The sequence below is a fragment of the Brachyistius frenatus genome, unplaced genomic scaffold (assembly GCF_029030835.1).
Source record: "Brachyistius frenatus isolate BFR_SWC_R1_liver_20210118 unplaced genomic scaffold, ASM2903083v1 Contig_32, whole genome shotgun sequence".
Classification (NCBI taxonomy): domain Eukaryota; kingdom Metazoa; phylum Chordata; class Actinopteri; family Embiotocidae; genus Brachyistius; species Brachyistius frenatus.
The window spans coordinates 2,746,809-2,861,816 of NW_027210631.1; the positions used below are offsets into that span (position 1 = coordinate 2,746,809).

Below are 115,008 nucleotides of genomic sequence, written 5' to 3' on the forward strand. Positions count from 1 at the left end.
TTCAAGCGGTGGCCTTCAAGCTGTGGCCTTCAAGCTGTGGCCTTCAAGCGGTGGCCTTCAAGCTGTGGCCTTCAACGCTCTTCTGCTTGCTCCTGCATGTTCTTGCATTTTTCTGCTTTTATTTCCCTTTCGTTCTTTTTTGTGAAAATCTACGAGATCACTCGGCCATTTTTTTTTTTTGTAGATTAATTAAGCCGTTGCCATCCCCCCCCCCAAAAAAAAAAAACCAAAAACAACTTTTCACCTCGTTACTACGGGAGCAAAGCCAACATTTGCTGAGGCCGATTTAGCAGCTAAGCTGAAGCGAAGTAGCAGCAAGATGCCTTTTCCCTTCTCCACGGACGACCGCCACAAACTCCTGCAGAAGATTGCAGTCTTGGAGACAAAAATCCACCGACCAGAAGTGAACGTGGAGGTAAATGGGCTGTGTGGGAATGATGCCGCTTTACCACGGACTCAAAAACACTGGACAAACGCAAGCCGACACGCAGCTGACTGGCACCACCGGGCCTACCGAGGAACAGGAGGGCTGTGTGGCAGATAACGAATCCTCTAACGGTCGTCCTCCGCGGGACTCTCTCGGTGCAAATCTCCACCTGATGACCTGGATAAGCAGCTGTCTTCTCAGAGCAGGGCAAGGACTGAGAGTAAACGTGAACGTAAAAGGCCGCGGGGAAAGCTAATGGCCGGGCCCGAGACTCTGATTGTTGGTGACTCTGCTGTAAAAGATTGTCGAACGACGTCAGTGCCGAGGTGTTTATCGGAGGCCATCTTCCGCCTGTCAGAGGAGGAGGTGAAAGATTCAGCAGGCTGTTTGCACGGAACGAATGGCTGTCAACTATGTACTGACCGTTCAGGACATTTGATCAACAATTTCTACCTTTTCTGGGAGCGCAGACATCTTTTGAAGGTCAGACGGAGTTTGCCTGAACAAGTCAGGGGTAAGACTGTTTACCTCGAATCTATTTTACTTCCTGCGTCACCCGTCTGTTCCCGCGGCCAAAGACGAGAGACAAGAGGAGTCTAAACGAGAGATAACCCCGCAACATCGCCGTAGAGACCTTCGGGGAAGGAAAACAGTTTTAATCAATGATTTTATTGTTAGGCACAAACTTGACTTTTTGTTTTTAACTGAAACTCGGTTGGACCGAGATAACAGCGCAGCTGTTCCTATTGAGTCAACACCTCACAACTTCAGTTTCATGAGTGAAACAAGAGCGCATGAGAAAGGAGGTGGAGTTGCGGTTTTATTTTAACGATTCTCTTCAATGCGAGCAGATGTCCTTTGGTCATTTTACTTCTTTTGAATATGTAGCTCTGAATTCCTCTCGAGCTTTATTCCTAAACATCTACAGACCACCGACATACTGTGCAACCTTCTTTGATGAGTTTACTGAGCTGCTGTCTATAATCTGTCTTGATTTTGACTGTGTCGTTATTGTTGGTGATTTTAATATCCATGTTGATAATCCCCAGGACAGAGGGTCTATTGAACTGTGTGGTGTCCTTGATAACTATGATCTCACTCAGCATGTGACATGCCCCCCCCCCTCCACACACACACACACACACACACACAACAGAGGACACACTCTAGACCTCATCATCACCAAAGGTCTAAACATCTCCAAGGCTGCTGTGACTGATGTTGCACTCTCCGATCATTCCTGTGTTTTCTTTGAGAGTTCAATCTCCTTGGACACAAATGTCCAAACCGAGGTTGTGACAAAGCGTTACATCTCTGGAAACACCAGTGAACTATTTACTCAAGAGGTTCTCCTCCACACCAGCCCTCTCTGGCATCTCAGTCAATGAGCTTGTAGATGGCTTCAATTCGAAAGTAAAAACTGTTATTGATGCTGTTGCACCCACTAAAGTGAAGGTTGTTGCTGGTAAGCAAAGATCTCCTTGGAGAAATGCCACGCTAGTCAGAATAGAGAAAAGAGAGTGTTTGAAAAGCTGAGCGCAGGTGGCGAAAAACAAATCTCCAGGCTCACTGTGAGATCTATAAAGAAAGACTTCGCAATTATAAATTGGAACTGAGAAATGCAAGGCAGGCCTTCTTCTCTGACATCATAACCAAAAACAATAACAATACACGCTCCTCATTTGCTACTGTCGACAGGCTAACGAACCCTCCAGTGTCAGCAGCTGCTGAGCTCCAGTCCACCTGGGCATGCAATCAATTTGCCTCCTTTTTTTACTGACAAAATACAGAAAATTAGACAAGCAGTAAGTGCCTCCACACCAACCACAGGATATGTGTTGTCCCCGTCTCTAAATAATATCCCTTCAAATATCATGGCACAATTTTATTCAATCAACCATGGAAGTCTGGAAGACATTATACAACATCTGAAGTCCTCCTCCTGCAGCTTGGATATAATACCAACAGCCTTTTTCAAAAATATTTCAAACTCCATGACCACTGATCTTTTACAAATTGTAAACTCATCCCTTTTCTCAGGTGTCTTTCCACAGGCCCTAAAAACTGCAGTTATCAAACCACTCCTAAAAAAGGCTAATTTAGACTCCGCAACAATGACAAATTACAGGCCAATATCAAACCTCCCATTTTTAAGTAAAATAATTGAAAAGGCGGTTTTTCAACAGCTGAAGAACTTCCTTGCTGTAAATAAGTGTGTTGAAGTCTTCCAGTCAGGCTTTCGACAGCACCACGGTACTGAAACTGCTCTTGTTAAGGTTTTCAATGACATCCACTTAAACACAGACAGTGGCAGAATTTCATTCTCAGTATTACTGGATGTCAGTGCTGCATTCGACACTGTCGACCACGACATACTACTGGACAGACTAAAAAGCTGGGTGGGACTTTCTGGCACTAAACTGGTTTGAATCCTACTTGAAGGACTGAGAACACTTCGTGTCTACAGCTAATTACACATCAGAGCGGACTAAAATGACATGTGGTGTTCCCCAAGGTTCAATTCTGGGGCCTCTTCTGTTCAACATCTAAATGCTTCCACTGGCTCAGATTATGGAAAACAACAAAGTGTGTTCTCATAATTATGCAGACGACACACACATTTATATAAATACATTACCAGGGGACTATAATCCCATACCTAAGGGCTGTAAATGCCTTGAACAAATCAACAACTGGATGTGCCAGAATTGTGTTCAATTAAACAAAGATAAAACAGAAGTAATTGTTTTTGGGGCCAAGGAAGAACGATTGAAAGTCAGCGCTCAGCTTCAATCACTGATGTTAAAAAACACAAACCGAGCCAGAAATCTAGGTGTAGTTATGGAGTCAGACCTCAATCTGAACAGCCATATCAAGACAATTACAAAACCAGCCGACTATCACCTAAAGAATATATCGAGGATTAGAGGATTTATGTCTCAACAGGATTTGGAAAAACTTGTCCATGGATTCATCTTTAGTAGACTCGACTATTGTAACGGTGTGTTTACAGGTCTCTCTAAAAAGTCAATCAGAACGCTGCAGCTCGAGTCCTCACTAAAACCAAGAAAGTGGATCACATCACTCCAGTTCTGAAGTCTTTACACTGGCTTCCTGTCCAACAAAGAATTGACTTTAAAATCCTGTTGTTGGTTTATAAAGCACTGAATGGTTTAGGGCCAAAATACATTTGTGATCTGCTGCTACCTTATGAACCATCCCGACCCCTTAGGTCGTCTGGGACGGGTCTCCTTTCTGTCTCCAGAGTCAGAACTAAACATGGAGAAGCAGCGTTCAGTTTTTCTGCTCCACATATCTGGAACAAACTCCCAGAACGCTTCAGGTCTGCTGAGACTCTCAGCTGCTTCAAATCAAGATTGAAGACTTTTCTGTTTGCTGCCTTCAATTGAACCAGACTCAAGAATGTTGATCAATTTCCTGCATTTCTGCATTTTATTACTGTATTTTATTTCTTAAACTGCACTGCAACTTTTATTCTATTTTTAAGCTTGTTTAATGATTTAATGACTGTTTTTAATGTTTCGATCAATGTTCTTAATTGTTTTTAAATGAGCTTTTCCTTTGCCTGATGTTTTGATGCTTTTAAAGGTTTTATGTGAAGCACTTTGAATTGCCTTGTTGTTTAAATGTGCTATACAAATAAACTTGCCTTCCCTTGTATCCATCCACTGAGACAAATAGTCCCCAACGAATGTACGATTTACTCCCGTTTGAGTCACGTCAGCTTAAAACTACAGTGACCGGGTCTCCTTGTGTCTTCACTACCTTTTTATGACTCAAGGCTTGAAGTATTAAGAGACAAACACATTGCTGGTTTTGGCCCTACGATGGGATAAGTTTACATTATTAAAAATATAGAATAGAGTAGAATTAGTGTATTAATCCTTTTCTTTTCAGTGATAAAAGCTGGAATAAACTGGCTAAAAGTCCAAACACACTACGATTGTTCTTGAAGAGCTGACTGAGGAAAATGCTGCTGTTAAACATGGAAGAAGCTGCAGGATTTAGACTCACAAACATCTCCTAATGGTTTGTTTTAGTCATCTCTAGTGCCAGGTAGGTGGAGCTTGACACACAGAGACGAGCAGTGAGCCAAAAGTGAATTCCTGAAAGCGTGGGTGAGTGTTGATTTACTGCCATCTTTGCCTTAATTAGTCTTTTATCCAGATGTGGTCTCACAATGCCAAACAGATTTGAACAAGTATTAGGAATAATTTGCAGCCTTTTTTTTTTTTTTTAAAGCAGTGTAGATAATAAAAAAAGGTAAATGGCTTCCTCCCCAGATTAGTTTGCAGCTGGAGTTCAGCCCTTAGTTTCAGTTCACTTGTGTCATCAACAGCTTCACAGCTGACTGGTTTTTGTTCTAACTAATTAATGAAGTACTATAGAATGAACCAAATTGTCTTCATACTCAGCTCTAGTCTTTGGCAACAGTTCACAATAAAGGGATCAATAGAATTGCATCTAATAAAGACATGGCGATCTGATATGTGTGAGCGAGCACCTGACGTTGTACAGTTCTGCTTTCTGAGTTACTGGATGTAATACCAGATGGTCATGTTGGAGTCAAGTCTGAGTTCCTTTAAGAAAAAGAAGAAAGTAGTCGATGAAAGCGGTCACGTTAAACTAAAAATGAGACATTAAGCGCTGGAAATCCATCTGTTTTTAAATGAAATGCCAAAAGAAAGGTAAAAAATGAAGGAGAAATGACCTGTTGTCCACCCAGACAGTGAGACACAGATGTGTTGTGTTGTTACATAACTCTTCTGTAAGTTGAACTGTTGTGTTGACCAACCAAGTAGTCCAAAAGTCGTAGGACTACTCAGTCATCGGCGGTACAGTCTGAGCCCAGGTCTGAGTCTTCAAAGCTCAAGTCACTACAACACCGGGAGAAGGACACAGGTAACATCCCGAGGATCATTAACTGTGATGCCGCCTGGATCACGACGAACCTTAAAAAAAAAAAAAAAAAAAAAAAAAAAACAGGAGCTGCAGTTTTCCCTGAGCACTTCTGGACTGGGTGCAGCTCGACTAAACGAGAAGGAGAGATCATGGCTTCGTTCGAAGGGGGGAGAAACAACGGCAGGCGACAGCTTCTCCGTCTGGGATTGTGACTCTGAAGACCGACGTGGCAGGCTGGTAAAATATCTCACAAAGGGTTTCTAACCTCTTTCTTTCAGCCATTTTCAAATGACACGGCGCTGCTTTGTAGCTCCTTAGTTTTGGGAAGTCAAATGGCGATCTGCCCAGTAAATACATATCTCTAGGACAGGTCCTAGACCTGCTGCCTGTTTCACAGTAACCTGTACGCGTGTCCTTTAAAGGGTGATTGTTATAAGTCTTATGAAGTAAGAAAATAATAATCCGAACCTTTCAGACAGTAAACAAGTTGCACGATGCTCTGACATCCACTCGGTCATAAAGGTTCGCGATCTCTTCTTCTCTCCGTCTGATAAACGCGTGTGGATGGCAGCTAATCGGCGTCTGACAACACATCGGACCCTCTCTGTGCAAAATAGATAAAGCGCTTGCTCACGTTCCCTCATCTGAACAGTCATGTGGTACTTTTTAAAGCACGTCTTGAAGCACAAACAAACAAGCCCAAGAGGACACAGTAAAGGTCTTAAAGGTGCTACGTGTAGCGTTCGTACAGGAATAAACCAGCGGCATGTTAGTTTGCAACGTTAGTAAAATTACTGCAAACAAGAGCTCTGAAAACCGTCAGCCTCTACGAACAGGAACAGGGTTCTGTTCTTCCACAGCAGACAAACAATGTGGTGAAAAGAAACAAGGAGGATTGTGGGAAATTGAGTTCTAATTGAGTTAAATGTGTTTAGCCAGCTGTGCACAGCGTTAACTGTAACTTATGACGAAGTAGAGGTGACTCATCTTTCAGCTTACTGACTTACAGAAATTTGACTAAAGTAGCAATAAAAACGGGACAAGATGTTCGTTCAGAGTTACACATAGCACCTTTAAAAAAAATAATAAAACAATCCACTTGCCGACAGTCAAACCTAAGTTGGAAAAAAAAGCTAAATAAAGCGGTGCAGGAAAGACCAGATTCAAGAGGGAAGTTGAAGTTGACTGACATTGAATAATATGACACCACCGGCTCCACCGTGAACCAACTGCAGCTCAAAACTCGGAGCAGTCGACACCCTTGTAGAGCTGAAGATCACAGCCGACCGCACGCAGAGTCAGCGGCTGTGCTGGTGGATTCCCTCACGTCGTCCTGACGGGTGGTGGCAATGGTGGCTTGAATCGGTGGGGCGGAGGTAAAGTCCTCTGCTCTCCCAGGAGCAGGGCGGGGTACCGGCTGGGGGGAGGTGGAGGAGGGCGAGGGGGGCGCGTTCAAGACGGAGCGCAGCGAAGAGAGGGAGGGACGAGGAGGAGGGCGTCCCTCCTCTTCCTTCTGCGGTCGTCCTCCGTCTCTCTGCCTCTACAGCGCCGTGGCCTCCCAGCTGGTTCCCCGCGGGACCTGGCGTCACTTGGTCTCCGTGAGCACCGGGGCGGGAACCGCCGCGGCGTGCGGCCGGTTCAGCTCCGTCCCGGCGGCGGGGGAGGAGGCAGCGGACGCCAGGCTGCAGGGAGTGACCGGCGCGGTGACACCTGAAACAAAAGGAGTCCGCAGGTGGATCAGCGGCTCAGCATGGCGACCGCCACGGTGGCCCTTAGTTACTGTTTCTACGGCTTTTCACACGGCGCATATGCAGTTTGCATTGATTAGATGCAGATTTATCACTTAAAGTTCGTTAGAATGTTTTTGACAAATGAGGCACCCTCGATTTTCAAAAGAAGAAGACAACATTTCTCATTTGTGAGCCCAAATGCATGATTTGATCAGCTAGCTCACGACGCTAAAATTTGCTTCATGTGTTTGTTGAAAAGGTGTTTCTGAGATGTTTTAAAGGTTCAAGCTGGACTTACTTGTATTTTAAAATTACAATCTTCTAAAATGGTGTAAAACAAGCACTCGATGGCGACATCTGTGACATCATGCTAAACGGCCGAGGCTAAAGCTAACAGGTAAAAAACTGAAAAAGTGTCAAAGAGTGTTAAATCAACATAAGATTTGAATGTTATTTCATTCTAACACAACGCTCGCTGCTTAGATTTATTATTATTTATGTTTTCAAACAACATGTTTTACTTTTGACTTGCCTAGTTTTCCAGAATGAGAGCTGAGAGCTGAGCAACTACCTCAGATGACGAGGTTCATCGGCTAACATTAGCTGACATTGCAGCATTCAGCAGCGGCTCCTACAGAGGATGGACTGTTGTTAAAGGTCCATTGTTGTAGAAGTTCAGATTCCTGATTATAAAGCAGGTCTAGGTGCTATAAATACTGTGAAAGTGTGAAAACACACTGAACTGAACTTGCACACAGACGGTACAGAGCAACTCTGCCGTTTGGACCGTAAATTTGTGATGTCACAAACTCCCGCTCATGTCCGCCCTCAGCATTGCCTCCTGGTCAACCATTTATCTGGAAGAAAACCCTGAGCGCTCATTCTGTCGTGGAGCTGTCAAACGATACGAGATCGAAGAAAACCTGTGATTGGCCTGCGTGTGTCATTTAAAAAAAAAAGAGTCAACCAATCAGAAGAGAGGGTTTGATATCAATGTGCCTTAAAGACACAGACACAAGCAGCCTGTTGTTGGTAGAGCTCCAGAGAGGAGATGCAAAATTATACTGAGATGGTTTTTGGTGCTTAAACTCACATAAACATTTTCTTACGGCTATAATGACTAAATAAAACCCCAGTGTAAGTGTAAAACATGGGACCTTTAAGGGTGGTTTTTTTCAACGTGGCCTTTAACTCCACGTAATATTGTCATTTGAAAAGTTCCTTGATCTTTAAAGTAAAGCTGGGTTAGCAAACATTAGCTTCGAGTTCGCCGGACTCTAATGTTCGCAGCTACCAATCGTACAATAACTCCTCCTCCAACCCGAGCCGCACCGCTCACATATGTTCTCCTAACGTCCTGGTGCCACTGACTCATACTCACATTCCTTGTGGGGAGCTGTTACGTTGTTGTCTATGGAAGAGTTTTTGCTGGCGGTGGCGTTGGTGCTCTCGCTCTGAGCCGGCTGGCCCGTGTTTTGGCTCTGAGCCGGCTGGTTCTGGCCCGCCTGGCTCTTGCTTTGGGCTGGCTTCTGCGTCTGACTCGGCCTGTTCGGTGAGTTGGAGGCGTCCATGCTGCTTCCCATGCTGCTGCCAAGCTGCAGCCGCCTCATGTGCCGGACCACGGCGGTGGCGTTGAACGCTTGCTGTACAGAAGGAGGAAATCCGATGTGAAAAAAACGGAAATGATTTTATCATTGCATTATCTGTGTCTTGTTAAAACGGGACGTTTTCTCTGACTTAAGAGTGAGAAGATCATTTAAAAGACTAAATCAACTGGAAAACAGGAAGAAATTGGGTACAAATATGTGAGTTTCACGAGTAGGATGGGGATTATATTCGGGATTTATTTTTACATTAAGTCATTAAAAACACCCAAAAAGAGATTTTTCATAATTAATTTGACATTGCGGAAAGTGGAAACTCTTTCAGGTCTGCAGTCTTTTTTCCTCTGAGGGAAAGGAGAGGATGTAGGGTCAACTCCTGAGCATATGGCTGGCCAGGTTGTTACCGCCGAGTGATTCACCTTCTGAAAACACAATCGTTTGAGGGGAGTAGTAGAGTAACGCAGTCTGCTGCAGTGGAGCCAAAACCGCTGAGAAGAAACTGCAGTAAACAAAATTTACCCTCCATTTGCTCTTGGCGAAGTTCTTTCTGATCTGCCGGCTGACTGACTCATGGATGTTCTTGCAGAGAGCCGTATCCCCAGCGATCCTAATATATTCACACACACACACACACACACACACACACACACACACACACACACACACACACACACACACACACACACACACACACACACACACACACACACACACACACACAGTCAAACACAGGCACAAAAAAATGGCATCAAATCAATATAGATATTGATGTACATTCAGAAGTGTTAACAGAATTTGTGCGTGTGTGTGTGTGTGTGTGTGTGTGTGTGTGTGTGTGTGTGTGTGTGTGTGTGTGTGTGTGTGTGTGTGTGTGTGTGTGTGTGTGTGTGTTTCTCACCAGGGGTGTCTGAGCGCCTGATCACAGGTGAAACGCTTGGCTGGATCTTTTTCCATCAGGCTGCTGATGAAATCCTTGGCTGGGAGAAAAAAAAAAAAAAAAAAAAAAAAAAGCATCAAAAGGATCATAAAATGTTAATAACTCTGGACACACCAATACACCACCACTGTAGCAACTTAAAACTGCAGAGAGGTATTTTCAGACCAAAATGACATTGATACTTCTGTGTATGCCTGACTGGCTGCTTGTGTTCATCAGCATGAAGTACTGTAACGTGGGTATCCGCTGAAGCCTACCGTCTGAGATATAATCTCTCTAAAAGAATTTGTAGCAGATGCAGCACTTGTTTTTGCAGAAATTTAGTCCTAAAAATGATGAATGAGGTAGTTAACAGTTCCTCTACAGGGGAGCATGATTGAATGTGTGAGTCAAATTTGATCCAAATGCCAATAGTTGTGGAGATAGTTCAGCCAGTTCTCATTCCACGGATGTTAAATTCTGGCAGTATGTCAAAGCCGTTGGTGTCACAGATACGCACAAGGTGCCCTTTGGCGACAACATGGCGACCATCCGGATCAGAGAAGACGGTCATGTGACTGCGTGGGGAGGATAGATTCGCCCGGAAGACTGGCGTTCAAGTCCGTGAGGAAGCAAAAGTCAAGTTTAAAGTAGCCTGAGTAGGTTATGTACATAGAATAATGTATTTAACTTGTGTTACATTACTTACGTAAAACGACTTATCTGGATCCAAACCGTGATTCTTTTCCTCCAACTAACCACGTAGTTTTAGAGCCTAAATCTGACCACATTTCACCCACACAATAATCTCTTCCTGAACGTAACCACGTGGTTTTTGGTGGCTGAACCTGACGCCTGGATGCCGAAGGGCAGCTTGTGCATATCTCTGACACACAGGTTGAGATATTTGAGTTCAAACTGAAATGTCAACTTCATGGGGGATGCGGCGCACACACACACACACACACACACACACACACACACACACACACACACACACACACACACACACACACACACACACACACACACACACACACACACACACACACACACACACACACACACTCCCACATACATTCATTCCAGGCAGATGAAGTCAGAGGCGGTGATGGAGAGGTGGTGTGTGGTCCATATGTTCCACATGGTGGACAGAGGAGGACGAGCGTAATGGTCAAAGAGGAGGAAGAGGAGGAAGAGGAAGGCTCACCTGAGTCCGATATGTCGTCCCAGTACGGTGCGTCAAACTCGTAGTCGGCTTTCAGGATCTGCTCAAACAGCTTGGAGTCGTTTTCGTCGTAGAACGGAGGATAGCCGCACAACCTGCAGACGAGAGGGTCACTCTGTCACCGCGTCAGTTACTCTTTTTGATCCGTCATTGGTTCATTTATTTATTTTCGTGAAGTCACTTATTTATCAAATCATTCGTTGAGGGTTGAAACGATTAGAAACGGTTGCAGCCCTACATGGAAACATAGCGTGACTGTACTTAATAATAGTGTTTCAGGGAATCCGTCATCCTACCTGACAAAAGAGGTGGTAATGTACTCTTATACACTGTTCAACAACATAAAGAGTTACTGAGTGAGAAAAGAGCAGGAGAAAGGGGAAAAGATGAGGTGGTAAAACAAGAGTGAGGCTCCAATCCAAGATGTATTAAATGTTTGCTATATTTTAGTACATACATACTAATTTAATCTTTACCAACCTATATTTATATGGTAAATGTTCTTATTTTCATCTATTTATCATTTTATTTGTGCTATTATTACTACTTGTTTTCTTCCTTGTTTGGTTTGATTTGTTCTACATCTCTGAATGTAACGTTATACTTTCTTTTTTTATAGAAATGAAAATGAGCATCAACATAATATACCGTATGTATAAACTTGTTTTTCTCAATAAAACACATTTGAAACATAACTATGAGGTTTCAGTCTGATTTAATAACTCAACAGTGAAAAACCCTTAAATCGTTTTTTTTTAATGATTTCATATCTAATTTGACTAATTTTATTGAATGTGATTTGTATTATCCATCCACTATCTATAGCTGCTTTGTGTCCCGGGAGTGCTGGAGCCTGTCTCAGCTGATTTTTGGGTGAAGGCAGGGTTTTTACCACTTGACATGCATATCTTGCGAGGTCCTGCGAGGAAGCCGGATCCTTCTTGTATCAATCTTTGATAAATAATCTGCTTTGAATTTCCACCATAATGCCCAGGATAACTCTGGGTGGAAGGTGTTTCTTTTCCTAATGGTGTCAACATTTCTCACGTGAACTGTCATTCCTGTCCACGCTGAGTGATTGTGGTCACAGTGGTGCTTTATGTGACTGCCCCGCCGCGAATAGCAGTAGTTGGCTGTATCACCTTAATCACGTTAACATGAGAGTACTGGTTTCCAGTGCTGGTGAACACAAATTAACTCAAGTTCCAGTCTGATTCTCTGTAATGAGCCAACTGAACCAGCAGCAGAGCGCCTGCTCAACCAAAAACATCATCTGCACCTCATTACTCAAGTTCTGGATGCACCAAGAGATTTTTATAAAAACTCATTAAAATGCCGTTCTCCATCGATACACACCGGAAAAAAAAAAAAAAAAAGGAAAAAAAAAAACACAGATGAAGGAAGAAAGAACGAACGGAAGATTCAGAGGAAAGAAACAGGTTTCTGTTTGTTTTCCTGCTTTCTCGTTTGTTTACAGATTCACCTGTCACACACACACACACACACACACACACACACACACACACACACACACACACACACACACACACACACACACACACACACACACACACACACACACACACACACACACACACTGAGGATCCTGGGTGATTATCATGCTTGATTACCTGATGTGATCTTTCCACCTGAGCAGCGGCTGAAAGCTAACAAGGTCTGAATTCCAACGCTAATTGTGCTAATTGTCAGCAGGGAGCTGCTCTCTCTGTTTCCCTGCACACACATACACACACACACACACACACACACACACACACACACACACACACACACACACACACACACACACACACACACACACACAAATACGCTAATTTATATAATTTATATAACAGAAATGAGGAAAAGACACAGTCAGACGGCGACATATTTTGACTTCAAACACAAAAGTTTGTAAAGTTTATGCGTGCCTTCTTCTCTCCCACCTCGATTTAATATACTGCAGCAGAAGAAAAACAAAAAGCGGAGAAAGTGAAATCTAGCCGGCAGCTTCGTGTCCATACAAGGTCATTCAGCAGAGCTGCGACTGGCTCTGATGACGGCACACGAGCAACATCATCAACGTCTCACGCAGCACACACAGAAACACGGGCAGGGGAGAACGAACACACACACACACACACACACACACACACACACACACACACACACACACACACACACACACACACACACACACACACACACACACACACACACACACACACACACACACACACACACACACACACACACTGCCGTAGAGCTACATGATGACTGTTAAACATGATGAATCACAGATAAATGGCTTCGGAGAAAGAATGCGATGATGCTGGTAAGCGATGCTGTGAGTTGCGAGTTTGTAACACATCACATCTCAGACAGAGAGTAGTAGAGCTGTAGTGTTGTTATTGGTGACTATAAAGCAGAAGGGAAATAGAAAAGTCATCGTTTGTTTTGACAGACGTCCGTTCGGTCCAGAATCAAGTGCAGATGTGAATTTTGCATTCGAAACCTACTGTAATGCACGATAAGAGTCCGTGTAGGAACCGTCCCCTCGTGGGATTCACCACATCGAAACTCAAAATCTTCAGTAAGCCCTGAGTTCAGGAGCTGTGACGTGTTTGTTGACGTTTACGGAAATGATGAGGACATGGAAGTTCATTTTTCGTTGGCTGTGAAGCGAATATATTGTAATTTTAGTCATGTAGAGTTTGTCTTAGATAATAATCTACGTCTGAGGAACATGTTGATCTTCCCAGCGGCCTCATCTTTTCCATGTGTCTTTGCATTTAGCGTGCTAAGTTGTTGGCCTCTGTGGCTTCTAGATGCTGTCCATGTTGCCGTTGCCCAGCAACAGTGTTTTTACGACTTAACCACTCGAACACCAAACGCCACACGGTGCATAACGCTTCCCGCGTTGTAACCACGAGCTCGACGACTTTCATTTGAACGCAGCATGCGTCCTCCTATCGGAACTAGTCCTTAGCGGCAGGAAATGTCAGAGAGGCCGCCGCACATCTTGAAAACAATTAAACTTCAAAGGCTCCATGCGTGGTAACTGTAAAATGACTCCGCACCGTTTTCACACCAGAAATATGGGTCAAATCGGATACAAAAATAAGAAAAAATGAAAAGCACACGTGTAGATGATTTAAACTTAAAAAAAACAACAACATTACAATAATCTACAGTCTGGATATTACACAGCACAACCACGCAGGTGTTTCCACTTGTTCCGGCTGATTCGACTCCTGCTCCGGTTACACGGGGTGAAGAATCGACCTTTCACGCTGCAGACAGTCTCACCTGGTCGTAGTAGCATTAAGGACGGCCCATGCACAGCATGCACAGTACCTGGAACTGGAGCAGCTGAATGTAATTCAGCCATCGTTTATTTGATCACTTCCCACACATCCTCTGCCTGCCGTGACATGTACGAGCGTCGTGTGTGGGAAAAGGCTTAATTAAGCCAACTTTAAGAAACCAATAAGAATCATCGTTGTCCCGCCCTGACAGGAGTAGTGAGGGAGATGTCAATCGAGCACAGAGTGACACGCCCACAAAGCCCTCAGCAGAGGTCCAAGCAACCGTAATGAGTGAAAACACCTGTGAGTGGACTGTGGCTGAGTACAGCTCGAAGGCCGGCAAAACAGTCACAGCAACAAAAAAACAAAAAAAATATTTTATGACAATGATTATGAAATCACAATTTACATCATATAAACAGCAGAGCTCAACTGATCCTGGATTTTGGGGGTGATGTTGAAATTAGGGAGTCGACCTATATTCTCTCTAGATAACTGTATATGCCTACCATATATACCAGAGGAGATCAGGGACGCTAACACACTGTCTTTTTTTAAGGCACTCTTACAAACACACTATTTTAGACTCGCTTTTTGTTGTTTTCACTTCTGTTTTTGTTATTTACTGTCTGTTTTATTTTCTTGTTGTATTTGTATCATTATGTTTCATTAACTGTTGCCTATTGTGTTTTAAATGTGTGTAAAGTGCTCTGTAACTTGTTTTTGAAAATCCCAACATAAATAAAGTTCTTATTATATAGTTCTTATGCAGTATATATATATATATATATATATAAATAAATACATTTTGTTTGCAATAATGCCTCAAATGTGGTTATCAAACACTTTTGGCACTTATGACAACGATGTGTAATAAAGGCAGGATATTTTACACGTTATTGTTTATTGCACTGAAACAGTGAACTTCAATGTTAATTTAATCATTAGAAATAAATATGAAAAGGCTATCCAATGAGAACAATATCTAATTTACCCAAAGCATTGTTTTCAGCATTATGTTGTCTAAAAAATGTTTTCACATTGGCCAATATCGGTATATTATAAATATCTATTAATAAAACCCCACAGATAGGACAATTTATAATTTAGCACAAGTATCTGTCTGTTAAAAAAATAATTACACACCACCTGTCGGTCAACACGATGGGCTCATGAGATTGGCTCCAACAAGTGGCATCAAGCACGCAGATTTCCCAACTTGTTGTACATAAGCTGTGAATGATTGAATGAATGAGGCTCACGTGGATTGGAAACACTTGTGAACTGTGAATCTCACACCAACTGAATCTGTGGTGATGTCAGACTGCTTGGATGAAACCAGTGTGTGCGGTGTGATGTAACACAGAAGAGGAGCCGGTACGTACAGGATGTAGGCGATCACTCCGATGGACCAGCAGTCCACTGCTTTACTGTACGGCTTCTGGGCCAGAACCTCTGGAGCTGAGACACACAAACACAATCGGTTACAGAAAAAAAATCGTCTGCTAACGTGCCTCGTTTTTGCAGTAGCCCGGTAGTAAAGTTAACTACGCTAAAATCTGGACTGTGCTGCTACTTTCTTGTCAGCTTGAAGCCCAGTAAAATCTGCTACGTGATTTTTACGTGGAAATGCAGCTGTTTAATGAGCCTGAACACAGAGAAAATATGCAGACAGTCCATGTCTCCGCAGATTAAAATCACATGTCGGTTTGGTTGACGGTGGGAGATTTTGTGCAGGAGGACCAGATTCTCACGGCTCCAGAGTCGCACCTGGCATAAAAAATGACTTGTAACGATCCAAAACAATGCTGCGTTCAAATGTTGTGGTATTTACGTCAGAAATTTTCTAAAAGCCTCGAGTTCACGAGTTGTGACGTGTTGGCTGACGTTTACAGAAATGTCAGAGGACATGGAAGTTCATTTTTCGTTGGATGTTAAGCGAATATATAATTTAGATAATGGTCTATGTCTGAGGAAAATGTTGATCTTCCCAGCGGCCTCATCTTTTCCCTCTGTGTCTTTGGATTTCCTGCGTTATGTTACCTGCCCCTTAGCGTGCTAAATTGTTAGCCGCTGTGGCTTCTAGACGCCGTCCATGCTGCCGTTGCCTAGCAACCGTGTTTTTACGACTTAACCACTTGAACGCCAAACATACGTTGCACATGGCTTCCCATGTTGTAACCACGAGGTCACGAGTTCCATTTGAACGCAGCACGAGGCCCTTTTCCCTTAAGAGCTATTCTCCCTGCTGTTGGTGTTTAAAAGGAGGCGGTCCGGTCCGACCCGTGGACAGAACACATTACTGATGACAGTGAACTCATCATAACTTCACCTCACACATGCACACACAAGCCTGCCTCAGAAATAGATTTCACACACTCTCGCACACACACACGCACGCACGCACGCACACACACACACACACACACACACACACACACACACACAAAGAAATAACCCGTCAAATCTGGGGTAAAATAAGCTTTGCACACTTTGGCTAAACCAGAGTGATTAAGTTTGTTTATTGGTCTACAGTGACTCATTGTGAGTGTGTGTGTGTGTGTGTGTGTGTGTGTGTGTGTGTGTGTGTGTGTGTGTGTGTGTGTGTGTGTGTGTGTGTGTGTGTGTGTGTGTGTGTGTGTGTGCGTGCGTGTGTGTGTGTGGGGATTCAGAATAAGAACATTGTTACACACTGAGGTCACTGTGTCTGGTGTTCACTACTTCCAAAACTGAAATCAGGGTCAAACATGCTACTTGTATTACTACTTGTATTACAGTAGAGCATCCAGTCATAATAAATTTTAATTTGAACAAATTGTTTTGCTAAATTCTTATTTGTTTTGGTGTTTCTCTTCTGCATGTCCTATAAGACGGCTGTCAAAAACAGCGTGGGACTTTTTTGCTGGTGAAGGTTAATTCTCTGTTTCAGCTCATAATAACTACTCGGACCTTCTTTTATTATTTCTAAACAAACTGTTTATTGTGTTAAAATGGACCTTTGGATAGTTTGTCGTCTTGGTTTTTCTCGTGGGAAATAAAATCCTGTTGCTTGTTTGTGGTACAATATATTTTAAACTAAAGCCCGATGGATATAATGGCCATACACACAATACTGATATTCACTGATATGAAAGCAGCTTTTTAAATAGCGTAATGCAGAACAAGAGGTGTGGGGTAAATTAGATATCAACTGTATAATACTGGATGTGTGACTCCATTACACATCTTTGTCTTGAGTGTCAAAAGTATTTGATAACCACATTTAAGAGATTATTGCAAAAATATGCATTTAAATATACAGTATATACATTATATAAAGACTATCTGCTGAAATGTATATTGATTTAGGTGTTTATTTACTCCCTAACATAGGTGTGTCAGGTATTTTATTTCAAGTGTGTACAGTTATTATATATGGAGTATATACAGTTATTTGTGTTTTGTGGCATTAAGGTCAGTTTGGGTTTAGGGTCATGTATTATGGTTAACATAGAGACTTGCAGTGTCAGTAAAAACACCATAATTTGCTGACAGTGACACATTCAGCAATGTCAAATGTCACATTTTATTTCTGTGCGACAATGTAAATCAGCGGAAGTCATTTTGTCAACGGGAGCTTTTCATAAGTGGAGAATAAATGTCATTATGTTGTTCTCGTTGCGGCCATTCAAATCTGGTTTTCATTTGTATCTGGTTTATATTTAGACACGTCTGGGGTCGAAATACCCCGCAGCCCATCAAACCTCTGCAGGAGAGCGAGGAAAGGGGGGTGAAGCTGAAGGAGTTGGATGGAGGAAGCGTGGATGAGAAAGGAATGCAAGGATCTGACTATTAAAGTCAAATCTCAGCTGACGTCATTGTTTTTCTGATTGGTTAAGTGAGCGTGTTCCTCTGTGTTTGCATATTTGAGTCATGAGTATCTGAAGTATTTTAAAAGTCAAGTTTCAGAAGTGTTACATCGAAATCAGAGAAAAGCAGCCAGTTTGTGAGGCGCTGATGAAAATTGTTAAAACATTCAGAAATTGAGAAGTTTAACACGACAATGAAGCCCAGCTGGGTTCAGTTTATAGTTCATGATTCAAATTAAAACTGTTTTTTTATCAACCTGTCTGTCTGTATTTCCATTGCAGATTTGTTTATGTGACAGTTTGTGGGATCTTTGTTAGACAGAAGTTTTGTTTGTTGTCAGTGAACATCTGTCTCCCATAGCAACACACACATGATCACACACATGCTTGTTTCACCATTTTCATCTACGTAATGCCGTCATGCTTTGCATTAGCGAGTTGGCCAATCAATCTGCCGGTGGTGGCTGTGAGGTTTTACTTGTTTCACTGCCTGTTTCCCGTTTCTTTCTACAATGAGCTGAAAAAACATTTTTTAAGTGGTAAATCATTCATCAACTGAGGCGGTTAATGGTGATGTTTAGGGGCAAAATTATGAAGAAGAGGAAAGAGTCCAGACTGTTGGAGGTAAGGGACGTCTGACTGTCTTACCCACGTATCCCGGCGTGCCGCAGGCGGTGGACATGACGTCACCACTGCCCTCCATCTTGGAAAGACCAAAGTCACTGATCATGATCTTGGACTCATCTTGAGGATTAAAATACAACAGGTTCTCTGGCTGCAAGAGAGGAAGGAAAGGAAGGAAAAATGTAAGGGAAGAAAGAAAGAAAGAAAGAAAGAAAGAAAGAAAGAAAGAAAGAATCAATATATGATTATTTTGGTTTCATTTTTGTCAGTAAAGAAAAATAAATGCAATTTGAAGCTTTTTAAACACATAACTTTCCCCTCTTGCCCCTTTTGATACTGCTCTGGTTTATGGAGTTCATTCTGACCAATCCCCTCTCTTCCAACAGCCGGCATGCGCCACTCCGACCCACAATGCACTGCATGTGTCAAGCCAGTGCCCTCATTGCTGCGGTAAATCATTGGCTGTCAAGTGAGTGCCGTTCGTGTGGGTTTAAACTGTCGGAGGGGAGAGTGAGTACTGTATATACTCGTGTGTGTGTGTGTGTGTGGTAAGGCCTCGGTGAACGAGCAGGGAATGTTTGTTTGTGCGTGTGTGTGTGTGTGTGTGTGTGTGTGTGTGTGTGTGTGTGTGTGTGTGTGTGTGTGTGTGTGTGTGTGTGTGTGTGTGTGTGTGTGTGTGTGTGTGTGTGTGTGTGTGTGTGTGTGTGTGTGTGTGTGGTAAGGCCTCGGTGAACGAGCAGGGAATGTTTGTTTGTGCGTGTGTGTGTGTGTGTGTGTGTGTGTGTGTGTGTTACCTTCAGGTCTCGGTGTACGATGCCCATCTTGTGCAGGTAGTTGACAGCGTCCAGAACTTGTCGGATCAGCGTGCTCGCGTCCTTCTCCGTGTAGAAACCTTTCTCCACGATTCGGTCGAACAGCTCGCCGCCGGACACCCTGCAGGACAGGACAGGGGACCAAGTGTGAGTGTGTGTGTGTGAAAAACATTAGCATACACACATGGCAATAACCGGTAACAGGCTGGAGGCGGGAGAAGAGGGGCACTGGGTCGAGATTTCTGATAATTTATGAGCTGTAGGTGTTTCCAGCCAAGAGTGTGTGGAAGCTGTGAGCCATGTGTTACACACACACACACACACACACACACACACACACACACACACACACACACACACACACACACACACACACACACACACACACACACACACACACACAATCTTACAATACATGTTACCTTTAAAAATGTGCTAAAAACACAGTCTCCTATATCGTGTTTTCTTTGTGTTTCCACACTGATTCACAGCTGCATTTCACACATTTTCTGATGTCTGTCTACTTGGATCACAACTCTCACGATTGTTTTAAGATAATTCTTTAATCTATATCTGTTTTCTGTCATTCAGATGTAGCAGCAAATGAAAATGCCTAAATGATCACAGTGGAGGACTGGTGTTTGTCTTTTTCGGCTGTAATATTTGACATTTTTCCAACAGTAACCGATCAGGACAGGTTTGAGAAAAGATTAAAAGATTCACATTTTTCATCAAACACACAAGTAAGACCATTTTTATGAGTCAAAGTAGGTCAAATATTCTCAAATATCCGCACTGTAGCGCTGCAGGTGAAACCAGTCTCTGGAGAAAAAAAAACCCCAAAAACCCCCATCCTATTTGATCCAACAAAAATACTTTTAAGAAGTTAATCTGCAATGTTCTCCCCTCTGGCAGATTGCTTCAATAGTTGTTTTTATATTTGCATGACTCCGGACCGCATGACATAACTTGTCCAGGTGTACAAGTGATACGGTTCATTCAGGTGATAGCCGCTTATCACCTTGACAGCGGACGCAGAGCTCCCCCTGCTGGAGGACCACCGATGGCTCACCCCGCAATATCGTCGTCGTTGTTCTACTCATATCTGAGTATTCGTGACTTTTTTGATGAAGTCTCTCCATTCATAGCGGTTTTGAGCTTTGATGTAGCAGCTATGAATTGATTTCTTTATGAGAGTTGTAATTCCATCTGTCCGGCGGAGTTTCTGTCCTCCTCTGCTTCTTTTCACTTCCACTTTACCAAACATAATCAGCTTTTCCAGATTGTCTCCTTCACGCGCGGCAATGTGACCAAAATATTGCAGTTTTTGTTTTGCAACCACTGTGAAAAGATTCTTTTTTTTTCTCCAATTTAATAGAATATAATTTTATCTAAATGTTTGGATGTTAATGCGGACTGTTTGGTATATGCAAGAAGCATGTAAATAGTTGCTGCAGCAACACGGTAATTCAATTCAACTTTAGGTATGAAATCACCAGGCAACATGGTCCAAAAACACTTTATAATCACAACATGGAAACAAAAAAACATAAAAAATAAAATAAAAAAAGAAGCAGCATGACTCTAAACTAGCAATAATAATAGTGTTACTAATAAAAATACTTATATAAGTAGTAGTAACCAGCATGTAGTTTTCTCTTCGGTATGTACAACATCTTTGTACTTCCTCCTTTTAATCATAATAATGAAGGACAAACACAAATTACACACGAGCACAAAAGTGGACCAGAGGTCACGAACACGGTGCACACGGTATTCACAAGGACAAACACGCACACACAAGTTGCCCGGTGTGTCTGCGGGGCGTCGTCACAGCGACAGATCAGATTAGAGACTGTGGAAGTTGAACTCTGATGAAGTTTCTGAAAAAAAGAGATTGGAATTAATTGCTAATCCCCTCTCTCTCTCTCTCTCTCTCTCTCTCTCTCTCCCTCTCTCTCTCTCTCTCTCCCCCTCTCTCTCCCCCTCTCTCTCTCTCTCTCTCTCTCCCCCTCTCTCTCCCTCTCTCTCTCTTTTCAAAGAGGCTGGTGACTTGCTCGCTTCTAGAGGCAGTCATGTCTGGGAATGAGGAGAAAGGGCTAAATGTGCAAACACACACACACACACACACACACACACACACACACACACACACACACACACACACACACACACACACACACACACACACACACACACACACACACACACACACACACACACACACACACACACACACACACAGCAAAAGGGAGATCAGCCACCAGCCTGTATGGTTGCATAAGCGTTTGCGTAAGGAGACTATGGCAATCAGACAGGAGCTCCCACACAAGAACACACACAAAAGCAGATATACAGATGCACACACACACACACACACACACACACACACACACACACACTCTCTCACACACACACACACACACACACACACACACACACACACACACACACACACACACACACACACACACACACACACACACACACACACACACGAAGATAAAAAGCACATACAACCAAAGATGAGCACAAAAACTAGGAAAGACACACATACAAGGTCACGCACATACACAGGCACACACACATCAAAGGCAAACATAATCAGTACAATGTCAAACAAATTCACATACACACACTCACACACACACACACACACATTAGAAAGAGGATTCATCTTTTCTCATTGGATAAAAACTAATCTTCAAAGAGTTTGTGAACTGCTGTTCTGAAGACTCAAGTTTAGATTTCGGCCGTCGCCATCTTGATATTTTGGACCATATTTGGATGAGTTGGGGAGGAGCAAGTGGTGGATCTAACTCGATCTGATTGGGAACCCAAGGACATGACGCTCGCCCCAATAAGTGAGGAAGAGCCATGTCCTTAAATCGAACTGCACTACAGACTAAGACCCGCCCCCAAACATACTGCTTTTTGATGCCTAATATCTAATTAATGAAGAGATTGTTGTCAGATGGACCACCAGAAAACCAATAAGAAGGACTGACTTTAGTGAATGACACCATTATGACTTGTGGAAATTTTTTTTTATTGACATTGTATTTCAAGTTAAATGGGAGTCTATGGAGTCAGAGCCTTTTTGGTGCCAAACCCTAGTGGCCATCAGTGGTGTTGCTCCTAACGGCACCTCCGCATTGGCCTCACTTGTCGGACCCGGAAGCTATGTGTACTTTTATATCCAGTCAATGACATAGAAACTTCCCTCATCTCAAAATGAGATAAAAAAGAAAACATGTTGTTGACATAAAAACATCAATAGCTCTGTTGTTTTCATGTCTCCAGAATGCAGTGCTGCTCTGGTAAACTTGTATTTTCCTCAACTGTGCCGTTTTGGTTTCTTGGTGACTCCAGGAGGAGGAGGAGGAGGAGGAAGGTGCCAATCCAGTGGTGCAGCGCAATCTGGGTGCCAAGAGTGAGATCACAGCCTGCTCTGAGCAGGTCGGTGGCTTTATGTGATGAAGGCACACAAACAGAAACCTACCTAATATTACACAACCCACTTTATTCACATTTTGCTTCATCTATTCACTGGAGTGGTCAAACTAACAACAGAAACCTCATTTCTTGTTCTTTTAATTGATGACTCTGCTGTGAATGAGCTGGTGTGTTGGACACTGACGCATTGAAAACAGTTCACTCAGTCTGTTAAAGGATTGTAGATCAAATAAGAGTAGCTTGTCAGTCCTTCACTTGCATCTTCATCCTGCATGTTTTAAAATGACAATAGACATGTTGTGAGCCCGGCATCATGTGGTGGAGATTGTTTGGCGTAAATATTATATCCGTGATGTTTCAGTGTTTATTCAAAAATCCTGATAATGTCGCAGTATGAAGATTAACAACTGGATTGTCAGTAGTTATTTTTGTATGAAAAAGCTAAATTTAACTGAACGAAACCTCAACTACCTCAAAACCCAGAGTATGGCTGGACTGTTTATGAAACACTCTCTAGACTTTTAATCTGAAACAAGAGCTTTTAATTTGAAACTGATAAAGGAAGTTGTGATATTTGCCCAACCGAAGGTGACCTCATCTGACAGACATGTGTTAGAAGGAGAATGATTAAAGAAATAAATGTACTTTCATTTTATACATTGCCCTACAGTGGTATCTACCGGCAGATGGCTCTTGTATAGATTAGTATCATAACATAAAATCTATGACTTTCAAATCTTCAATATGTCCATCAGATTAAAAAAAAAAAGTTTCATCATCTGCTCTTTTAGATTAATAAACTACATCGTGGTCGGTAATAGTTTTTTTTCTGAGGAAAACTCTCCACAGGATTCTCAGTTTGTTGTGATGGAGGGAGTCCTGTGTTTACAAGGAATGGAAGTGGTGCATGTGATTGGCCACGACTGTCACAACCTCTAACCTGCTCACCTATGATGTATCACCTTTTGCCTCGTGTTGACGTGAAAAGTAAGATACCTCATGTTTAGATGCCAAAAACCACGTGGTCAGGTTTAGGAGAAGATTATGGTCTGGATTAAACGTGACACGATCGCAATTCAATTTGGTTCATGCACCAAAACTACTTGATAAGGGCCCGGAAAAGATCTTGTTTTGGGTTCAAATAAATGAGTAAACAAGTAATGCTACATATGTTGCGTAAGTTACTTCGGTTGCGTGAGTTTAATACATTATGGAAAGGAGGGAAAGAAATCCACTTCGACTTTATCTTGGATTCGGGTCGACACGGGTCAAAAGTCCTGTGTTTGCTTCATACAACCAGTCCCAGCCTCCTCCGTACATGGACTTTATATCGCTCCCTGTATGGTACCCTCTAGTGGACAGACAGGAGTATTACACATTTTGATGAGATAGTGGGGCTGTGAGTGTGGCTATTTTCAGGCCATACCAGTAGTGTAACTGACACAACCCTGGACACAACCTGCAGTCAGTCAAGTGCTGCAGGATTAAAGAAAATCGGGACACAAATATTTTTGCCGAATAAATATTGCAACGTCCCTCCCTCCTTCCTTTTCACTGCCCCTCCATCCATTTCTTCTCTGTCAGCTGATCCGGCGGGCGATCTTATCGTCCCCTCTCGCTGTGCATCATGGCAGAGAGCGAACCTTAAGGGTGCGTGTGTGTGAACATGCTCTTCGCCATGGCAGAGATGAAGAGTAATTACCGCCTTGTAGTAATCACAGCAGAGCGTCAGAGACCTGACCGGAGCCACGGAGCCGTCGCAGTCATTAGAAGCCGTGGAGGGAAGTAAAAAACCCCCTCGCTGCACCTCCAGGCTGCTTCCTTTGACAGAGACCTTGTTTGTTTGCTTGAACACTTAAATATAAATAAGGCAATGATGTAGAAACAATCATGCAAGCACTTTAATTACTCTAATTATATTAAACTTCTAACGTGTGTAAACATAACCTGATTAACACAGCTGGACAGCTTTTAAGCAATCAATGCTGAGCTCTGATCTGAGCATTTCTTGCTTTGATTTTGTATATGCACCAGCTAAACTGATAGAGATAAACAGGAAACATCACCCAACTGTTAAAAAATATCATAATATATCAACGACATGACGACCCACACTGAATAAAATCATTGACTTAGATTTATTTACTTGCTGACATAGTTAGCATTGTAGGTTGGCTAACAATAAAGGACTGGTAAAGAAGACAAAATATGATCAACCAATTAATAAGAATTTCCTATTTCTTTGATCAATATGTAGATTTTTAAGTTGCAATTTCAAAGTTTCATGTTCAAAATCAAACTGATTATCAACATGTAATCATTGGATTCCACCGTTGAGAGTTGATTCAGACAACGTTTTTAAATGAATCCTAAACGCATCAAACTACAGTAACAGGAAATACGTCAGGTTGAAATAAACTGGAATTACACTGTGAAGGTCCTGCAGACGCACACAATTACAACGTAATTTGAGTCGACATCATAAATCAGGTTGAAGTACGGTGGAGCTGTGATGTCACAAAACCATGAAGCAGTAACAAGGACTAACAGGAAAGTGAAAATAGTTATATACTGTACAGATACATACTATAGTCTCTAGAAGAGCTTCAAACATACGGTGGACTGTGCAGACGCTTCAATAACTTGTTTTCTGAATTCATAATCAGAACTCGTAATTGAATTTGAATGACAGCTTTGGCACAAAAGTCCATGTTAAAAACAAGTTTCAGTGTTTGTAGGTTTTTGGAAGAGCACTGATTTAACTCTGAGCCGACCACCAGCCCTCCACCCATAAACCCCGGCAGTATCTGAATACCCGCAATTTTAACCTCAAATATAAATCCGACATCCATATTTCGATGTTCCGATTCCAACGTGAACAAACCGAAGAAGTGAAACACTGAACGAACTGCTGTCACAGAACAAACCAGTGTAAACAAAGGTTTACGGCTATGAACACCAACAAAAAGCTGTGAGCTGGTGAGCGTGTCCTCCTGCTTACAGTCTTCCTTTAAACCCACGACAAACTGACGAGAAGGCGGTTTTCCAAAAGCACGTTGAAAACTGCATCAACAAACTCAGCTACTTTCTTCTGGATTTGGTTCGAGCCAGATCCTCCCTCCACTGAAGGCGCTTCTGTCTTTTACTAATATGCAACTCACAACACAAGCAGCATCAATAGAAAGCCCCCGTTGCAATGGGTTGCATTGATATAATAGCAGCACGGACTGATTGCCTCCCTGCGGTCGAGGTTACGTAAGACAAGCTGTGATGAACGGGAGCGAAGGAAACGCTGTCAGACTGCATCGATCTGCCGCGCTGCAATTACACAGAAAACATCCAAAAATCCTTTGTTGGCTAAATGAGATTTCTGTCCGCCGGAAAACAGACCTGACATTTCTGCAAATGCATTTAATTATAACACATGAGGTTCCTTACTACTGCAGAGACAAACACAGCTGTTACACAAGCCTCACTTTGTGCCACATGTTGGCAGAAGCGCTGCTGAGTTCGTGCTGAGATGAATCCCAGTTTTACAAGAAGGGATGAACACGCCAGCATCCTGTTTCACAGATCCGCTGGAGAGTGATGAAGCTGCAGCGCTGTGTACAGGTTAATGAGGGACAGTCTGCAGCAAAAAGGGAGTCTGAACTCCTCTCTGTCTCTTATATTTTAACATTCACTGCACAGCGCTGCGTGTCTGTCTCTGATTGTCTGTCTGCAACGAACACGCAGGCGCCAAGAGCAGAACTGTGAAAACAGTCAGACGGCAGAATAAAACAAGCACTTCTGAAGGATACAGTTGTGATAGAAATCAATCGAAACCAGTCAGAAGTTGCGGATAGCCTCCGTTAGGCGCTTTCGGGCTGCGACGAGCTGACGTGTGCTTAAACAGCTCTTTGAGAATTGAGGGATACATCACAGGTGAGACAGAACGATCTGGGTTTCGTGATAACAAGTGACAGCTTTTATATTGATGGTGCATTCATAAACAACCGGGAAGAAGGTCTGACGTCACTGGAAATGGGAACGTTTGTGGTGAAAGCGAGAGATGCACTTGCTCAGCGCAAAAATAAGTCAGTTCATGCTCAATTGCTGGCTGTTTTAAACTTTATTGGTTAAAAACGACGTGTACAAATGTATTGTACAAATAATAATGCCTCCACTTCGTCCCTGTGATGGTCTACATGGGTGACGACGAGGTTGTTTGTCACTCTTCTGTATTCAGACAGCAGATTTCCTGTGGGCGGCCATGTTGCCTCTTTGTTGTTGTCATGTGAACTCTCTCCACTGGCAAGTCGGAGGTTACCAAATCTGAACTTTCCCACTTCCCAGCTGTCTGAACGCACCATGACCATATCATAATCTGTTAATCTGTCAATATAAAAATAGTTTAGTGGGGTTTTAAACCGGCATTCAATTATTTTGTTATCGTTTATCGCAGAGCAACAGACTAAACACAACGCTGATATATTATCACCTCTATAAATTGATATGGTTAACGTGTTAGCAGAGCAACATTAGCATTCATTTGGAGTCATTATGATTCTGGCCACCGAGAAAATATGTGCATAATTCACTTCCCTTTTACGAGTTTTTCTCCACCAACTCCAGGGGGAAATATCTGGCTCTTTAGCTGCTGAACTATCACTTCGTTAGTGTGCAGTCTGGTTAACGGGAGCGTTTTCATGGAAAACAACAGCTTTTTGCAGCCCGAAGAAAATGCCAATGACGAGCAGTTAGAATGAATAAAAACTGTCTATTTGTGGGCTGTAAAACCAAAACAGAGAGCTGCAAGACACTAAAACACACTTGAACTAAAGGCACTGTGGAGCCCGGTGATAATTGTCAGTGGGTTCAACTCTATGACCAACCCCTTTTTATATGTAGTCATCTGATCCATATAGAAATATTGATTAATGCAGCTTTAAGTTCACTTATGAAACAAAAAAAAAATACTGTTTTGACTGAGAATGTTCAGAGTTTATGGAAAAGCTCAGTATTTACAAATGAATTGCTCTTTATCTAAAAATGTATTATTTACATATTTAATGTCATAACTTATTTAGATTTCGTACATGTTCAGGGAGATCGAAGTATGTATTTGCTGACATATTCATCACTTCGGTGGACAGAAATCCAGCTGCATCACATTTTCTGTTTTGCGACATTGCATTATGCTGATAATGCCACCCGCTGCAATTCTCAAGGTTATCCCGAAATGTTATAACCCACGTGTTACCTTTGACCTGGTAACTATGGAAACGGGCCTGTGTTCCATGAACAGATGGTAACAGTAAATACAACAAAAAAAAAACTGGAAGAAAGGAACAAAAAAATGCTGGTGAGCAGGAGGAAGGTAAGAGATGATGGAAATAAGGTGAGGTGAGGAAATGAGTGTAAGAGAGGCAGATGGTGTGAGACAGGAGTGAAAGAGGAGATGGGGGGATGGAGGGGAGGTGTGGGGGAGGATGACGGAGCAGAGGTGAGCAGAGGTCCTCCCCATCTCTGTGCCACACAGATAATAAAATAAAATAAAACAGCAGGTACAGTCAAAGTCCTGGTTAATGAACTATTGACTTTTAAAATCTGTGTTATAAAGCGTGGCCCATCAGGTCAGTTCAAATCAAATCAGTCTCAACTCTACCCCACAACTGCTGATTAAATGGTGGCATTTCCCTTTAAAAATATCTAATGAGAGCATTTCAAGTCTCACATATTATCCTTCATGTCCAGCACATCTACAAACGTAGAGCAGACTGTAATATGAGTTATTTCCCAGTGAAGTCAGGGATCGTTGTTTCCTTCCCATGCAAACCGTAGTAAACATCACAAACAGGTGGCCAGCTGGCCAGGAAGCAAACACTGCTAACAGGTTTTATTCATGACAACAGGAACCTCAATCAAAAGGTCAACATTGTGGGTAAACAGCTTAAACCAGAGCTAAGACTTTCGACTGGAGTCTGGCCAGCAGGGGGATTTTCAGTGATGTAACGGCAGAGACGTCGAAAGAACTTGAGTTCTGTGAAAAGCTGAATATATTTCTTAATTTACCTTTTGAGAAAAAGACCTGAGGCCACTAACACTAAATTCTTAGCTTGACAACCAAGAACTGGACATTAAAAGTAGCCAGAGAACAGTCTTAAGGAGAAATAACACATTCGTCCTTATGAAATAATAGTTGAATTAACAGCTAATAAACTACATATTTACTGAATTCAATACACTGAATGGTTACAGCCATATTTGATCTGAAATAACCAAGATAATATGAGCTAATGTTACATGTTCCCTGACTTTGTGACTCATTGCTAATTAATTCACGAGAGCGATCTTGTTTATTGTGCTTATTATGTAGAAATAAAACTGTTCTCACCTGAGATAAAACATACAAATGACTCCTTCAACACAAACTGACAAGAACATAACGAGCATTTATGAGAGACATCCGGCAGTTTTTCTTCTTTTCAATGTCTTTAACCTGGATGAAAAATATCAGTCTGAACATAAATAGCATTAAATATCAGCCAGTTCAAATGTCCATCATCACATCAGGTGTGATTTAATATGTCACAGTAACCTGTGGCTGCAGAACCAGATCACAGACAATACAAGAGACCAGTTCAACCTCTAAGTTAAAAAAAAACCAACAACTTTTAAAGCTGAATGAGTTATAGACGCAGTGTCAATTAATTCAATTCAATTCAAATTATGCATTAGATGTTTTTTGTATATCGATGACTGATATCATGGAGCAGTGAGTCCATAGCCCGGTCATGAAAGCTTTAAAATTATTCGGTTAGTCTGGATACGCTTTTATATTTCCAAAAGAAATACCGTAGTTTTTAGACTGAAAACAAGATCGCAGAAGACACCGAGTGTCTTCACTAATTAAGCATCCTGTCAGAGCGCTTATCACCGCATCATCGTGAAAATGATCTGCATGATGTCACTCACAAGTTCGCTCCCTGAATCAACAATTACAACATCGCAGGAGCAAACTTGTTGTTTCTTGTAGTCAGACCGGAGCTGGTTTAGAAATCGAAGCAGCAAAACACGTGTGGTGGGCGAACAGATTATCCGCTTGTAAACATACCGTCGGTTGTATAATCCACGGCCGTGACTTCCACCTGAACTTGACTGATATGTTTCCAGCACGAGTGCCAAACTTCCAGACCAACTTCTCTTCTTATGTAAGCAGCTCTAACCTTGCAGAGGAGATCAGTAGGGCACCGAACCACCGGTGACCCTGCCTCCTTTCACGGCTGTCCGTCAAAGCAGGGATGCTACTGACGTAGCAGAGGTCTTCTGTGTGTGTGTGTGTGTGTGTGTGTGGGAGGACGGGTGGGCCTTTTGTGTGTGTTACTTTGTTGAGCTGTCAATGAAGTGAAAAGTGTGTGTTTTGATGGGTGGGTGGACAGCAGAATAAGATTCAAAGTGTGAGAAAGACAGAGATGAGGTATCATGATTTTTTTGAGACATGTAGTGTTTAGTGTTTGATGAGTAAGTCATTACATTTGAACAAATCTCCATGTGAGTGTGAATGATCAGAATCTAACCGGGATCAACACTCTCACAGTGGAATTGCTCTTATTTACGTCTTTTCTTTTTAAATGTTCAAACGTTGTATCTTTTTTTTTTTTTATTGTAAAAAAAACAACACAAAAATACAACTCAACAAACAAGAGAGTTTGTATTTTTCGTCTTTCAATGTGAAAAAAGCTTAATCTCTTTCAGAATAAAAGTAAAAATGGGAAATGAGTCATTGCTCTCAGAAAAAAGTGGGTAGACCAAGTGTGAATAAATGGATTGCAGGATTATGTACAACTTTGCCATTAGAAAGAATTACATCGTTTTACAACATCTAGGTTCCCTTCATATATTATCTCAGAGCACAGATTTAGGCCAAAAGCATCTGGTGGTTCTTAAGAAGCCCTCTGTGATGTTCAACTATGTCCAGGATGTCTCATCTTCAACATATGCACATTAACATTATTAGGGCCCGAGCACCGAGCATCGGTGAAGCTGGACTGAAATGTATCTTCACAATGAGGTCCTCAACCACCAAAGTACGTTGTTGTTGTTTTTGGTTGTTGTTTTTTTGTTGTTTTCTTTTCATTAAAATTTAATACAGATATTGTTGGTGAAAAAAAAAGAGGACTCACAAAAGACGGATTAAAATGAAAAGAGACGGATTAAGACGGATTTAAGAAAAAGAAAAACTGCAGTGGCAGAGGACAAAGAACTCCAAAGAAATACTGTATTTCCCACAATGCAACTGTTTTTTTGTATCTTTTCATTTTGGTGTTTCAAAAGACAAATTATCTGGGCGCCACAGGCCAGATTGTTCTCTCTTGTGGACGACCACTTAAATTTGATGGAAAAAAAACTCCAGCAGAACTCAAATCTCAAAACAGTGAAGCTAAACGCACTCTGAAGTGGAGTCACTGCTTTACGTGTTGTTAGGTTAAGCTTTCTACATATTAAAGGCTCCAATGTTATCACCTTGTTAGGGAATTAAACTATAACTCTAAAAGACAAGGCTGAGAAAACAATTAAAACGTAATCATTTGTGGACCAAATTTCAGAATAAATTCTCACCATGAAATAATGAAATTGTCTCCGGGTCGCTAGTTTGAGACTCTTTTCTTGCCTCCTAAGTGCTCACTGCTTCCAAACCTTCAATTCAGAACACAGGTGCATAGTTTCATTTCTTACCTCTCTACTGCTGACTCATTAATAAAGAGTATAAAATACCCCAAAAGATACCGAAGTAAATAAACAAATAAATAATGTGTCCTAAATTTGTACTTCCTTCCAGACACAGAGGACATGAGGCAACTGTTTTTACAGACTGACAGTCTGAAAGTGGAAAACTGAGATTCAACGTGTGAAATAGGTGGATTGACCCTTTAAGAGGAGCTCGTCATCACCTGATAAAATGGTCTCCCGGGGGCCTCGTGGATGTCTCTGGTGTCCCATCAGTAACGCACACACCACTCATCCAAAACACAACGAAGACAAAGCACGTGGACTCACAGCTGCATGATCAGGTAGAGGTGGTCGGGACTCTCGTAGATGTCCTCCAGTGCCACGATGTTCTCATGCTTGATCCTGCAAAACAAAAACAAAGCATCCGGTAAAAGCTTTTTACTTCAAAGCTGCAGCGTGTTTCACATCACACAACGGCCCATTACAACCAAATTGACTTTTAATCCTATTGGTCGCCGACGGACTGCAGAAATGTGGCTCCCCCATTAAATGTCTGTCACGTTCTCATAATCCACAGTAATACCCTGACAGTGTTTTACCCAGCGTGGCCTCATAATCCACACATTAATCTCCAGATTTACACTGTTGGTTTTTTTTCTTTCTTTGTTTCTCCACGAACAAAACAGTCTGTTCTGGAGCTTTTTGTCCACGACACAATATCTTCATCTGCAGACAGAGTTTGGCTGGTTGTTACAGAAATGTTCCATTTTTATATTCTGTTCAACTTGTTGGCAAAACCACTTCGGTGATGAGTATCAATGGGTACGATTGAAAGCTCCAGAGCGGCTACTGAATAAAGCTTGAGGTGAGACTGTTTAATCACCAGCTGAACTTCTAGCATAGCAGCTTCACTATAGTAGGTCTGATGAAGACAGTGACAAGAAAGCTCCAGAAGAACAGTGAGTACCAGTCCCTCAGGGATTTTCACCGTGGTTTTTTTTTGTGATTGTTGCGATCAAAAAGTGAGTTTTTTGTGTGCGAAATACCTGATAAAGAGTAATAAGTTATCACTGCCTTTGATAATAAGCATGCTGGCAGATATATTTAACTTATAACCTTGTTTTTTTAATTTATTGGACTCAGAGAACAAATTGAACTTAAAGGTACAAACCCCGGCACTTCCTTATTTTTCTGGCTAGTTAGCGCAGTTTGTTTTGGTGATGAGGAAAGAGGGAGCAGAGCCTTGTTGATTGTAAATGAGGAGTTCTTTTTGTTTATAAAGCAAAAATTTGATTGAAGAGACAACTTTATGCTGCAATTGTTTCAGCAAAGCTTCTGCTGGCGACATCTTTTGCGAGAAAATCGCAGGAATTTTGCATAATTGCAAGTTCCCACAAATATTATGGCGATTGCTTGAATTTGTGTTAATTATTGCGATCACAAGATTGAGATTTCCTCAAAGGACTGAGTCACAGTGAACAGTAATTCTACCTCCAACTCCGAAATTGCACTTAAACTTAAAAACAAATCCGAACCACAATCTTTTTTTTATCAAAGAGTTATTTTACCCCTGAAACCTCTTTCCATTCTCTCATTTCTGTTGCTTCTCTCCTGATTTCTCCATGGTTACAGCAGCGTGATGGGTGTTTCCATCTTTCTCTGTGTGTGTGTGTGTGTGTGTGTGTGTGTGTGTGTGTGTGTGTGTGTGTGTGTGTGTGTGTGTGTGTGTGTGTGTGTGTGTGTGTAGGTGCATGTTCGTTATCCTAATACCTCATACCTTGTACAAACACAATTGATTCTGTGTGTGGGTGTGTGAGTTAATCATCTTTTGCATTGTGAACAGAGGTAATTCCCCCTGGTTTCACTCACACTCACTCTCTCACACACACACACACACACACACACACACACACACACACACACACACACACACACACACACACACACACACACACACACACACACACACACACACACACACACACACACACACGAACACACAGCAGGTATGCAGGTGAGCCTCTAACACTTATTATGGAGGGTATGATCTTTGTGACGACAGGCAGGCGATAAACCACAGAGCAGAGACATGACTCATACACACACACACACGCGCGCACACACACACACACACACACACACACACACACACACACACACACACACACACACACACACACACACACACACACACACACACACACACACACACGCGCACGAGTGCAGGTTGAAAAGGAATAATGTGTGTTTTTCAGCCCTGTCTGGGATAATGAAGGGCTGGCGGAGGAGAGCCGGGCATCGTTGATGGAAAAGCCTCACATACGTTGCTGTCTATATGCAGCAGTTTGTCCTCCTCATTCATGGACTTCTCCTGCATGTGTCCTCTGTTACTGCTGGAGTGGCCGCACACTGAAACAAGTAATATGTGGCTTTTATTTTCTCTTTTGAAATAACATTTGCTCTGACTTACGCTGAAATGATGATCAACTAATTATTAAGTAATTTATGAAGCAGAATTCTGATTTCAGACTCACAGTTGTTGGTATTTTCTGCTTTTCTTTGCTTTTCACAACTGAAAATAATATTGGACACGTTTGAGTTTTGGATTAATGGTCCAAAAAAAAAATTAAAAATTGAAGATGCTACCCTCCCTCGGGCTCTGAAGACTAAATGATTAACCAGTTTATCAAAAATATAATCAACAGGTGTATATATGAGGTATCTGAACGTCCTTCGTTTGATTCCAGGCAGGAATTTGTTGAATGTCAAACCCCCTCTTTCACTCTGTGCTTTCTTATCTATCTCTGCACTATTAAATGTCAAAACAAAAAAACACAAACACAGTAGAAGGAGCGGCTGATCTTTTTTGACATTTTGACATTGTTTGAACAACATGCTGGTAGTTTTACATTATGTTCACCAGTTTGACTTATTTCAGTTTTGTCATTTTGGCATGCTGGATGGCTAAAAGTACTAAATGAGCCTCCGTTGCTGTTGCTGTGGAGAGAAAGTAAGAGGTACTGTGCTGTTGCCTTAGTTTTTACAATTTCAAATGCAAAACTGTTGGCATGTGGACTGGGACACTCCTCAGGAAATGTCAACAATCAAGAGGATGCTGATGTCCTTTGTCTCATGTCACACAGGTGGAATCGTTAGTATTCAAGCAATCACTGCAATATTTGCGGGGGCTTGCCACTTTGTAAAATTCATACGCAAAAGAAATGTCATCAGTGCTGAAAGCATTAAGACATAAAGCAGCCTTTGCAATCAAAGCAGGCTTTATGAACAAAAATAACTCCTCATATACAATCAGCAAGGCTCTGCTCCCTCCCCGCTCCCATCAAAACAAACTGTGTCCTCGCTAACCGGAAAAACTGGAACAACCGTAAGTGATGGAGTTTGTGGGAAATGTGTTCTCATTGAAATGAGGAATATGAGAAATTACTTTTCTACACACCTCAAGCTGTAAAAGACTGCAGTTTTTGTGCAAACAGTAGGCCAATGTGTTGAAACAATATTATATGGAAAGCATTTAAGTTTCATGTTACCAGCAGATGTAGCCTAAATAAACAGATAGCCTATTCTGTGAAGCTTTGTCACTTTTATGAATATTTTGTAACTTTCAGCCCGATTGGTTCTCTAAGTTCAATAAATAAATAATTTAAAAAAAGATGGCAAGTAAAATATTTCTGCGATATGCAGTATGCTTATTATCGTGAGAATTGTTTACATTTTACTATTTATCAGGTAGATGTTAAAACAAAAATGTCCAATTATTTTCCTTGACTTGCAATTCCCCAAAATTCCTGTAATTTTTACCACAAAAAAACCCACTAAAATCTCTGAAAACCCGAGCTCTGTTTCCTCACAATAACAACACCATCTTCCCGCTCATCTTCCCGTTCTGTGACATAAATTGATGCAGCAGATTTGGTGGTTTCCCGCTCTGCCCGTCTGCTCGCTTCTCCCCTCAGTCATTTCCAGTAATGACACTCATTTGTCTAAACGAATGTCTGCATCTCTCCCTCATTACTGAACGCCATTCTCATTTTCTCTAATGTTACACTGCACAGCCAAATTAGCAAACCTACTGTATTCAGTCGCACAATGCATCTGTATTGTCACAGCCTGCACGCAAGCCGGCAGTTTGATATTTCTGTGTTTACGTGCTTGTGTGTAAAAGGGAGACAAAAAGAGAGTCTTTGTTACTTTTGAAAGTTTTCTGTAGGAGGCACAATTTACTCCTCTTGTACGGTAATGAGCTGCTTGTGTTAAACACTGTGAGGTATCAACACATGGCAGCTCGCCTGCTCCAGTAAAATGTGCTCACCTGCAGCACGAATGCTAAAACAGCTTCGATCGCTCCCAATAAGCAGAATCCAGGACGAATGTATTGAAACATCGAGCGAGCCATTTTTGAGTGTACGCGTGCCCATCAGGGCGGTTTTTTTTTAATCGACTTTGACAGTAAACAGCTGATCCTGGAGGCTTACCTATTTCAAATAAAGCAGAAATGTGCGAGGCCCAAAGGCTGGCAAACACTAAAAGGGCAGCACACACTGGTAGCATGTGATATGTGTCAAAACACCAGTATCAGCACTCTATGGTTCTCTGTGTGAACACACACACACACACACACACACACACACACACACACACACACACACACACACACACACACACACACTGGTGGCATCAATACACGCTTCAACACATCTTTGAGTTTCTGCATCAAGATATGCAGCTTTTCCATTTCCCAGTATCAACGCCTCAGAGAAGCTTTAATTACACATCTCAAGTGTTCTTTGGATTTTAACGTTCAGCTGCTGTACTTTAACTTCTGTCTTTATGATGCCTTCAGGTGTCAAAGGGACACAATGCATTTTTAAGTGTTTTACAGCACATGGAAAAGATTTCAGCAGGTGGATTTGTCCATTAAACACCCACAGCAGTGTCTCCCGTAAGTTGAGCATTTACTTGCGGTGGTGGGTGTGTAGCAGATGCGTATACAGAGCTCATGCAAATTCATTTCTTTATCCAGCATTTACACAGATGTTCCATAAATTCCTACTGCAGTGCACGCAACTCGTCTGTGGACAGACTAATCTGAAAAATGTTAAATAAAGCATTCTGATATAAGATGTACTTCTATTGAAATTGTGTTTCCCCTTTGATTGGGACCTCTTGGCTCTCCTGAAAGAAACACGTCTGGGTCCAAAGCTAGTATGTGGCTGTGAAGCTGGAGGGCTTTTAATTTGAAAAGTCACGGCATTTAACCAACTCTGATCTCTCACTCACTCAGCGACAGACACTGTTTACAGTTCAGTTTACAGCTCAGCCAAAAATATTGTATTCATTTTATTTCACTAATTTATGAGCACCTGTTTCTTTCCAGCTCAGTTTAAGAGTCTCTGCTGTGTTTTGCAGGGTTTTGACGGTCGCAGTGTTTTCTGTCCTCTGATCTCTGTGTGTTTAACCTCTGCTGCACAACACGCTGTGGAGCAGACATACAGGAAGGAGATTGCACCTGTAGCGTCGTTCTCTCTGACATAATACAAAATTAATATATAAAAAAAAATGCTAAAATGTGTCACTAAATATACCTTAGAGGCCTGTCGGTGTAAATCTACGCGGGAAACACTGCACATGATCAAAATCCCCAGCTACTGTCTCAACTATACTACAAGAGATGTAGCCATGAAGAATTATTAAGTGAATTGATGCCCTTTATATTCAGAACTGCAACCATGAAATGTTAAAACTATGTTAGCGTGAAACACTTCCTGTATTCTAAAGCCTCTTTGTGTTATACAATAAAGACGTATCTAAACCTAACAGTTACTTTAAACACCAACAACGAGCTCAGTGAACCAAACAGGATCCCCAGCCTGCTTCTCGCTGCTCATATTGTGCAGCTGCTCTGCGCTTTGTCTCTCACACACACACACACACACACACACACACACACACACACACACACACACACACACACACACACACACACACACACACACACACACACAGTTTCAGTCCTGAAGCGTGTGTATTTATGTACGTGTTCATGTGTGTGTGTGTGTGTGTGTGTGTGTGTGTGTGTGTGTGTGTGTGTGTGTGTGTGTGTGTGTGTGTGTGTGTGTGTGTGTGTGTGTGTGTGTGTGTGTGTGGTAGGTGGGCTGTGGATCGTGACCTGGGGGCGGGAGGGTGGGGTGTTGGCTGGGTGGAAAGGGGTATGATGTGTGGAAGAGAGCGACGATGCAGTTGCCCCGGTAACAGGGAATTAGTAGGCTTATGCTGCGTGCGTGTGTGTGTGTGTGTGTGTGTGTGTGTGTGTGTGTGTGTGTGTGTGTGTGTGTGTGTGTGTGTGTGTGTGTGTGTGTGTGTGTGTGTGTGTGTGTGTGTGTTTTGTGCCACAGCACTCACTTCCTCAGCACGGCGATCTCGTTCTCGATGCTGCTCTCCTTCCCCTTCAGAGCCTTCTTGGGGATGCACTTCACCGCAAACATGCGGCCCGTCAGCCTCTCCTGGGCCAGGACCACCTCTGAAAACGCCCCTCTGTGAACACACGGGATGAAAAAACAAGTCTTGTTGGACAATAGAAACTTCAATATTCTCTCTTTTGCGTTAAGTTTTTCCGTTATAGAGTCGAGGAAACAAACTGTGAACCCTGCAGCGTCACGTGTAAAATAAAATGATCTGAAGAAACTAAATCTTAAAGCCTTATACGAACAAGCGGTGGTGGAAGTATTCAGATTCTTTACTTAAGTAAAAGTAAAAATACAACAAAGTAAAAATACTCCAATACAAGTAAAAGTCCTGCATCAAAAGTTCTACTTAAATACAGAAGATATTAACAGCAAAATGTGGTTAAAATATTCTATTGTAAGTGCAGATTTGGTCCCTCCGACCGATATATTATTATATTTGACATCAGTAGATTATCAATACTCAATCATCAGTGTGTGAGCAGCATGTTTCTGTTGTAGTTGCTGCAGGTGGAGCTAGTTTTATGTCCTTTATATCCGGGAACAACAAATAAATGTGAGGGGTTATCAGAGAAAGAAGAAAACAACAACATTTTTGATCCACATGCATTTTTATCCTCGTGATCTTTTTTGGGGGGGGAATCTTTTATTTTCCAGATTTTTATAACAATTTAAGAGAACGCACAAAACCTCACAACACAGAACGCCAGAGAAAAACTTTAAAGACCACCCCCCAATAAAAAGAAGAAAAAGGTTGATGAGATACTGCAGTAACTCAAAATAGTTGCGGTCCTCTGGTGTCAGGTTTGTACTCATGTACTCCAGATAAGGCGGACAAGTGTTCAGAAAAAGTGTTATATCTTTTTTTAAGAGAGGAATGCAACTGTTCGTGTCCACTGAACATTTGTCAAAGATAGGAGGGGAATCCGACTTCCGTATCATTGCTTTGTATTTCCAAACCACACATAAAGCATTTTCTGCTAATTTAATTTGGGACTTAGTTAAAGATCTGCTGACATTTGTGAAATTCCCCAGTAAGCATATCCTACTGAGGAAACTTTCATATGAAGTCAATTGTGATTATTTGTGATTATTTGTCTATCTAAAATTTCCTCCACAAGTAGCTCAGTGGTGTCAGCAGCATTCACATCTCAACAAATCCCTCGTGTCCAAGTCTAATCCAACTAACATGAACTGTACACCACAATGTCCTCCTCATCGGCTCCAGCAAACAGTTGGTCAGGAATTATTCCAACCTGTTCAGGGAGGCAAGTTTAAGGTTTCAAATAATATCTTAGCTTTATGTTATTGGTGTGTCTACACTTAACAAAGCAAACACACAGAACAAAACACTCATTTGAAATAAAAAAAAAAGAGAGTCAGATTTAACACTGGATTCGGTTATTTTGCCTTTAAGGTGCCATTTGCGACATGTACGTTCTGCCTGTGACGTTAATATCCAGAGAATAACACAGCGGTGGTGTAATGGGTTTGGATCTGCCGAGTGTGACATTAGAGCATTAGCAATTTCTTCATCTGCTCATTTAGAACAACTATGATGGTTGAAAAACCTTTTCTCGCACGACGATCCTCGATCTCAATCACAACATCAGCATCAGCCAAAATAATTGGAAGTTTATATTCAGCTGTGTCTTTCAGGTCTTGAATGACTGTGTGTGTGTGTGTGTGTGTGTGTGTGTGTGTGTGTGTGTGTGTGTGTGTGTGTGTGTGTGTGTGTGTGTGTGTGTGTGTGTGTGTGTGTGTGTGTGTGTGTGTGTGTGTGTGTGTGTGTTTATCATGATGACAAACAGGGTGATGAATGAAGATGAGCCTATTGGCAGCTAATCTGCTTCAACCTGGCGGTGACTCCTGTGTCCATGTGCGTCAGTTTCAGCGACGCATCACAGTAAACATGTCTGTGTCCTTGTCTCCTCCCTCCCTCCTTGTCTCCTCCCTCCCTCCTTGTCTCCTCTCTCCCTCCTTGTCTCCTCTCTCCCTCCTTGTCTCCTTCCTCCCTCCCTCCTTGTCTCCTCTCTGCCTCCTTGTCTCCTCTCTGCCTCCTTGTCTCCTCTCTCCCTCCTTGTCTCCTCTCTCCCTCCTTGTCTCCTCCCTCCCTCCTTGTCTCCTCCCTCCCTCCTTGCCTCCTCTCTCCCTCTTTGTCTCCTCTCTGCCTGTTTAATTAATGCTGTTTCAACATAGTCCTATTGTATGCACAGAAAGCCTTTTACAATTTGAAGTGTCTATAAAACACAGAAAAATCGCGGGAATTTTAACAAATTGCAACGCCCCTCAAATATTGCGGCGATTTCTGGAATTTGCGTGAATTATTGAGATCGCAATTTCCTGAAGGGAATTGGAAATGCAAAAAGTTCAAAACCCCAAAGTCTAAAAGCACTTCATGACCCAGCTCCTGATGATAATGTGCACTTTTGTTCACCTCTGAAAGTGAAGGAATAAAGGAAACAAATTGGAAAAAGCCGCGGTTCATAGGCAGGAAGCTGCAACAACATTACACCACTGGGAATGATAAAAAGAAAGTGTGGACGGACAGTCAAGTCATGTTTTAATATTACTCTATTAAGCCTGTTCTGCTGATTAAACATTTCTAATATCTGTCAGGCCAATATACATTTCATCAGGCAAGACTCATTCAGGAACGCGCACATGAATTCATTTCCATTTCTCCATCTGACGCAGCTGCCTGCCTGGAAAATGAATTTCCCATCACGTTGCCTGTCATACCGTTGACCACCACATTAAACCTTCATTACACCTCCAGTTTTTTATTCGGCTACGGTTTCATTCGTGTGTATTACAGTGATTGTATTTGTGCTGCGACTGCAAGTGTGTTGTATATGCTCATCATCCAAGCAGACGGAGATTGTAGTGAACGAACGCTCTATCGTGTCAATATGTTGCGGCTGCCTTGCAAAAAGCCCTCGAGCGTGGCACGAGTTTAATAACACTAGTCACGAATATGATCTGGTACTTGCGTGATAAAAGTCCTCTCTGAGGTGGTCGAGACAGCCTGAAAATAATGTCGCAATATTTTAGGGTATTTTGGTGATAATGATATTTTTGACGATATGACAAACTATGTAATGATTTACAACAAAATATGTGCCATAGTTTTATATGTGGGCATAAACATAACAGCTTGCCTTTAAATATTCAGTAAAAACTAAGAATATTACTGAAGTTTGTCAAACATCTGATCTCTTCAAACCAAACTCCCTGAGTCACTCCGCTTTTTAGAACTCCCACACCTGTCAGCTGTCAATCAAGGTTAAAGGAGGCTGTGTGGGTTTAAACCAGCCAATCATAAGAGGGGAAGAGCCTCCTCTGGTTTCCACCAGTGAATTGTCAAATGTCAGGCCAATCCTCCAAAGCATAACTCCTAACTTGAGAGAGCGGAGTGAACCTGAGAGAGTGAACCTGAGAGAGTGAACCTGAGAGAGTGAACCTGAGAGGGCGGAGTGAACCTGAGAGAGAGTGAACCTGAGAGAGAGAGGAGTGAACCTGAGAGAGAGAGAGAGGAGTGAACCTGAGAGAGAGAGAGGAGTGAACCTGAGAGAGAGAGGAGTGAACCTGAGAGAGTGAACCTGAGAGAGAGAGAGAGTGAACCTGAGAGAGTGAACCTGAGAGAGAGAGGAGTGAACCTGAGAGAGTGAACCTGAGAGAGAGAGGAGTGAACCTGAGAGAATGAACCTGAGAGAGTGAACCTGAGAGGGCGGAGTGAACCTGAGAGAGAGAGGAGTGAACCTGAGAGAATGAACCTGAGAGAGTGAACCTGAGAGGGCGGAGTGAACCTGAGAGAGAGAGGAGTGAACCTGAGAGAGTGAACCTGAGAGAGAGAGGAGTGAACCTGAGAGAATGAACCTGAGAGAGTGAACCTGAGAGGGCGGAGTGAACCTGAGAGGGCGGAGTGAACCTGAGAGAGTGAACCTGAGAGAGAGAGGAGTGAACCTGAGAGAGAGAGAGAGAGGAGTGAACCTGAGAGAGAGAGAGGAGTGAACCTGAGAGAGAGAGGAATGAACCTGAGAGAGAGAGGAGTGAACCTGAGGGAGAGGAGTGAACCTGAGAGAGTGAACCTGAGAGAGAGAGGAGTGAACCTGAGAGAGTGAACCTGAGAGAGAGAGGAGTGAACCTGAGAGAGTGAACCTGAGAGAGTAAACCTGAGGGAGAGAGGAGTGAACCTGAGAGAGTGAACCTGAGAGAGAGGAGTGAACCTGAGAGAGATAGGAGTGAACCTGAGAGAGAGAGAGGAGTGAACCTGAGAGAGTGAACCTGAGAGAGTGAACCTGAGAGAGAGAGGAGTGAACCTGAGAGAGAGAGGAGTGAACCTGAGAGAGTGAACCTGAGAGAGAGAGGAGTGAACCTGAGAGAGAGGAGTGAACTGAGAGAGAGGAGTGAACCTGAGAGAGAGAGAGAGAGAGGAGTGAACCTGAGAGAGAGGAGTGAACTGAGAGAGAGTGCACACCCTGCAGCACTCGCCTGGCACCAATTTTGTTGAGCATGGTTTCTGCTTTGTGCACTTGCTGCTCAGCTGTGTGCACACGGGGATCATTCTTCAACTCTGTTCATGGTTCGTTTCTCACCAGCTTCCTGTCCAACTCTTAGTTGTTGCCGTTGTGCACGATCATGCAACAGACAGTTAATATTATATAATATATATATATAATTTGCTTGTTCACATGTTTTATCACACTCATGACTTATGACATACTCTAAATTTGATGGCCTACTGAAGCCCTTTAGAGAGCAAAGCACATTTGATTCATCAGCCACAGGTCTTCAAAACACCAGCGTATCAACACAGTTCATCGCTGGCTTTCCTGCAGTCGTAGCTTTTGGTGTTTTTCTCTCAACACTCACCAAGAATCTTGTTTTCTTCTCAGCTCCGCTCCTCCTCCTCCTTTTCCTCCTCTTCCTCCTCCTCCTCCTCCTTTTCCTCCTCCTCCTCTACCTCCTCCTCCTCCTCCACCTCCGCTCTTTGTCTCTCACCTCATGCTCCACACATCTTTTACGCTGACAAGTGTTCATATTGCCAGTTGCCCCTGGTGATGAAGATGGACCATTCGCTTCAATTGACTCAAACACACACACACGCGCGCACACACACACACACACACACACACACGCACACGCACACTCGCACACCGCAGAGACCTTTTTGCACTCATAATGCCTGCTGTGGGTTTTGGTGAATTCAAAACCAGATGAAAACAAGTGGACCGTGCTGTCTATATTGATGCTTGATTTACTCTCACATTCACACACACACACACACACACACACACACACACACACACACACACACACACACACACACACACACACACACACACACACACACACACACACACACACACTTGCTTGGGGCTTTTCATTTATTCCCCTCAGTCAGAGGCATACACTCATAAAGATACATGTGTCTCTCACACAGTCACCTGTGTGTGTGTGTGTGTGTGTGTGTGTGTGTGTGTGTGTGTGTGTGTGTGTGTGTGTGTGTGTGTGTGTGTGTGTGTGTGTGTGTGTGTGTGTGTGTGTGTGTGTGTGTGTGTGTGTGTGTGTGTGTGTGTGTGTGTGTGGACGGTGTCTTCAACCCAACTGACGGTACTTAAAGTCATCTTTAACCTGCATTAAACTTTCCTCCATTATAATCCCAATAATCTAATAATAATACCAGCAGAGAACAAACAGTATAATAAAAGAGTTAATAAGAACAGGGAGTCACACACACAACCTGTTGAGAGCCTGATAGTTCCCTCAGGCTTGGATGGACATTAATGGTTAAAGAAAACTCTTGATAAAGAGAATGAATGCGGATACTATTCAGGGAAAGATCAACAACACAGCAAATGTTCTGCTATTGAGTTGAATTCATAGTATTTTGAGTACATTTCTTGCCAAAGCCTGCTCACATGGGTTGCTGGGAATACACACTATTCTGCATGGTTGCTGTTGTGTGTTTCCAAGTCTTGCAACAAGAATTGTTCTGCTGCTGACAAGAAAGATCACTAACGCTAACAAACATGGAAAGATACCAGAAAATGCAAATAAAATAAATCGTATTAACTATCAGCAAATTAGTTCTTAAAACTTAACTTTGTTAATTTAAAAAATCCCAGGTAAACCTTTAACCCTACTGTGACCCTCGTAGTCTCTGGATCTCCACAACTGAACATGTACAGAAGATTGATCATTAAAACACAAAGTAAAAGTGCATTTGTGGTCCAGTAGAGGTCAGCTGAGGGCAGCTACTCAAACACCTTTCTACTAAGACAGTGAATGTTGGGCTTCGTTTCAAATGGTTTACCTAACACTTACTATTTTGAGAGCATGAGCACATTCACACTAACAAGTGTGGAAACATGCAGTGCACAAGTACCTGGATTATGTACTCAAAAAGATACAAAAAACAACAACATGTGAAACGCCGGACACTCTCCCCGCTCAACGGTCGCTGTCTTGGCTTCGTAGCAGAAAGGGACGGACCGTCGAACTACAGTATTTTCAAACTGCAGCGGCAGAGGAAGCTGCAGCTGTTGCGAAACGTCACACAAAATGTATTCTATTTCATTTAGGCTTCGCCATCGAAGAGCTGTCGCAATAGATAAAGGCCTGTTCTCATAGAGTCTGGGGTTTCATCAAGTACCAGTGTACCGCTGTTAGAAAGAAACCATCGGTGTGTTTATTATGTGTGTTAAACAGAGGGCAAGAAAACATGTTGATTTCTGGGTAAAATAATTAAAGCTGCAGATATGTTGGCGGGTGAGGCATTCAAATGTTCCGGTTATTTACGGTCAGTGCAGAACCGCAGTGGGCGAACTGAGGCAACTACTATGTCGAAATTCAAGTCCAACGCATGTAAATGTACTAACACCTGAGAGTACTATATGTGAGTCTACTGAGGGAAGTATAGCATTTAAAACAGTTTTTAATGTCCATCAGAAGGAACCACCTTAAAGTTCAGTGGAGCCAAAATCACAACAGATTATAGTGAAAACAATGTTGATGCACAATCTGATGTGAAGAAAATGTGAATGTGAGATCATCAAGTAGCAAAGAAGCAATGAATAGCAAAAAATATGGATGTGTGTCATTTGCATTTTACACACAGAAAACACACGCACACACTGTTTGTGAACGGTAGGAAAGAGCAGAAGAGAAATGAAGCTGAGCTGTACTGAAATGAGAATAAAGGTCAGAAACGAGAGAGAAGGAGAGAAATGAAAATATGAATGGACGCAGAATGGATCAAATAAATAAAGTACATATTCACACAAACACACCAGCACGACCGCGACGGCAGGAACGCACCATGGTCCACTTCATGTTTTCTCAAATACATTTTCTTGCAACACACACACACACACCCACACCACACACGCCCACACACACGCCCACACACACACACACACACACACACACACACACACACACACACACACACACACACACACACACACACACACACACACATGTTGAAGAACCTGTAGGGTTCATTTGATTGGGGGAGGTGAACTTTTACAACATCTGGCAGCTGGGTTCACACAATAGGTTGTGCTTGTGTGTGTGTGTGTGTGTGTGTGTGTGTGTGTGTGTGTGTGTGTGTGTGTGTGTGTGTGTGTGTGTGTGTGTGTGTGTGTATTAGGTCTTGACTGCCAGTCGTCCCCCCCCGCTCGCATTACCTGCGGCAACAATGATTGCATTTTCTCCTGTATGAACCTGTGTAATTGTGTCAGTCGAGCTTCGCTGCCTCCATCAGTCCTCCGAGCAGGAAATGTATTGGCAGCAACAGTGTGTGTGTGTGTGTGTGTGTGTGTGTGTGTGTGTGTGTGTGATCCTCCATCAAGCACGTATCCAGCAGGGAAACAGGCTGTCTCACACACACACACACACACACACACACACACACACACACACACACACACACACACACACACACACACACGCACGCACGCACGCACGCACGCACGCACGCACGCACGCACGCACGCACGCACGCACGCAGTATAAGACAGAGATAGAGAGGGAGAGACTAGAATAGGCTGACAAGGTGACAGTGACACATTTAATGTGGAGACTGACAGCAGCCATCAGTGTTTCTCAATGTCAAGCTGAAAATACCGTCGTCGAAAAAGTTGTTCAGTCATCAGATTCCTTCATGTTTTATAGAGAAAGCAGAAATCCACATAGAACCAAGGTTAAACTGCTGAGAACACATCGCACGTTTGTACTTTCGAGAGCGTGATGGTTTCAGCGAGCTGATACAGCAGTGAGAAAACATTCGCGTTTTGATGCCAACCGCTCCAAGCAAGAGAAGAGGATTTCCCCGGTGGCCTCGTGGTCGTGGTGTTTGCGCTGCAACTCGGGTTTGATTCCCGACCAACAACTTGGTGTGGCAGCCGTCACAGCTAGAAATGATGCAGTGAATTGTTCTAAAAAAACGTTTTGAGTGTATTACGTTATGATGTTATGTGATATTATTCTCTAAAAACTTTCTACAACAATGTAATTTCTTTTTAAAGAATGTTATCACAAATCATTTGCATAATGTTCTTTAAGTATGTTATTATACCTAAACTGATCACATTCTGGAAAAATAAAACAAAAACTGACAGCATTAAAAAAAAAAAATGGTAGCATAAATAATTTGCATGTTTTCACAGTATCCTACTTTAAATAATAACGTGAAAAGAGAGATATCATCTACTGACAACAGTTTCAGAATTTGGGCATAAAGCAAAAATATTTTTAAAATGTGTTTAGAGAACGTTATCCCGCCGTTACAAAGAACATACTGAGACCTTCCCACTGAAAATATTACTAGAACACTGAATACATTTTGTAGAACGTTTTCAGAAGGAAAAATTCATTCCAGCTGCGAAGGTCGATAAGTGCGACCGAAGAGTCGCTAATTCGATCCCCTGGACTTGGCAGTAAAACAAAACTGGGCTTGGGAAGCGAATGAATAGCATTTCCCATTCTTCACATCCACTGCTGACGTGCCCTTTAGCAAGAAACTGTTCCTCGGGCGCCGCAGCTGCTCACTGTTAACAGGTGTGTAACATGCCGGCAAAAAAAAAAAAAAAGCAACATTCTTCTTCTTCTTTCTGGGAGCCAACACGAAACAATTTTGGGAGGAAACCAGATCAGAAAGCAGCGCAGCAGCAACATGAGTTACACTGTGACCGAAACATTAGGTCCGATTAGGTCTGCTCATAACGACGATGCGTACCACGTACGACGGTGCATGTTCATCATCCTTCTTTACCGGCACGCCAATGCGCCAGTTAGCACTAAAACCAAAGGACGGCTGAGGCTGGTGGGAATACATGACAAGTTAAGGGAGCACCAGCTTGTAACGGGTTTGTAAAAATCCTGCTTAATAGTAGTTTAGCATCTTATAAGCTTTGAAATTCATCTTTTATTCAAGATGTCCACTGTGTTTTCCACCAGGACCCGAATCAAGACGCCCGGCAACAACACAACAACCGCCGTATGTGTCTCTTCACGCTGCCAAAAGTGATAATCCCAATTTGATGAATAAAACATCCTAATGATGGAGTGAACAAAACTCAAGCTTTTGTATAATTAGTTGGATTTCTCAGCTGTATAAACATGAACAGCAACAACAACAACAACCACACTATCCATTAGTGCCCTTCTGTCCACTCAGAAAGTGGTCAAGCACAGAGGAATTAAAGCAAAATTGAGTATCTGAAATGTCACTAATGGTCAATAGTAATTACACAAATTCACTGAGTGAGCAATGTTAAATCATCTCACACGAGATCAGGAGCAAACACGAACCTCCTCCCGGCACAATCTCATCTGTAGCCCCTCGTTAACTCCCTCAGATTTAATGTTTGGAGAGCATTTCCCTCTGTTTACACTTCACAAAGCCATTTTATCAGCTCTTAATGATGTCCTAATGTATCCAAAGGTTTTCTTCCCACTTCCCATCAAGTTTTATTTTTCACAGTAGTAACACACATCTGAAGGGCAATGAACAGAACTGTTTGTCAAAATGAAAGCACAGACGCATGTTACCATCCCTCATTAACAAATGAGAATGAGAGATAAACGACAAAAAAGGCAGCTGGGAAAGAAGCAGTTATCTTTCTGGATTCACATGGTTCACACACACACGCACACGCACACACACACACACACACACACACACACACACACACACACACACACACACACACACACACACACACACGCGCGCACACACGCAGAGAGGGATAATGTCAGCTCTGTAGGCCTGTTCCTGCCCAATCAATAATTAGCAGTTTAATCAAAGCAGAAGTGGTCGCCTGTGAATGGACTCATGCACACGCACACACACACACACACACACACACACACACACACACACACACACACACACACACACACACACACACACACACACACACACACACACACACACACACACACACACACACACACACACACACACACACACACACACACACACACACACACACACACACACACACACACACACACACACACACACACACACACACACACACACACACACACAGAGAGAGACAGAGGCCCTGATAATGACATAGCACGGACAAAGGCAGTTATACAGCGCAAAACTAACGTCATCGCCGGCACGTCACGCACACGAGCATTAAAACAGATGCACCATTATTTTCATGTGCTTTGAATACAAAGTAATTTGCCTTGGTGTGTCATTGTCTTGATGGCAATGAAAAGACAGGCCATTTGCCAGAGCACGCACGCAGAGGAAGTTGATGGGCTGTAAAAGAAGCGAGGAAGACCGTAATGCACAGAGAAGAGGAAGAAAAAAGAATACGAGTGAAATAATTTAAAGGGTTTATGTTCAGCAGATTGGAAAGAGAGAATGACGCTGACAAAGAGATAAAGAGAGAGGCTGGTAGATGAAATGCAGTTGGCGGGTAGCTGCTGTGGATTGGTGGAGTTTTGGACCGAAGCCATTTGGCCCTCGTAGGGGAATATTTCATCTGAAGCATCTTTCACCAGCCAGCAGGCCGAGCGGTTTTGGTGAAATTCAAGAGGAAGGAGGGAAGACAGCGTTTAATCGCACCTATTGTATGACACACTGAGATAGTTGACTTCACTGGATTTATTGTGTGGTGTTAAATTCCTTTAGGCTCAAATTGCGCAGTCCGAAGGCAGCCAAAGTTCACCTGTCACATGACTAGCAGGTTCCGGTGTAGCAACCTCTCACCCTTCAAACATAATCTCTTGCATTTTGGGGTCATTTCTTGTTGTTCGTTGGAGACTCAGTGTTCAGACCACAGTTCAAATAACATCTGCAGAGCTCAGTAAAACACGCTGGCTGTGAAGGCAGCCTGATGTTACGCAGTGACGGAGAAACCTCCTCACAGGTGACCGTGGCGGCGAGAGAAAGGTGGGGATTCAGTGAAGCCAAGTTGCCATGGCAACATTAACTAAACATAACATCGGTGACTATTTTAACACATTGAGACACAAACTTAGAACATTTTCAAGTGCACAGGAGGGTGACAGATAAAAGAAATATCAGCTCGTTCACTAAATATGTCAAGTTCAATCACAGATAAATGTATGAAGTGATGCACAACACAATAAATGTTCTCATCTCTTATTAATCTTGGATTTGATTATTTAAGCCATCAGGAGCATGTTAGGTGGTAGCTTCAATAAATAACTACAACAAGAGGATGCAAAGTACAAAGTGCACAAAAAGTCTTTTGTATCCTAAATCCTACTTTAGGAGAAGATTCATGTAAAAGGATACAAGATTCTACTTTTCCTCCCCTGATGCTGTTTCTGATGACACACAGAGGTCATACAAGACTGCATGAATACTTGCAATAAAATAAATCAGCTTTTACAATAAAAAGAACAACGAACCTGTTTCATGGACAATAATCCATCGGATCGTGTTTGATGCCCGATTTGTTTTTTAGCAATGTTGCCATGTTCCGAGCAATTTGTTTTTTATTGATTTGGGTCTACGTGCAAATTAATGGAGTTGTTCCTCGGACTCTGCAGTCTCATTATGAATCATAAAATAACAAGAACCTCACAGAGCCTGAAGCAGTTTCAAACAAGAGTTTCCCAAAAGAGGCAGAAACCTTTCTACCGCTTTGCTTCTACGGCTTCCCAGAACAATGTCATACTCATGAAAATGGCATCTACTTTATTGATAGTTATTCTATTTTGAGGGGTATTTTTGTGCCCTTAGTACAGACGGTAAAGAGGTAGCCGAAAATAAGTGCGAGAGAAGCAAATAAAGGCACAACATAGGACATTTACTGTCACGCAATGCAAAGAAAATCAGTGTTGAAGGTAAGTGCCAATTGAAGCTGCAAATTTCTCGGTGCGCTTCACCAACTGATTGAGTTTTTCTGAGGTTTCCGGCTCGCGGAGCCGTGCAGGCCGTGCTTACAAATACTAGGATGTAATTTACGCAAGCTTCGGACGCCAAACCTCCAAATCCTTCAGTTCCCCGAGCCAAGTCTCTCTCCTTGTGGCACCCACTTGAAAAAAAATAAAAACTGGTAAGCAGCCAGACAATATAGTTTGCAGAGTGTAAAATTGCAGGAAAGTTGGTGGTGATTCATCAGGAGGCCAAGAGCCACGTATTTCTGATGCTTGGTGGAAAGGATCCGCTACGCTCACTAACACGGACCAGAGATACGTTCCGGGTCAGGGATTGAGGTTTTGGCATTAAAATGCACTGGTGCTCTACCGGCCGTCACACATGATGAACTCATTTCATTAAGATAAATCACACTTTTAATTGTTTCAAATTTGAGACGGTGGGTCCCTGATGGTCTAGTGGCTCGGATTTGGCGCTCTCACCGCCGCCGGGGTTTGATTCCTAGTTTGGGAATGCTGAGCTAATGTGACTGAACCACCTCTAACCCAGAGATGAGAGTCTTCTTATTAAGAAAGCACCTTTTGGGACAATGCTGCAACTGCTTGAATTACATTTGCCACGGACAAGGATAAATTCTCCATCAAGGAAGGATGTTTTGGCATCATAACGCACTGGTGTCAACCCAAGAGTTTTCCTCTACCTTTATCAGTCGCCGGTAGATGAATACTTCCCTGAAAAGTCCAAAACATGTAACAAGCCAGCTGCAAAAAAAACCTCAAGTTTCTATGGATTGGCTTGTTCTATGGGATACCACATACAATACTGCAGGTAAAATGCAACCTGTTAACTTTAAAAGAACGCTGATAGCTTTTTCTACAGTTGTTACATTTTTTAATTAAAATGACTGAGGTACTCATTTCAAAACCCTCTTGAGTTAATGCTGATTAAATTAACTACCATTTAAAACAGCCCTTGGCACTGACAATAATGATCTTGGTTGAGCTATTGCATTGGCCGGAAATTGAACCCATGTCAACTGCTTGGCAAGCAGCTATTTTCACCAGTATACCACCAATGCCTGCCTCAGCAGAGTGCCAAGCCAATGGGTGACAGGTCTACAAGGCCAGATTACCATCATCTGAAATCTGCCACAGGAATGAATGGGTAAAGACTGCAGATATAGAAGCAAGATACTGTATAAATCTGCGTGGCGAAAGTCCATTAAATTCAGAGTTCTTTCTATCCAAAAAGGAAGTTAGAGAACTGTCTGCCGTTAATTAACCTCAGCATTACCGAGGCCAAATGTTTCATCCTCTCCGAATCCCTCCAAAAGGGTATCAGGTCCTGTTGTAGGGTTGCGACCCACAGGCGGAAAGCTGCTGATCTGAATCTCTATGGCAACGGGAGGTAAGGCCTGATGGATGAGAATTTCATTACGGCTGCCGTGTAAATGCAATGGAGCAGAAAAATAAGCTCGGGTGAAAAACAAACACTGTGGTCACTGGCACACAAACTGATACACAATCTTCAGCCAAACTCTCCTCTGACTGGACATGAAACGGTCGTGGTCGGATGGACGGTGGTGAGAGAGAGGGAAAGAGAGCGAAGCGCCTCCTCCCATGTGTGTCTTCCTTCCTCTTTTGTGTGTGTAGCGCGATATGCCTTTGTTGCGTAGCGCTTAGGCCTAAATAGTACTGTTGCCACGACAGCAATTAAGTGCCAATTATAGTCTGTATTCTCACTGTGGCTCTGACAGCAGAAGATGAGGACGGGAAACGGAGAGAGCGCTGAAAGAAAATGCTTGCACAGTCTGCTGTGCAATTAGGACAAAAGATCCACACTTCAACCAGAATTTTGCTCCACAGGCCGTGATCCATCTCATCAGCCATATGGGTGTGAAGAATGGGCGCCTCTCCACCAGCAATACCACAGCAGATGGAACATGCGTGTGGAGCTTTATAGGACAAAATTAAACATTTAGGAGAAAATAGGAGCCGGTACACGCAGGGTGGGATTACGTCAGGGTGGGATTACGTCAACGTAAAATAAATAATCACAATGGATGAATGATTTAATTCTATTGGATCTACGTCAATGACATGGTGAGATCTCAGGCGTGTACACCCAAAAACTGAGATACAGAACATGTGTCTAAGTGGAGGCCAAAATAGAGATTTCTAGAGACTAATAGAGATATTAGAGCTATATGTTGCTCAATATAAGCAGGTATAGTGCCCATAGTGCAAACGCTTTAGCATACAACAATTTGCTAATTAATAATAAACACAAAGTAGAGCTGAGGCTGATGGGAAAGTCTTTGGTTTTGTAGGTATTTGCTCATAAAGCAAAAGTATTGGACAAACCGAAAACACAATCTGATGATGGTCGTGTTGGAGAAAACTGAAGTTGTTTAAGTTCATCCTGAGGGGACAAAAATATAAAATTAACAGATCAACGGGTCGGAGAAATTTACATCCGACTGCAGCAGAAACAGTAATGTGGTGAAAATCTTTGTTCGGCAATTTAAACAGCGGTCGTGTGGTGAAACATAAAACATTCCAGTGCTGCATGGACGACGTGAACATCTTTACATGTGCATGAAAAACTGATTTCAACAGTGTTGTCAGGTAACGCATCAGCCAGTTAAATTACAACATCAGTCTTTGATGCATGAGCCATGATTTGAACCCAGGTCAGCTGTTTGCCAAGCAGCGATTCTGACCACTAGACCACCAACGGCTGCAGCAGCATGTGACAGCACATCACTGCACCTGATACTGGGTTTGCGTGCACAAGCATAAATGCAACTGCACAGAGCCAGACTGTCATTCTGTGACACCTGAATGAAGTTAGCAGGAATCAAAACTGCGTAAAGTAACCTTATTGGATATCTAGTCCATTACCATGACGACTTGGCCAAAGACGTCTTCTCTCAGGACAACCTGTTGTACAGAAGAAATGACCCTTTTCTGATCCAGACGCTGATCGTGGTTTAAGTCACAAAGGTTGACATCGTCTTTACATGTGTTGTTTTTTTACACATCAGAAAATATCTTAAATCTGATAACAGTGCAGCCTGAAAGATATTCACCAATGCTCTGATCAGCTCCATCTCACACACCTTGACATTGAGATCTTACAAGTTTCCACAGCGTCTGAAGGCTTTAGTGCTTAAAAAGGACGAGCATCACAGCAGGCTCCAGGCTACATACTAATGGTTGATGTTTGTAACATCTTCTTTGGCACTACCAGTACTTTTTCTTTTTCTTAATGAGAATATATTCAAAGCACTGATTCTGTTTCCTTTACTTTCTTTTTGCTATTTATTGTCAGACCTTTTTGGCTAAGCTGTTTTATAAGATATATGCCACAGAGCCTGATGAGATGAACTCCCCTGAGACGGGAGAGAAGTCAGGAGGGGCAGAAGATGTGTTTGAGTATAATTCAGTGGAAAAAGGGAGCGACCGCACGGCAAAGAATGACGATGCTTCCTGTCTGCTTTGTGTGTTCACGCCACACGCACACAAAAACTCAGCCATTGAGGTATGGATTTTCCATGGCAACAGCCACGACCGCAACCGGGATGTCAGGGGACTCGCCTTATGTTTACATGAATCCCCATGGTAACAGCTTTTTAACTTGAAAGCGAGACACATCGGTTGTGGTTCCTAAAAGTTAAAGGTGTTTTGTAGCTGGCATTCCCGTGAAATATTCATTCTTGTTGACATATGTTTCCATATTTTCCAGCAAGCAGAAACATTCGCTTCGGCACAAACTTTCACACAGTAACAAGCGTAGTTGCTGTGCAAGCTGAGAGCATGTAAGCGGGATGTGTGACGGTGTAAAGTCAGATCAATGACTAGTACATCGGAAACAAGTAAGACCACGCCTATGGTGGCGCTTTTAAAGCACTTTTGTTTCTTTATATAAATGTAACATTTAAGGATGGCCTCAGGTCTACAGTAAAAGCAGACTCGTATAAAACGGACGGCCTGCAAAAGCATTAATGTGGCAAAAAGGTATAAGGCCGACTGCAGTGACAGCAGCACAAACACTCCCTGTCAGTCCATGCAGGGAGGGCGACATATGGAGAGACAGAAAGAGAGAGGAGGGGGCAGATATGGGTGTCATTGGCTCCTTCACCAGCCGTGTGGCTCACTGGTGATGTCCGACCACATTCATGCGGGTGGACAACACGGCCAAATATAATCTGACCTTTCTCCGAGCTTTAACTTACCTTTTACGTGTTTATTAAAAGAGGATTAGTTCTCCCGACGAGACTCCTTGTCACTTCTTTGGATTCTTTAAGAGCTGCCTAAAAAAAAAGCAGAGCCTGACTATATAACCATCTGCTATAAACAGCCAATCCCTTTGTACGTATCTGAAATATAATGAATGCGCAGCAGACAGACGTTCTCTGAAACAGACGGGCACACAAAACAGTACACAAAACCTCTTTAATGTGAAGGATGTGCATTAAAGTGTCACTGAATGGCTTTCTAGCCTCACCACAGAGGGCTTTTGTGTCTTGACATGCAGGTTAGTAATTAACAAGCAAACCTCTCTCACAAATGGAGACCCACATTTGTGTGATTTCAATGGTTCTATCAGTATAAACAAGCTTAATTCAAATACTTAACAATGATTTTTTTTCTTTTGTAGCCAATTATTGACGCAACAGTTCCCATTACTACACACACACACACACACGCTCATTCTTGTTTCCCCCCTCTGATTAAACGATGCAGTCACTTCTCCAGCAGCTCTGCTGTTTCCCACACGAACAGACCTCATCAAATACACCACCGTCACACCCCCGCACCGTCACACGCAGGAGAACAGGTGTTAACACGACTCTGTTACATCATTACAGTTATTCAGTTGATTTTTATGACAAATGTATTTGGTCACTGCTAACGTCACCGAAGCATCAGTTCAACACATAACAAGGCAGGACGGTGAACAGTCGCAGACGGTTGGCTTTGAGGTTGCAGACAGTGAAATGTGCCCACCAGCAGCTGAGGCATCAGTTACATGCCTGACAGGTGAATGCTGGATGACGTGATTTAACAATGATGCCATCCCCCCCAACGATGCAGACTCCATGACACAAACGGCAGACAGCATTCCCTAATGCAAGGCTTAAAAAAGTTTCATCAACACCTGCCCAGCAGTGTCAGAGACAGAAACAGAACGTTTACATGCGGATACTCCAAAAGATAAGGGTTTGCACTCAATTAGAAGTGTTTTGTTAAAAGTAGTGACGATACCGGGAACTATCTATAGTGACCAACCAGTGGAGAGCTCAGAAAGTCACTGCACTCATCCCAAGAAAGGTCCAGCACATAAAAATGTGTGTAGTGATTAAACAAACAAAATTTAAAATGGTAATTAGTAAGCAGTAAAGGCACTTTTGGACTGGGACAGTATGTCTGTTTAGCCCCTCTCTCCAGTCTTTATCCAATGTTAAGCTCACCAACTGCTGGCAGTAGCAACATAATTAATAGACAGATATAAGAGTGGTAGGAATCTTCTCATGTTCTGTAACTCTCAGCAGGAAAGCATTTAGCCTTAATTAGATGACAACAGATGAGAGACAGACAGGAAACATGAGAACAAGGAGGACACAGTGTCCATATTTGCTTTTGGACAGGAGGAACCTTTTCACAGTTCTAAGAACCGTTTGTGTTCACACTGCAGGAACGAAGAACCGTTGTCGGTTTTACAAATCCATTCAGAGGACTTTTTTAGCTTCTGCTTCAGGGTATGTATTTCCCAGCACAAGAGAATCTATGGTGATGTCAGTGTATGTGATTGGTTCACCTCACTACCTTGTCTTTCCTCTGAGGGAACTGTGCTTTCAGCTTAGCTGCTGTGCCGGTACAAACTGGGGACATGCTACTACTCCAGGTAATACACTGGCTGTGGATAAGCCAGGAAAAACCCCAATTCAAAGAATCCAATATATCCCTTTAACTGTAGGCTTTAAAAATGGACCAACACACCAAAATGAGATGTTGCCAGTCGTTGTGAGTTTACATCACTTCAGCGTTCTTATTGGCAGTGTGAAGGCAAAACAAATAAAGAGCCCTTGAAGGTATTTAGGAGCTCTCCAGTGAGTAGATCCACTCAGGGAGTCCCCAGAACTATTTGGTTCAAAAACACCTCTTGTTAAAAGCCCATTAAAAACATAGTTAAATACTCAAATGGCCAAGAAATTGATGTTTTCCAGCAGAAATGTTGCTCAAGTTTTTCTAACTGCACGTACAGACTGTGGAAATCAAATTCCTTTTTCAAATGATATTTGTGAAATACTGCAGAAAGCCTTTAAGTGCAGGTGAACACACTGATTCATATGCACAGAAACCAGCAAATACTCCAGTGCTTCCTTTAGACCAATCAGTGTAGTTTAATAACCAAAAGGAACCTGATCTGTATTCTCTCCCTCCTGTGAGAGACAATGAAACCTCTCCTGGCTGATCGGGGTAATATCCCAAATTATTTTTTAGTAGGAAATCCTGTGAGCATCAAACGAGACACTGCATGTGAGGAACAGCTGGTTTCACCCGCTGCAGACAAAATGCGGATGATCCAGTATCATGTCACAATGACGTCGTCGCATCAGTATCCAAATTAGACGATGAAACGCACATCTGTTGAGGGGGTTTGACTACATGTAGAGTGTGAGCGCAGGGATGAAGTGGCTTTCATACAAATGACTGAAAGCTAGACAGCACTGCCTGTTAACAGACTGGACTGGTGACTCATGCAACATCATCTCACACACATCAACTCACACAGCTGGGTGTTAGCTAATGGTAAAGCAGACTTTGCATACAGATACTACTTGAAACCAAAACACAGAGCATCTCTGTCTCTCTGCTTGAACTGGTTAAAGAGTTTGAGACATTTTAAAACTTCAAGATGTGTGTTTGTGTGCGTTTTTGCTCAAGGACGACTTGAGTGTAACTGGGCCAAGCTGAGACAGATAAACAGCCACACACACACACACACACTCTGATCTAAGTACAGTAGTGGGACTCAGTGAAAGTAGGTCTGCTATAATACAGAAAAAGCCTCCAAGGTGCAGAGGAGAGTGTGTGTGTGTGTGTGTGTGTGTGTGTGTGTGTGTGTGTGTGTGTGTGTGTGTGTGTGTGTGTGTGTGTGTGTGTGTGTGTGTGTGTGTGTGTGTGTGTGTGTGTGTGTGTGTGTGTGTGTGTGTATCACTCTGTGCAGTGTAATGCTTACCAGAGCAGAAAGTGTGTGTAATCTTACAGTATCATGATGTGTGTTTTTTTTGGTATATTTTCAACAAAAGGACAAGGATTAAAAATAAATGTGTGTGTGTGTGCATATGTCCGTGTGTGTGTGTGTGTGTGATTATCTGACATTTTTGCATCCTGTGTGTGCCTGGGTTTTATTTTCATGACTCGACTCATGTATGAGTGTGTGTGTGTGTGTGTGTGTGTGTGTGTGTGTGTGTGTGTGTGTGTGTGTGTGTGTGTGTGTGTGTGTGTGTGTGTGTGTGTGTGTGTGTGTGTGTGTGTGTGTGTGTGTGTGTGTGTGTGTGTGTGTGTGTGTGTGTGTGTGTGTGTGTGTCTGTGTGTGTGTGTGTGTGTGTGTGTGTGTGTGTGTGTGTGTGTGTGTGTGTGTGTGTGTGTGTGTGTGTGTGTGTGTGTGTGTGTGTGTGTGTGTGTGTGTGTGTGTGTGTGTGTGTGTGTGTGTGTGTGTTCTGCCCTAAATTACCTGTCCAGAAGACAGAGTGTGTGCTGGCCAGCAGTGGAGCTGCCGCGGTGCTGCTTCCATTAACGGCAGCGATCATTCACAATCTGATGGGCAACAGCTAACTGTTACCCCGGCAACCCCACTGCATGCCTGCCAAATATTATTTGAGTACATGTTGTTATGCTATAACTAATCTGAGCCCTCTGATTGCTGTGTGATAGGGCCCCGAAAAGGTTATTATGGTGGAATTAATGTTAAATGAAGACATGAAACAAATGAGTTATGAACAAATAAAACACAAAGTACAATTAACGGTACATGATTAAACTAATTACAGAATTGACAACAACTCCTGTGCATTGGTCACAGTTACTAACTAGATCCCACAGATCTCACATCAAAGCTGGACTATTAACCAGCCTACTCTAATATTATCTCCTGTGTAAAAACACTGTAAAGCCCTGATCTTAATTCAGGAGGACAGACACGTAGAGCAGGGATTCGACATGATCTTCAAATGCTTGAATAGTTGTTAAAATATAAAGAATCAATTACTATATGCAACTTCCGTTCTTCCTTTTTTTATTGATATAATCTGATTGCAATGCAAGAGTCACAACTATATGTCCCGCAAGAGAGTCAGTAAAATCACAATGAATGGTCAAAGTTGTCATATTGAAATTTAAGGTGTAAAAATTTCTTCAGCTTTAAGCCTCCTTTTGATCCGCTCCCGTTTGCCCTGTTAAAGTTACTGCATCACACTGTTGATACAAACTCAACCCTTCCTGTATCTGTTTCAAAATAAAAGCCCTCTGGAATATTTTAGATAAATCCCTTTCACTTCACAACAGGATTTTTATTCTGAAACACTTGCAGGAACTTTTTGTGACTAAAGGACAATTATACTTTAGAAGAGTAATCCAGAGCAACTGATAAATATAGCAGGAATATATTGTCGATGTTATTAAATTAAAGCGATTGAAATATATATTATTGACAACTGTATGAAATGTTGACACTGTAGGAACAGAGGTCACTTGGGAATGAAGCACGTGCAGCAAACAAGAGGGGATCAAGAGAACGGCGAACATTTCATGTTCAGCCCCGCTCAGAGTTTCAAAAGGTTTCCCGATAGCAGGCCAACAGTCTCAATCTCATCTGCCAGGAAACCCTAACACACATCCCGGTCAACACAATTAAGCTGATGTAAGTTTCCTTGAAAAATAATGAAGTTCTGAGAGTATGACTGAAAGTCTGCCTCTGGTGATCGCCAGAGATCAAAAGCAACCCACATTTTTAGTCACCACTGTATCATCCCCAGACTGGGCTGAATGTACCGAATCTCTTTAGCACGTCTTACTCTGAAAGTCAATCGGAGCTATTTAACCTTATTTTCTGCTGTTGCAACGGGAGAGCAGCAGAAAGAAAGCAGACCACGGATCGTCCTGTCCGTACCGGGGACGAGTGCAGATGGAAAGATGGACAGGCATGATGGATCAAGTCGGAACCGCGTCCTTCATCCTCTCTTGTTTCAGGTGCTGCTGTTTACCATTAATTAATTACTACTATAATCAAAACTATTATTGTGACAACTCTTATTAGGTTTCACTCACAACATAAAACAGGAAGAGAGTGCTGTTCTTTCAGAGCAAAAGCTTTCCATGTTCCTGGTGACAGCAGATGGTGGAAGGAGTGAAGGGCTGCCTGAGAAATCCCTTCCAACGTATTTATCCTGAAGCGGTGGGACAGGACACCGCGAGGGGCCCCTGAGGCCAAACCCCTGAGACTTCTATTTGCTTCTATTCCTCTCCCTCATTGCTTTTCATTACAATTCCTCATTTCCATCCCGTTATCTCTTCCTCCTCCTCCTCCTCCTCCTTCTCCTCCTCCTCCGCTCTGGTATTTTGTTATATTCTTCACGGGCTCTGTCAGAAGCAGCGGAGCCTTAAGGGAAAATATGCTAAGCTGCTTTCCGACTTGCCTTTCTGTTCAAGTAGAGTCTGCCGCTGCGGTCAGAGTCAGCTGGTATCCACAGCCAACAGGGTGCACTGTTGCAGCTCTCTTCAAAATAAAATATACAAATATCAACCTGGAACATTTCCATAGAATTAAAGGTCTTCACTTCATCTCTGTCTGATTCAATCTGATTCACAAAAGATTTTCCATTTGGTGCTCTGAATATTTTGTTTAGGAAAAACAACTCAATTGTACCTTCAGGTGCTTCTAGTGTAATGCAATGAATTATGGGAATTCTGAAAATGAATTAAGCCCTGAACAGAAGCTCAGATGTGTTGTATAGTGTTACCCGTAAGCTAATTACTGCTGTGGTTTGCCAACTGCGGTTTGGCTGCTCTGTAGCAGTGCTGGTTGTGTTTGAGTGGTTCTAACAGGTCAGATAGGGCAGCTTGAAGTAAAACTACCATCAATGTAATTCCAAGTCTGAGAGCATTTCCCTGAGCGTAAGCACAACACTTGCTGACGGATATTTCATTTGGACTCCTCCAGGAAACAGGGAAAACTGTGTTTCAGCCACCACCTGCCTCACAGTCCGGTTTCAATTCCATCGTCCTCCACTTTCAGGTTTGCCCGACTGGTTCAACATGCTCCTCTGTTACTGCTTTTATTTTCATTTGCCAGAATACAAAACAAATTAGGATTAACTGTGTTTTAAACCAGCATTAAAGTATCTGACAAATAATTTACTCAACTGCTTTTTATAACTACCTGGTTTCTACACAAACACTTAATTGTTAAAACTGTTTTGGTTATTTCCCATCATGCAACTTTGCCTGTGCACAATCTGTTTTTCTTTCAAAGCTGTTGATAAATTAAACAAGTCCTCATCGACCTAAAAACTTCCCATATTTCCATATCTTCTCCTGTGAAGTTAAAAAAAATGGAATAACCAGACTTGTCAGTATTCATTTTACGTGACAACCTGTTTATATATTCGATGCCATATTTTGATGTGTGTTTATTGCTGTGAAGTATCTTTGTTGTGTGGGTATGTGTCAGTGAATGCCTGCGTGGGTGTCGGCGTGCTGTTAGTCTATTTGTAGTAGAGATTGTATTTGTTTCCTCTCACCTGCCCAGAGACCGCAGAAGGAAATTAGCTGGTAGCTAAATCTGGTACAAAACATCCTTCTGCTTTTTAATATTAATGTATTTTATACATGGTTCCTGTTATTAATTCATTTAAACAAACTAAAGTGAAGGCGGGCTGAGCTGGAAAACTGAAGTATATTTCCATGCACCAATCAGGGATTAGCAATATCTGCAAATGAGTGTTAAACTTCTTTATCAGGCCTTTAATTGTAACTGATACTCATCGGAGTATATTAGAGATAAAAACTTGTGATGCTACAACAATACGTTTTCAGGGATTTTTTTTTTTGGGGGGTCACTTGGGGGCAGTGCAACCAGCTGTAAACACTTCACTGACATAATATCAACTTATAAAATGAGGTTAATTTGTTAGAAAACCATTGCCGACATACATATGCAGTAGACAGGGAGCAACAGAAGAGCAGTCATGTTTCCCACCACTTGATGAATGAAGGTGGTTCACAGAGCGCTGAGAGGGTGCTGCTCCAGAGAGTCGACAGCTACGTCAGACAACGCCTAGGCTGTTGAATTTCAACAAAACTGTCATCACAAACAAAGCCCTATTTATTTGCATTTAGTCGTCTGAGCATTCACGGATCATTCAAAGTCAGCAGCAGAGCTCATGAGCAGAACACACATGCTCCTATCATGCTGCTGTGCCACTGTTATCACCGCCGTGTTGATCCGCCGAAACGACTTCGGTCTGCTCAGGGTCCGACTGACCGACTGCTTTGACGAAGTGTAACAAATCTGATTGTCTTTTTGACATTTGACCGGTTTCGTCCTTGTTGCTGAGGTTTAAACTGCGGTAACGTTAGCTCCTGTGACGCGCTCATAACTCACACTTGAGGTGTCACTGCGTGACCTGAGTAACTGATGTCTTTCACTCTCTTCTGCCTTATAAATTATATTTAAAATACAATTAAAATAGGTTAACAAGCAAATTACGAGTTGGGAAATAAAAAATAAATGACAGAAGATATATTATAAAAAAAATTGTACTTACAGATTTTGACAGTGACAAAGGTGCCGGATCTTGTTCTGGCAGGATCAGGCACAAATTAAACCCTGTGCACTATATTCTTCTCATTTTAGCTAAATTCTCCACAATGTTCACCAGCTAGCTGCTGTCTGTCTGCTGTGTGGCGCTGGACACGTACTTTGCAGTGGGCCAATCGGAGCTTTTTCATTAAAAAAAAAAACAGGCCACACATGGTGTCGCTCCCCCCTCCTGAGAGCAGAGCTGTAACAACTTTATGTAGGCACACATTATCACACCATGTCCTCTGTTCACTTCTAATGATGTTTTGAGAAGCCAATAGCCTGCAGGAACACAGTTAGCGCCACCGCTCATGTCGCTGCAACTCCACTGACCTGCAGCACCCCTGTCTTCCTTGATCACTACAATATGGTCACCCACCAACTGTTAAATTCATCACAACAGCCGTCGTGTCCCAGCAGGCTGTATCCCTGATTTCCCTCTCGAACAGCAGATGTTGTTGTCAAGACCCTTTAGTATTGCGCAACAGGAATGAAGCCAAATCCTGCGGTCGGCAGAAACAAACTGAAGCTTTACCACCGACTTCCCCGCACCGCCTGCTCTCGTTTTGTCTCTTTGCAAGAAATGTTGGACATCATTTTTTGGCCTAAGTATGAACCCTCGGTGTAGCATCTCCATCTCTAACTGTGTTCCTTGAAAAGACATTCAATAAATCACGAGGAAAGAAGATTTTGTCTTTCATAACTGACAAAAACGGGGTCACAGTGAACATGAGGGCACGATGCCCCAGACAAAAACCTTTGAAGTGTTTTTATGAGTAAAACCTAAAATTATATGACTTATTTTTCATAAAACAAATGGTTCAGCATGCAGTAAATGCCACTAATAAAAGTGAAGAGGTGAAAGGTTGCAATAAAAACTCTTTTAAATGTCAAACTTTTGGCAGCCAAAGCAAAAAAAAAAGAGTACTAAAGTGTGTAAAACTGGCTGAACCAACAAACAGACAGAGATTTGTGGCGCAGGCAGCGACGCTCTCGTTCCCTCACTTTAACATTCAGAGACCGGAATGACTTCAATCAGACTTAAGACAAATGTTCTTCCATGAACTTTCCCTGCTCCGTTCAGCTGTCTGAGTACGTGTCTGTGTTTACATACGTGAACAGCGAGCGTGCACACAGCTGTCCTGCTCAACCGTGTGTGTCACAACAGCACAGGGACAACAGGCTTTCGGCTCGGGGCCATTTATAAGCTGGATGTGGTCGCCGCGAGGCTTAAAATAGAGCGTTGATCCGATAATGGACTAAACTTTATGATCATTAATACTCAGAGGTCTGGACGCACGCGTGTCAATCTGTGTAGAGAGATGCATGCCAGCCCTCCCCCCCTTCACACCCCCAAACCCCCTCAGAGAGACTGAGAGTGTGTGTGTGTGTGTGTGTGTGTGTGTGTGTGTGTGTGTGTGTGTGTGTGTGTGTGTGTGTGTGTGTGTGTGAGAGAGAGAGAGAGAGAGAGAGAGAGAGAGAGAGCGAGAGAGAGAGAGTGTGTGTGTGAGAGAGAGAGAGAGAGAGACTGAGAGAGAGAGAGAGAGTGTGTGTGTGTGTGTGTGTGTGTGTGTGTGTGTGTGTGTGTGTGTGTGTGTGTGTGTGTGTGTGTGTGTGTGTGTGTGTGTGTGTGTGTGTGTGTGTGTGTGTGAAAGAGAGAGAGAGAGAGAGACTGAGAGAGAGAGAGAGAGTGTGTGTGGGTGGGCTGTATGACACGACTGTAGCTCAAATTTAGTAGCACTGAGATGTCAAACTGAGATCAGCAGATTCGGTGTTAATCCCTGTTGAAATGCGCAACTCATCCAGAACCAGAAGACAGACAAAACAAACGTCAGCAGCAGTGAAGTCAGTGACTACAACAGCATCACCATTGAAGGGTATCGCCAGTGTCTTCCAGCTTGGATCTTGTCGTGGCGGTTTGGGACCTGATTCCTCTCAGGAATGATGAGTTAACTGCTGAGATGTATTTTAAACATCCATCCATCCCTCATCTCTGCCCACTTTATCCTTAACAGACTCACTGGGGGGGGGGGGGGGGGGCTATCCAAGCTGACTATGGGCGTGGTACATCCACTACAGGTCACCAGTCCATCGCAGAGCCAACACAGAAACACAGACAAGCATTCACGCTCACATTCACATTCAGACTCACCAATTCACCTACGAGACACGTCTTTGAGAGAGAGAGGGAGGAAGTCGGAGAAAACCAACACGTGCAACGTGCAAACAACAAAGACCCGAGCTGAAGTTTAAACCCACAACCTTCTTGCGGAACCGCCCAGGCCCGCCAGCCTTTCCTTCCTGTCTTGCTCTTTGTGCTTTCTGTTATAGGTCATGTCCCCGCCCACTTGCTGTGCTGAGGTGGTCTGCTTGGCGCTGTCGTTCTGCTTTGCTGGCATGGTGTCCTGACGGGTTGTGGAGCTCCGCCTGCCCGTGATTGGTGACCAGAGAGGAAGAGCATAAAGCCAGGCTTCCTCATTGTTTGCAGTCTCTCCCTCTCTCTCTCTCTCTCTCTCTCCATGGACAGCAGGCTCCTGGCAGCCTTTGATTTTGGTTGATTTGTGTTTTCCTCTGTTTTTGCAGTTTTGGGGGATTTGTGCATTAAACCTTTACCTAAATCCAGTTTACTGTGTGGACCTCCCATCATTTGTTAAAGCCTGAACGAGCCGGTCGTAACACACTGCACCACCCCTTTTTTTTTTTTCTTTTTCTTTTTTTTAATATATCTCTGATAATCTAATCAAAGAGAGCTTTGATTTCTCTAAATCCATCTGGCCTTACATGTCAGATTACCCCCTGTCCTCCAGTGAGCTATTTTCAAAGCCAACGAATAAAGTTTGATTTAATTCAACTGGGGCCACACCTCCAGAGAATAAATCATCCTGGAAGCTGTGAAAACAAGGTTGTACGTCAAAGACCTCGAGTGGTATTACTGTTACCAAACAGGTTTAAATCGCAATTAGCCATAATTTTACTGAATCAGCAGCATGACAAACGGCATCGATGACATCAGTAACAACATGGCAGCGTTATTAACAAGTAAAGTTCACCAGTCTTAGAGTAGGACTCAACAGAAGAAACACTGGCAGAAAGAAGAGGACAGAACAGATGAATAGACGATCAGAGGATAAACTCGGTGACACACCGGGTTTCAAATCTCACTAGAATGAGAGAAAACTGTGTTTTTAAATTGTGCACTCACATCCACATATGCTTGAACTTCTCACATCCAGTGATACACACACATTGGTACACACGTTGTTAAAAAAAAAAAAACGTGGGCTGGCAGTCCACTGATGAAGTTGGTTTTGTCACATACTGTAACAAACAATCATGTTTTTGTTCTATTTTTAAGATGCTATTTATACCAAGGATGAAAAGAAACTTTGAAATCTTCATCGTGTGCGCTGGCGTCGCAGTCCTACATAGTCAAGAGAAGCAGAGCTGCGATGCTGACCTGACGGGGGGAGCTGCAGATATACAGAGGAGGTGCAGAGAAACGTAAAGGGCTGGGAGGGGGAGGGGAAAGGGAGGAGGGGGGGGGGGGACTGTAAAGTCCCAGAAACAGTGGAGAGAACGGTGCCAGCAGCAGGGAAGTGGAGCATCAATTAAGGGCAGCGTGCCCTAGATGGCACAGTGACATTCCCACAATGCACCAACATCCCGGCCACGGCTTTATTTTCTGTCTCTCTCCACACACACACACACACACACACACACACACACACACACACACACACACACACACACACACACACACACACACACACACACACACACTTTGACTTCCTGTAGGCCTCCTTGGAAAGACCTTCCACTGTGTCCGTTTGCAGCCCGACATCAAAACTGAACGCGGAGTCCAAAAATATGGAGCTGATCCGAGGTTCAGCATGAACTGTGCTCAGTGACGAATTTCATCACGAGGACAAAAACAAGACACTCAAGTATTAGTTCTCGTTAGAAAAAAATGTGGACTTTCCAATCACCCAATATTAAATACATTGAAAAATATGAGCTGCACTGTGGCACGCAAATAAATGTTTGCGTCCTAAATCTCTACTCTGCATTGGAAATGACCACGGGACTGCTGCTGTTAGCGTTCAGCCAGTCGCACAGGCCAAGTTGTAATTTAAGGTGTTTCCATCACGGTCTTTAATAATCACTGATTTATTAAAACATACTGATAACATCTGACAACTTATGGAAGATATGATACGGGATGAGTGATGATTTTAGAATTTAAGAATGCTCATTAAAGAATAAAAAATCGTCATGTCTTATTTCCCTTTGTGTTTACCAGCGCCGGGTAGAAATGTGTTACTACCGCCAGACGGTGTCAGGAATGCCCCTAAAAGCTGTTTGCGAACTGCCTTTCAAATGACAATTAATTCCGCAGGCTCCAGTAAAACACGCGTGTGGCAATAAGATCAGATGCTGCGGTACAAGCTGCAGAAACACGCAACCTAACTACAGCTGTCGAAAAGTCCTTTGTTGAAATCTTTCCAAAAAATAAAGGAAAAAGAGGTGCAGTGTAAACTAGCATATCATGAGTCTACTAAAGCTGTGCGCAATCATTTTGGAGCAAATCATAGTCACAGATCAATAATGGACCGCGAGCTTTGTCACTGGAAGATGTAAGTTTGATGCCAGACGTGCTGAGCAAACACAACTCATCTCAGAGATGATGGCTAGACACACGCTTCCCATCGGCTCTGTCCACGGCGAGGGTTTTCAATATCTGATGGGATCTGTGAGCCACAGAATGAATGAGTCTCTTTCTATATGTGTGTGTGTGTGTGTGTGTGTGTGTGTGTGTGTGTGTGTGTGTGTGTGTGTGTGTGTGTGTGTGTGTGTGTGTGTGTGTGTGTGTGTGTGTGTGTGTGTGTGTGTGTGTGTGTGTGTGTGTGTGGCAGCGGGGGGAGGGTCTTCAAATAATCGTGCACAGCAAATATCGAATAGTATTTTTGCTTGAAATGGTTTGTACACTATTCACACTAAAGCAGTTCAATGTGAAAACCCAGTTTAAGTTGAAGTTCTCCTGCTGTTCTGATGGATAGAAACACATCAGCGGGAGTAAAAAATCAATAAATTAAAAAAAATCAATAAAAAAAAATAGCTAAACCTTTTCTTGTTCCTTTTCAGCTGGCTGTGATCGCTCCTGCTGCGAGCTGCAGCCTACCTGAGGCACACACACACACACACACACACACACACACACACACACACACACACACACACACACACACACACACACACACACACACACAAAGAACACACTCCTGTTGGTGTTGAATTATTGAGCGGTGAGCAACAGGGACACACACACACACACACACACAGAGGGGTAATAAGACACCGAGGAGAGCCTCATGTACATGATCGCAGACACACACACACACACACACACACACACACACACACACACACACACACACACACACACAGCTGCCTTCGTGAGCTTCTCCCTGTGAGGTCTATCCACTGTTGGGAGACAGGAAATATATGGAGCACGTCGAAAAGCCCTATTCAGACCGAGAGCAGGAGAGGTGTTCGGCTGCACTCGAGAGGCAAGAGTGGCCCGGCACGAGGACACGAAGCACGACGGGTCAGTGTCAGGTCTGTGACATCACATCCTGTCGGCACAGATGCAGCTCAAAAACACTGACGCAGGGAACATTGAACACTGCAGTCGCACTCAGAAACTTGAGTTTGTCCTTCATCTGCTGCTCAACGTCGTCTTCGCTTCACTTTTATCGCTGACAGTCTCACGCTCACCGATCGTCCAATCAGCAAACACCTTCCGGACAACAACAGTTTCGTGATTGGTTCCAGGGAGCAGCTTTCATTGCCAACTTCGTGCGCCTCACCACACAGAGCAAAATTCATCTGTTTCGATTCAGTCACCTCTCCTCTTCCTCTTCTTCCTCTTCGCCTCGCATATCATTCCCACGTCTCACACACACACACACACACACACACACACACACACACACACACACACACACACACACACACACACACACACACACACACACACACACACACACACACACACACACGCCCACTTTCCCCTTTCTGCTGATGCATCAGGTTCAAAGATCTGTCTTCAGCTCTGGTTAATGTGTGGCTGCAACATGGCTGACTCGGATCATTGAGTCCTGCTCCAGCCCGCATCCTGAGTGCGTCTGTGTGCTTCACGTCCGGTCCAAATTTCAGGTGTTTTGGAGAAACGAACCGCATCCCGGCTGGCTCGCTCCTCACTCTGTCGTTACACAACAAGACTGAACTTCCTTCTATTTGGGGGGGAAGTTTTTCCTAATCTGCGCGCAGTTAATCCCGATGTGCACCCGCCCCGCTGATGTGTGCACCCCCCCCCCCACACACACACAGGCTGCCGTCCAAACAGACGCATCTCAATTCCTCACAGCGGGAAAGCAGACAGACGCTTACAGCGACTGTCTGCCAGAGATTAGATTGGGGGGGGGGGGGCATGGATCTGGATTCGGTTGCTGTTTCAAAGAGGGAGGATGGAACCAGGAGGAAGAAGAGGAAGAGAAAAGACAAGATTTCCTAACATGATGCTGGAGAGTACGATCTCCGATAGGAAGCGTGAAAGAGTCTAATTCAAACTAAAGTCACTGAGAAGCACCACAGTCATTGTGCAAGCCCCTGTACAAACACCACATACAGTACAATTTCAATATTGTGTTACTAATGCTCACGATTAAAGTGACAACATGACTACTGCAACTCAAAGAGCTTCAAAACACAATAAAAGCCTTTTTAAAAAAACGTTCCAAAAATGTTCCACACCGATGTGATGATCCCATTAAAGCAGCGATTCATAACCAAAGGAAACCTCTGCATTTACCAGAAAAAATAAATAAATGACCATTTGATTTGAAAATATAACCAAATATTGAATCATCCGTAACACCCGTAGGTGTTGCTAATGACAATGGCTTAATAATAGTTAGTAAGCTGTCTGAACAGACAGCTGGAAGTAATGAATGAATGGCTGTAATGGCCAGAACTATTGGAAAACAGTTGAAAAGGTGAGTTAATATGGAGAAATAGTTAAATAAAAGTAATGAATAACGAGATGAAAGAAATAGAAATGGATGTAGGAGCTAAAGGTAACAGATGACAAGCTGAAATAGTTGAACGTAACATCATGAGCTGAAATATTTCATCAGAAGTCAGGGATAACGAGCCGAAAAAGCTCAAAGGGACAGATGACCGGTCAAAATAGTTCAAAGTAATGGATGATGAGCAAAAAGAACCAAAAGTTACAAACAGCGTGCTAAAAGTAAAAGTTGAAATAGTTCATTAAAAAGTAACAACAAATGGGTAAATATCATTATAATTTCAATAATAGTAATGGTGATATAAAGTCAGCGTTGACTGTCATTTCATTCAGAACAACAGACCTGTGTAGGAATATTAGAGAAACATTACACACTACATCACACACAGAGGCAGCTCTAACAGAGACCTAAAGCCCGTGAAGACATCAAACCCCCCCCACACACACACACACACACACACACACACACACACACACACACACACACACACACACACACACACACACACACGTTAACAGGAACATACAGAGATACCCATGAAGAGGAAAAGCGCTGAGGCACATTGGGAGTCCCCCCCCCCGCTGTAATATGGTTTCACCGCTGGCTGTCAGGGCAGGAAGGTCACCGGAGACTCACCGGGCAGCCCCACCGGGCAGGCAGCCCCGAATCAAACCCGGTGGGGGTTTTATAGGATTGATAACAGAGTCAAAGTCGCGTGTACTCACGTGCCGAGGACTTCTTTCAAATCAAAAATCTTCTTAATGTCGTCGACTTGTTTTTTCCACGTCTCTCCTCTGCCGGCGTCTCCGTTCTCCCGAGCCATGGCTCTGCTTCACCGGCCCCAAGTCCGACCGACCGACCGACCGACCGACACCGGGCTGCACGAGGAAGGATGCGAAAATAAAATGAAAATTAAAAAAAAAAAAGATTGAACACGGAGGAGTGCGGAACAAAAGGAGAGTGAAGTCGAGCTGAGTGTCAGAGGTGTGGAGAGCCCCGGTGGTCTGTGCTCCGCTGCAGCAGGACCATGTGAGTCCTCCTGCAGGTTACCGTGTCCCTGCTGCCTCCCTCCTCCTCCTCCTCTTCTCTCTGTACGCTCTCTCTCTCACCCCCCCCCCCCCGCCCCTCTCCTCCCCTCCTCCTCCTCCTCCTCTCCGGCCGTCTGGACAGCAGCCGTCAAACTCACGAGGTGACAACACTACTTCCCCACGAGGCTTTCAAAATAAACGCCTGTTGCTTTACATGAAGTATTATTAGCTGCTCTATTGGCCTTTTTGATGTTCCAATAACAAAAAATTATTATATGACTACATTTATTACCACTAAGGACTAATAATAGAAGATATTCGCATTTTAATCAATGTCTTCATAGACACAGGCCTAAAAATCCTACATGATTTTTCAACATAATAGAAACTTACAATAAACTTCAATATCATTAAAAACAAAGCAGGGAATCTGAGAGTAGGCTGAACCATGTGATGATACTGTGAGTATTAATGTAATTTTTTTTTGACAAATGTGTATGAGACAATAAAATCACATTAAATGAATGATAAACAATTTAGAAATATATATATAACTTTAAACTGGACCAAAAGTAAAGTCATTCTCAGGATCTGTAGAGTGAGTGGCCACAAACCAAATAGATTGTGGGATATTTTCCCCCAGATGGTTCAGGACAGTTAATTAGGGTTTTTAAAAAAAAAAAAATTTAATACATAGCGATTTAATAATATATATTTGTGGTTTCATTGGTTTTGAAAGAGATGTTTGCTTTAACAGTCAAATTAAACTCAAGTACAATCATAATTTACGTCCACTAAACTGATTAATCAGGCTATGCCTCTCCCTTAATCTCAGTTATGCCTTCTGCTATTATCAATTTCTGCAAAAAAAAAAAAAAAAAAAAAAACCTGTAAATGTCTACCTTTATTTTGAAGACGGCGTCTCACAATTTCCGGTCTTCGCCTGGTTGCGCGTGTCTAGCTTGTCCTGAGAATCTGCTGCCACCTGCAATTGTTTAAACGCCTTTAATTGATGTGCGGTCGGCACGTTTTTAAAGGTTTCAACTCTTCCACAAAACCTTATGTGCATTGAAACGCTCATTTCTTGTCCTACTATTGACATTTTGTTACTGTTTAAGTCTGCTTTTATTGTGGCAGTGCATGTTGTTATGATAATAAAGACATCTGATGGGATGCTGCTCGTGCATGCAGTCCGACAGTGAGAGTGAGTATGAGTGTCTAGTCAGGACGATGGAGCAGTAAATTCGCAATGCGTCAACTTGCTGACAACAACCATCATGCGTCCATCACCATTTAGGATCCCTAAAGGCGTCAGCGCGGCTCAGCACAGCCACGCGGGGATCAGCAAGGGGAACCCCCCCCCCCCAACAAGCTGCAGATCCACAATCACCTGGGTTTAAGTGACCGCATAACACCTGGGTTACAGAGATTGGGTCAGCAGGGGAGCGGTGATCCACCGGACTCTTACAGCTGCAGGGGCTGAGGTCAGCTCAGGCCGGGGAACTGCTCTCACGACACCTCCCACTTCTGGCTTTGTTAACGTTTGTGTGTGTGTGTGTGTGATACTGTAGGGAGACACAGACGGAGGGAGGAGGAGGAGGAAGAGGAGGAGGACAGCGTGTTGCAGCCTCAGCTGCTCATGAGTATTCCGGCTGCAAACTACTGCAGCTCTTCCTCAGCAGCAACCATGGGGAAACTCCTCTCCTCCCTCCTCCCTCCTCACCCTCATCCTTTACTCTGAGTCAGCAAATCTGACCCCCTGCCTGATGAAAGATGATTACCCAGCTGCAAAGGGAGGAGAAGGAGGAGGATGAGGAGGACGAGAGGGGAGCATCAGAGAGATGGTGACAAAGAGGATGAAGGTCAAGGAAGATGAAGGGGCACTTATTGCGTGCGGCTTGACGCATACATTTCAAACAGGAATAATGCAGCTGGCTTCGTTAAGAGGAGCCAAAGGTTTTTTTTGTTTTTTTTTCTGAATGGCTGAGTACTTGATATCCACATTTGTAGAGTTTCCGACCATTTCACGCTGCCAATCACATTTGTGTCCGGTAAATGACCCACTTCTTCCCACAGTACCGAGTACAGCTCCCCGCGTTGTGACGCGCTGCCACAGTTTACCCGAAACCTGCTCAGATTTACAGGACAAAAGGTTTTCAATCAGTTTGTGCAGATTTCTGTAGCCACTGGTGACATGTTGTTAAACTGAGCAATCAGAAATGCATTTCATATCTACCACAGTCTCAGTGCAGCTCAGGTCACAGACACATGTTAATACTAAATATACTTAAACATTGCTGATGGCTGAATTCCATTTAGCTGCTGCAGCTTCAGATCTCTGTGTTTTTGTATCACCTGTATTTTTCCAGATATCTTTCAACATGATCTTACTGGTTGTCGTGCAAACACTCATTTTCTTCTACATTTCATTTAGCTAAGCTCCTTTTTATTTCCACATTAACCACCTTTTAATTTACTTTTACTGTCCCCACATTTTTGTGTGCTTCGCGTTGATTTAATCTTGCTTTTGATTATTTATTTAACTGCTTTTATATCTTATTTCTCTTTATGATCAAGTCTGTTTGACTTTTTTTTTTTAATTGATTATGCATATTGTTCAACTTCTGTTGTGTTTAAATGAGCTTCATAAATAAATCTGACTTGTTTGACGAAAAGACTGCTCGATACTTTCTGCTTTTATCTTTTTAGTGGAATGATTTTATTCTACCATTGAGATCATTTTTGTGTCTGAAAAAATATTTTTAGGTTGAAATAAATTGCAGATCCAGAGTTAAAGTGTATGAATAAGCTAATAAATAAGCAACTGAAGGTCCAGACCAAAATAAGGTAAGTATGAAATCTTTCTTAGTCACTATGAAATTGATTTCGTTCATATAGTCATTTGATCCATTATTATAATCAAAATTATGATTAATGCAGCTATAAGTTACAAGAAAATACAGAGCTGCCAATTTATTAGGTACACATACCTGAAACTAATGCAATTTAATACAACAGCTGCCCAATAAAACAGAAGCTCCAGACTGGTGTTTCTAATATTTTGTCCACTGGGGTTTTACACAGAAGCCTCCAAAGAGACCATAAAGTTGAATCAATGCCTCTCTTGAACAATTTCATTGAAAACTAATTAAAACTGCAAAGACAGTGGGATTCGCGAGCCGCTCTGTGACATCAAACAACATTCAGTTTCAGGTTGGTGTCCCGAATAAACTGGATATCTTTTCAATTATTCCGTCGGAGATTGAGTTCATAATTTGCTGGGCACATAATAAAGCCCATTAAAGAGCAGTGATTTAAGTCACTCCTCTAACAACTGTTAGGTTTTTCTTCTGCACATTGATTCCCGCTCAGCCTCAAACCAGGAAACCTTCTCGGTGTCTGGTTGGCGTGTTTACAGCCAGGTTTAATTTTTATAATGATGATTAACGTGAAATATTCGCACAATTTCTGCCGCGCACAGCGTTTCCTGTCCACAGCGGTTCACCCCGGGAGCTGTAACTCTCATCACACCCACTCTTTCCGTCTCCCTGTAATTGCTCTATCAATCCAGTGAAGAAAAAAAACAAAAAAAAAACAATAAAAACAAAAATGAACTGGCCTGCGCCGCTATCGCACATCTCATTTAGCTCCCAGCGTAATGAGAGCCGTTGCGTAAAAAGCACAATCAATTTCTAATGTCCTAGTTTACAGCACCCACCAGACTGACGGCCGAGTCGATACACGACAAGAACTTTAATGGTGTTTATACGGAGCAACAGTCTACAGGGATGCATGATGGGGGGGGGAAAAAAAAAAGCAAAAAACAGGCCTCGAAAAGAGCGCCTGGAGAGGCCGGGAGCGATGAGTGTGTCAAAACCACTCAGAGGAAATTGGCAGGGAGAGATGGAGGAGAAGGGGACGGCTGCAGAGAAAAATTAGAGCTGACTCGGTGATGAAGAGCGTTAGTGTTAAATAGAGAAGTTCATCAGACTTCAAACACACCAACACAAAGAGGCACGCGTGTGCCGTCTAGTTCATTTTAAACTCAGGGACACTATTTAGGCAGCAAAAAAGATACATAAACTATTATACACACTTATTTTAAAGTATAAAATGCAGCCATTCTTTACAGTGTTGGTGATTACAGCCACAAAAAACGGAAATAACCAACCGATCGATACTGCAGAGGGCCTCTGTCAGAATGTCGGAGGCAGAGTTTGAATAAATCCTCGAGGAGCTGTTTACATGATCCGCTAATCTAACACGTTTCATTAAACTAACATGAGTGAGGCATTAAGAAGAAAAGAAAAAAATAGGAGCTCAATCAGGACAGAAGGTGAAGAGTCCCTTCATGCAGACGACATTAAATGCAGGGCTGATGACACTCATGTCACAGTGGAGCATTCTCCTCCTCTTCCTCAGACTCTTCCTGTTGGCTTTTCTTCTGTGGGAAGGAGAGAGGGGATCACCTGGCTTTACAAACCTCTATTTAAAACTCAATCATTTCTCATGTAAACATCACAGAAGCAGGGTTAACAGCTTAAAACAAAAAGGAGACATCAGAATCATTAAACGTATGCGCATACATTAGTGCATTTATTTATTTACAATATAATATAGGACTTATTTAATTAAATGTGTTACTGGCTTATGTTCAGGGTGAAAACTATACAAGTATCATGATACTAGAGCCTGACCCATTATAAGTATTTTTAATAAATAAATTCTCCTTGAAGTTTCAGTTCACTGATGTGCCTCCATAACATGTCTTTGTCTCAAGTGTCAAAAGTGTTTAATAATCTAATATCTAACGAAAGACAGGATTATATTCACATATATGAACCGGCAGGAAACTAATAAGAAGGAGTGACTTTAGTGAATGACATCATAATGACTTTGAAGTTGAATGGGAGTCTATGGAGCCGGAAGCTTTTTGGCGCTTGGTGTTACACTTTGTGGCACTTCCACATTGGCCTCACTTGTCAGACATGTAGGCTACGCCCACTTTTAGATACAGTCTACAATGGCCAGACAGGAACATCTTGACTAAACACCATTTAATACCAGTCTAGTTGATCATTTCATTCATTGTGGTGTCTGAATGACTGACAAACAGGCTCTGAGAAGCAGGTCAGGATGAGGATGTGACTTTAAGCATAAATGGCGGAGTACCAACCAGTTTGAGGAAGTCGATGAGTTTGTAGGCGTCCTCTCCGGTGGACAGGTCAACGAAGTCCCGCGGGATCCTGTAGCTCAGACAGGGACTCGGCTGCACCGTCACCTCACTGGTGGTGCAGCGGAACGCCGGACCTTCCTGCACAGGTGGAAAGACAAGCTGAGTCTCCATGTAGCTCCCAATATATATAAATTCCAAATATATATATATATATATAAATAAGTTTATATATATATTTATATTCTGTAATATAAATAATATTATTTATATATACCGTACTTTCCGGACTATAAGCCGCTACTTTTTCCCCACGCTTTGAACCTCGCGGCTTAAACAACGATGCGGCTAATTTATGGATTCAACGGGTTTGGAAAGGCTGGACTGCTGCGTGTTGAAGAGGGCAGCATGAGCTCAGCGGGGAATTTGCCTCCGGATGAAAGTAACGAGAGCGACGATGAGAACGATCCAACATCGGATGAAGCAATTCTGAGGCTGTTCAACTCCGACACCGAAGGAGATGACTTCAGTGGCTTCAGTGCACAGGAGGAGGAAGATAGCGACCAATGACTTTCTTGGTAGGCTACTGTTTACCGCTCATTTTTTATTTTTGTTACAAGCCGTGTTTCGTTAAAGCCTGTGTAAAGTTCATTTGTTTCAATGTACCGGTAGGCACCTGCGGCTTATAGACATGTGCGGCTTATTTATGTTCAAAATAATTATTTTTTTAAAAATTCAGTGGGTGCGGCTTATATTCAGGTGCGCTCAATAGTCCGGAAAGTGCGGTGTGTATATCAAAAAATATATATAAATAAATATATAAATAAATATATATAACACTTTTTCACACAGGGCCATGTGGGTTTGGATTTTTTTTTTCTCCCTTAATAATAAAAACCTTCATTTAAAAACTGCATTTTGTGTTTACTTGTGTTATCTTTGACTACTATTTAAATTAGTTTAATGATCTGAAACATTTAAGTGTGACAGACATGCAAAAAAATTGGAAATCAGGAAGGGGGCAAACACTTTTTCACACCACTGTATATAAAATGTTTGGACACACGTGAGGGCTGACCTGCTGCTGAGAGATTTCTCCTCCAGATGTCAGCTCGTCCCAGCTGAACAGCTGCGAGTCGGTGACCTCTCCGAACGGGTTGAGGTCGATGAGCCACACCCTCCCCTGCAACACACACACACACACACACACACACACACACACACACACACACACACACACACACACACACACACACACACAGCTCAAAGAGTGGCTTTGAATCAAATTCTAGCATATAGCAGCAGTAGTAATAGTAGTGAGTTACCTGACTGTCTCTGTAGACATCAAACACAACTGTAAAGCAGAAAAAAAAAAACATCAGCATGAAAAATTATTTAACATTTACATCAGCTGGTGTCGTGGAGACAAATTAAAAGAAACTGTTAATGCTGCCTGAAATGAAATATTAAAATCACATTAAAGCAAAGCGTCATTAATCTTTCTCTGTATTTTCCCCTGCCGACCCATTTTTAACAGGAAATATTTCAGGACTTTCGAAACTAAAATAAAAAAAAGTAAAAGAAGTTCTGAAATGATAGATATTGTAAACAGTAAAAGTAAAAGAAAAAAACACAAAGAAAACAGGCTGATGCTCACAGTCTTCGTCCAGGAAGTTGTACTGGATGTTCTGGCTGAAGAAGTCCTGTATGGCCTGACAGATCTGGTCCTCCTGCTTCAAGACGTGCTGGTAATACTGCGTGTAGTCTCTCTGGGAGATCGCTGAGAGATCACACAGATGCACCATCAGTGGACCTCAAATAGAATTTTATAATTGTTTCTAAATTAGCCTGCTGAATAAATGTGCTGCTCAGACTTCGTTCCCCCCGTCTCACACATGTTCTGGAAGAACAGAGCTCCACTCGTTTCCATCTTCGTCCAACTACGTGGCTGATTTGAGTCTTTTTGGTTTCCAACATGCTGGATTTTATGTGGTTATCAGCAATTCTGATACTTGTGACAGACATATGATGGAGACAGGATACTTTACAGGCAGGATATTATATCAGTAAACTTCACTGCGAATTGAATCAGTATAAATACCTATAAAACAAAACAAAAATAGACAAATTCCTAATTCGCCACAAGCAGCTCATTTCACAATATGCTCTATGGAATATGTTTTCATATTGGCCAACATATACGCTGATATAGATATCGGTGATAGATCAATATCGGCTGATAAAATTGACCAGCTGATACAATCAGTCAGGCTGTATCCCATGAAGTACTCTCATTCTAAAATGAATGTGGTGCTGGTGTTTCCTAATGTTTGTTGACAAAGCCCCCGTGGAGGGAGGCCGCCGATCTGAGAGTCACGGGGAAGTTATTACCGATCAGTTTGTTTTCCTTGACGAAGCAGCGAAACTCTCCGCCGGGAATCAGCTCGCTCCACTTTCTCAGGACCAGCTGAGGACAGAAGACCACGCAACTGTTACGATGCAGACACCCCACAGCGTGTGGACCATTATGCGATTGTCATTATCATTAAAAGGTACAATTTGTACAAACTTAAACCCCATCGTCGTACGTCAGGTGGCGACAGTGAGTCACTGCATCAAGCATTTAGGAAGTCTGACCTCAGTTATACCAAATAAAGAAGTGCACTAAGAAGAAAATTCAGCACCTGGACTTTTCCAGTTGGGAGCAAAGCGCCTGCAGCACATGCTAATGTTGGCCTGAGACCAGATTGGACTCTGCAGTGACTCACAATCCCATCTTGTGGTACAAAGTGGTATTGCGGGCTGGTTGTATGTTACGTGATGGAGCATAAATGTGACACGCATGGTTTTGGCTGGTTTCTGAGGTTGTGTATTCACTGTTCCTACGGTGGCTAATTTACACACAATAGTCAATAAAGTACATTTCCATTGCCTCAATTTTCAAAAGTCAACTATATATTCCTGCTATTTTCAACTGTTGTTTTGGATTTATCATCTAAAGTGTTATTATTCAATTTCGGTCACAACTTGTTCCTGGAAATGTTTCAAAATAAAAGCCTTGTTAAGAAACGTGTTTCTGTCGACTGAGACACAAGAGTTTTTAATTTGAAACAGATACAGGAAGTGTTGAGTTTGTATTAACAATAACGTTAACAGGGCAAACGGGAGCGGATCAGGAGAACATTTGATATCCTCACTTCGTGCGTCGTGCCTTTGACCAAACGCCAACACTGCTATGTCTTCACACTCTGTGAATAATTTTGGGTCATTTTTGAAGGTTTTTCACCAAAGAAATCTCACATGTTGCCCCTTTAAATTTTCAAATGTTGATTCTACGTTGAACAGTATCAAGAGTAAAACAAGCCTATGAAGTAGTCTGAAATACAGGCTAATGATAATATTAATATGAAACAGTAATATTAAAACACATTTGTAGGCTATTCTTTGAAGTGTCTGCTGCAGCATTAGTGTCTGTATAGTCTTTTTTTTTATGAAAGTTAATAATACCTCATAGTTGATGACTGGATCTGGGGAGTCCTGGTCACTACAATGAAGGAATCTGCACACAGAAACGACACCAATACACATAAATGAACTGAAATCTGTGTTGTGTAGAATCACAGCGGTATGTTCGGGGTATTCACATTACTGTGTTGCTCTCAGGAAGTTTGACCGATATCTAAACAAGTATAGATCCCATCCACAAACACACAATCAACTTTCCCTAAAGGATTTGCACCGCAGTAAATCACTCGCAGCATTGAATATTTGTCACGCAGAGCGGAGCAGCAAATTCTCCAGCCGCCGCTTGTGTTTTACTGCCGATAGAAATCAGCCGGCACCCACCGAACCTGCTTATTTTTTATACTGGTTGTCGTCTAAATGCAAAATGAGCCTTGATGTTGACGTACGTACGTGTGTGTGTGTGTGTGTGTGTGTGTGTGTGTGTGTGTGTGTGTGTGTGTGTGTGTGTGTGTGTGTGTGTGTGTGTGTGTGTGTGTGTGTGTGTGTGTGTGTCGATGCTGTCAGACGGCGGCGCTTACGGCTGCGTGAGGTCGTGGGTGATGAAGTCGGAACTTTTGAAGAGCAGAAATATATCACTGAGGTTGTGACACTGCAGGGAGCTGTTCAGAGCAATCCAGTTAGCATCCTGAAATCGAGACACACACACACACACACACACACACACACACACACACACACACACACACACACACACACACACACACACAGATTAAGTTATGCCTACAGCCTTGCCATAAATAATTCTTATTCTTTGATGGACTGATATTATTTTGCTTTTATCCAACAAATAATTTGCTTACGCTACAAATAAAAAACAAGTCATGTCGAGACACTTTTCTGCTGAACTTAACTCTGCTACCTTCAACGGTTTCATTTGTCATAAAGCAGCTGAATGCAGTGTTTTACCCGAGGAGCGCTCCAGTTGAGTTTGGGGAAGACGCGCCCGCCCAGAGCGTTTATGGCCTCCAGCACTTTAGAGGTGAATTCTGGGAACTCAGGAGCCTGGCGGACACATCATGAAATCACAACTATAATTACTAAATTATTAAATTACATGGATGCCACAAGAATAGAGGTGATGCAATACATGTTTCACAGAACACTATTTAAAGGTCCCATAATGTATAGATTGAGATTTCCATTTCTTTTTGATTATAGCAGATCTAGTCGCTGCATAAATACTGTGAAACTGTCAAAATGTTCAGAGCTGCCATGCAAGATGCTCGTCTTTTGTTTGGGTTCAGTGTTCTGCCCAAGGACACTTCGGCATGCAGACAGGAGGGTCGGGGGATTGAACCGCCGAACTTACGATTAGTGCTCAATCATCCGTCGAGCAACAGCCAACACAAATCTCTCCCCACATCTCAAAGAGTGCATCAAATTATCAACAATATATCACAAGCTATCAAAGAATAACCTGCATGTGACAAAAAATTCAAGAAAAATATTTAAAAAAAAATATTCTTAAAATGCTTTGAAAAGTTTCATATTCGCTCTTTAAAAGTCACTTTAAAAAAAAAAAAATTATAAAAAAAATCTCATCTTTGAGCTCTAACTTGTTCAATACCAACGCGTCACCGAGAGAAAGAGGGAATGATTTGCTTCTATGAAATGCACCGACACCAAGTTACATTGCTTTAATCTGGGTACAGTTTTTATATTCAGCCAACTGTTTTCTGTTTTTCACAGACACGGACATGTCATGAGGTCATAGAGGCAAGTGATGCACTATAAACTTCAGCCTTGTGAAAATGGGGCATGTTTATTTGCTATTAAGCTCACAGACGACACATTTAGAGCATTAAATGCACTTACAGTGACAGTGGTGGTTGTCTCATCATCTGACCACTAGAGGGGAGCAAAAGGTCAGAAACATGATTGGAGGGTAAAAATCAACATAAAAATCAGTTCAAACTGCTGACTGTTGTGAGGTGGATGATGTCGACTTCAGACAGTCAGCATCATCTGCCTCGAATAAGATGACATCACTCCCTTAATGACCGACTTGGAAAACCAATTAGAAGACTTAACACAAGGCTATTGATTTTTGCATTTTCATAGTGATTCCATTACAGTCAAAGTTCAAAGCTGCCTGAGGCCATGATTTTATTTGATATATATATATATATATACTTCTCTGGACACAAGTGGACCCATACCTCATTTCCTTTTAAGGAAATTGGAACTATATGACTGAATAATCAAAAGTTTCCCCCAAAACTGTGATCCTACCTGCACGTCTTCCTCTGCGTCGGAGTCGCTGTTGTTGGTGTGTGTCTGCTGTGTGTTGTGGTCGCTGGAGGGACAACAGAAAGAGGACCGGAGTCACATTTAGAAGCTCACTTATAGGTGCAGACGAGAGGAGATGTAAATACAAACAAGACAAGATAAAAAAATTAAAAAAAACAGAGTATGTGACTGGACTGGTTGTGAAACTGTGGAAGACTTTGTGTGTCTGTGTGTGTTTGTGTGTGTGTGTGTCCATGTGTGTGTCTGAGTGTGTGTCCATGTGTCTGTGTCCATGTGTGTGTCCATGTGTGTGTCTGAGTGTGTGTCCATGTGTCTGAGTGTGTGTCCATGTGTGTGTCTGAGTGTGTGTCCATGTGTGTGTCTGTGTGTGCGTCCATGTGTGTGTCTGAGTGTGTGTCCATGTGTGTGTCCATGTGTGTGTCCATATGTGTGTGTTTGAGTGTCCATGTGTGTGTCCATGTGTGTGTCTGAGTGTGTGTCCATGTGTGTGTGTGTGTGTGTGTCTGTGTGTGTGTGTGTGTGTCTGTGTGTGTGTGTCTGTGTGTCTGTGTCTGTGTCCATGTGTGTGTCTGAGTGTGTGTCCATGTGTCTGTGTCTGAGTGTGCGTCCATGTGTCTGTGTGTCCATATGTGTGTGTCTGAGTGTCCATGTGTGTGTCTGAGTGTGTGTCCATATGTGTGTGTCTGAGTGTCCATGTGTGTGTCTGAGTGTGTGTCCATGTGTCTGTGTGTGTGTCCATGTGTCTGTCCACGTGTGTGTCCATGTGCCTGTGTGTGTGTGTGTGTGTGTGTGTGTCCACGTGTCCGTGTCCTCATACCTCCCAGAGACTACCAGTGTCCCATCGTCCAGTAAATAGTCTATTACATCCTGAGGCAGGGGAAGAATCAGACTGGGGAAGAAGAAAAAAAAGACACGTAATATCACGTCAAAATACATTAATAAGAAAAACACCAAACAGACAGAAGTGGAAGGAAGACTGAGGTCAAAGGAAGCTGCTCTGGACGTGAAGTCTCAGGAGAAGACAGACGGCAGCTCTGTTTTCGTCCGACAGCTAACGTTAGCTGTCGGCTAACACCAGCTGGATATTATTTCAGAGTAACGACAACGAAAACATGTCCTGGACTTTCTCTACAAATAGCAGCTACTAACCTTTTAATCGTATGTTTCTTGAATATCGGGTACCAAACCGAAAACTGACAGTTGACAACTTGCTCCTTCTTCATGCTGCAATATCCTGTAAAGGAAACGTGTCCGTCAGTAAATACCTTCCGAATCCCTGCTATTTTAGAAACGTCTCCATTTCCGATTCAGTATCTTTGTTAGCACTGTCGTAACATTTTTTTTTTTTTTTTGAAGGAATTCAAATTTAATCGGGAAAGTGTCAGGAAACTTGACTTTACTGGCGTAATAATGTGATATATCTGTGTTTTCAGAGGGGAACGACTTTCTGAGGTGCACACGGAGGCGTGAAAAACCCGCTGACTCCTGACATAGATCGTTTGTTAAACAGAGTAACCACTCCACATCTTTAACAAAACCTAAATCAATCGATCTTCAGTCTCACAAATCACAACCCTGCTAAAATTGTCAATGAGCAAAATCAAAACACAAAAGATAGTATTTTAAGAATAAGGGGGTCATTTTTCGTCAAATAACAATATTTACTCAATATTGTGTAAGAAGGTTTTGCATCAAAAATTGTGAATTCTTTTACGTTTTTACTTCAAATATGTTGTGGAAATGACTGCAAAAAAATAATTTAGTGTACTTTAATCTGTCACATCACTGGACGATAATGGCACTGGGTAAAACTACATTTCGGTGACGTCTGCGGTACCAGGAAGTTGCGTCAGAGGGGCTCCTCTCTATTTCTTCACCATCTCTGGCATTAGTTACACACGATTTGGAGTTCACGTGAGTTAAGATTTCGCCTTTTTTGGGGGGGTTACTAATTTACAGGATTATTTTAGGTATAAAGTACACTAGCTACGAGCCTTTGTTGCATTGTAAAGTGTGAAGCAGCTCGCGAAGGAAACCAAGAAACAAAGAGAAAAGCTAAACGTGTAAATGTGACGCTTCGGCCAACTTCGTTGGTTGTAGCAGCTAATTGAGCAACTCATGATCAGAAACTTCTCTTCCAGCGCTCAAACTGCGGCTGAAAGCTCCGGTGTGTTGTTTGAATGCTCAGCAGAGCTCGTAGTGACCATGTTAAACTTTCACTCAGTGCTTTCTGACTCGGCGTTTCTTTCTTCTTCTTCTTTTTTTCTCTCCAGCTGTACAGACTGAAACATGAGCAAACCAGAGGAGCCCAAAGCGACCGCAGCCCCACACATAGTCAAAGAGGAGGTTCGTGCTCTTCACACGTTTCTATCGGAGAGTTTTCACCGGCAGCTGCTTCCAGCTGTTTCCAGCTGCTCCTCTGTGCTCTCACGGTTTCATTGTCCACATCTGCACATTGTAAAATCGTTGAATACAATAGCATTAATAGCAAGAGGGCCCTAAAATAAGATGTGATCACGATATTCTACACAATATGAAAAAAATGCTGGAAAATATTTGACTCTTGATTTCAAGAACATATAATTGTGTTGTAGTTTTATACCGAGGGGCCCAAATTCTTTCTTATTAAGGGCCAACAAGTTATCTGGATGGACAACAACCTCAGATGAATCTCCAACTTGCCATTTCGCTGACACTCTTCCGTGGGACACAAATTCATTCAAATTGGCCTTCAGATTTTCTCCTCTGCTGATTGTTGTCGTTAAGTTTCTGTACTTCCTGTAACTGATCTCTCGTGTTTTTTTCCACGTTTCCTGAACAGTTCGGGGTTTGTTGATCTCAGTGTTTTCACGCTGCTGTTTGTGTTGCAGCTCATGGCAGCAGGGAAATGGTTGAAGCTTGAAAAGACGACGTATGTCGACCCGGCTGGAAACACCAGGTACTGTTCTGTGTCCCACTGATCTCAGCCTTTTAAAAAAAAAAACATCGAGAAATTTCCCTTCTAACTGCTTTCGATCGGTGTTTTTATGGAGCAGAACCTGGGAGACGGTGAAGAGGACAACAAGGCAGACCAACACAGAAGCAGATGGTGAGAGTATCTGTTTGTCTTCCTGCTTGTTCGGTGTGTGTGACAGCTGCTCAAGGTGTGACGCGGTTTTCCAACAGGTGTGGGGATCATCGCTCTGCTGAAGCGGACGCTCCACAAGGACTGCGTTGTCATGGTGAAGCAGTTCCGTCCTCCGATGGGATGCTGCACTCTGGAGTTCCCTGCAGGTCAGAAGGTTTTTGAGACTCTGCTGTGAGAGTTTAGTTTTCCCAAAATAGGTCGGCATGCGCTCTTTGTCACCTGAACATGTGACGAAAAACAAACAGCAACACGGGACACAACGGCACGACAGAAGTACAGTTGAAAGTTTCATTTAGTTTGGTCACATGTTTAATCGACACGTGTGCATGTCAACATATTTTTTGTTTTTGCCTGTTTGTTTGTTTGTGTTGTGGATGTTTTCATGTTGTTTTCTGTGTATTCTTGTTTTTTTGTTTTTTTTATGAGATTGAAAAATCCAGTGAAAAATTTGGCACAAATGGAGCCCCATACTCAGCAGCAGGAACTTTCACCTGGAAACAGGAACCTTTGAAGAACTTGGTTTCCCTCCCTGTGATTCGACCAGAAGAACCAGCCTTGGAGATCTTTTCACGGATGTCAGACTCCTCACCGAACCCACACATGACAAATGTTGGGTCTTAAATTTCACCGAAACACGCACTAAAAACAAAAAGTCCACCTTTACATGTCATGTAGTTTTCATTTCTACGTGTCACAAACAGCTCATGTCTTTGACTCCACTTCCTTCACTGTCGGGTGACGTACTGACGCCATTTCTCCGTTTTCTGACACTCTGAATATTTATTGTTTTAGGATTGATCGATGAGGGGGAAACGGCGGAGGCGGCTGCACTGAGGGAGCTGAAGGAAGAAACCGGCTACAAAGGAGAAGTAGTCGGAGTCACTCCAGGTATCATGAAACACACACACACACACACACACACACACACACACACACACACACACACACACACACCATCACTGTACATTCGATTGCATTAGCAGCGTATCTTCTCTCCTGTATGTGCTGCAGAGGTTCAGGGGTCAGCAGTGTGGAGTTTTTTTTTTTTTTTATCTTTGGAAAATTCAGTGCATGTGATAAGTTTGGTATTTGTATCCATGGTGACAACGGTGTGGCTGTGATTGCAGTGACCTGTCTGGACCCGGGCCTGTCGAACTGCACCACCCAGATCGTCATGGTCAACATCAACGGAGACGAAATGGAGAACATCAACCCGACGCAGCAGCTGGGTGAGAAGACGGGTTCATTCATTCATTCATTCATTCATTCACCTTCAGCATTCATTTGGACGCTCACCACTTCACGTGTTCATTTTCGGACTCGTTCATTAAGTCCAGTCCACTCAGGGCTTCGTGTACTGATCCAGAGTTTCATCAAACTTTGCTGTTCTACCTTCTATGGAACAGATTTCATGTTTATGTCCCCCGTGAGCTGCTGTAGATAATAGTTCCTGTCTTACAGTGGAAACACAGAAACATCGAAGCTTCCTAGAGCAACTTAGGTTTATAGTAATGGTCAAATCTCACTAATAAAGCTGAAACAAGTAGCTGATTAATCACGTAATAAATACATTTTTGCTCAAATTAATCAGCATCAAACTTGATCATCCATAATCATGTTTTTTTATTTTATTTCTCTGTCACTTTTTTTTTTAACAACAACAAAAAAAACTAAAAATGCAGCGGTTCCAGCTTCTCCCATTTGAATATACTCACTGTTTTTCTTCATCTTCTGTGATAGTAAATTGAATATCTTTTCTCTTGTGTTCTTCCACAGGTGACGGAGGTGAGTTATGTCTCTTATATTCTCAGTAATAATCTTCAGTCATAATACAAATCATTTCACAGGACTTTTATCTTCTCTCTCCAGAATTCGTTGAAGTGATTCTTTTACCGCTCGATGAATTCCAGACAAAGATAGACTGTGAGTCTTCAGCTGTTTCACAGAATGATGTCACTGCGACACGAGCATTTCAGACTGAGAGAAAATCCCTAACGTACACTCGGCTGCTTTCATCCCACAGATCTGCTGCAGAAAGAAAAAATTGTGGTGGACTCAAAAGTTTACATCTTTGCCATGGGGATGGTTCAGGCCTTCTTCAAGCCGAGGGAGCTCCCCGTCCTGAAGCAGTGAAGAAAACTGTTCTGGATGAGCATTATTCTTACATAGGACTCCTACACAGGATGGGAACATTTGGACATTGGAAAGGAAATTAAGGATTTTCAAATTGTAATGAGAAATTGTGTTTTTAGACCAAATGTAATCTCAGAAAAAGTTCAATTATAAAATCAAAGTCTTTAGAAATCCATTGATTTGTAAACTGAACCTATGAAGGAGCCTTGTTTACACTGCATGTACTGGACCACGTTTTGCTGCCATACACTTTAAGATTCTGGTGGCCAACAATCAATTGTTTGCACACTTAACACAGAATATGTTTCGGGCTCTAGAATAACGTATTTTAAAGTCATTTCCAGGTTTTTGAGAATATAATTAGTTTCAAAAGTTGCAATATTGTCATTTTTAGCTTAGTGACTGGAAAACATTCCCTAACATGTGCTAACATACCGTTTGGTTTGATTGGAGAAATCCATATCCACCTACTTACCTGTATCTCATCTCTTTAGGATTTTGTCTAAAGGTGCTCTGGGAAATGGAGGAATCTGCTTACTAACGTTGGAGGAATTAGTCCAGCAATTAGTCACATATAACTGCTGCGCTCTGATGACGATAACATATTTGATTGTTGTTTTAACGGTGTTAACAATATGAGATGCCGTTTGTCACTTGTAACTTCAGTGTAATGTACAACATAGGTACTGTCTCGATCACAAGCGATAACTGCTGTTTCCAACCTTGTTATTGTGTAAGAAACTGGACATTGAACTTATACTTACCCTAGAAATTACTGACCAATGAATAAATGAATTGACTCTAATAATTACTTATTGAATATTTGCTTCTGTCTTAAACTAACTTGTAAGCAACAACTGAGGGAATGGTTAAAAAAAAAAAAAAAAATAGAAACCAACTGGCTTTGATATTTTTACACACTAAAAAGCGCTTTAAAATGTAGCTATCTGAAACAACAAATGTATATAGGTGTTAAACAACTTGTCTAAAAACAAAATTTTGGGGTACTTTTTTCAATCAACCTTGCACTATAATATAATTAGATTGGGAGGCATGTTATTCATTCCACTAACTTTATTTCACATGAAAGCGTTGGATGCTATTTTCCAGTAGGTGGCGATAATGTGCATCCGCGTTGTATTATCAGCCGCCATTAAAATCCAAGAAGAAGAAACCGACCAATCATGTGGCTTCGCCAATACAAACTTTGGAACATTTCCTCAAAAACAGTAAACTGAGCAACAACTCACGTTTTTTGTTTTCCAAACGAATCAATATGAACGTAAAATGAGTTTGTTGTTATTAGCGGTGCACAGACATTTAATGTGAGTATTTACACGTAAATATACGAGTAAACGAGCTGGCGGGGAACCCTGTTTGTCCGCCTCGCAACGGGTCCAGTCTGTTTTTGTTGATGTTAATGATTTAGCGACAAAACTTTCCGCGTAATCAAGTTTTAAATATCACTTCAGTAAAGAAAATTCAGCATCGTTGGCGTCATGTGGCTTTGTTACTGAAGGAGGCACGCCCTGGACGCGAAGATGGAGGTGTCTGTTAAAGGTAGGTTTAGAACCACGACAGGTAATGTTATGTATGCTGGCAAGTGAAACAACCGATGACACATTGGGCCACTGCAGATAACAACAATAGAGCACTAGGGGTTTGGTGAGTATGAACATGATGACTGGATCTCAACCGAATTGAAAAACTGTCAGATTTGGAGTGACGCGTTAGACAGCTCTCTCTCTCTCTCTCCTCCTCCTCCTCCTCCACCGTCAAAACACCAAATCAGAGGATATATTTCTGGAGAATGGTGATCCGTCCCTCCACTAGAGATCCACAGACTTGTAGAATCGATGTCAGGGTTCACAGAACCTGTTCTGGTGGGCTGTGGCGGCCCAAACACTTTATGAAGACACTTCCTGTTGTTGTTGTTTTTTTTCCTTTTATTTGTCACCCATCTAACTAACGTCGAATTTATAGTATAAAAGCACTTTAAATTGTATTTATATCCTCAATTCAAGTGTCGTAGGATTGGAGATTTTACACTTGTTATAATCACTCAAGAAAATTGAACTCTTGTTGAATACAGAGAAACCAACGTTGAAACAGTCTGGCATGTTTTCTTAAACCTGAACACTTTTACAAGCTGTTGTAGATTGATTGAAAACTGAAGTAAGGCTGACATCGCATAAAGACAATCCCGACACAGTCATTTGTATTTCATTGACACGGCTGAATGTTGTGTGCTGTCCTAGGGAAGGCCAAGAGGAAGCACCTGAATGCGGAGGAGTGTGATGGCCTGGGACGAAGAGCAGAGGGCACAGACATCCTCACCCAACCTCACACCTCTAACCAGGGGCTGAGCAGCCGTGACCCCAACCGCAGGCTCTATCCCAGGACGCCCACCAAGCGACGGAAGTGTGGTAATGTGCTGTAAATATTCTGCATGAAGATATGTAGTTAGTTTTTTCAGTGAAAGTCCAGACAAGGCCATTTTTCTCCCTGACAGGAGTTCATTGAATTGACTCTGAATCTTTGTTTCTGTCTCTCAAACGTCACACAATCAGCGGCGGCCTCAGGAAGTCCTTCTGGACATCAGAGGGGCATCAACGACTTCTTCTCTGTGACAGGAGTAATCAGTTCCAGCCCACACAAATCCTCCCACCCCTCCACTTCCTTGTTTCACAAAGAGCCAGAGATTGTGGAAGAGGATGAGGATGATGATAGCAGCCTGTTAGCTACCCCATTAGTGCCAGAACCTACCGTAAATGAGGACGAGGAGGAGGAGATTGATGATGACAGTCTGTTAGCTGCTGCGATGATGCCGGAGTTTGAGGCAAACAAGGAGGAGGATTATCTGGAGGGAATGACTGCTGAGATGTTTGGGACAGATTTTGAATTTGATTACAGTTCCAAACATGAGGAAGAGGAGGTAGAGGCCCTCCCCGATGCCCACTTCGGGCTCCTGGGAAGCTCCACGGTCCTGTCGAAACCTCAGGGTTGCATAGACGATCTGCCAGAGGAAGTGCTGATGCAAATACTGTGCCTCATCCCAGCCCCGGACCTCTACCGCAACGTGAGCCTGGTCTGCCATCGCTGGAGGGACATCGTCCAGGACAACATGGTAAGACAAGCAACAGAGTTACATCAAGTTACATCACAAATATTAGCTGCAGGGTGTTTGAGGGGGTCGATGCAGATGTTAAATGATAATTCAAGTTTTGAACCATGCAAACATGTCCTTTTGATGTGTTCATATGCTAGAAGACATCATTAGACAAATGTCTGTTCAGGAACAGATCTAAAAAAATACAGAGTGAGACAGCTCAATTCAACTCAGTTTTTTTTATTACATAGAGACAAATCACAACTCAAGTTATTTCAAGGTACTTAATATAGTAAAGGAACCCAACAACTCAACAATTCCCTGGTGAGAAACAGCCGGGAGGAAAAACTCTCCTTCAACAGAAAGAAACCTTCAACAGAACCAGACTCAGAGGCGGGCGATCGACTGGGTGGAGAGGAGAGTGGAGAGAGAAAAGAACAGCATAGAGATCCAAGACAATAAACTATCGGTGGGTCCGGTCATCGCAGACCGGAAACATGCAGCTACAGGGATACCTGCAACAACAACAACAACAAAGCACTCCACTATGTGAGCAAGGAGAACTGCATAGAGAGATAACAAACAAGAAACAAAGCTATGGGAGAGAGAAGGAGTGAAGTCAGTGAATCATGGAAGGTCCCGCAGCACACAAGGAACCAATCACGTCAACCTGTGTGACGATGACCAAGTTTGTCCAACATTAAGGCTGTTTGTTGATGTAGTCCAGCTGGAGGTTCATGTTTTCTATTGCTGTTACATTTCTAACATCATAGACAGCGATACATAAGACATATTATCATGCTGATACATCGGCTTGTCGGTGTCCAGTTTGCTCTTCTTCTGCCTCAGAATTGGTTTCCAATTTGAACATTGACGGCTCAATTTCTCCAGTATTACCACTTATTCTCGGATTAGTTTGTAATTAATGAAGGGAGATGTGTAGATATATATATATATATAACCCGCTTTAACACGGCTTTGAAGGTTTTTTTTATTTCTTGGTAAGTGATAAACAGAGGAGTTTTTCTCACTAAACGAACAATGTTTTTTTGCTTCTTGTGTGAATGTGTTCCTTTTCACAGTTTGTGCCCTATAAGAAAAAATATTTCCGCTACACGATGAAGGAAAAAGAAAGCGTTCAGGAGATGTTCACCATCTTGAAGAGTAGCGGAATTTCTGATGAAGCTGCCCGAGACCACAGCCTTCGGAAACTGGTTGTGTAAGTCTCCCGTTTGTCTTAATAAGTAAAAATACGTCCACAAAGGGCTTCAACCAATGACAGTTTGGATTGTTGATTGTTGAGATTTATTTTAGTTTTTTTATGATAATCATTTGGTGACATCTCCACAGCAAAACGAACTGAGGCACAAAGATCTGAGCAGAATTTGGATTGTGTGTTTTGTGTGGGAAGTTCTTGTCATCATTTCCTTTGAAATTTGACGGGGTTTTTTTCTGACCTCAGTTTCTCTACGTGTGTGTGTGTGTGTGCGTGTGTGTGTGTGTGTGTCTCTGTCTGTGTGTGTGTTTTGTTCAGGTTGATGGCGCAGCATCAGATCAGAGAGCGAGTAAGGCCCGAGGACGTTCTGGAGAGTGTAAAAAAACATCGCCTTTACCCCCAGGCGGAGGCCTCCATCAGGTTACGGATCCCTGATATCAAGAGGTGCCACAGCCTTGGCATCGAGGTATGATTTGCAAATATATAAAGGATCTCCGGTAACATTGTGGGCTTCACAGGATCTTCATGACTGGCATCATTTGTGTCTGATCTCCAGGGTCCGAACCCGTACGCAGCCATGGCCTTAATACTGATTCTCGGTGAGAGCGTAGCTGACGTTCAGGCCTTGGTGTCTCTGCTGAGCGGCTGCATGTCGCTCGTAGCGATCACCGAATACCTGAACAACATGGCTACGATGCTGCTCGCGTTAGAAAGGAGCGACATCAGAATGAGCAATCGGTGAGACCCGTCACGGTTTGCTCTCACCCGTCGTTCTTCATTGTTCGCCGGCAGCCGATGACTGTTTTTCTCTGGTCTGCCTCCTCAGGCCTCACTACAACATTTATTATGTGCTGCACCTGTTGGAGAACGGACCCTTCTCCGTCAGCCCTGGGGAAATGAGGTGAGTTTAAACAGCCTTCGTTTCACTGAGAAATAAGCGCATCTCACTGTTTTATGATTCCTAATTTCATTAGTGTGGAAGAACTCGGGGCCTGGTTTTCATTCAGGGTGTCTGCAGGTCCAGTTCAGACCAAAGATTCATGATGAGATGAAACTGTTTCGGAGCGCTGCAGCACTGTGAACTGGACCGTCTCAGCTCGACTCAAACCAGCTGACAGTGTCGCCTGAGACTCAGCTTGTCAAGTCAGCAGTTTTAAAACTTAAAGCGCATCACCTCTTTCAACAGCTCGTAAAAAGTCAGCCGGTCGAGTCAGACGTAAACTGTCAGCTGGTCAAAATAGAATTTTTGACTAAAAATGCAACTGTTCAGAGTAACTCACCATCACTATCCTCCTTCATGTTATAAGATGCTCGAAATGATACCCAGCAGTTAAAACAGAAGAACAGAGAGTTGTTGCTACGGCGATGTGACACCGTCTCGCCTGATTGCTTCGGTGTAAACTGACAGCTTTCATAATATTGCAGCTGCAAGTTTCAAATCATCTTCTTGCGAATCTTTGGTGCAAACTGGCCTTTAAAAAGCATTTGGTTCACTCATTAAAGGTCTTTTAAAACGAGCTATGAAAACATATTCACAAAGATTTTATTTTATTTGATTACTTTATTGTTTGCCGCAAATACATTTAGTTAATTACAACCCTGTTGTTGCTGCCATTAGATTCAAAATGATATTTTCTATTAAAAAAATAACCAAATAACCAAAATAAACATTTGATATGTTGTCTTTGGTCTGTTTTCAATTAAATGTGGGTTTGAATGATTTGTAAATCATTCTCGTTTTTTATTTACATTTGATATCCACACAGGAAGTCCATACTGAAACCTAAATTCAAACATGTTTTTGTTCGTTTTTTTGTATCATCCTTTATTTAGGATGATACATATTTTACGGATGATGTGTTAAACTGCAGTACTTAGAGACTGATCTCTGAATACTGCAGTTTAACTCGCAAGTTCTACATGGATTTGATTTATGCACACAGATATGAGCAGATTCAGCATTTCAAACAGACCGTGTGTGTGTGTGTGTGTGTGTGTGTGTGTGTGTGTGTGTGTGTGTGTGTGTGTGTGTGTGTGTGTGTGTGTGTGTGTGTGTGTGTGTGTGTGTGTGTGTGTGTGTGTGTGTGTGTGTGTCTACTAGGAGGCCACAGATTCACCTCACAAGAGAACAGCAACAAATCCTGAGCCATGATATCCAGAACGATCACGTGGTGAAGATCATAGCATTTGCCGGTACAGTGAATGAATGTCATGAGAACTGCTGCTGCTGTACAGTCACTGCATCCACGTTCTTCAGTCCTTTACTAAACCAGTTCCACACTAAAATACGAGATCACTGACCAGCGCAGTCACTTTATGGACACATGCAACAATGTACATTTTCTAACTTCATTTCATGAGAACATTATTCATGAAATTCCTCATTAAGTCTTCTGTGCAGTGGAAAGTCCAAATACAATATATTAAATCTGATGATTTACCTTTTTTTTTTTTTTTTTACAATGATTATGTAAAAATGAAGGTACTATTAAGTATCCTGCCGCTATTTATTACCATGACATGTATTACCATTATAAAAAGTGTACAGACAGCGTTAAAAAACAACAACTCTGCATTCATGTAAACATGTAAACAGACTACTTTATCCCTCCACATACTGTTTGCGTGCAACAGAAGCATAAATCGGTTCCACTGTATAATACTTGAAACATCACCAGGGGGCGCTGCTTCTCCTTTACACACTTAATTCACACCACCCACTTTTCTACATCCTTCAGTTATTACTATTTAATGACAGGTTTCTTTAATGAAGTTAATGAAGTATAGCTTTAGAAATACAATGTGAAAATAGGTTTTATTTGCCATTTCATGAATCTCTTTGTTCTGGGTGGTTGATGTCATAACGTCTATCAGCTGTGTGAAACAGGCAGACTTTACCATTCACTTTTAGGTTGCATCAAAGTGTTACATTCAGAATCTCATAGGTCGTCTGCAGATGTAAAAGATTAATAATCAGTTTTCTGAGTGTGGTGGGTGTGACGTGAGGTCGGGGGTCTCTATGTAAGGGCTGACGGCTCGTTGCTGTCCGACACAGGAACGGGGAAGACGACCACGCTGGTGAAGTATGCTGAGCAGCGGCCGCACCTCCGCTTCCTCTACGTGGCCTTCAACAACTCGGTGGCTCGCGAGGCCCGCCGCCGCTTCCCCAACAACGTGGACTGCAAGACCGTCCACTCGCTGGCCTTCAATGATGTCGGGAGGAGGTGAGGAGGGGGCTTCTCACACGCTCCTCGTGGCACTCCGAGATTTTCAGTTTTATTTTCAGTTCATAATTACAAAAGAAAGAACGTTTGACGTCTTTCATTATTAAATTTGGAATATTATAAACTGCAAATATACCCTGCATGTTTGATGTGTGGGGCTCCTGTCCTGCTAACTTCTGCTGGGCCTGACATCATCCTGTAAAACACTACGAACAGCTTGGGAGTTAATTTTCCCCCTGATGATGACGAGTGTGTGTGTGTGTGTGTGTGTGTGTCTGTGTCTGTGTGTGTGTCTGTCTTATCTTGTATGAACCCACAACTTTCTTTTTCCAAATGCCACATGCCTGTGTGTCTACGCTTAGCGCTGTGTTTGCGTATATATTATATATATATTATAGTTGATGCCAGATATTACAGCAAATATATTGCTGTAACTAGCTGGTTCAGAGGTGACTGGGTGTGCGTTTGGGTTCAGGTTCATCAGCTGTATGTATATTTGTGTATTTTTGGGTGTCAAAGATCATCCTCATAAGTCAGAGTCCATGTGTGATTCTGCAGTGTTTATGTGTGTCAGGGGTTAAGTTGGGGCTCAGTGGACTGTACATTCCACACTGAGGTGAGACTTGCTGTCCTCTGTATGAGGGTAAAATGTTATTTTTTGTAGGGGAGCGGAAACACTGACAACAGCAGCAGCCCACATTTCTTGTCGACCTAACACACTCAAAGCTCAAAGCATCCGCAGCTGTTTTGTGTAGGTGTGCATTCCATGTCCATGAGGATGTCCATCTGTTTTGGCATGTCTGTACGTGTGCGTGTGTGTGTGTGTGTGTGTGTGTGTGTGTGTGTGTGTGTGTGTGTGTGAGGAGGCAGGACGCAAAGCAGCCCAGAAACGTCCTAAACTGTAGTTGACCTTTTGGGATGATATTGCTGTTTTGTTCTGTTGCTTTACTTTATGAATCTCTGTTATGTGTTCTTCAAACAGTTCAGTCGTAGTTTCTCCAGTTGACAAAACATTTTAACCAGGTGCATTGTGGTTTGTCAAGGTGCTCTTTGGCAAACTTAACACGACAACGTCAAGTGATGAATCTGAACTCTTTGAGATTACTTTTTTATACAAATCAGTCATTTCTGATATTAATTAAAACTTCTGAGATAACTTTTTTTTAGATGTCAAAGTAGTTCTGACCCACACCTTCAGCTTTGTTTTATTAATTTGACTCCAGATTTGCACATTCCTCACTGCAATTAGTTTTGGTTGATGTTATCAGGCTGGCATGCTCACACGCTGTGTTTTTACAGTCACAAGTGTTCTTGCGGTACCAACGTAAAAAGAAGAGACTAAGAATGACACCTATGTATCTGTAATGAATTTGAAATGTCTATTTAAGGTTTTACCACATGGAAAGAGCACGATCTGCTTCACTGTTTTCAGCCCATTACATTTTGTTTGGGATAGTAAATGATATGCTAACCGTGCTTTAGCTTGTCTGTAGTAGCCCCTCTCTCTTTTTTTTTCTTGCTGTATATCGGGTGTTCCTGTTTGTGACCTCATCACTTCTGTGATCTTCTCTGTGACAGATACAAAGCTCGTGACAAGCTGACCTTCAACGCGAAGCCGTTCACCATCAGCAGCGTCCTGCCCAAAGGCCGCGGTGGCTTTGCCAAGGCCAAAGTGGTGACCACAACTCTCAACGCCTTCATGTCCTCAACGGACCCGACCGTCTCGATCCACCACGTCCCCAACAGCTACGTGTTTAAGAGCGGCTCCACGAAGATCATAGACAGCGAGGAAAGACTGGTATGAACGCCTTAATGCTACATACAGTGGTGTGAAAAAGTGTTTGCCCCTTCCTGATTTCTTTTTTTTTTGCATGTTTGTCACACTTAAATGTTTCAGATCATCAAACAGATTTAAATATTAGTCAAAGATAACAAGTAAACACAAAATGCAGTTTTTAAATGAAGGTTTTTATTATTAAGGGAGGAAAAAAAATCCAAACCCACATGGCCCTGTGTGAAAAAGTGTTTCCCCCTAAACCTAATAACTGGTTGGGCCACCCTTAGCAGCAACAACTTGCAATGAGTCTTTTACAGCTGTAAATGTTGGCCCACTCATCTTTGCAGAGTTGTTGTAATTCAGCCACATTTGAGGGTTTTCCAGCATGAACTGCCTTTTTAAGATCATGCCACAGCATTTCTGGCAAAAATGAGACGAGCCTTAATGTTCTTTTTGCTCAGCAGTGGTTTTGGTCTTGGAACTCTGCCATGCGGGTCATTTTTGCCGAGTCTCTTTCTTCTGGTGGAGTCATGAACACTGACCTGAACTGAGGCCACTGAGGCCTGCAGTTCTTTGGATGTTGTTGTGGGGTCTTTTGTGACCTCTCGGATGAGTCGTCGCTGCGCTCTTGGGGTGATTTTGGTCGGCCGGCCACTCCTGGGAAGGTTCATCACTGTTCCATGTTTTCTCCATTTGTGGATAATGGCTCTCACTGTGATAAACCACATTTAAGTTATGTTTTAACAGGAGGGGGCAAACATTTTTTCCCACAGGGCCATGTGGGTTTGGATTGTTTTTCTCCCTTAATAATAAAAACCTTCATTTAAAAACTGCGTTTTGTGTTTACTTGTGTTATCTTTGACTAATATTTAAATTTGTTTGATGATCTGAAACATTTAAGTGTGACAAACATGCAAAAAAATAAGAAATCAGGAAGGGGGCAAACACTTTTCACGCCACTGTATGTACATATGTACACCATGATACTCTTAAATGACATCTAAACTGAAAGGCTTTTATTGTGAAATCTCAGCTGTTTGTCCGTGACGCGCAAAACATCTGGAACAGGATGAAGAATCTCAACGAGAGATCGAAGCAGGCCTATTACATGACCCACGATGGTACGTTGACCGTAAATGAAGTGAAATGAAGGAAAGCAAATCTCCCGTAATATTTAAAGAAATGCTGCCCAGGTGATCAGTGGAGTTTTTCTCTGCCAGGTTACCTGAAGCTGTGGCAGCTCCAGGACCCAAAGCCTCACTTGTCTGATCAGTACGACACCCTTTTCATCGATGAGGCCCAGGACTGCACTCCCGGTACTCAAACATGCATGTTGGTGGAAAACTGTGCTATTTCTGCTCAGATTTGTGATGATTAACGGGGACTTCTTCCTTTTCTTTCTTCACAGCCATCATGGACGTGCTCCTTTCTCAGCGCTGCGGGAAAATCCTGGTCGGAGATCCTCATCAGCAGATCTACACCTTCAAAGGAGCCGTCAATGCCCTGCGCGTTGTTGACCACACACACATCTACTACCTGACACAGGTACACTCAAATGCACACAGGTAACCTCTGACCTGGAGCGGTGAAGGTTCTCGCTGTTAGAGACACTAAATATAACTTCCTGAAACATTGTCCCCGGCCGAACCTTCCCCTCTAGGAAGATTTCTTTTTTTTGCAGGAAGTGAGCAACTGTCACGTGTGAGAGGTAACATCAGCAGCACGAAGCGACGTGCCACGACAGCCTTGATTAACTTTCTGTAATCAGACATAAAGTGTCCGCAAGAGTTCCAAGTTTCAGTAAAGCTGCTTTCCAAATGCTGTAAACTGCGTTCGCTGCCCGACAGAGGAAACAAGGCCTGGTCCATGCAACGTAACGATGTTCCCTCCGCCTCTCCGCCCCTCCTCATCACTGCGGAGTCGCAGTGGACAGTAAAGGCTAGTTACCAGCTACGGGGCTAAAGCAGGACTCTCCAGTAGATCACCATCTACCCGGCAGATCAAAGGAGCTCTCAGAGAGGAAACATCTCTGTCTCTCAAACACAGACCACAGGTCCTCTTGTTGCCCCGTTTAATGCTCTTAAGTTTTCTACAGTGCCTGCATCCCCTTTTATTAGGCAGTGTATCATGAATCATGCGCTGCAAGTCACATGAACATGTAATGGGTGTTTTACTCTCAGCAGTTCAGTGTTAATCAGAAAAATGAAAAGGATGTTTCTGTCCAGAGCTTTCGATTCGGTGCTGAGATCGCCTACGTTGGTGCCACCATCCTCAAAGTCTGCAAGAGAGTTCAGAAGATTCTTGTCGGAGGAAAGCAGGGGGGTGAGTGCAACGTGATTTGTAATGACGGGCGGGGACATAATATGAAAATAATTCGATTCCTTAGTCAATGTTTTGTTTCCTGTGTGCGCGCTACACGTTCGCTCTACAGGCGGCGTGTGTGACGAGGCTGCAGACAGGGTGGTCGAGGCTGTGAGGACGGGCGCGAGTCACAGGCGAGGGACGACGGCCATCTTGTCCAGATGCAACTACGGCGTGTTCAGCGAAGCCGTCCGGCTGACCGACGCCAACCCACACTGTCGCCTCCACTTCATAGGAGTGAGTGGATAGTTACACACACGCGCGCACAAATGCCACACTAACAGCATATTACACCAACTCACACCTAACACAACTTGTATCCGGCCTGTATTGACGGCTCTTGTTGTCTTTGTGTTATTCCCGTCGTGGATTGCAATTAATAAAAAGCTCAGAAACCTTTCCTCCTGTATACAAACACAGTCATGTGCATGGAGCCGAGTATTCCAAGTTATTTTGCGTCACCTGAGTTACACGCGTTTTTGTGACCGCTAGAATTTACGCATTTGCAATTTTGTGAGTGCGCATCAACTTTTGCCTCCATTGTTCTGTTCCCCAAAATGCTGACGTGCACCCGGCTCAGGTTCCGGGTCCATGGTGAAACTGCAAATGCACACATACCAGTATTCACAAAAACATATACAACACAGGTGCTGTTGTTGTCATACAAGTTATTGCTTCCCCTGCTCCAATTCTAATGACCTACAATGTTATTCAGCCACTTGTGTTGCGTCTGTCTCTCTGTCTGATAATATGTAATATTAAATAACATGATATTCCTCTTTTTGCCGCAGGATGTCACTAACATCGGCCTTGGTAAGATCCTGGACATCTGGCACCTGATGCAGAAGACACAGCCGGGTTTGCAAGAGCCGAACCATCAACCCAAACGTAAGATTCATACAATAAACATACTGCAGGATTTATCCTGTGATTCATCTGCTGTTGTGAAATGGGACATATCAGGCTTTCTCAGACTACTTGTATCGTGTTGATGTCAAAAGTCTGTGAAACAAATTCAAAAATGTATTTCAACAGTTAAACTATCAGTAAACTTCCATGAAGTCAATTTAGTAAAATGTTAGATAAATAGATGTTTGACATTTAGCAAAACAAAAGTTTCCTACTGAAATACATAATTTAGGTTGTCACTTGGAGAAAGTCTGAACATACTCCTCCAAACATCAACAATGGTGGTTGTGAAACTTAAATGGTCGATGTGATGAAGTCCACCTGTGGTTCCTCACCGCTGTGAATTTAAGGCTAATTAGCTTCATACAAGTGACATGGGGTTGGAAAAGTGGATCATTTTAAGGCCACGCAAAGCTCAGGTGTTCCATCCTTCGTATTTGGGCACATAATCCAAAACCTGGAGGACTTGTGACTGAGAGAAGACACACTTCAAGACCAGCAGCTGATTGGACGAAATAATAGTGCGTAAAACAAGCAAAAACCTCCGCAAATCAAGCCAAGACAAAAAAAAAAATGTCTTCTTACGTTTGAAGTGTTGGCTTCTTTATCAGTATACGTAGACATTAGTAGTTGCCAAACACGTTGAAGACTGAACCAGTGCCGTGCTGCATCCTCCACAGCTGGTTGAGAAGCTCTGAGGCTCCGTGGAACAAACTGAAGCTCATTGTTGTCACTAATCAGCAAAATGTATCTACACAAAATTTAGGAAATCAGCCTTGCTGGAAGGAGTCATTTATTTATTCATAAAATGCTAAATGTGGATCATAACATTCATGCACAATGACTTTCACAGATTATACTGCTCACCCAGCTCTGCACCAATCAGCACGCAGGTGTTTAGCGCAGCAAAGATGGCCTCAGAGATCAACAGGAATTAATGCGTTCACGCACCATTCAAATTTCAGACATTGAGGATTAAATTTGCAAGAGAACACAAGAGGACGGAAATCGGTCTCTTTTAAAAAACCTTGGACATTAAAGTTGAATGTGCTCCGTCTTCAGCTATCAAGGATCCCTTCATTCGCTGCTTTGCGAAGACGGATCAGAACGGCTTCTGGGCGCTGAAGACGTACGTGACGCAGACCGAGGACAGGGAGCTGGAGGGCAAACTCAACATCGTGGAAAAATACCGAAAGCGCATTCCCGAGCTGGTGAAGCGCCTGGAGCAGTGTTCGGAGAGCGACTTTCACTCAGCAGGTGAGCATGCAGACAGACACACACACACACACACACACACACACACACACACACACACACACACACACACACACACACACACACACACACACACACACACACACACATACACACACCTAGGCTTTATATAACTTGAGTAAGAAGTCTGAGAAACCTGTTTCCACTCACACAAATAGCATGTAAGAAATAGAAGGACAAGGAGAAAAAGAAAAAGGAAAGAAAACAAAAGAAAATAAAATAAAACAAAACAAAAGAGAACAAAAGAAAGTGAAATAAAAAGGTTTGTCTAAATAAAAACTCCAAAAACATGCACCTCAGGTCAGGTTACCTGGCGCCGCGCTAGTGGCAGCCTGTTGCAGCAGCTCCCCCCCTTAGAGCCCCCCTGCTGTAGTGAAGAAATTTCCCCTCGGGGATTAATAGAGTGAAATAAAATTTTTTTTTTTTAAATGTAAATGTCTCATTAGCTCAGATCACATGATAAGAGGTTACGTGCACCTACACAGCTTGGAAACAGGAAATGGATCCCTTAAAATACACCGAAGACTTCGCTATTGTCTGATGTCTTATGTTGGCTTTTCTTTTGAAAAGGACAAAACCAGCAGTGCGTCATTGCATCTCTGTGCTTGACACTTGAGTTCATTTTAAAGTCAACTTCTCTGTGTTCATGGAAATGAAGAAACCCGTCACCCGAGGCAATAGATTTTGGCTGTTCCTGTCGTAACCAGATAAGCTGTCCTGGGGTTTTGAAGTTTTCCTGTCGCAATAAAAGGTCCATTTTTAAAAAGCTTGAAATACTGTATTTTATATTGATGACTGTTTTTTCCCCCCTTTGTATTCTGACTTTGTCTCTAGACTTCATAGTGGGAACTGTCCACAAGGCCAAAGGTCTGGAGTTTGACACTGTGATGGTTGACGATGACTTTGTGAAGGTTCCTGCTGCCTGGCACAACCTGGAACACTTTTCCAAGTTCTCATTTAGTGAGTTTTTATTTAGACAAACCTTTTTATTTCGCTTTCTTTTGTTTTCTTTTGTTCTCTTTTGTTTTCTTTCCTTTTTCTTTTTCTCCTTGTCCTTCTATTTCTTTCTTTTTTTTCTTCTCCTTTCTTTCCTTTTTTTCTGCTAAATATTTTAAACCACATGTTCTGGTAATTGTGTTCAGTTTTCTGTTACTTCTGTTCAAAGTGGGTTTAGAATCACATTGAATATAGCTTTTCTAAAAAGCTTTTTTCTTGTGCAGCACAAATTCCTGATGATGAGTGGAACCTGCTGTATGTGGCTGTGACTCGTGCCAAGACCTCCCTGATCATCCCCAAGAATGTCTGCCGGATCCTCACGGTGGCCGGGGTAAAATAGAAACACAACACATCTGCAAATATGGACTACATCAAGTCACAGCCAGAAAGTTATTGCACACATTGTTGGAATGCAATGACGCACAAATGTGCGCTTATTTAAAGCTACGACAAGATATTAATCAGGATGATCCCGTCTCGGCTCTTGTTAAAGTTTGTTCTTGTGATTTTGGTTTTCTTCTGCCATCTTCTGTCATTGATGACGAGACTGTTACAGGGAAGTGAAATCGTCCCTTTCCTCATACTTGATTCAGGATAGTTTTTTCCTCCAGACACACAGACGAGTTTCACTTCCTGTATTTCCTTTCTCAACTGCAGCCAGCTTAAAGTAAACTACTTAATGATTTCTCAAATCGGAGTCATAATTCCTGGGTACGGCGTTTTCTTTTCTTTTTTTAAACCGGGGACTGATTCGATGGTTTCTTGGCTCTGTGATCTGCCTTTAACAAGTGGATTCAATTTGTGACCTCACCAGAGCAGATGTGGAGACTCAAGTCTGACAGACAAAGACAGTAAACAATTAGGGCAGAAACAAAGCAGTAACCGAATGTGTCCATTTCACTGTGTACATTCTTGTTTCCTTTGCCGTCATACAGAAAGCTGCATGAATTATTTGTTGTTGCGGTCTTTGAAGTGTGCAGAGGAAAAACCACAGCTGTGAGAAAATGGATGACAAAAATCCATTTCCTCTGGAGCACAATTGTTGAACGTAGACTGAAGTGTTTGTGAGGTTCCTGGCAGTTAACGGAATAAAACAGGACATTGTTAATGTCTTTTATCACCGGCAAATGATGAAATAGTAGTGACTGAACGGGTGTGCCAGAGTGAGGCAGCGGCGGTGTGGCTGCTGTTAGGGTGGACGGAGGTGTTCTGATCAGAGCGGAGCTGAGCGAGACGTATACATGAAATTATAGAAGCTCAGAGACGGCTGGCGTTGCACGCAAACAGAGCGCAGCACTGTGACGTAGCGCGGAGAGGCTGTGACCTTTGCGATCGTGTATTCCAAGTTGTGTGGCCTCATCAACATCAGCACCTGAGTTACATGTGTTGTGCATTTGTGATTTCATTATGCACCTGAAACTTTGAGCAGAGAAACTTTGTCTCATGTTTTGGGAGAACAGAAGGAAGTCGCAGGGCGCCACATCCTGAGTAGGGTTTGTGGGGTGGCGATCGTGTCGTTGCCTTTTCATTAAAAAGAGTTACAAAATAATTATAGTACACTGTGCACCAGGCTGCCTTCATATATGATCTTGGTAATAGACTGATGAATGTTTGGTCTGTTTTGACTGGTGAACAAATTTCCCTTTGGGGATAATAGATATCCTCAACCTTAACCCTCCGGCTACAGTTTGGATTGAGGCTTTTAAATGAGAAGCAAAGCTCTTATATATCTGTTATTAGACATGACTTGTTTGGTTCAGTTAAAACTAACTACTGTTAGTTTGCCCAGTTAATGTGCTTAATTTTAAATTATCAGAAAGCTCTTATTTATATATATATATTTTTTTAAATCAACAAACTAGACCGTGACTAAAATGCAGCAGTGTCGAGTTTTTCTCCTCAGTGGGTCCTAAATGAGCTGCAGGTCTGAAACCACCTTTATCTCAACTCTTGTTGGTTAAGTTGCATCATTTCTCTGCACTTTATCTAAACTGTCAACGTGTGCGTGTGTGTGTGTGTGTGTGTGTGTGTGTGTGTGTGTGTGTGTGTGTGTGTGTGTGTGTGTGTGTGTGTGTGTGTGTGTGTGTGTGTGTGTGTGTGTGTGTGTGTGTGTGTGTGTGTGTGTGTGTGTGTGTGTGTGTGTGTCCTGTGGGGAAAGGTTTGTGGAGGTGGCCCACTTGAAAAGCTTTTTCTCATACCCAACTGTAATAGGAAAAAAAAAGTCAGAGATTGAACATAATGTACCAGAGAGTGAAGAGCTACAAACCTGTTTATTAAAAGCATCTGCGGGCTCCTCCTGAAAATGAATTAAACCAGTGAGTGCACACGAGTGCCAACTCGTTGGGAAATCGACTTTGATGTACAAAAACGGTTAGGTTGCTGACCTCGCCCTCACCAGACATCATTCTCATTAATGATAAAAAGCCCTTATTAAGCAAGAATAACAGCCATCCTGAAATACAAGGCACAAAGCACAAGAATGGAAAGTTAGATCAGTAAGAAATGGCTTTAAGTTGGGTATTAAAAAAATTAAATAAAATAAGGCATCAATTATGAGTCATTCATTCTGGATTAACCACAGCCAACCAACTGTGGACAAAAGAGGCAGGTAGAAACAGCGTTCCTCTTACTCCAAGGTGTCTGTGTCTACTGTTTTGATCCAAATTTGATGATCTAATTTATTTACTGTTCTTAAAACTGGTAAAAAAAAAACAACAACTAGAAACGGCACATAAAAGGTCTGTTCATTCAAAAAAAACTATTGGAAAAACCGCATAGATCAAATTTCCTGTTTTTCAGAGGTAGTTTTGTACAGTCAGCTAAAAGTTTTGCATGTTTCCCTCCCGACTTCATAATCACCTCCTTGTTATTTCCAGCAATACTTTCTCAAGTCGGAGATGCCCAGTTCCCCGATGACGGCCGGCCAGCCTCTCCCGTGCTCCGTCGCAAACTGTCCCAACTGCATCACGCCCGGCTCAGCGTTCATCCTGCACAAACAGAAGATGAAATGTGTAAGAGGACAACTTAGATGGAACAAAACACAAATACTAAAGCGCTTTGTTCGCAACGATTACGATCCTTCTTTCGTCTTTGTGCAGACCGACGGTGTGTGTGACAGCGGGCCGCTGTGCGAGAGGTGTGTGTGGACGCGCATCGGACCGACCGCCTTCCTCATGACCGACGACGTCCTCTCCATGGCTGAAATCCCACGAAACCTCGACCCGCCCGTCCACCACGGATTTTTCGTGGAGTTTTTTTTATAACGCTGCTCGTATTCAAGGACCTGAAATAAAACCGTCCTCTTCGGCGATGTCGAGGGAAATCAGGTGACCCCTGAACACGCTAACAGGACACGGGCGGCCAGGATTCATGTCCGGTCACCGAGAGACACCAAAGCAGGCCGAGAGATGCTTTTACTTTTCTTTGTAACGGATGAAACACAGTTTTCAGTGTGACTTTCTTTTTTTAATATTGCTTGCATGTGTGTGTTTTTCTCAGAGACATTTAAGGGCCAACATCTCCCAGTTCTACCAGTAGAGTGCTGAGGTTTAACTCAGTTTGACTGTAACATTTATTTTAAAAAAAAGATGACTGCTGGCATTTTTTTCCCACATGCTTTTTTTTTTTTTTTTTTTTTAAGTCTTTCTTCTATAATCAAATCAAATGTTTTATGACTTAGAAATAACTCTTGATGGGCTACTTTTCATTACACAACAAGTAGTTCCGACCCGGAGATCTGATTGGTCAACTACATTTGGAAAGTGCTCAAATCAACATGACAACACACCCTGCTAATCACTAGAAATATCACTCCGCCTTCTATAATATATAATATATATACATAAGTAGAATTTTATTTCATATAAGTATAATGTTGTTTTACTTGTTATAGGCCTGTTAATTGTGACCCATCTGGTGAAATCGGGTCTCTTGGTCCCATTTTGTTGCTCCGAGCACCTGTACCGTAATACCACGGGTAGTCGCGCATTTAAAATCCTACCGGCGGATAGTTTGCCAATTATGTTTCAACTGGTTGTAACACGACACGGTGCTAAAATCTTTTTTTTTTTTAAATACATGAGGGCATCGGTATCTTTTTCCGGCGGATATCTTCATTACAACAAGTCTGAGCTACCTGAACAGTTTAGTGTTTCTATTTGCTGTATTTAGTTAGTTTAAAAAACAATCTCGAGAAAGCAATAAAACGCACTAGATCTCGTCTCTGTTACTAAAGGGTCGGACTACTTCCTGGAGTGGTAAACGTTGCATCCATTACATTTGTTTCTACTGACGCGACTGGATGTTTTCCAGTTGTTAGTCACACTAACAAAAAGTTGTATTTTAACAGCGAATTGCCCACAATATGAATACATTTTGATTACATATTTTATTTAGATGGTAAATTGTGGTATTTACAAAAGCCTTTCAGTAAAAATTGCAGAATGAGTGATTGGATTTTTTAATGTCAACAACCAACACTTACAAACATTGAGTGAGAGTCAGTCTGCAGTCTAGGAGACGAACAGGAAATGTTTTGTTTGGACTTGGCTGAGCAACTGTTTTCGTTTTCCTTCATAGTCTAGTTCACTTTTGGTCAAATAGCTCCTAGGGGAGATAAACATCTGGACAGATGAGTGAAGAAAACATGTCAATATCTAGTATATAGTAGGTATGTGTATGTAGTGTGTTTATGTGTATGCGTGTACTAGAGGCGTTTTAATTTGAAATGGGGTCTTTTAATTTGAAAGATAAAGGAAGTCAAGGCATTCAGCTGACCAATGGTGTAACTATGTTGGTCAGTCATTCACCTTTACCTTTCGTCTGTGCTCTTATTTAAAAAAAAAAAAAAAAAATTCACAGGTAGGAAGCATTGACTGTACAGATTTAGTATCTGGTTCCCTAAGACAGATAATTAATTTGGGAATGAATTGCTTCGACTGACTGCATTTAACATCCACATAAAAAGTGGTGAACTTCTCTTCTAACTTCCTTCTGCACTAACATGCATTGCTGATATCTAAATTATTCATCAATAAACAGCTGCTCGGGGGAATTGTGCGATTCTGTGCTCGGCTATGTTTACAATAATACAACATATATGTATGCCATATTATATTTCTTATATGCAATCTCGTATTAATCAATTATTACTCCTCAGGCGTATGCAACAGGCTGTGCCTGTATAGGTCAGCGATACTGATGTGGTCAGCATACTGCTGTGCAAAACAACAAGGACACCGGGTACGTATGGAACGGTTGATTTACAACCGTTAGTTTCACCTCCTATTGTTCTGATCTCTTCTGAGTCATAAAACAGGACCAAGCTGCTAAAGACGACCCCCCTCAACAAATCAACAGAGGACGGCTCAACTGCACATGGCACTGTGTTTTTGTACTACAAAAAGACTGGGTCAGGGAGAGACAGTCAGTCAGACTTCGTGAACTGACACATACTCTGTTGCGGTCAGGGAAACATAGTCTGGACCCAGAGCTCTGTAAACTGATTATTCTGCAGCTGTTAAATAAATATCTTGAAGCCTGACATATTATCCTATTGCCTTATTGAAAGAACACGCAGGACTGGGGGCTGACACATATTGGCTTTGTACTAGCAGGAGCCCAAGTCCAACAATTTGGTGACCCCGACGTGATGAGGACGGAGAAGTGAAGGCAGTAAAGAGACAGAACCAACAGCGGACATCTGGTCAACGGTGACAACAGTGCCGGCACATCTAAGAAGTCCTCCGAGACGGGGGTTAGAGGCCCACCGTCGAAAAAAAGAGTGGGGGTTAGAGGCCCAAGACAATGTCTGAACCACAAAAAGGTTTGGAAACCAGAGAGGTTAGAGTCCTCCAAAAAAATCCAAGGGTTACAGACCTGGATCCGTTAGAGGCGGAACAAAAGATCGTTGTATAAGGCGTAAACTTAAAGAGGCCCGGCGACACAACGTGTGTGAGGTCATTAATTTTTCTTATAAAGAACTGACCACTGCAGTCCAATGTTGAAGTGAAATTGAAGATTGTTGAAATCATTTAAATACGGGGAAATGTGGGTGGCTTCCAAGAACTAAGCAAGTTTTATAGAGACAGCCAGTCTCTGCAAGTTCTTGTTCTGTGGGGACAAAGGGTGGTGTTGGTGAAGAAGTGAGCGTGAATTAAAAGATTTGTGGTATCTGGGGCGACCCCTAGAGTGAGACCGGACTGAATTTATTCAGCCTAGAAGCTTGTCTCACTAGATCCACAAATTGACCTAAAGGAGTCATTCACACTCAATCTCCACGTGTGTGTTGAATTACCACTGTGTGGCAGTACTGAATAAACAGTAAAAAAAAAAAATTAAAAAGGAGATGGAAGGTGAATTTGATCGAGAGTGTTTGGAGTATGGGGGCTGTGGCCCAGAAGTGAATGTAGGAGAACAGTGAGGTCTCATTAGGATGCAGTTGAGTAGTGGATGTGACAAGGGAGTCAGAAAGAGAGAAATGAGAGAATATGATAAGTTATGGGATGAACTGAAGGAAAAGGAAGGATTTCCCGCGGGCCATGCCATGACGGTAATATGGCCATGGCTGAGTAGAGCAGAAAATGAGACTAAAAAAATAAAAGGAAATAATAAGCGACTAAACACAGAAATTATCGAGCAGAATAAAATTACTGAGAGAGAAGGATAACATAAGCAGAGGCAGACTCTGAGTCAGAAAAAAAAATTGAAGTAAGCGAAAAATAAAATCAGAACAGAGTAAAACTAACGCTGAAAGATCGCGCTAAAACAAACAAAAATTTAGAACGGAGACAGACAAATGACTAGAATAATCCAGAACGTAATAATATATAAATAAAAGAATGGGAACAATTAATAATAGTGATAGTTAAAAATAAAATAATAAAAAAAGATAGAGAGAAGCAATATGGTTAAGGAAGCCAATTAATAATAATTTAAAAAAAAGAGAAACAGACAAATATGGGTTAAAGATTGAAGAAAATACATGAATAAACAAGAATAACCTAAGATAAGTGATAGCATAGAGATAACAGAGAAAAAAGCAACAGGAGGAGGAGCTGTTAAAGGCTCAGCTTTTGAGACTCCAATGAGATGACATCAGACGCAAAGCTACTGATAAGTAAAAAGGACACAAAACAATGGGAAGAGTAAGGGAGAAAATTAGGTTAGAGACAGCAAAATCTGCATCACAGCCCCGTGAGAGCCCTAAGGTGGGAGAAATCAAACAAACCCACAGTAAAAACGAGAGATATTATGCAAAGATCACGGACAGATTGAGAGGGTTTGGGTGTGGTAGCCAGAGAGGGAAACAGGAGGACTCTACCAGTGCAGAGGGAAATGAAACTTTGCGACAGCACACAGTCAAGACACCCTGAGAGCAAAGGAGGCAATACAGCAGACCAACACCATGTCTGCACCGCAAGAAGTGGACAGAGAGAGTGAGGACAGAGACAAACAGTCCTCCTCGGAGCAACCACCAGCAACAGGCATCAAAATAAAAACAAAAAAAAGAAATGACACACTGAAATCATGACAAGAGGCAGTAAAACACCGAGACGGATCCGGTGGGGAAACGTCCTCCCACAAGTACAGGAGGTACGGACAACCTGGGTGTCAGAAACAGTTGGCTGACCTCGACAGACTCCACCGACTCGAACTCCTTTCATACCTGTCAGGTGATCACTGATAGGAGACACTAACAACAGAAGGCTACAGGGGATCAAAGGGGCAGAGATGTGGAAAAATGAGTTAAACAATCAAACAGGAAGTCTGATAAACAAGCAATTCAACTTCTGAAACAGTACCTGTCTCAGAAGAATAGTTGTTTGATTGGATAAAATAAAGTAAAATAAACCAACTTAAAATAATGTGAGATTAGTTAGAGATGAGTTCATAGAAAAGATAGACCGAAGTTAATAGATCAAAGTTAAGGATAAGCTAGATCAAAGAAAATAAGAGAATACTAAGATTTAAGACGTGAGAGTTAAAGTTTACAGGGGCCCAAAGACAGTGTAGTATAGGAGAGCGGTAGTCACACCAGAAGTAGAAGGGCGGATTAGAATAAGTAGATAAATAATAATAGAACCACAACATAAAATAAATAAAAGAAAAGGTAATGAGCAAAAGACTAGGAGGAACCTTACTGCCGCCTTATTCTGGACCGCACAGGCCGAAATGGCGTTTATATCACTCAAAAACGCTCTTAGCACTGTTTCTGATCTGGCTGTCTCTGACTACAGAGGTCCATTTTATCTGGATGTTTCTGAAACAGCCCAGACAGCAAATGATGTGCTGTTTCAGAAAAAAGGGGGGTGACAGGAAGGTGTTGATGTACGTAAGTGTGACACTAGATGCTACAGAGAACAGACACCCACCATGCACAAGACATGCAGCAGGAGTGGCAAAGATTTTGCAGAAAACGGCACACATAGTCATGCAACATCAACTGATAGTACTCACCACACACACAGTCGTGGCATATGTGAATTCTACAGCGTTCACCATGTCATCACTAAGACAGACCAGGCTGAACAAAACGCTGACAGCACCACACATCACATACACACATGAAGGCATAAACATGGCAGACAACATGGGAGGACACAGGTACCTCCTGGTAGCCGTGGATGCATACACTGGCTGGCCAGAGGCAATACCTGCTAAAAAAAAAAAGAGGATGCAAAAACAGTGATAAAATTCTGGATAAATCACTACATACCCGTGCATGGGTTCAGATAACGGCTCCCATTTCAAAAATAAAGATCTACAAGAGGTGGAGAAGCATTTGGGCCTTAAACACGCATTTGGCCCGGTCTCCCACCCTCAGTCACAGGGGAGGGTAGAAAGAATGAATCAGACACCGAAAAGTAAAATCAGTAAAGTATGTGCTCAAACCGAGCTGTCCTGGGTGGAGGCTCTGCCAGTAGCGTTGATGGCAGCGCGCAGCTCTGTGAATTCTACCACAGGGTTCCCTCCTTTTGAACTGTGGACTGGACAGCAGTTTCCGGGTCCAGGCGCAGGAAACCCGGTGACGATCGAAACAAGTTCCTGGATGAAATATAAGCCATACTATGATCAACGAACAAACTCTGGTGTCAGGTTTCTCTGCACACGTGACGGAGACCAAAGGGGGCAGTGAACCAGGAACACCACATACAGCGGAGCGGGTACTCCTAAAGGTGATCGAGAGGAAGTGGTCGGAACCAAGGTGGACCGGACCGTACAGCGTTAAGGAGAGGACGACGCACGCAGTCCGGCTGGACGGCAAAGGAGAGAACTGGTACCACTGGTCACAGTGCACGGCAGCAGTCCCTCCCCAGCGGACGCTGGGTCAGGTAACAGTTGATCTGAAACATCAGGATCAACAGTAAGAAAAAAAAGAATCACCTGTGCGAAAGAACTGTGATTGTGTGTTTTGATATATATGCAATGTGTGAAGTGCTGTAGCGGTAATGAGCTGTAATAAGAAGGTTACAAGGGCTTGCGAGTAAACATTTTTACTGACAATACAGAGAAGATATTGAACAGCGACATCTGGAAAGTTTTTGCTTAGCCAATATATAAATATATAAACTTAGTTACAATGAAGCCACGCTGGCAGCGGGTATGTGCATGTTTTGTAATATCTGTAATAATTGTGGCGTCAATACTGTGGTGGTTTAAAGGGCCGATGCCACACCAGGAGCGGGAAAACAGAGCATCAGAACACGCAGACAAATGGCTGACTAAATACGGGGGTATAGAGCTGAATTACATCAGAGGTTCATCCACTTCGTTCAAGTTTGATTTATGCGATGTAGTCTCATGTTATGGTAACCCCAATTATTGGAGAGATTATGACATATATTGGTGCATTGCCACACGTGTCCCACCGCAGTGTGGCTCCTGGGAGGACGTGCAAGGATGGACTCGGGGCCCAAAAACATGGGGTTCCCGTCGGTATGACTCAGTGGGTTCCAAGTTTCATTTGGACGAAGGCACTTATGTGCCTGGACAAAACGCTCTGAGGCTCTCTGTAAACGGGGTTTACGGCCTATCAATCACTGTATCTCACGCTTGGAGTCCATCAGAAAGGGAAAGATCACACAGGACTGGTGAAAGTTACTATAAAGAACGCCACTACCCCGGGGCGCAAGGAATATGTTGTAGTAACGGTTGACAAATCTGGGAGAGCGGCGACGAGCCCTCCTGAAAAGATCACACCTGTCGTTTTGCTCCATATCGCCACCGGCTATAATGACAAGAACACGTGGCTAGATTGGCTATCGGCCACCGCATTGTCTCAGAATATGTCTGACTGTGTTGCATGCTCCTCAGCGAGGCCCACGCTGTTCACCGTCCCTGCTCCGCTGTTTCCCGATATAGATCCTACAGGATCTGGAGCTCACCATGCAGTCGCATCCAGGGGGCTGCGACACCTTGAGTGGGATCTTTCCCCCAGTTAAGAACACCACCATCCCACCTGTATTCACACCAAGAGAAGGCTGGCAAATGCCACACGGGACGCGGTGGCGAGGCTATCTGAGCAGTTGGCGGCGACCTCGCTGATGACGGTGCAGAATAGGATGGCGTTGGACATGCTGTTGGCTGAAAAAGGGGGTGTGTGCCACATGTTCGGGGGGATCAGTGCTGTACGTATATCGCCAACAACACGGCACCTGATGGGTCGGTCACGAAAGCCTTAGAAGGTCTGAAAATTCTTTCCCAAGAAATGCATGAGATGTCAGGGATTGCTAATCCTCTGGATGATTGGTTAGGAAACTGGTTTGGGAAATAGAAGAATGTGGTGGTCTCGGTATTCCTCTCGATTTTAGGGATGTTGTGTGCTTTTGCGTTGTGCGGCTGTTGTTGTGTTCCCTGCATTAGGTCATTGTGCAGCAGCCGCATTATCGTGGCCACTGTGGAAAAGACGGGCAACTTTCTCCTGGAAGGGGAGCCGGCCTTGATGGACAGGGAGGAGGATGATGAGGAGAATGTTGTGTAGGATTTGTTTGTGTGCACTCGTGTCTCTTTTGCGTTGATTTGTGTTCCGTTTCTTTCTTACGGTTGTTGGTCTCCTGTGGGAGACCAAAAGGGGGAATTGTGCGATTCTGTGCTCGGCTATGTTTACAATAATACAACATATATGTATGCCATATTATATTTCTTATATGCAATCTCGTATTAATCAATTATTACTCCTCAGGCGTATGCAACAGGCTGTGCCTGTATAGGTCAGCGATACTGATGTGGTCAGCATACTGCTGTGCAAAACAACAAGGACACCGGGTACGTACGGAACGGTTGATTTACAACCGTTAGTTTCACCTCCTATTGTTCTGATATCTTCTGAGTCATAAAACAGGACCAAGCTGCTAAAGACGACCCCCCTCAACAAATCAACAGAGGACGGCTCAACTGCACATGGCACTGTGTTTTTGTACTACAAGAAGACGGTCAGGGAGAGACAGTCAGTCAGACTTCGTGAACTGACACATACTCTGTTGCGGTCAGGGAAACATAGTCTGGACCCAGAGCTCTGTAAACTGATTGTTCTGCAGCTGTTAAATAAATATCTTGAAGCCTGACATCTTCTCCTATTGCCTCACTAAAGAACACGCAGGACTGGGGGCTGACACATATTGGCTTTGTACTAGCAGGAGCCCAAGTTCAAGTAATGTCAGACTTTGCTCCAACCCCACACCTTAACTTTTCACTTCGATGGAGGGGCAGAGCTACCACTGAGGAAACTGAAGTCATTTCCTCTGCGTTTTATAGTTACATTTTTCTCCACTTCCTCCACTATCTTTGTGTTTTTACGCCAAAGTATTTAAATTCTTCCCACCAGTTCTTCCCAGTTCATTAAGATGTCAGTATGAATTTGTGTCCTTTATTATTCACATACCAGGCAGCACAAAATAATGGTCACCTGTCGGAACAGCTGTGTTCGGAGGTAGGTGGGCGAGCGGCAAGCTATCCAGTAATCATTTGACGGGTTTGACGAACATCTTAAAGTTGTATATGTTTAGATATTAAGGGTGTTGTGTGTGTGAGTTAGTCCGACTCTGCCAGACTGTCGGTCACAGCTTCATCTTTCCGCATAAAATGCTCATTTTTATGCTTTTTATTTGGTGAAGTCTGGCTTTCTCACCTGTCCGTCAAGCGAACCTCAACGTATAGTCACAATTAAAACTCAGACCAGATTAACTTTATGCTGTTTGAACTCAATGGTTTAAAGAAGCTATTTTTTAGGTTGTACACATATCTTAAAGCAAGATGAACCGAAGCTGAAATTTATTTATTATATTATTTATTTCAGTTGGTCTTTCCAATCAAACTCAATAAAATTCTAATTATATTGTATTTTCCTAGAAACCAACAACACAACATTCCCCGATAGAGCATGACCTGAGCTCAGAAGATTGGACTTTTAGCCGTAGAGCAGGTGACTACCGTGACTACCGTGACCTTCTGTGGTCTATTGCAAAATACAGAGGTAAATCCATTTGTATTATACCGTAGATATTATCATTCAAGTTTTGTGTGGTCTCCAAGTTTTGGATCATAGCTCACATATTATGAAAGAACGTGTTATTTATGTGCTCCTTGATAGATTACATTGGCTCGTTTCATGTTTGCATAAGTGCTCCCATTCAAAAATCACATTCAGGTTGTGACCTGTTAGAAAGGAATGATAACCTTATTACACATTCATGCTGCCAAAGTTCAGGTTATGTGCATTAACCCTGTGAGAAAACAATACTCTATTGAGAGACATGAGTATTTATTTATTGCTCTCAAACAAAAAAAACCTTTGTTCAAATTATGTCTTTACAATAATATCTTTTTTGTGTGTTTCTAGGATATCCTAAAACACTAAAACTCTTTCTTTTGGGAGTGAATGTCTATAAATGCCACCAACTGGCTGTTAGGATGATCACTGTGGCTTTTGCCCCCAAGTCATGGTGAGATTCCATAATCACTTTAAACACCAGTATGAGTTTCAGAAATGAGACTTAAAATCATGTTTTCAATTTATAGTAGACCAATGTTAAATGCACGCATTTGAAACTTGAATGAGTCTATACGGATTTAATTATTCATCATATAAAGATATGAAAACTACATTTTGATGCTCATAAATGCTACCATTTATGTATAAATATATTTCTTGCACTTCGATAACACAATTCATAGTTCATTCTCATTATTTCTACTTAATAGTTGCTGAAATACCAATTTAGTTCAATTATTTATTTTCCCAAGCCACATTTTGCGTTCAATAAGTTGACCACAGTATTTACGCTGAAAGTCAGGTATTGTTGTGTCAAACACATCCACGGTTATCCATGTTTCCTCGCTTAATATTTAGTAAAAGTGTGACTTCAAATAGGAAACAGGGCGAGGCATATATCCCATCAGAGTCTAACAGATAGCTAACATCTCTGATGAAATAACCTCACTGTCTGAAATAAAACTTGTCTAAAAATTCAACAAATAAAACTGTCTCTGGTTCAATAA

General features: G+C 42.6%; 4 protein-coding genes and 1 long non-coding RNA gene across 7 annotated transcripts in view; 2 read left to right on the forward strand and 3 right to left on the reverse strand.

Annotated features, from left to right (window-relative positions):
- Positions 1 to 1,549, reverse strand: part of LOC138621801 (uncharacterized) — a 5,101-nt gene extending 3,552 nt beyond the window's left edge. Inside the window, exons 1-2 of the long non-coding RNA XR_011310965.1 lie at positions 77 to 1,549; positions 1 to 34 (exon numbers count right to left, since the gene is read on the reverse strand). The exon at positions 1 to 34 is cut by the window's left edge and continues 3,552 nt beyond it. This is a non-coding gene — a long non-coding RNA (uncharacterized lncRNA). The remainder of the gene's footprint in view (positions 35 to 76) is intronic.
- Positions 1,550 to 3,544: 1,995 nt separating this feature from the next.
- camk1da (calcium/calmodulin-dependent protein kinase 1Da) lies at positions 3,545 to 70,471 on the reverse strand. Of its 2 annotated transcripts, none has more exons than XM_069700114.1 (11): positions 70,134 to 70,471; positions 38,009 to 38,140; positions 31,916 to 31,990; positions 19,403 to 19,541; positions 18,633 to 18,759; positions 15,522 to 15,597; positions 10,811 to 10,923; positions 9,583 to 9,661; positions 9,204 to 9,291; positions 8,462 to 8,723; positions 3,545 to 7,060 (listed from the first exon to the last, which is right to left on the reverse strand). In XM_069700114.1, exons 1-11 carry the CDS (start codon positions 70,229 to 70,231, stop codon positions 6,936 to 6,938), a joined length of 1,314 nt encoding a protein of 437 aa, XP_069556215.1. In that variant the 5' UTR covers positions 70,232 to 70,471; the 3' UTR covers positions 3,545 to 6,935. The 2 variants fall into 2 exon arrangements, with proteins under 2 accessions (XP_069556215.1, XP_069556216.1); XM_069700115.1 differs by lacking the exon at positions 70,134 to 70,471 and adding an exon at positions 62,286 to 62,309.
- Positions 70,472 to 74,170: 3,699 nt separating this feature from the next.
- Positions 74,171 to 82,632, reverse strand: cdc123 (cell division cycle 123 homolog (S. cerevisiae)). The gene is made up of 13 exons (XM_069700141.1): positions 82,534 to 82,632; positions 82,202 to 82,273; positions 81,367 to 81,430; positions 80,950 to 80,982; positions 80,041 to 80,136; positions 79,653 to 79,759; positions 79,117 to 79,168; positions 78,001 to 78,076; positions 77,267 to 77,389; positions 76,935 to 76,963; positions 76,688 to 76,792; positions 75,613 to 75,750; positions 74,171 to 74,880 (listed from the first exon to the last, which is right to left on the reverse strand). Exons 1-13 carry the CDS (start codon positions 82,605 to 82,607, stop codon positions 74,827 to 74,829), a joined length of 1,023 nt encoding a protein of 340 aa, XP_069556242.1. The 5' UTR covers positions 82,608 to 82,632; the 3' UTR covers positions 74,171 to 74,826.
- A 613-nt stretch (positions 82,633 to 83,245) lies between these two features.
- On the forward strand, positions 83,246 to 87,452 carry nudt5 (nudix (nucleoside diphosphate linked moiety X)-type motif 5). Its single transcript, XM_069700116.1, has 10 exons — positions 83,246 to 83,298; positions 83,658 to 83,730; positions 84,255 to 84,322; positions 84,420 to 84,472; positions 84,550 to 84,657; positions 85,304 to 85,399; positions 85,639 to 85,740; positions 86,288 to 86,296; positions 86,381 to 86,434; positions 86,535 to 87,452. Exons 2-10 carry the CDS (start codon positions 83,674 to 83,676, stop codon positions 86,642 to 86,644), a joined length of 657 nt encoding a protein of 218 aa, XP_069556217.1. The 5' UTR covers positions 83,246 to 83,298; positions 83,658 to 83,673; the 3' UTR covers positions 86,645 to 87,452.
- Positions 87,453 to 87,849: 397 nt separating this feature from the next.
- Positions 87,850 to 105,111, forward strand: fbxo18 (F-box DNA helicase 1). Of its 2 annotated transcripts, XM_069700131.1 has the most exons (22): positions 87,850 to 87,969; positions 88,164 to 88,204; positions 88,903 to 89,070; positions 89,215 to 89,771; positions 90,836 to 90,972; positions 91,288 to 91,435; positions 91,526 to 91,707; positions 91,796 to 91,870; positions 93,071 to 93,162; positions 94,025 to 94,193; positions 95,772 to 95,991; positions 97,004 to 97,091; positions 97,191 to 97,286; positions 97,379 to 97,515; positions 98,196 to 98,292; positions 98,402 to 98,568; positions 99,123 to 99,219; positions 100,303 to 100,497; positions 101,350 to 101,475; positions 101,736 to 101,842; positions 104,388 to 104,522; positions 104,610 to 105,111. In XM_069700131.1, the coding sequence occupies exons 1-22, from the start codon at positions 87,932 to 87,934 to the stop codon at positions 104,772 to 104,774; spliced, it is 3,237 nt and encodes a 1,078-aa protein (XP_069556232.1). In that variant the 5' UTR covers positions 87,850 to 87,931; the 3' UTR covers positions 104,775 to 105,111. The 2 variants fall into 2 exon arrangements, with proteins under 2 accessions (XP_069556232.1, XP_069556234.1); XM_069700133.1 differs by having other exon boundaries at positions 87,859 to 88,204.
- The last annotated feature ends 9,897 nt before the right edge of the window (positions 105,112 to 115,008 follow it).

Coding starts and splice junctions, on each gene's coding strand:
- camk1da (XM_069700114.1), bottom strand. CDS start 70,231: ATGGCTCGGGAGAACGGAGACGCCGGCAGAGGAGAGACGTGGAAAAAA. Junction 38,141..70,133: donor TTGAAAGAAGTCCTCGGCAC/GTGAGTACACGC, acceptor GTGTGTTCACAG/AGGGGCGTTTTCAGAGGTGG. Junction 19,542..31,915: donor CTCTACCTGATCATGCAGCT/GTGAGTCCACGT, acceptor CCTGTCCTGCAG/GGTGTCCGGCGGCGAGCTGT.
- cdc123 (XM_069700141.1), bottom strand. CDS start 82,607: ATGAAGAAGGAGCAAGTTGTCAACTGTCAGTTTTCGGTTTGGTACCCG. Junction 80,983..81,366: donor ACGCAGAGGAAGACGTGCAG/GTAGGATCACAG, acceptor GCTCCCCTCTAG/TGGTCAGATGATGAGACAAC. Junction 74,881..75,612: donor TCATCGACTTCCTCAAACTG/GTTGGTACTCCG, acceptor TCCTTCCCACAG/AAGAAAAGCCAACAGGAAGA.
- nudt5 (XM_069700116.1), top strand. CDS start 83,674: ATGAGCAAACCAGAGGAGCCCAAAGCGACCGCAGCCCCACACATAGTC. Junction 84,323..84,419: donor GACCCGGCTGGAAACACCAG/GTACTGTTCTGT, acceptor TTTATGGAGCAG/AACCTGGGAGACGGTGAAGA. Junction 86,435..86,534: donor ATTCCAGACAAAGATAGACT/GTGAGTCTTCAG, acceptor TTCATCCCACAG/ATCTGCTGCAGAAAGAAAAA.
- fbxo18 (XM_069700131.1), top strand. CDS start 87,932: ATGAGTTTGTTGTTATTAGCGGTGCACAGACATTTAAT. Junction 89,071..89,214: donor CACCAAGCGACGGAAGTGTG/GTAATGTGCTGT, acceptor TCACACAATCAG/CGGCGGCCTCAGGAAGTCCT. Junction 93,163..94,024: donor GAAGATCATAGCATTTGCCG/GTACAGTGAATG, acceptor TGTCCGACACAG/GAACGGGGAAGACGACCACG.